The sequence below is a fragment of the Salminus brasiliensis genome, chromosome 7, assembly GCF_030463535.1.
Source record: "Salminus brasiliensis chromosome 7, fSalBra1.hap2, whole genome shotgun sequence".
NCBI classification, from domain to species: domain Eukaryota; kingdom Metazoa; phylum Chordata; class Actinopteri; order Characiformes; family Bryconidae; genus Salminus; species Salminus brasiliensis.
Window position 1 is genome coordinate 19,281,531 of NC_132884.1, and position 144,179 is coordinate 19,425,709.

Consider the following 144,179-nt stretch of genomic DNA (forward strand, 5'->3'; position numbering starts at 1 on the left):
ATTCAGTTTCTATACATGTATTAACTTTCTTTTATTGCCACACAGGTCCTCATGACTCCCTGACTCCTTCTATCCCTGAAGATGAATTCAGCCAAAAATGGAATCTTCATCTGCATCTCAATCTGGAAGTTTGGCTCACTGGCTAACTATCCATCTGCTTCTTTGTCTGTGTGGCCATCTGCAATTGTGTGATGCTGAAAAACTGTTTGCAACTGTGTTACAGGTAGGTGATCATTCAGTTTCTAAACATGTATTAACTTTCTTTTTTTCCACACAGGTCCTCATGACTCCCTGACTCTGGCCGACTTGCTATCTATCCATCTGCTTCTCTGTCTGTGTGACCATCTGCAACTGTGTGAGGCTGACTATTTGTTTGCAACTGAGTAGCAGGTAGGTGATCATTCAGTTTCTATACATGTATTAACTTTTTTTTGCCACACAGGTCCTCATGACTCCCTGACTCCTATCCCTGAAGATGGATTGGGCTAACCATGGTCTATCAATCTGGAACTTTGGCTGACTGACTTAACTATACATCTACTTCTCTGTCTGTATATGAATAGTCTTACTGACTCTGGCTGTCTGGCTAACTATCCATCTGCTTCTTTGACTGTGTCCATCTGCAACTGTGCGAGGCTGAAAAACTGTTTGCAAATGTGTAACAGGTAGGTGATCATTCAGTTTCTATGCATGTATTAACTTTTTTTTGCCACACAGGTCCTCATGACTCCCTGATTCTGGCTGTCTGGCTATCTATCCATCTGCTTCTCTGTCTGTGTCCATCTGCATCTGTCTGAGGCTGAAAAACTGTTTGCAACTGAGTAGCAGGTAGGTGATCATTCAGTTTCTACGCATATATTAACTTTCTTTTTTGCCACACAGGTTTTCATGACTCCCTGACTCCTATTCCTAAAGATGGATCGGGCTAACCATGGTCTATCCATCTGCATCTCCATCTGGAACTTTGACTGTCTGGCTAACTATCCATCTGCTTCTTTTTCTGTGTGACCATCTGCAACTGTGTGAGGCTGACAATTCATATGCAATTGTGTAACAGGTAGGTCATCAGTCAGTTTCTATACATGTTTCAATTTTATTTTTTGCCACACAGGTTTTCATGACTCCCTGATTCCTATTCCTGAAGATTAATCCAGCCAAAAATGGTATCTTCATCTGCATCTCCATCTGGAAGTTTGGCTCACTGGCTAACTGTCCATCTGCTTTTTTGTCTGTGTGTCCATCTGCAACTGTGTGATTTTTGACTATTCATATGCAGCTGTGTAGCAGGTAGGTGATCATTCAGTTTCTATACATGTTTTAACTTTCTTTTATTGCCACACAGGTCCTCATGACTCCCTGACTCCTTTTTTCCCTGAAGATGAATTCAGCCAAACATGGTATCTTCATCTGCATCTCCATCTGGAAGTTTGGCTCACTGGCTAACTATCCATCTGCTTCTTTGTCTGTGTGTCCATCTTCAACTGTGTGAGGCTGAAAAACTGTTTGCAACTGTGTAACAGGTAGGTGATCATTCAGTTTCTATACATGTATTAACTTTCTTTTTTGCCACACAGGTCCTCATGACATCCTGACTCTGGCTAACTATCCATCTGCTTCTATCCATCTGCATCTGCAAAACTGTTTGCAAATGTCTAACAGGTAGGTGGTCATTCAGTTTCTATACATGTATTAATTTTCTTTTATTGCCACACAGGTCCTCATGACTCCCTGATTCTGGCTGTCTGGCTATCTATCCATATGCTTCTCTGTTTGTGTCCTTCTCTTTCTGTGTGATTTTTGTCTATTGATATGCAGCTGTGTAACCGGTAGGTGATCATTCAGTTTCTATGCATGTATTAACTTTCTTTTTTGTCACACAGGTCCTCATGACTCCCTGACTCCTTCTATCCCTGAAGATGAATCCATCCAAAAAGAGTATCGTCATCTGCATCTCAATCTGGAACTTTGGCTGACTGGCTAACTATACATCTACTTCTCTTTCTGTGTCCATCTGCAACTGTGTGATTTTTGACTGTTCATATGCAACTGTGTAACAAGTAGGTGATCTTTCAGTTTCTATACATGTATTAACTTTCTTTTTTGCACACAGGTTTTCATGACTCCCTGACTCCTATTCCTAAAGATGGATCGGGCTAACCATGGTCTTTCCATCTGCATCTCCATCTGGAACTTTGGCTGTCTAACTAACTATCCTTCTGCTTCTTTTTCTGTGTGACCATCTGCAACTGTGTGAGGCTGACAATTCATATGCAACTGTGTAACAGGTAGGTGATCGGTCAGTTTCTATACATGTATTAACTTTCTTTTATTGCCACACAGGTCCTCATGACCCCCTGACTCCTTCTATCCCTGAAGATGAAACCAGTCAAAAATGGTATCTTCATCTGCATCTCCATCTGGAAGTTTGGCTCACTGGCTAACTATCCATCTGCTTCTTTGTCTGTGTGTCCATCTGCAACTGTGTGAGGCTGAAAAACTGTTTGCAACTGTGTTACAGGTAGGTGATCATTCAGTTTCTATACATGTATCAACTTTCTTTTTTGCCACACAGGTTTTCATGACTCCCTGACTCCTATTCCTGAAGATTAATCCAGCCAAAAATGGTATCTTCATCTGCATCTCCATCTGGAAGTTTGGCTCACTGGCTAACTGTCCATCTGCTTTTTTGTCTGTGTGTCCATCTGCAACTGTGTGATTTTTTGACTATTCATATGCAGCTGTGTAGCAGGTAGGTGATCATTCAGTTTCTACACATATATTAACTTTCTTTTTTGCCACACAGGTTTTCATGACTCCCTGACTCCTATTCCTGAAGATTAATCCAGCCAAAAATGGTATCTTCATCTGCATCTCCATCTGGAAGTTTGGCTCACTGGCTAACTTTCCATCTGCTTTTTTGTCTGTGTGTCCATCTGCAACTGTGTGATTTTTGACTATTCATATGCAGCTGTGTAACAGGTAGGTTGTCATTCAGTTTCTATGCATGTATTAACTTTTTTTTGCCACACAGGTCCTCATGACTCCCTGATTCTGGCTGTCTGGCTATCTATCCATCTTCTTCTCTGTCTGTGTCATCTGTATCTGTGTGAGGCTGGCTATTTGTTTGCAACTGAGTAACAGGTAGGTGATCATTCAGTTTCTATACATGTATTAACTTTCTTTTATTTGCCACACAGGTCCTCATGACTCCCTGATTCTGGCTGTCTGGCTAACTATCAATCTGTTTCTTTGTCTGTGTGACCATCTGCAACTGTGTGAGGCTGACAATTCATATGCAACTGTGTAACAGGTAGGTGATCATTCAGTTTCTATACATGTATTAACTTTCTTTTTTTTGCCACACAGGTCCTCATGACTCCCTGACTCCTTCTATCCCTGAAGATGAATCCAGCCAAAAATGGTATCTTCATCTGCATCTCCATCTGGAAGGTTGGCTCACTGGCTAATTATCCATCTGCTTTTTTTCTCTGTGTGTCCATCTGCAACTGTGTGATTTTTGTCTATTCATATGCAACTGTGTAGCAGGTAGGTGATCATTCAGTTTCTACACATATATTAACTTTATTTTTTGCCACACAGGTTTTCATGACTCCCTGACTCCTATTCCTAAAGATGGATCGGGCTAACCATGGTCTTTCCATCTGCATCTCCATCTGGAACTTTGGCTGTCTGGCAAACTATCCATCTGCTTCTTTGTCTGTGTGTCTATATGCAACTTTGTAACAGGTAGGTGATCTTTCAGTTTCTATACATGTATTAACTTTCTTTTTTGCCACAAAAGTCCTCATGACTCCCTGACTCTGGCCGACTGGCTAAGTATTCTGGCTAACTATCCATCTGCTTCTTTGACTGTGTGTCCATCTGCAACTGTGTGAGGCTGAAAAACTGTTTGCAACTGTGTAACAGGTAGGTGATCATTCAGTTTCTATACATGTGTCAACTTTCTTTTTTGCCACTCAGGTTTTCATGACTCCCTGACTACTATTCCTGAAGATGGATCCAGCCAATAAGAGTCTTCATCTGCATCTCCATCTGGAACTTTGGTTGACTGGCTAACTATCCATCTACTTCTCTGTCTGTGTGACCATCTGCAACTGTGTGATTTTTGACTGTTCATATGCAACGGTGTAACAGGTAGGTGATCATTCAGTTTCTAAACATGTATTAACTTTCTTTTTAACAGTTTTTTTAGGTTCCCTTGAACCCTTTCCTCCCGAAGGTGTAACTGACTAACCATTGTCTATCCCTCTGCATCTTCATCTAGAACTCTCGCTGGCTGGATTTCTTTGCATCTGTAATGTGTAAGGCTAACTTTCCTATGCTACTGTGTAACAGATAGGTGATCATTCTGTTTCTATGACACCCTCTCTTCCTGAAGGTTGATCCGGCCAACAAGGTTCAACTGGCAGTGTTCTCATTGTTGGAAATTTTCTTCTAAAACAGTAATTAATATCGGTCACAAAGGGTAACTCCAAGGTGCCGATGTCCTGGAGGACCACTACTGCACGCTTCCAGACACCATATGAAAGAAGACCATTGCCAGGATCGTTGTCTCTAGTCCCATGCTTACCTACTGACGAGGGAGCATGCCGTTCAGCTGACTCTTCACGCTCCACTGCTGGCTGCAGGTTTGACGTCTGGCAAAGATCATCAGTGAAGTCATTAGTGATAGCCACTTTAGTTCACCATGTCTAATGAATCCATAGCCCTGAATAAATCCACTCCCACTTGTTTGAACTATTACAGTTTCCTTCGCAGGTCTGGTTGTGGCAGCGGCATAGACACAATTTATGGTAAGCTAATTCTTTTGATCTATTTATTTTATCTATTATCATTTCTGTCCATCCTTCTATATCTTTGTCCATCTGCAACTTTCTGTGTGTCAGTCTGTCCAACTTTTAATCAGAGGTAGCTCTCTTTACAAATAAGACACAGAATCTCCCTATCAACTAACCCTAAAGATGACGGATGATCTAGCCTCTACAGCTGTTTGTGTTAATGAATGGTGCACCAGCTCCAAAGCATACCTGCTTCAGATACTGAAAAGGACTTGTTTAGCACAGTTTTTAAAACTGGTTTTGCCTAGTCTCTTTCTGTCAATCCTTCTTCAACTCTGTGTCTGGCTGTCTTTCTGACAATGCGTCTGCAACTATATTTGGCTGTGTTGATGTCCAACACTCTTTGGCTGTTTATAAATCTGCAATTTGTTCTGTTTAAACTCTGATGGCTGGTTTTTTATGAATGTGAAACTGACGATCTGTCTGCAACTCTGGCTGGCTGTATCCATCTGCAACGGTGTCTGACGATCCATGCATGTGCAGTTCAGTGCAGTGTTAGTGGTCTAACCATGTGCAATGGCTGGCTGACTGTGTGACTGTTTGGCAGTGTGTATGTCGATATGCAACTCTGGCTGTCTGTCCATCTACAACACTGGCTGTTTTTAAATCTGCGAATCGTTCTGTTTAGACTCTGGCTTCAACTCTGACTGACTGTCTGACCATCTGCAACTAGTTGACTGGGTGGCTGTCTATTTTAAACTGTGTCTGTCTGCAGCTGTATGTGGCGCTGTCTGCATGTCCATGTGCAACTTTGTGGCTGGCTGGCTTTCTTTCCATGTGTAATTCTGTGGCTGCACTGGCTGTCCGTGTGACTCTGGCTGGCTCACTGGCTTCTTACCACTGCAACTGTGTGTCTGCATATCCATATGCGTGTGCATTTCAGTGGCTAACTTTCTTTCAATGTGCAACTCTGGCTAGCTGTCTTCCATGTGCAGTTCTGGCTGTCTGGCTGGCTATTTATCCGACTATGCATCTGCAACTATGTTTGGCTGTGTGTTTGTTCCTCTGCAACTTTGTGCACCTTTCTCTGGCTGCCTGTTCATCTGCAATTCATTCTGTTTATGCTTGCTGCAGCTCTGACTGGCTGTCAGTCCATATGCAACGCTGTCTATGTGAAACTGTCTAATTCTGCACTTGTCTGTCTATAAATCTGTTGCTCTGTATTTATTCTTCAGTCTGCAGCAGAACAATCTTTAACTGGTTATGTTTTTCCTGTCTACAAGACTGTAGCTTGCTGTCTGTCCAAAGTGAAAATGGAACATAAAAGAGCCAAGTCGCACATTCTTCACATGATAAGGCCTCACTACCATGATTTCAGCGTAATTTGCACCAACTGACCCCATATTTCTTTCTACACAGTCCTTCCAAGCCAGGCCCTCATCCTTTGCTTAGCCTGGAGTGAACCAAGTGCACACTATAGGGGTGGTCATAACATCCTAAAATGACAATACGACATTATTTACATGTCTTGTTTGGCCATGCTGATGTATACTGGTGAGTTAAACTAGATGTAATTAATTGACCTATCCTAATGTTATTGATGTGTTTTTTCCCCTTTATAGGTTAACTGTGGATCCTGCCGGCTCCTAGAAGACCCACTCACCAGCGCCCTCATTCCCTTAGTTCCCTGTGTTCTGCTGGCTGCCATGATGGATGTCTTTCTGACTATGCGTCTGCATCTCTGGCTGTGTGCTGCTCTGGCTGTTCTGCTGTCTGTCAATCTATACCTTTCTGGCTATGAATCTGCAATTCATTCTGTTTAGACTTACTCTGGTTGCAATGCTGTCTGACTGTCTGTCCATCTGCAACTCATTCTAGTTTACCCGTCCACAAGTCTGTAGCTCTGGCTGTGATGTGGTAGTGTGGCTTCAGGCAGATGCGAAGGACGCTTCACCACAAGGACACAGACGAATACTTCCAAGTAAGTTCTAGTGATATTGAACTTATGCAACAAGTCAATGGAAAATGTATATACAAAGCTGTCCATCTGCTGCTGTGTCACTGACACACAATTACAGTATTTTTAATGCCGTAAAGTATTTTTTAAATTAAAAGTATATTTAAAGGATATATATTACATTTATAAGGATTTATAACCTCAGGATTAAATTAATGGAATGCTGCTCTGGTAGGAAGTTTATGCAAATTATTAAATAAGCTCAGGGTCATTAAATAAGTTCAGAATGCAGCGGCTTGACTGCTCACTAGAGTTAAAAATTGTGACCACATCTGTCTTATTCTCTCATCCCTGCACTGGATTCCAGTTAAATTCCACGTTGATCATAAAAAAACTCCTTCTGACTTGAGTCTCTCGATTGTTTGTCCCCACAGCATCTTGGAGAACTTCTTAAACCCTACAACCGGTAACAAACATTTCTTTTGCAGGATTCTGGACTACTATCAGCTTCCCACTTCAGAAGAAGCAACTCTGGGGGAAGAGCTTTCTCTTCTTAAGCCTCCAACTCTGGAATAAACGTCCTGTTTTTGTTCTGGACACACTTTTAGTATTGTAATCATGCTGTTCTATTCTGTTTTCATACGAACACTGTTCTGTACTGCTCTGATTACAGGTTCTTATTGTCTTTCTAGTCTACGTTTACAGGTCGTACACCAGTCTACTCATACTCCTAAATCCCTTTCTTATTTTTCTTCTTTCTCCTCGTGCTGAGCTGCTCGCTGCTGACCCTCTGGGTCAGCCTTGTCCCACTGTAAATCCCCTTATTTTGAGGAGGATGGGTTACCTTTTTGAGTCTTGGCCTTTCAGGGGTTTTCTTTAACTTGTGTACATATGAGATTTAACACTTATTATTATTATTATTATTATTTTTTTTATTTTTTTTTTTTTGTAGTACCACAAATGTCTAAAACCCTGCTCTTATGTTGTCATTGTGTACAATTGTGTAGAATTCAGTCTACTGTAGAATAAGTCTATAACATAAAAAAAGCATGGAGAAGGGGTGTGCAGACTTTTCAGCTTGACTGTATGTAACTCAGACTGTATGTACTTGATCAATAATCAGTGTATTCTGTACAGTTCTCTTACTTTAAATGACCTGAGTGACATTTTCATTGTTAGGATTTTAAGGTGCATGTGATCAGATGATATGACCATCTGAAGAGTCAATAGCAACGGCTGGCAAACAGTCATCCTGACTCCATCCTACGTTGACAACACAGCCTTAGGTGTGAGCCTAGCGCCACCTTCGCTGCCTGCGATGACTCTGAGGCGCCACACTTTTAAACTTTTAGCCCTGAAGGACAAAGACTGTGACAGGAGAATTCCTGACTTGGCACGAAGGACATTTTTATTGTATCCAATCCTTTGAGTGTGTAATCAGGACTTTCCTTGTTAACCAAGGCCTTGTTTTATCTAAGATGTGTTTTAAATTGGCTTGAAACCTTTGCTGTTTTTTTTGTTTGTTTTTTTTTGTTTGTTTTTTTCTTCAAGCTTGCCATGAGCTGACGCCCACTCTACCTATTGGATCTCCTAACCCCTTGTTTTCCCCCTCCTTTCTGTTTTCTCTCTCTCTCGCTCTCTACCATGTATTGAGATTGAGATTCCAGCTGTTTCATCCTTGGACCACCAGACCTGGCTCTCTACTACCCTACTGCCCACTGTCCTGATCTGGAGCCTCGTGTTGATTCATCCTCACCTGCCTGGAGTTTAACATTTCACTCACGTTTTCATATTTTATGGCTTGATGGCGCATTTCCATATTCTCTTAATTCAGTATTGATTTATTGTTTTTATTCCTGGGTTTTATTCTAGGTATTTATTCCCAGATCTCTGTAAAGCTGCCTTGTGACTACACTCGTTGTGAAAAGTGTTTTATAAATAAACTTGAATAAATTTTTAAGGCTTTTTTCCTTTTATCAATTTATTTTTTTGCCAATGTTTCAATATCACTCCCTTTACCTATTATTCATTACTTGTTGACACTTTGAACATATAGCTGAGTGATGATGCCAACTGCTTGTACTTTTGTGCTTTAGAGAAACTAGGGCTGTCAGAGCTTGTACATCATATATACTCTTCTATATTCTGAAAGCAGTGTGTGCAGTCTTTAATCCCTTATTTTCCACTTATTAATAATAATACATTAAACATTTGCTGTTACTTTACTGTAAATCATTCTTTGTGTTATTATAGTAGTCTAGTGGTTATAGAGTTAGTCTCTATGCCAGACTATGTAGAAGAAAATAAAACCTGAACTGTTCACTAATGCTGATTAGAGGTTTCTAATTGAATACTCACAACAGGAAGATTTTATTCAGGCTAAAGGCCAGTATATTAATTATGAATTACTTCAGTTGACTAATATATATAAATTCAGTATGGGAGTAAAAGGAGAACATGCATTTACCTACACTGCTATGGTAAATGTATCTTTACTCCTTATTTTGTGTTTGTTATATCCTCTCTCTAATCTCATCCCGAACTGAATTTAGAGCATCTATTAACTGATGATTTTGGAAAACATCTAAAGTAAGCTTTAAAATACTTGGAAATCGACTCCAAGGTTGAAGGTGGGATAAGAAGAACCAGATCTCAAAACAAAAAATATGTGAAAAACTGCATATAGTTCAGTTCATGGCAGTCTGTAAACAGAAGAATTGATAAATCTGTGGAATCCTCACAAGTGTATGTTTAAATGCACTGGAACTAAAGAAACTAACTCTCTAGCTGGTCTCTGTGGCCTAGACCTTGCAAAGGCTCGTGGGAGGGTGCAGGGAGATTGCCTCTCCAAGGCCAAGTGAGGTGAGGGTTCCGGAGATCAGGAGGTAGGAACTAATAAACTGCATTTTACAACTGCTGTTATATTTAATATATGCCGGAGTTGATCATTTAGACACAGCAGTCTATTAGACGTCTAAATTTAACAGCCCATAATGTTGTGTATTAATGATCTTCAAATGCTGTGATGGAGTTCATAGTTTCTAAAATCTAGATTTTAAAATGAAATTCAGGAAGAGATATATATATATATTTTTTTTTCCATTTATCATATTTCAGACTAAATTCTATATCTTTGTCTTTTTCCACATGTTCTCCACATCTGTCTTTTTCTTGTGTTTTCCTTCATGTTAATGAAGTTTTCAAATGTTTAGGAAGTGTGTTTTAACTCCTTATCCTTTGATCTGGATCTGGATTCTCGTTGGGAAATGAGGACTGTTTACACTCATTATGGAACTTGTAAAGGTGAAGGTCACTTTAGGTCAGTCTGAAACCACGTTAAGGTCATTTTTCCAGGCCTCCTCATACTGTGGTTATTAGCACAACAAAACGGAGACAGTTCAGGGTAAAGAGACACAAGTAGACAATTCAGTCCAGTTTCACAGAGATTACACTGATTTAGGATGAAAAGCGACACAGCAGCGCCACCTACAGGTCAGATATCATATCTGCAGCAGCAGCTCCAGTCATAGACTGAGAAGAAGAAGCCAACGATCATTTCCTCACTTATTAACGAGGCTAATTCTCATCACATTAAATATGTAAATATTACCATTGTTATTATTGTTCATAAATAATGACAACCACAACAATAATTTCTTTTATGTATTACAGATATGATGTTTTTATGATACAGTTGTTTTCAATAATAATAATAATAAATAATTTATTAGTTACTGTCATACCTGGTCAGACGTTGCAGTGAACACAAGGAAACACTCGCAGGGATGGACGATGAAAGACTTTAATGTAACCTGGGCAAAAGTAAACAGACACAACAAAGCAAAGCACTACCGGGGGAACAGCAATCTAATGGACAGAACCAGAAACAAAATCAAAACCTGACAACTCAAACTGGGCACAGTAACACAGCTGGGACTGGGAGGAAGCTGAGCAGTATTCAGGAAAACAAAAAACACCTCAAACAAAAGCAGAACACTAGACGGAGCTTGGGCCAGGAGAAAGAACACAGACGAGGTTTTGAAAAACAATGAACAGAAACCTGGAAGCAGCAAAAACCAACAAACCAAAACAATGAAGGAAAAACTACAAAGCAAAACTTCAGATTAACAATGAACAAAAAACTATGAAGCAAAACTTCAGATTAACAATATTAACAATTATTGAAGCATCTGAAATCAACACTGGAAGCACATGAATAAACATGAGCTGTTTATTAGCTGTTAGTGAACAATAATGAGCCGGTGCAGTACTGTGTAAGTCAGAGATCACCTTTTACTGATTTACTTTCCAGTCAATACGACCATTAAGATATTTCCTTTTGTCGGTAACGGCTTCTTGACCGCTCATCAAGTCAAGTTTGATTATATATTAAAAAAAATTCAAAAGCAACTTCGACAGAAATCCGTGTCTGAGCCTCTTTTGAGAAAGCTGAGGGCAACAGTGGCAGGAAAAACTCAAGAGGAAGAAACCTTGAGAGGAACCAAGACTCAAAGAGGATTCAGAAATACCTAAACCTAATGCAGAGGAACAAGAGAATCTAACAAGGGATCTGCGTCATTTGAAACTTCTGGTGCAGCTAAAAGAAACTGAAATGCAAAAGCTGATAAGTAGAACAGTGCAGCACAGAGCCAGTGGAGATGCCACCCCTATAGAGAAATCCTTCATATCTGCCCATAACTCACAGTGGTGCAAAGACTTCAAGGTTTCTAGACAAATTGGTGAACCAGGGCAGAAAGATAGACTGACGTTCTCCAGTCTAGCACGCCAAATTGAGAGTGACCTGGCTAGGGGTTATTCTGAGCCAGAAATACAGTGTGTGCAGAATTATTAGGCAAGTTGTATTTGAGAGGATTCTTTTTATTATTAAACAACAACTATGTTCTCAATCAACCCAAAAGACTCATAAATATCAAAGCTTAAGTTGGAGTGTTTTTTTTTTTTTTTTTTTTAGACTTAGATCTTAGGAGGATATCTGTTTGTGCAGGTAATTATTACTGTGCAGAATTATTAGGCAACTTAATAAAAAATATATATACCCATCTCACTTGTTTATTTTCACCAGGTAAACCAATATAACAAAATTTAGAAATAAACATTTCTGACATTCAAAAACAAAACCAAAAATAAATCAGTGACCAATATAGCCACCTTTCTTTACGATGACACTCAAAAGCCTTCCATCCATAGATTCTGTCAGTTGCTTGATCTGTTTACGATCAACATTGCGTGCAGCAGACACCACAGCCTCCCAGACACTGTTCAGAGAGGTGTACTGTTTTCCCTCCCTGTAGAGCTCACATTTTATGAGGGACCACAGGTTCTCTATGGGGTTCAGATCAGGTGAACAAGGGGGCCATGTCATCATTTTTTCTTCTTTTAGTCCCTTACTGGCCAGCCATGCTGTGGAGTATTTGGATGCATGTGATGGAGCGTTGTCCTGCATGAAAATCAGGTTTTTCTTGAACAATACAGACTTGTTTCTGTACCACTGCTTGAGGAAGGTGTCTTCCAGAAACTGGCAGTAGGTCTGGGAGTTGAGCTTCACTCCATCCTCAACCCGAAAAGGTCCCACAAGTTCATCTTTGATGATACCAGCCCATACCAGTACCCCACCTCCACCTTGCTGGCGTCTGAGTCGGAGTGGAGCTCTCTGCCCTTTACTGATCCAGCCTCGGGCCCATCCATCTGGCCCATCAAGAGTCACTCGCATTTCATCAGTCCATAAAACCTTAGAAAAATCAGTCTTAAGATATCTTCTTGGCCCAGTCTTGACGTTTTATCTTATGTTTCTTGTTCAAAGGTGGTCGTTTTTCAGCCTTCCTTACCTTGGCCATGTCCCTGAGTATCGCACACCTTGTGCTTTTTGATACTCCAGTAACGTTGCAGCTCTGAAATAAGGCAAAACTGGTGGCAAATGGCATCTTGGCAGCTTCACGCTTGATTTTCCTCAATTCATGGGCAATTATTTTGTGCCTTTTTTTTTTCCAACACGTTTCTTGCGACCCCGTTGGCTATTTGCCATGAAACGCTTGATTGTTCGGTGATCACGCTCTAAAAGTTTGGCAATTTCAAGACTGCTGCATCCCTCTGCAAGACATCTCACAATTTTTTACTTTTCAGAGTCCGTCAAATCTCTCTTCTGACCCATTTTGCCAAAGAAAAGGAAGTTACTTCTCATTACAGAGATGCACATCACCTGATTTACTTGATTGGTAGTTGGCTTTCAAGCCTATAGAGCTTGGAGTAGGACAACATGTATAAAAAGGATGATGTGATCAAAATACTCATTTGCCTAATAATCCTGCACACAGTGTAGTAGTTTGTCTGCAGAGCGGTGTGGCATACAGACAGACATACCAGAAACAGTTCTGGAACTACAGCCAAGATTTCTGTTTGGTTTTTAACAGTGTTCTTATGTACGTATTAGTGTTGATCATAGAATAAAACATGTAACCTGGCAAAGAATATATATTTAAAATAGTATAGAATCATTTATTGTATTGTAGATTGTTTAACTGGCTGCTGCTGCTGTTGTTTTTCAGGCCTGTTGGCTGGTGCGTAAAATGCATGCGGTAGGGTAATGAGAGTTGGGTGGGATGGTGGTGTTGTATCAGTAACATGCAAAAAAAAAATCCTGAATCAATCTCTTGCTCATCGTCCACTTGCTGAGTCTGTGCCACTGATTGTGGTCGACTTTGTCCTCCATTAGTGGATCATGGCTGTATACTATAACTGGATAATGCTGCCACATTGTAAGTTTAGTAGTAGTTAGTGAACATGGATGCATGAGCAGTTTACAGTTTTATGCCCCCCACCCCCCTCTAAAAGATTAAAACATAAAAATGAACAGAACAGATGTAATTTTGACTTTAATTTTGTTTTACACCACAGGAAGTCAGCAATGATTTCAATTGACCTTTTATTAGAGACAACAAAAACGGTGTCTTTCCAGATTTTGTTTATTTTAAGGGGGGCACAGGCTTTAGATTGAAAAAAAAACTTTACAGGTTTTAGCAGCAAGATTCAGATTATTGATCATAAACTTTTCTTTTTCTTAAAGTGTTACAATATCTTTGACTTAAGATAAAGATAAGATAAGATAATCCTTTCTTAGTCCCACAGTGGGGAAATTTTCAGTGTCACAGCAGAAAGGGATAGCAAGACACTCAGTTACAAATAAAAATGTGGATAAATAATTGACACTATATACACACAATATAAATAAGAAGTAAAAAAAGCAATAACTATTATTTACAGATTATTGCAAATGACTCTTAATTGCACATGTGGGAGGGGGGTATTGCACACAGTATTTTTACATTAAGGGATCTCTATTCCCTGAACATGTGTGTGTAGTTAAGTGTGTGTAAATGTGGTCCGCTGGGAGCAGTGCTGGTTGTGGAGTCTGACGGTAGCAGGAAGAAAGGACCTGCGATACCGCTCCTTCACACACTTGGGGTGAAGCAGCCTGTCACTAAAGGAGCTGCCCAGTGCTGCCAGAGTCTCATGCATGGGGTGGGAGCTGTTCTTCAGCATGGATGCCAGCTTGGCTGTCATCCTCCTGTCTCCCACCACGTGCACTGGGTCTAAGAAGCACCCTAGGACAGAGCCGGCCCTCTTTATGAGGTTATTCAGTCTCATCTTATCTGCCGCCGAGATGCTACTGCCCCAGCAGACCACTCCATAAAAGATGGCAGATGCCACCACTGTGTCGAAGAAAGTCCTCAGGAGTGCTCCCTGAACTCCAAAGGACCTCAGTCTCCTCAGTAGGTAGAGTCTGCTCTGGCCTTTCTTGAAGAGTACAGCAGTGTTGACTGACCAGTCCAGTTTGTTGTTCAGATGAACACCCAGGTATTTATAAGAGTCCACTCTCTCGATGTTCATACCCTGGATGTTCACTGATGGAGGGGGGTGTCTGCTCCTGCGGAAATCCACCACCAGTTCTTTGGTCTTTCCTGCGTTTATCTGAAGGTGTTTCTGCAGACACCAGTCCACAAAGTCCTGACTGAATGAGTTCTCTGTACTCACTGTCCTCCCCATTGGTTATGAGGCCGACAATCGCTGAGTCATCGGAGAACTTCTGGAGGTGACAGGTCGGTGAGCTGGGTGAAGATGAACGGTGCCAAGACCGTTCCTTGAGGGGCTCCTGTGCTGCTGACCACCATATCAGAGACACAGTCCCGTGCCCTCACATACTGTGGTCGGTTGGTGAGGTAGTCCAGTATCCAGTTCGACAGGTGATTGTCCACTCCACAATGTCCCAGCTTGTCCTTTAGGAGCCCTGGCTGTATGGTGTTAAAAGCACTGGAGAAATCAAAGAAGGTGATCCTCACAGTGCTGCCGGGCTTCTCCAGGTGAGAAAGAAGGGTTTAAGTTTTGATGCTGGAGGTGGCAGTGATTTAGACCCGATAACGGCAAACGCTTTCACTCGGATTACATTTAAACAGCTTTTTATGTCTCTTGTTTTTTAGGCCCAGACCTGTTGAGGAGGAGCCAGCCAGAGCTCTGCAGAATTGTTTAGCAATCTCTTCAGTGCATCTAAACCATGGACTGATGGCCAGAAGTAATCAATCCTCTGGATTCAATCCACTAAAATGATTGAAAGAAAATGACATGAGCATCTGTACCCCATTAGTCTAAGCTCCCCAAATGTTATTTCGCTATACAAGCAACAAACTGTGCTAAGCAAGGGACTGTTCTTAACGGCAGGTCAAAGAACAGCCCAACCCTATCTCCAGAAAATGCAAATGTCAGTGACAGTTATGAGTGCAAAAACAAATGTATTGGACATGTTTGGCAGTTTATTATTCAATTGTTAATTTGTCAAACCTCTTAACTGTTCAAAGAATTTGGGGGAAATACTGAGATTGTTAAGTCTGAACACACAACCAACACATCATTCAGTTAAAGTCTATCTCAGAGTCTAATCAAGCTGTTTGGATCCTAATGCTTTTGGTGACTATATATGCTAGTAGTCCTCTACAACCTCCCTCTACAAGGTTTTATGGCTATCAAGAGCTTGAATGGCACCTGTCTGATTGATAGAAAGAGTGCTCATGGCACAAAGGGTAGAAGCCAAAAGGATTAGTGTCTTTTTGCAGGTGAGAAAACCCTGATGTTGTTGCCGCCTTCTCGTTGTGTTATTTGACAGCTTTTACCCAAATGAAGTTGAAGTTAAAACAAGATTGAACATTTTAAAGGAAAATGTGTATTTAGATATGTAATGAAGATATGAATTCATTTATTATTTGACTGTGGAATGAAACAGTTATTAGTCATACACTATGAATGTAAATGATGTGTAACTTAATAAAAAAGAGCATCATTTCTACATGTAAACTGAGTTTATCCTGTTCTGCTGGAAGAATGTGCAGGGAGCGTGGGATGGGGGAAGTGGTAGGAAATTAAATAAGCTATTCTGGCCCACCACTGGAACTGGTAATAGGAGGCTGGCACTTACGTACTTCTGGCTCAATTCGGATTATACCAGCTTCGACCAGGACTACGCGCTCCGACCATCCCATCAAAGACCATGCAGATTCTACATAACCATAAGGGCCAACAGATTTACAACAAGAGCTCGTCTTCCCCAAAACCTGCACCTTAACTCAAACAAATGACTCAAAATGTACTCAAACCCTCTGAACGTCAAAGAGTTGCATAAAATAAAATGGTCTTGATTCAGATATATACTTTGAATAACGCTCACTAATTTTTATAAGCTTAATTTCATCTTCTAGAACTTACTTTATAAGTGCAATTTTATGTTTCTACTTAATTAAAATATGTAAAAAGTTTATGTAGCTCATAAGCACCTTGAACGTTCTACAAAAGAAACTGTTAGAAAAACTACTTCATCTCCCATGTGAGTGTCTCTATACAATGTGATTTCCCCCCTTGTTGTTTTATAATATTTTCTATAATGACCTTACATCAAAATAAATCAGCCACACATAAAATACACATAAAACAACACTGCAAGTTCACTCTTTTCACACCACACTTGATTGGAGCCAATATGCTAACACAACAGCGTCTCCTTTTGAATTTAGATTTACTTGACAGCTTGGTGTTGGAAGTAACTGCTCACTCCAGGACAAGCCCAGATAGATGTGTTGTCAGTGCAGCAAGTATTTTCTCACAGGCGCTACTTGCATGAATCCACCAGCCAAGACGAGAACTACAATCATACGACACACCAGTAGTTCATTCCTTTAACAGAAACATCTCAGTGCAGAGAAAGCCGCGCAGACAAGACAACACACAAATTGTGTGCTATGGCATTCTGCTCTATGCCTTTAACAAACCACCAAGCTGTGCAATGAAAATGCCCTGACTTTTTTAATACTTTTTTTTTAACACGATTTTGCAGCAAAGGCTCTAAAACCTTTATATATCCATATGTCTTGACATAATCTGCTTTGCACAGTGAAGATAAATAAAAAGATGAGAAAAGGAATTACGAACGGATGTTAAATTGCTGGGATTTTAATATACTACACAGACTTGGTGTTTTTTCTGGATGTGTCTAAATGATTACCTAGGTCAAATGTCATCTACATAGAAATCCAGCAATACTAGCAGCTCATCTCCCAACACAACACTGTTGCTCTTGAAACACAACTCATCACATGACTTGTATATTATACAAAATGACTTGTATATTATAATGATCTGACTGTTGTTCTACCGCGGACAGAAGGTGATTATTGCCTAAAGGTACCTGTAAAACATTCAACAGTGGAAATAAACTGCAGTTGTGGTTCGACAATTTAGAATTGTTCTTTGTAGTACGATTGAGGCTTAAATGATGCTGAAAGCATGCTCTAATTTATACTGCTTCAGCTTGCTTAGACGTTACAATGGCAGTTTTACCACTGGTACATTCATTTGACACACAATGGAAATTCAGATGAAGCATTTAAGCATTTATTCTTATTATCAAATAAAATCAAACACATTTAAATAGATAAAATGAGCACAATTTTATAATGCAATTTTTTAATAAAGAGCCGCGTAATTGGGGTTTACATTTGATGACATCATCGTATATAAACGAGAGGTGAAAGGAGGGGCGCTGCACTTGAATACTGCAATTGTGACGTCTGCAGCTCAGCAGAATGATGGAACTGGAGGAGTTCGGAGCGGAGCTCACAATACTTGCACACCAGCTCAAAGAGGCAGGTGTTTGGGGTGCGGATCTCACAGCAGGTGGAGCAGAAGGTGAGCTTCCTGAAGGGGGAGCTGGAGCATCTTCTGAGGCTGAAAGACTTGGCGGAAGCTCGCTGTGCGGCCCTTCAGAAGCGTGTATGGAAGGTCTCAGCAGCCCTGGTGGTGACTGAGAGGGACCTGGAACTCTACAGGGTCCCAACACAGCCGGACGTGGAAATTGAGACCATCGCTCTCAAGGTGAAGAATGCCCTGGAGCGGCTGGGAGAAGAAGGGCTGGAGTTTGGAGATTAAAGCAAGAACATTCGTGGGATCAGGCGATTCCTCAGATAGAAGCAGATTAGAAGAGGGTCTTCAACGTCCTACCAGAGCCGGGGGAGGGCATCGGTTAAACAGACTGAGGAGTGGAGAGCAGCGAGGAAAGAAAAACATAAAATAGAAAAGAAAAAATATGAACATGAAGTTTATGATCTTTGTAGAAATGACATTTACATGCATGAATCAAACTGCATTTATAACTAATCTGATCAATAAAATAAGTAAAAAGTAGCTCTATGAAGCCTATTTGTTAAATACAAGTAGTTGATTAAATCAACACACTTACCAATGACGTAGGACATGTCCCAGAATCCTTAAAAACAGCACAACAACAATCCATCACAAGAGTTTCAGCCTATGGAGAAAATAGCATTTATATACATTTGGTTTTGAACATATCTTTTTATCTTGATGTTTTAACTTGGCATGTGGAATGTCATTTATTACTCTTACAATATGTTAAAAACAAAAAGCATTACAAATGACAATTTTACATTAAAATTCATTTACATTTGAATCAGGTCAACATGGTTATCAGAACTGCATATGCTAGCTATATGAACTCTATATGCTGTATGAAGAAACTGTTCTCTTCTAAAACATTTAGTTTCTGATTACAATGATGAACTGTGACCTTCTGCTGCTAAACGTGGAAATATGATGTTTTGGGAATATTCAGCTTACTTTAGCAAGAGTGTTTGTGCAGTGCATTTAATAAAACACTCCTGTGCCTCTCAAATCAGGACTAAATCTAGACTCAAAGGTGCTTTTGACTGACACAGTACCATTACCACAAACTGATGCTGTGTGGCCAAAGGTTTGTGGACGCCTGGTGCAATTTTGTTAGTTCAATTTGCATTCATTTGAGCAGATCAGACAGTTAGACAGCGCTAGCTAGCGATCTTTTAGCTATGCTTAGTGCTCCAATAAACTTACCAGAAATATCAAGCATGTACGTGGATTCATAAAGACAAACAAAATAAACTATCCTACAGTGTAACTGTGCAATAACAAAGTCTTCTCATATACGCTAACACTACCTCCCAGAAGCAAGATGTGTGTGTAAAATGTCTGCAAGCTGTGCTTGCACATGCGCAGTTATGTCTTAACCACCAAAAAAAATATCTAATTCAGATGAAGCAATTTTTATTTGTTAATTTTATTTATTTGTTTTTTATTTATTTGTTTTTTGTTAATTTTATTTGTTTGCTTTTGTGTTCATTTTATTATTTTTTTGTTTATTGTATTTATTTGTATTTATAAGCATTACTGCATTTACCCATTGCTGCACATTTCTACAGTAAGAAATGTCTGAAACTCATACCATGAATACATCAGGTACTGTTCAAGAATTTATGGGTGTGAATTCATAACAGTTTGACTTTTCAAAATCTTGTCTACCCAATACTAAATTGACACTTTACAAAAGTTTGCTATCCCATTACTCCACATTCCTACAGTAAGAAATGTCTGAAACTCCTACCATGAATACATCAGACACTGATGATTTTGTGGAGTGATATGATCATTTGGTTTAGTTTATTGAATTGTAAATTTATCCATCTTTATCATTTAGCTATGAAATGATATTAGCACAAGAAAGTCTTATTATGAGTAGGTAGGAAAGTGATGTTAAAATACAGTGGATTTAACTGAAAGAAGATTATTTTATGTTTAATATCAGAGATGATATGAATTTCCACCGTTTCAGACTGACCTTCATATATACATATATTCTCATCACTAGAGTGACACTGACTGACTGACATGGTGGTGGTTTGTTAGAGTTTGTTGTGCTGATTTGATTGGATCAGAAACAGCAGAGTGGACACAGTGTTTAAAACTGCTGTGTCTGATCCACTTGTACCACCAGCACCACACACACACACACACACACACACACACACACTCTACCACCATGTCTGAGTCACTGCAGCGGCCAGTTGGTGTATCTATTCCTTCATGTCGACTCCCCAGCTTTGACCAACAGAAGCCTATTCTGGCCGGCATCACAGTGGAGGTTATGAGGGGACCTCGGGCCATAGTTTCAGCGTCTTACTGGTTTTCTTTCCTTTTCTCCTTTTGTTTGTTTGTTTTCACACAATGTTGATAAATACGGACTGTTGTGTGGAGAAGCCTGGAGACGTATTCCAGTAGCACTGTTCTAAATGTTCCACAAAAGCAGAGCCAGAAATACTTACTTGTTTTGATTTCCTAACATAACACACTCTAACACATTTTAGGAATGGCCAAAATGACAAAATACGCTTTGGGGCCCCTCTGTATGAGTGGTACAAGAATACTTACTCTAAAGGGTTCCCTAATTCCCACAATGCAGTCCCAGGCACTGGAAGGTCAAGGCTGCAGAGGGCTTTGGTCACCATGGCATAAAGATCTGCATTCCCAATAGCCCATGCAGATACACCAGTGCAACGTCGTACATCTTCCTCAGCTGAACAGATAAAAGACAAGGTTATACTACCATAGTACAGATCCTTACACACAGCTACAGGGCTAGCTAGAAGGGTTCTGAGAAAGGAAAGGAAACCACACTTTATCAACACAGCAGTACAGTGGAATTTCACCTTGCCACCAATCCGTGGCAGTGAGCATACACTCACAAGTGAACAGGGCAGCAACTAGGGATGTTCCGATAAGATCCATTGACTCAGGATCAGGAACTGATCCAGGCATTTTTATTAGATCAAGTATCAGCTTCCAATCAAGTTCCAATCCTATCCATCTCTCTGTGAGCAAAACAAAACAGAGCTTTATTTTACATTATAAGTGCAGAGACGTTTCCACTTAGCAGCCAAAACAAACCTTAAAGTTGGCTTCTAATTCTAACTCTCCACTCCACCATGCAGATTTAAAACGATCATCCATTTATTGAAGATAAAGAATTATTCACCAGTTACTATTTGAGGAGCCGAGGAGGATTAGTAAGGACTTCACCAACCAGTGGCGGTTCTAGGGGGGTGCCGAGAGGGGCCCAGTGCCCCTCCTATAACACATTTGGACCCCCCTACGGCCCCCCTAAATTAGGCGTGTCTCTCCTCAACTCTGTGAACACACGGCGACAAAGATAAGCAAGGTAAGTAAAATGTAAAAGAAAACTGTTGAAAAATGTGGAAACTGTTAATGTAATATATACTGCTTTAGGTGTGTGTGTGCTCACTGCCCCTAGTGTGTGTGTGTTCACGACCACAGATGGGTCAAATGCGGAGGATACATTTATCTGTACATTTTTTAATTAGGATAAAGAGCTCATTCACATAAACATTACAATGTGCAATATCTCCCATTCTCATGTGCAATCGAGGGTCAATGTGTGTCAATTGTTTTGACTGTTATTATTTATATTGTATATATAATCTTAAGTGTGTGTCTTGCTATCCCTATCTTTTTGCTGCTGTGACACTGTGAATTTCCCCACTGTGGGACTAATAAAGGATGATCTTATCCTGTCTTACAATGTTTTTCAGAATGTGTTGCATATCAAGTCATTTATATACGAAGCGATGTGTTTGAGGTTCAGCCAAACTGATACTTTATTAATCCCGAAGAAAATGAAGGCAAAGCTAACGCAGCAATCCCCTCGTAGTGGTGGCTCGACACTGTTGTATTTATTTTCAAAAAGAGGAAAAATGATCAGTCACAAGTTATCTCACCTGTCTCTTCACACCTCCACCACATACAAACACATGCTGCACCCTGCACTTTGTGGATGGGCCCTTTTCACATTTCTGGGTTCTCACTTCTGTCAGTGTCTATCAGCAAATACCTGCTAACAGACATTAACAGAAGTGAGTGAGCAGTTAAAATAACTGCTACACCAGTTAAGATCAAAAAAGAAGCTCATAAAGCCAACTCAAGCATCATAATAAGAGTAAAAAATATATATTTATTATCACATCAATTACATCTTTACCATCTGATACAGTGTCTTAGGCTCCTAAGTGTTAGCGAAAGCTCTATAGCAGGGGTGTCAAACTCATTTTCACAGAGGGCCACATCACCATAATGGTTGCCCTCAAAGGGCCAGATGTAACTGTAAGACAGTATAAATGTAACTAAATGCAACCAAATGTAATGTAGAATAAATATTAGTACTCCTTAATGTTAAATAACTCTGAATTTATTACTTATTCAACTTATAAATATTTGAATAGATGAAAAATATGTTTGCTTGTTACTCTGTTAACATAACATAAATCCTGTTAATTTGTCAGGTTAAGAAACTCGTATTACTCCATCAATCAACGATCAAACTATCCAAGTGAATAAAGAAAAATATTATCAAACACAAGTTATGACATTAACTAACTCAAAACTTTGTCACAATTGAAAGGGGCAGAATAACAATACAACCAACAACTATGAGCTGCTAAGAACATGTGTAACAGATGTGGCATTTTACAAAACACAAATGGCTGCACACACCCTTGCAGAGGTCATACATACACTTAATGACAGACACAAATGAGGCTGAGATGCTCTGACAAACAGGAAAGTGGGCAAGATTGTCCTGCTTCACCTGGCACATCCATAGATCAAGTTTACGCTGGAAAGCGGTGATCATGTCGGACATCTGCGTGATGACTTGTTTGCGTCCCTGAAGCTTCTGATTCAGTTGGGCAAGATGTTCGGTAATGTCGCACAACACCACAAAGTCACACAGGCAGTTTGGAACTGACAGATCGGACATGGGTTTTCCTTTACCCTGCATGAAAAGAGCAATGCCTTCCCTAAGCTCAAAAAATCATTTGTGGACTTTGCCCCTACTCAGCCACCGCACCTCCGTATGGTACGGCACGTCTCCGTGCTCCGAGCCCATCTCCTGCAAGAACAGCTGGACTGACGGTGATTCAGGCCACGCGCCCGAATGAAGTTCACTGTGTTCATGACGGTGGTTACTATATCATCCATCCCCAGCACCTTCCCACACAAAGCCTCTTGATGGATAATGCAATGATAAGTTATAAGGTGCGCGTGACAGTTACTCTTCTGCATTTTCTCTTTCATTAGTCCAACCAAGCCCAATTTTCCTCCACACACTGCAGGTGCGCCGTCTGTGGTTAATCCAACCAAATTTTCCCAGGGCAATGCATTTTTATTTAAGGACTTCTGCACCGCATCGAAAATGTCCCATCCCGTTGTGGTCCCATGCATGGCAGCTATATCCAACAGCTCCTCAGTGACAGAGAGGTCCGACTTCACGCCTCTAATGAAAATGGATAGCTGCGCTGTATCCGTGCTATCTGTGCTTTCATCAAGCGCTAATGAAAAGGTTTGGTAGTTGCGCCTCTCTGCGGCCAGCTGTGTTGCCAGGTTTCCTGCGAGTTCCTTAATTCGCTCCGCGATGGTGTTTCTTGATAAACTGACATTTTTAAATGTCTGTATCTGGTCGGGACACACCTGCTCACAGACCTTCAGCATACACTGCTTCAAAAATGCACCCTCTGAAAAAGACTTAGACGCGCGAGCGATTTCTTCAGCTACAATAAAGCTAGCTTTCACTGCTGCGTCGTTTTGGGCCGTAGCTCTTGTGAACATATTCTGCTGCGATCGCAATTTGCCTTTTAATTCTTGTACAATTTGTTGCTTTTTTGAAGGCTAACTTTGGCATACTTAGCTCCGTGTTTGGGATCAAAGTGCCGACGTAAATTGTACTCCTTGACAACTGCCACCGTCTCATAACACAAAAGACATACCGTTTTTTCTCCTTGAAGCACAAACATGTATTCGCTTCCCATCCCTCTTGAAACGGTCTTCCATCGGCATCAGTTTTTCTTTTCCTGGACATTTTGGGATCATATTTGTAGCTAATTGTAGCTGTAATTCCACTTGTTGAAAAAAGCATAATCTGCATGCATTGTGGGGACATGTAGTTTAAGGTCAATGCACGCTTTAGAATTAGTCTAAAAGCATGCATTGACAATAAACTCCATTTCCCACAATTCATGCCAATTATGTAAGTATACAACTTTCCTGATACTAGGTTTACACAGTCTGATGGGAAAGGCCTAGGCTGACCAACCAGTTTCTGTAAGCAGAGGGTCCTCCATCAGTCCACTCCCAGTCATCATGCAGCAGGCCGATCCAGAAGGAAGTGCAGCTGTTCATCCCTTTATCTTCACTGCTTCATTCTGGTCCTGATCTCTGATGCTCACCAGATCAGTGTAGTTCCTTCTGCAGTAATTTTGAGCTTCATACCAGGTCAGAGACTGAGTGATTAGATGACAGCTGAAGGAGAGGTCAGTCCCATCTGTGAAGGTGCAAGAGTGGACACATCAAACCATATCAACCACCTGGGATACCATAACAACCACCTGGGAGACCATAGCAACCACCTGGGAGACCATAGCAACCACCTGGGAGACCATAGCAACTACATGGGATACCAGAGAGACTACCTCGCAACACCATAGCAACCAGCTTGCAACCACTTAGCAAAACCACAACAACCACCTGGGATATGATAACAACCACTTAGCAACACCATGGCATCCACCACATACCATATCGACCATACAGCAATGTCATAGCAACCACCTGGAAAACCACAGCAACAACCTTACATCTGTGCAACCATATAGAACTGTCATAGCAACCACTTTGATACCACTGCAATTTAGGTGGCATATTTAGGTGGGTCAGGTATTGCTACTTTAAGTCCAGTTCAGTTCCAATTCTTTGTTTTTTCAGACTGAAGTGTGGCACAGTTCTACCGTGGAACATCTACACCTACAGGATCTGCACTTTTAGTGTTTTGACCATTTTGGAGGACACTGCTATTCCTCCAGTGAAGGTGAGAGAAGATATGGCTAATGCTAAAGCATGCATTAGAGAATCCTGACATCCCAGCACTATTTTAAAAAGTTGAATCAGATTCAGCCAATACTCAATATTAAAGGTACCTGGACTGGATCAGAGATCTAAAAAAAAAATCTGGATTTGTCTATCTTACTCACAGTTCAGGTTTTCAGTAAATAAAAAAAATTAAAAAAACAAATTAAGCTTCAGGGGGAAACAGATTGTAAATAAATGCAGCAGAAGCTGAGAGGAGTAAACAGTTCAGAGTTCATACAGTTTAAACCTCTATAGTTAAGTCAGTTTTTACCTTGTTTATAACACATGAAATTCCTTTTCTCTGTGCACTGAAGACTTTCCCAAAACCCATCAGCCTTCATAGCAGCACAGCACGGCTCTGACCCACAGTCTCCTGTCAGAGCACTGAATGTAGCTTCATCACCACTAGACCATTTAGTACTGGACTGATTCCGGTACAGACCAGTCCAGGCAGAACCGATACCAGTCAGATTAATCAGTGCAGTGATGTCTTCCACATCGTACACAGTGACCAGGTCAGTGTAGTTGCCTCTGCAAGCTGCTCGAGCTTCAGTCTGAGTCATGTTTGTCTCAATGAGATGGAAAGTTCTGAGACGACTTTGTTCTGCAGGAGAAAAGACTGGAGAAATGTTCTCTAGTTAATGGAGCAGAACGGAAATGACAGGTGTAGGTGTGACGTGTGTAAATGTGAGAGTGTTTAATAAGAAGTTACTTGACTATGTGATCTAGCGTTCAGTTTGAAATAACATATTAACTTGATGTTGTTCTTTAATATTCAGTAATAACTTCTACAATATTGACCAGTCCTGTTACCTTTCTTACTGTAGTCCAGAGCGCTCCCCCCTCTCATACAGTCAGCACGGACATTTACAGACACTGATAGAGACAGAAAAGACAGTGAGTTTTACAGTGAGATCAGAGACACTGAATTAGGTAAGGTGTGTTATATTGATGGTACTGGACACTGCTGAGAGATGTAGAGTGTGTGTGTGAAGGCAGGACTTACTGTTGTAGCACAGAGCAGCAGAAACAGCATTACTGCATGGCACTGTTTCCTATTTCCCATTTCTCAGCTGCATACAGTTTAGTAATGGTGATGATCAAGGTTGAAAACCCCCCCAGTTTCTGTAAGCAGAGGGTCCTACATCAGTCCACTCCCAGTCATCACGCAGCAGGCCGATCCAGAAATAACTGCTGCTGGTCATTCCTTTAATCTTCACTTCTTCATTCTGGTCCTGATCTCTGATGCCTGACTAGATCAGTGTAGTTCCTCCTGCAGTAAGTCTGAGCTTCAAAAACATTTTGCCAGTACCGCTGTGGCGTGTCAGTGTCAGTGTCAGTGTCCGCTGTGAAGGTCCACGGTCTACACTTTTTGTGCGTTTTAAAAGTTTTTTGCACTTTTTCAACTTTTGTCAGATTTGGTTGGATTTTCATTTTTTGGGTCTTTTTTTTCACGTCAGGTCCACGGTCTACACATTTTGTGCATTTTAAAAGTTTTTTCAAATTTTCATGCAAGTGATGCATTTTGATGCATCTGGGGCATATTTTATGCTTTTTGAGTGTTTTCACCCTTTTTTGTACGTTTTTAACATTTTTTGCACTTCTGCAACTTTTGTCAGATTTGAGTGGATTTTCATTTTTTGGGTAAATTTTTTCACATCAGGTCCGCGGTCTACACTTTTTGTGCGTTTTAAACGTTTTTTCAAATTTTCATGCAAGTGATGCATTTTGATGCATCTGGGGCATATTTTAAGTTTTTTGAGCGTTTTCACCCTTTTTTGTGCGTTTTTTGCACTTTTTCAACTTTTGTCGGATTTGGGTGGATTTTTATTTTTCGTGTATTTTTTTCACAGCCGTTTTCATGCATGTTCGGTTTCACACCCGTTTTCAGGCACCGTTTTCTTTTCTTTTTTTGCCCGCGTTTTAGGGCATTTCCGTTTTACCACCCATTTTGGGGGAATGTTTTTTGCTCCCGTTTTCAGGCATTTTCTTCTTCTACCTGTTAAATCAGTCCATTCCCGAGTTTTATCTGCTATTCAAATCTAGTCCACTTCTGCATGCATGACAGCTCAGCACTGCTAAATCTTTTAACTCCAGCTACTTGCTCAAATGGAGAGGTTGAGAAGTGGGAAACTTCTGATGGTCAAAGTTTACATGTAGACGACTTTAATTGACATAAACTGTGACACTGTATTAGGGCACAGTAGTGGTCCATTGGGGTATCTTTTGAGTTTGTATATGGTTAATCAGAATGGACTTTTGTAGTAGATTTGTTAAGCATAGCTCACTTGTGGTTGTTTGTGTTCTAATAGACATTTTGGTGTGGTTGGTTTGGTGATTGTGAATTGTTTTTGGATAATCGCCGTCATGATGTTACCTAAGCAGGGATAATACCTCCGGACTGGATTTGGAATTAGGCGGTATTATATTTTGGGGGTTAGTTTGAGACTTCTGTAGGTCTGCTGGTGGAGATGAAAGTGGGGTGCTTACACTTTTGCTGAGCATCTCTTGAAGATAACCTAGGAGTTCTTTAGAGGAAAACTCCCAGCACTGTTTCAGCTGAAGCGGTGACAAATGTTCACCATCACAGGATGGATGGCATCAACCTCATCATACACTGTAAGACAAAAGCAGAAGATACACAAAAGCTTCATTATGATGTTGCAATAAATTGTAGAGATGAAGGCAGTAGTGAAGAGTAAAAAACCTAGAACAGTCATAAATATATTTTAATAGACTATAAAAGACACAATTATTCATATGAAGTTGGTTCATCACATCACATTTCATGGCTATACTGTTTTACCTCCCATTACTTTATTCCACTTACCCCTGAGAATCTTCCAAGAGTCTTCAAAGGTCTTCTTCATGTGGTCCTTCACAATCAACAAATCAGGTTGTGTCTCCCTGTACTTTTAATGAGATACCTCAATGTGGGCCACAGGCGTAGCATCTTCTCCAACAACGCATGATTCCTTCATCAAAGATACCATAAGTTATCAGTCCCAACCATAAAAAGAGAATTACTCAAATATCTCAACCAATATTACACCAACTACTCTTCTGTGATCAACCATAATAAAATCATTCTTAAACAAACTTACATAACCGCTCTCCTCAACATCCCTCAGGAAAGAGCTCTTCAACATTAAAGCTTTGCAACTTGGACATGCTCTGCATTGGTGGGATACCTGCACACCAAGAGCAACAAAATGAACCAAATGTGTCCAGTAATTCTGTTCATCTAACAAAATCAGATGTATCCTATGTAAACATTTAGCCACTCCTGGGGGGCATTTCACAAAGCAGGATTTCTCAGATTAGCAAGATAACTTAAGCCCAAAGTCAAGCTTATCCAGTAGACAAAGAGCTGAGGCACATTTTTATTAGAAAATCCTCCTCTATGAGCTTCAGCTCCCTGACTGAGAAATCCTGCTTTATTTTTTTTAGTAAGTAAAAATAACTAAATACCCCCACAGAGAAAATTCTGTATGATTTCATGCAAATGACTTTCTATTTACTGTTGATTTCTTTCTTTAGTTATTTGTGTTTCCATTAATAAAAATGCTGATCTTTCACTGAACACATGGTAGTTAGCTAGCTAGTCCTCAAGCTCAGCTGCTCTCACAGAGATGAAGAGCCCTCACCTGCATTAGCAGCTCAGCACCATTTCTCCAATGAAACAACTGTTTCAACATCATACAGAAAAATGCTGGAAATAACTAAATGTCTTTGTACAGATCGAAGAATCCTGAAACACTAAAGCTTACCTCTATCCTCTATTCACAAAAAAAGTTCAATATCACAGGGTTTTGTTCCTTTGCACCAGTTTTAAAGCAGTTTATTCTGAACTAAATGTTTTTAATTTCATTTATTTACTATCTTCTTACTGCTGAACAGAAACAGACTCATCAGAAGAGTTAGTGCTAGTGAAGGAGACTAAATCTACATTTTGAGACTCGTATAAAACTCTGATGGAAGGGCGAGGATTTGTTGTCTAAAAGCTCTCTGACCTGAATAAACTGTGAGAGAAGGAAAGCTGGAGTTCAGTGAAAGCTAACAGCTAATTAGCCGAGCTACCCAACTATCTAGCTAGATCTGCCAACGTCCTTCTTAATTAACTAACAATCTACAACAACAATAAACTAATGGGAGCTTTATCTTATTATTTAATATTTTAATATCATGGAAGTGATTATTGTAGCCTACATACATTGAAGTGCTGGGATTCAGACTAGTTTCCTCCACCGGTGATAAAGCCTCACTCTCCTCTCTCTGATAGCGGACCTTCTCCCTCCAGTCTGATTGAGCTGAACTTCATCAGCGTGTCCTAAAAATGTAGTCATCCGCCGCCTGGTCTAGTTCCTTTCGGTCACTTGTTCTTCTGCAGATCTCAGTGTTTCACTTAGAGTTCTCTATATTATTAATTAGATTAGATTATTTATTTGTGGAATAACTGTAAGATGGTGTATTTTTACCAGAAAGGATCAATATATTACTCATTTGTTGTCTCCTAAAAAAGCGCTCCTCCTGTGGCGCATTAATACAGTGACACACAGTCGGACTGTTAGACACAGCCATACCTCACAGTGTGAAGTTCATCTGACTCCAAATGTCCACTTCATTAAACTCATTTAGAGACCTGAGTTTAAGGGCTGACGACTTCTAAACTCTAGTAGAAATCACAAACCTCCATTTGATCAGTTAAAGGTCATTAAGTATTACATTTTCTGCACTAACTGATAAAATGATCAGGATGTGTCTCCAGATTTTAAAGAAACACACAGGTTTCAGCTCCAGCATTTCTTGACCGCAGTGCTTCTACCTGTATGGTGGTCTTTGAGGGGTCAGGTACGGAGCGGATCTCTGGTTGTGCTGTAGCTTCCTATCCCGCCCATTGCCCCACTCCCCCACCCCCCAGTCCTACTGCCACACCCCGGGTTGCCAGATATGGAAAAACAACAGCAAGGAAACACAGCGTGCTACAGCCATGGAGGCGAGGAAGCGACCTGGACCTGGATCATTAGATGTTACACAACCTAAAAAGCCTCGGCATTCGTCTAAAAAGCTCCATGACCAGAGACGGAGTAAAAGCAGAGGAAATACTGGCGATGCGTTTGATAGATGGAGACAGCTTAGAGCCCAGAAGGACTTCAAAACGGACGAACTGGCTGATTTCCTCCTGAACAGGTGAGCACTGAGCTTCAGCTAAGTTTAGCTAACCTCATCTAGATCATTTCTTACAGCCACTAGTAGAGATGGGCTTTTTCAGTCCTTTAAACATTGGAGTGCTTCATTTCTACCCAGTGGTCCGAGTGCAGCTGGGTTATGAAGGCAGCGCGTGTTTGAGAGAGCTAGGTAGCTAAAGTGCTCCAGACTAGAGCTGCCCAGCTACTGTCCTATAGAGGCTTACTGCGCATGCGTCAATATTAATCAATATCAGATTATCCTGCCTGTAGTTTTACTGCTGGAAGCGCTTTCTGATGAGTTACTGTAGTTACTACCATTTTTCATTTTTTGCCATTTTTTTATTTTGAGTTTATGAATGTAATTATATGTTGAACAACCTCTGGCGTCCAAATCGAGTAATGCTACTCCTGCCCATTCCTCGCTACAAACGCTAGCTGTTCATCCGTCGTATCTAATAGAGTCCATAAAGCCCTTTTTAGTAGAGATCACTCAGGTTTGATATTTTGGTGAAATGATCTTCACTTTTCTGTGTAAATAAGTTGATTATGGGATTTTCTTTCTAGCTTTGAATGTCCAAGCACCTCTACCCCTAGTAAGAGGCAGCAGAGGAAGCATCATTTGACTGCCCCTGTCCAGTATTGGGTGTCCATCAAGTGGAGCACTTTCAGACCGGTCAGTATTCAGGATCTGAACTAATATGATTTCAGACCACATTGTGAATTATAGATCCTAATATCAATACAGAAGTACAGTATTATTGGTGGCCTACATTTTCACAAACAGAACAATTTTATCTCTATAGAGAAGATCTACCACTTATAGAAGAAGGGATTGAAGCTCTGGAGAGCACCATGGATGTCTCTGAAGCTTTGGAGAAGAGATAACTATAGTTTATTACTAAACATGACACAGAGAAAATAGTAGCTGCAGTCCACACCTATGCTGACAGTGTGTAATTCTTCATCATATTGTCTTCAGAATAGGAGAGTCCAAGACAACGAAAACCTGAACATGAATGAACATGAGATCAGTGACTTCAGGAAGTTGTGATTATTGTTTGAGTAGTAATGTAGAAGTAAATGTACTTGTAGTAGGATTCCTAGTATTTACTCATCTCACATTTCACAGTTTTGATTGGGGAACAGATGATCAGGAAGAAAAGGAAAAGGTGATGACAGCCCAGATGAGGAATATGCTCCTCGTCTTTGTAAACAGTTTGTTATAATTTGATTCTTACAGCTGCTGCTTCATGACTGGCAGGGGAAGACCCAGACTAAGGTCGCTTCACCCTGATGACCCCAGAAGGTTTGGCCTACTCCTACCTGTCCCGGCACCAACCATAGAGGAACTCAAGCAAACCCAGGCTTGACCGTATGCTCCACAGCTATAAACTATCCTTTCTTTTCTACATCACACTGTGCTGAAAAACTAGCCCACAAAACAAAACTACATTTTTTGTGTAATAACTTCAGTTCTTCTCCACAGTGCAGCGTTCCAGACAGACTAATGAGCAGCAGTTCCCACTGGAGGAAGAGCTGCACATCTCTCAAGTCCCTTTAAAGTCCATTTGATATATTTTTCTGTACTATATTTATTCATATCTGTTGCTATACTTTGTTTTGCATTATTTTATAATAAGGTCGTTGCACTGATTGGAGCTTGTATACTGATCTCAGCATTTCTGGTTTTATTAATGATATACTATGAAATGTTCACTTATCAATACTGTAAATCATGTTGATCATAACCATTTTAAACAATCTGATTACCATTCTGTTACTTACTTACCCTTATAAACCCTTATTACTCTGTAAACAGGAAATGCATACAACTGTTTAATAAAATGGTTCATTTTCATCTGGTCTTTTTCATCAACTCATAAGTCATACTTTGTTGTTACAGCAGCTTTGTTCATTAATAATTTGACTTTATTTGAACAACAAACAACAATGTTATAAACATAAATCAGGGTAAAGACGATGTGAAATAAACTAATGTGTAACAGTAACTACATGAAATGGAGGGAGCTGGTGATCAATGCAGCTGAAGAGCTGGAAGCCCTGATGATGTTCCTGTGTCCAGAAGGTTTGTGTGGTGAAGCTCCAGTGAGGGTCCTTCATAACTGAGGTCTACAGCAGCTACTACTCGGAGAAAAGTGTGTATATGATCTGATAAACTGAGCAGTATGTTGTCAGGATGTGTAAATGAGTAATTCCAGCTCCAGAGTGGATTTTAGGAGCAGTGTTTTTTTGTGTTCAGGAGAACGAGCTTGGCTCTGGATAAAGCCGGCAGCGCTGCATCTAGCTCGCTAACAGCTGACAGAGTTGTATAAAATCCTCATGAGCTGGTTTATAATGAACAGACAATAAAAACAGATCAAGCGAGTATATTTACTGATCATCTTACAGAATATGACTCGTCGTCGCTTGTCATTGTAAAAGTTATTGAACTCGTCTCGCGCTCGTTCCTGCAGGTTCAGTGTCCTCAACCTGGCAACCCGCTCGAGCTGCGGGTCTGGGGTTGAGGGGGCGGGGCAGACCCCTCTCTCCAGTGTTTGGAGATTGGACTGCGGTAGACATTTTAAACGATTGCTGTCATTTAGTCCTTATTGTTCCTTTTAATGTTTTATTGGAGGTAATTTCACGTCGTCTCCAGTTAAAAACCCTCGAATATGGAGGTTTGTCAAGGACTTTTATCTCTTTTGTCGGTTTGGAAACAACACCTGATGTTCAAATAAAAACTGTGTTAATGTTTTGTTTTCTCTGAAAATGAAAGTCAACCAAATTCACTCATTTTATACATTTAGATTTTATTTAAGTACATATTTCAGTTTATATTCAGCTCGTTGCGCTCGGGTCTGACGCGCCTTGACACGTGATCGCGTTTCAGTGACGTAACGAAGCTTCGGTTCGGATCACGTGATCTCCGGTATTTTGAGCGAGACTCTGAATCGCTGTTCGAGACGTGAGTCGACTCAGAGCGTCGAGCGACCGACTCTCCTTTATAGTCTTTACTCTCAGCTCTGTCTTATTGATCTTAGGGAGCACAGAGCTCGAGGATTACAGCAGCTGGCTGTGTTACTGTACAGTCCTCTGTCTCACTGACCGTCGTCTGTGTTTCTGTCTGTTTACTGTGGAGGAACATGGAGACCGCGGAGGAACGAGCTCGTCCAGCTGGACCGGCAGTCGAGTCCCACCGAGGAAGACGAGGCCAGAGGCAGCCCGCGACGTCTCCAACGCGGCGGTCTCAGTTCCAGCGCTACCGGAGCGGAAGACACCGAGGTTCGTCACCTCCACTCCCGCACCGGAGAGGGTCTGGGGGCGTCGGCGTGGTCGGAAAAGTCGACGGCTCCTCCACCACCACAGCTCTTCACCTTCACCTTCACCTGCTCCGGTACCGAGTACAGCTCCTCGGGGCGGCTCCTCTCGGCGGCAGCGTGGCGGCTTCGGCTCCGTTTGGAAAAAGACAGACTGCTGGATCATCGTCTTCGGCCCCCTGCTCACCTACCGACGAGTAAGAGAGCGTTTACCGGCTCTTCGTGCTCCACTGCTGGCTGTCGGACAGGAGATCTTTGGGGAGCGGCAGGTCCTCTTCCGCAGAGAGGTTCACCCGAGCGGCCTGGGGTCCGTCGTTTTCTCCGGGAACATCGAGAAGCTGCTACGCCAGGACTGACTGGCCCTTCCCAGTCCCACCAGTCAGGTTAGCTTTAAGAGGATTTCCTCGATTTTATAAGCATTAATTCTGTGATTTCTCTGCTTGTATTAAACAGTAATATATCAGAGTCACTCATAGTGTTTCAGACTAACCTGCAGTATGGAGACTGTGTCTGTGTCCCGCATGATTTATAATCGTAACATCAGAAAATCCTCTTTATCAACTTTATTAGAATTGATCCAGATTCATTCAGCTTTCCGAGTTCAAGCAGCTCCTGTATTGAATTTGGGCTGTTAAATATAGGATCTCTAGCCCCTAAAGAAGTCACGGTCAGTGAAGTTCTGACTGATCAGCTCCTTAGTTCACGATGTCTCTGTGAAACTTGATCAACACCTAGTGAATACAGAGCTCTGAATCAAGGGTCTAGGAGGGATTTTCACATTGGTGGGGGGCATAGAATCGCTCCCTCTGGAAGTTCAGGCTTTTAGTGTTCATGATGGTCTTCTGACCTCAATGTCATGTTATATAGAGCCTTTATGTACAGATACTGTAGCAACACACTCGTAAAGGAGCCAGTCTGTTCCTGAGACAATAAATACACACCTGTGATCATGATAACCAACAGCATCACAGCTAGCTTACTGTACTTCATGAAGGAACATCTAACCCTGTGTTCAGGGGGTTTGTTGTAGACCCGATGGTCATCTAGGTTCTGTGTAAAGCCATTTTCATCTGGATAATCAGGCAACATGTTGTTCCAGGTCCTTCCAGACTGTTTGAGAGCATACAGTGACTTATTCAGTTTACAGAAAACCTTTTCACCTGTATTTGATTTTCCTTCAAATCCCTCTGGTTGCTCCATATACATCTCACAATTAATGAAAGCATTCAAGTAGGCTGTTGTGTCGTCCATCTGGTGGAGCTGAAGGTCATACTGTGCTGTTCATCTGCATCAACCCAGAACTGTGATTTTGTTGAACTCCTCTTTGAAGCTCTGTGGTTCATTACAGGCCCTGTATCAGTAGTCAGTATTGGTCAGTGTCTGGTCACTAATATCTGACCCAGGACCTCAGTATTTAGCTGACTTTCCTGTCTCTCTTTGGATGATGTGTGCTATGTCTGTCTGCTTCTGTTTAAAAGCCATCTTGAACATCAGTTTGAGACTCTTGAACCTCTTTTTGGAGTCTGATCAACACGGTTAGCTGTTAGCATGGGGGTGCACGCCTCTCTTCATGGACGTCATCTGCTATTGACTGGTCAGTCTGGGTTTGGTGTTCTGTAACACACACTGTAAGAAATTTCACCAGTCTGTGTTTATGGACTTTCTCTGTGTCTGGACAGTAGACTAGGTATGATGGACTGTTCTTGTCGTTCCCTACAAAGATTCCCTTTAACACTTTGAGTCTAGGTTAGGCTTTCTCTCTGTCAGCATGTCGTATGGAGGTGGTTTCAAACAGCTATTTAAGCTCCTGTTGTGAAGAGTTCTGTAGGTAAATTGCTGTGTGAAATGGTTAGTGTGTAACCCATCGGTTGATTCGTGTTTCACTTGCTCTCTCACTGTACATGGCGTTCCACAGCACAACACTTACCCGTTTACATCCCAAACACAAAGCTCTTAACTTTCTCCAGCTTGAGCTTAGTTGCAGGTATTGTCATAACATCTGCAACCATATCTGCTGTGGGTCAGTGTTCAGTTATTTTACACTCATGGAGTGCTGATCGAATGAAGTGGTGTCTAATGTGGGCGTGTTCTGTCTTTAACATACAGGGTTCATGGAAAGAGCGATTGCGTTGTCTTCAGGTATTTTCACAGGTGCATAATGGTGATCACTGTTCATGGCATTTAGTAGCTGTGTGAGGTACAAGCTTTCCTGAATGATTGCAGTCAGTGCCATATATTCTCCTTTACATGTAGACCGAGCAGGAGAAACAGAACTGTCTTTAGTTAGACCTAAACCGGAGTCTGTTGTGCTTCATCTGTCTTCTGTGTTTGATGCTGAATCTGCGTCACTGTTTTCCTCAAGTTTCAGTTTCTCTCCACTCTTCTGGTAACACAGTCCATGATCAGTTGAAGCCTTTAAGTACCTCATTACATGCTTGACTGCAGTCCAGTGTTGTACTTGTCTGAGCCAAAGGAACTGTGACAATTTACTGACTGTCCAACTTGGATCAGGTTTTGTTCACGTTGTAACGGTTACGGCTTTGTAAGTAGTCTTGAAATCAAAAAGAAAGGAGTGCAGAGAGAACCATCCACTAAGTGTTATTTTGTTTACTGCACCACAAACCCACTGAAAACACAACAAAACATACAAACGTCCACCAGTTCTTTTAACGGTTCTTTCATACTTTGTCTATTGGAAAAACAGGACTTGGATCAGGAACTCTCGCCGAGATGTTTATACTTCACATAAGTCAGTCTACCTGCTGCTTTGTGAGATCTTGTAGGATCAACAGAATCACGACTTGTTGCACTGTGACTTTTGTTCACATGGGGTTGACCTTGGCAGACATACCAAATTGTTCTAGTACTTTTGATGTGAACTTCTTTTGACTTCTCTTTACTGCTTCTTGACTTTGATCAAAATCAGGACCTAGAAAATAATTCTTTCATAGAAAATTTTTCATCTTGAATGTTGTTGTTTTTCACCTCCATGAGCAAGTCATTGTCACTGGCAGCAATGATGAGATCATCAACCCAGATTATCAGTATTATCCTACAGACAACCTTTTCACATGTATTTGATTTTCCTTTAAATCTGTGTGGTTGCTCCATATACATCTCTCAATCAGTCGGTGCATGCAAATAGGCTGTTGTAACGTCCATCTGGTGGAGCTCAAGGTTAATATCTGACACACAGTCAGCTAAATACTGAGGTGCTTTCCTGTCTCTCTTTGGATGGTGTGTGCTATGTCTGTCTCCTGTTTAAAAGCCATCTTGAACATCAGAAGAGGATCAAGAGTCTCAAACTGAAGTCTGATCAACGCGGTTAGCTGTTAGCATGGGGGTACACGCCTCTCTCCATGTTGACTAGGCAATCTGGGTTTGGTGTTGTGTAACACTCTCTGTATGAAATTTCACCAGTCTGTGTTTATGGATTTTGTTCTTTGGATTATGGATTTTGAGTTGCTTCTATCTGTCATGTTTTGTAACCATTGTATGCTGATACACATACTTACATCTTTAGAAAGTTAGGCTTTCAGAGTACAAGCAGCTCCCGCATTGAATTTGGGCTGTTAAATATATATGATCTCTAGACCCTAAAGAAGTCACTGTCAAGAGAGCATACAATGACCTATTCAGTTTACAGAAACCCTTTTCAACTGATTTTCCTTTAAATCCTTCTAGTTGCTCCATATACATCTCACAATTAATTAAAACATTCAAGTAGGCTGTTGTAGCGTCCATCTGGTGGAGCTGAAGGTCATACAGTGCTGTCATCTGCATCAACCCAAAACTGTGATTTTGTTGAACTCCTTGCCTCTTTGAAGCTCTGTGGTACATTACAGACCCTCTAACAGAAGTCAATATCGGTAATTATCCTGATCTTTAATATCTGACATAGTCAGCTAAATACTGAGGTGATATATGTTATAATGTTAGCAGTGTTATGAATTGCTATATATTTGTTACTAAAATTAGAAACAATTGTGCAGGACCTTGGCTCAGCATTCGCCTTACAATGACAAAGTATTAATAGGAGACAGTCACACATGCCAGATTTTGTTATTTTCTAAAGATACTATTAGACTATTCTAATACATCTTCTTATGAGATGACGAGTAACAGAATAATCAGTCATTATGATGATTAGTTGTGTGATTTATATTTGTATTATATATTTAGCAGTGTTTGCTCAGGACTTGTATTCTGAAATGTGAAGTCTGTGAGACCAAAGGGAAGTGAAAGTTATTTAATTAATTAACCAATACTCAACCCTAATATCAGATGGATGCATCCCTAGTCTCATTGGGTCTGTTGTCAGGTTCTTTGGGTCTCATTGGGCCGGTTGTGGTTGTGGCATAAAAAAACCCTACAGCTTAGGCCTACTTAAAGCCACAGCTGACACCCATATGACTCTAGTGTTAAGACAATGGCATGTTTATTTATGATAATTCCTACTCCATTCACTTTGTGGCATTATATTGGAAGTAGGCCAAGTTACAAGCCATAAGGAGGGAACCATGCAGTAGCAAATAGGTTTAGTTGTGGCTCACTTTAGACCTCACTGTAATGAAGACTGAATGAAGGAACTATAGGTTCTAATACTCATTGTAAGTTTGCCATCATTTAGTTCTTTATATATTCAGTCAAGCTTTGTGTATGTTTTTTATTCATGAGGTTTTGTGCTGTTGTGCTTTTGCAGGAAGCTTCTCTTTTTCTTGTTCTTTGTTTATTTCTCTATTTGCACTCCTTACAGCTAACTTGAGCTTCATATGGACATTGTCTTCTGTGTGTAAAATGTATCCCAAAGGTATCACTCCTGAATTGATTCTCAGCAACCCAATTCAAGGACTTGGTTCAGCCTTTCCTTTCACAAGGAAACGCCCAGGATTATAAACTCTTCAAAAAGAAGGATGTCCGATGTACAAACAGCTTTGTGAGAGCTTTCCAACTCCCTATATTTTGGATTGTTTCTATGGACTCCATGTATATACCATTAATAAGAGGGTGAGTGCAGACAACAATCTTCCCCCCTTCAAGCACTAGTGAGCAGTCCACAGTCCAATTTTTGTGTTTTCATCGTTCTAATACAGGTTATTCTTTTCTTTTCCGTCTGCATCTCCATCTGGAACTTTGGCTGACTGGCTAACTATACATCTACTTCTCTGTCTGTATATGAATAGTCTTACTGACTCTGGCTGACTGGCTAACTATCCATCTACTTCTCTGCAACTGTGTGGTTTTTGACTATTCATATGCAGCTGTGTAACAGGTAGGTGATCATTCAGTTTCTATACATGTATTAACTTTCTTTTTTTGCCACACAGGTCCTCATGACTCCCTGACTCCTTCTATCCTCTGAAGATGAATTCAGCCAGAAAGAGTATCTTCATCTGCATCTCCATCTGGAACTTTGGCTGACTGACTAATTATACATCTACTTCTCTGTCTGTATATGAATAGTCTTAGTGACTCTGGCTGTCTGGCTAACTATCCATCTGCTTCTTTGACTGTGTCCATCTGCAACTGTGCGAGGCTGACAATTCATATGCAACTGTGTAACAGGTAGGTGATCATTCAGTTTCTATACATGTATTAACTTTCTTTTATTGCCACACAGGTCCTCATGACTGCCTGTCTCCTGTCGGCTCTTTTTCTCTATAAATTCCCCCAATCAGCTAATAAGCATTTAGAAAATGGTGCATAAAAGAATCCAGCTCCGTAGTCAATAGAAAGGCAGAGTGCAACCTTTATTTCTGCATAAAGTGTACAAAAATAAGGTGAAGACTAAGGCATTACAAATAATGCATTAGTCTGAGACAGCCAGCACTCTCCCAAGGCAGTCTAAAAAGTATGGTTCTGCCTGGGCCTTATATACTGTCCTTATCTTGCTGTGGTCCCTCCTACGCATATTTCTTTTATCATGATATTTTTCGGTTGTACCGGCTTATGTCAAGATCTAGAGCCCCTTGCTCGTTAACTAAGGAACTTACCCGCTGCACTCGCTTATGTTCTTGCAAGGACGCACTTCTTTCCTTATGTTCTTGCAAGGACATACTTCTTTTTCAAGAAAAGGTTTTTTTTCCAATCATTGGGTTTTTTCCAATCAGATTACCTCTGATTCACCCCAACCAAGCCCCGCCTCATTTGGCAAGGGCTTCTATACCAGTTTGGTCCAGTTTGGGTGTGAAGCAATCTGGCTGTATCATGCTAAGGACATTGTGGCACAATACATACGTAGAATATACAGATAACATATTTTTAAATGTACATAACCATCATTTCCCCCCTTTCGTAACTTTATGTTATGAACAATGTATCAGGGTACTAATATCAGTACATGTGAACACAGTAAGATATATGCTTATATGCGTACAATGTTGTGGAAAACACATCAGGTGGATATATAATGATTTAAACAAAAAAAAAACAAACTAAAACATTAAAAAGCAAAACTAACATTTAACACTTAACATTCAACAAAAACACAATGAATAACCATCATTTCCCCCCCTAGGAACTATCAGACTAAGGACAACAACAAACAATGAGGTGGGGGAATTAGGACTTATGAAGGGAAGACAGTGGAACATAGGCGGAGTGATCAGGTGTCTGAAAATCAGGTGGTTGAAAATCATCCGCAAAGAGATCGTCAGAGGATGATATGGTCTGGAGTATAGGTCTGGAATGCGGTATTGAAAAATAATAATTGGGGCTGGGATGCAGATTGTAAAGGCCTGCATACATTTCTTTGGACACAGATTTGTCTGCTGCCCTGACTACAAGGCCTCGAATGCAGGGGATGACACAACAGCCGCACAAAGCCAACAATGAGATGCCCACAATCAGACTTGACAGAATGGCAATGGCAAAGGCCTTCCATCTGCCAAACATAGATTCTAGCCAGCCAGTTAAACTGGAGTCGACGCCAGAATTCTCAGCTAGTTCGTTGCGGAGACTCTTCAGATATGATAGGGCTCTGGTGATGCTTCCATCACTGGCAGTATGATTTGGAATGATTGTACAACACAAGTCTCCAAACATAGCACATACTCCACCCCTTCAGCTAACAACATGTCAAGAGCAACACGATTTTGCCATGACATTAAGGAGGAAGCATGGAGTTGTTCAGCAATGGCAGACAGGGCATCATGGGTGTAGTTGACAAAGCGCTGTTGGTTATAATAGATAAAATTTATCCAATCAACATTCTTGTTGAGAGTAAGATAAGATAAGATAAGATAAGATAATCCTTTATTAGTCCCGCAGTGGGGAAATTTACAGTGTAGCAGCAGAAAGGGATAGCAGGACACTCAGTTACAAAAAATTTGGATAAATAATTTACACTATATACACAATATATATACACAATATAAATAAGAATTAAAAAAAAAAAAAAAAAAAAAAAAAAAAGCAATAAACAATAAACAATATTATTTACAGTAAAAGACTCTTAATTGCACATGGGGATGGGATATTAATCCACCATAAGATGGATTCAAAGCCTGCAGCTATTGGATTTCTTGCCTTAAACTCATCAGGGACCCCCCCTTGGGACACCAATTGCCTCAATATAAACTTTGTCATCAAAGCTGTATAGAGGGGTATCACGTCGGACTCTATGTTTAATGGGAGTGGATGCTGGGCTTAAAATGCCTTTGTCCAGTTCCTCTTGTGAAACTGGAACATGATGCTGGAAAGGGGTTGAGGATTCACAGGCCGCAGATGATCCTGGAGGGGACTGGTAAAATGATGAGGACGGATCAGAATACGGGTGATAGTTCAGATCCAACAAGGATTCGTTCTGCTGAACAGAGTCTTGAATGTTTGGCACTCATTGGGCGGGTGTTGCGATATTGAACCAGTCCACACTCCGGCATCCACGCACACGAAGTCCAGGTGTAAAGGACAGCTCCACTACTTTTGGTGACAGTGCAATTCAACCAGATAGATTTACCTGGAAGCCTGGTATGGATCTCAAACCCTTCTTTAGTAGGCTGATCACCCAGGATTAGCCTTATTCTCTTCAGCTGGCGGGAAGCAGTACTGGGTTTGGCGAAGGTTCTGATATAGCTAGGGAAGTCGTGTGATGCTGGGCCAAAGCTATGAGGTTGTGGCCACTGGACCGGCAAACCCCCCGCCAGAGGCCTTCCCGGGGTGGATAAGGGAGAGACCGCTGCACAATCCACTCCCTCAAATACGTTAAAATCACACTTGAACTCCAGGGTCGCTTAGGTTGTGGAGGGGGTATTCAACCGCCTCCTTGTTATACTGGTTATAGAGGGTATGTCCAGCTTATTGTTCTTAGGTGTGGTTCACTTCCTGCCTTGACAGCTGTACCTTAAATACAAGAAAACAAACACTTTGCAGACGTAAATGAAAAGAAAATATGGTGATTCAACTGGTGAAAATAGGGCTACACCTCAGTGTACTGCACGACAATGCACTGACCAGGATACGTTAATCCAGTAGGAACAATACAACTAAGCAGTATGAGAATAGTGACAATTATACCGAGAATTTGAGGCAGCATTGTTTGCCAATGCTGCGATTTCATCCAGGCCCACCAAGAGCTATCCTGTGGATCAATACTGGCTAGGTATTGATCTTGACGCTTAGTCAACATATTCAGTATACTTGTGAGGGTGTCTCCGATCTCTACACATGCTAATGCTACTTAGCGGTGCTACTTGAGATTTTAGGCCTATATTATGACAAGCTATACAAGGTTGGTTAGTAAATGATTTAGCAGAAAATAGAAGGTACTGATATAATATTGTATTTTCCTCCATGTAAGATAACCTTGGTGTCATTGGTCACAACTTCAGTTCTGTTTAACCAGATTTCTTGCCCAGGGAACCAGTCGGGTTCCTGGTTTGACTTGTTGTGGTCATCGTGGAATGGTGTGATTGTTATCTCAGCAAAATCTCCCGCTAGGAAGTACAGCAAGACAATCCATATAGACATGTTTGTTCTGTTTTCTACTCAATTCTCAACCCTCCTAATCTCAAAGTTTTTGGATGCTACCCAATTTCTTCACCTGGAAAGCGACGAGGGCCCCTACTTATGGCCCGACCCCGCTTTAATCAGGACTGATAAGAGGGGGACTTCTTAGAGAATTGTGAGTAGATATAAGTGCACAATTACTTAACTGCTGTCTGAGTCTTCAGATTGTGACTGCTGTCTGGTCATGCTTCTAGTGACCGGTCTGGACACACCACTTGGTCCGGCTTTCTCACTTCCGTCAGTTGGTGAGGGTGCCTTCGTAGGGGTGTCGCCTGGCTGTGCTTCAACTTGTGGTGAGGCAGGCTCAGCTGGCTGGTCCAATTTGGTCAATTCGGGTGCAGAAAGTATAATGTGATACCCAGTTCGTCTGGCATTAGTTAAAACAAATGAATTGGACGTTAACAACGAATGCAATGCATGGTTGGTATACAAATCAACCTTGTGCCCCTGGGTGATAGAAGTAGCTTTTTCATAGGCAAAGGCTGCTGCAGCCAAGCCTTGGTAACAAGGGGGCATATCCTGTTCAATTTTGTCAAGCTGGGAACTAAAGTATGCAACCAGCTGGTACCCCCCCATCAGATGCCTGCGTCAATACGGCATTTGCATACCCACTTTTGGTTGCTACAAACTGTTGAAATGGTTTAGAATAATCTGGGTTTGCTAGTGCTGGAGCAGTACATAAGTCCATTTTTATGGCCTCAAAGGCCTGCAATGCCTCTTCATCCCATTCTAACTGCCCTTTCAAATTTTGCTGACCTGCTGCTCGAATTAGCCTCCTAAGAGATGTTTTTAGTGCAAAGTCACAAATCTATTGACTACTGTATCCTGCCATACCTAAAAAGGTTAGCATTTCAGAGACTGTAGTGGGTCTAGGTGCATTTTTCACTGCTGTGATTGAGTGGATATTGTTGTTGATACGGTAGACGAGCATTTGTTTTGACTTGAATTTCGACTTCACCTCCTGATGTCACTAGGCCTATGTCAGTATCATGTGTTGTCCACAATTTCTCTGGCACTTTAGCTAAAATGTCTTTCTGCTCTTGAGTGAGTGTGTATTGGCCAACTATGAGTGTTCTGTTAACAAGGACCTTTTCTGCAACTGTTCTATCAACTGATTTTACAGCTATCCTATAATAGGAACCATCGGCTGACCTATGTATGAACCTATTGTCAGTCTTCACCCAGTTGATTTCTCTGCATGCCTTCGTCATGCATGTTGGGTAATTGGTCAATCAGGCCTTTAAGATCTAGGAAGGACCATGGGACATAGGTTTGTTCAGGTCCCTTGTAAAGAATGGGATACAGGGAAGCTTTTTCTTTCTTGCCCGTTTTGTCCTTGATACGTCTTGATCGTCTTGGTACATAAGGGTAATCTATTAGTTTTTTCACTTCTTCATCTTCTGATGAGCTTTCAGCAGTGTCACTCTGTTGTTCTTCTTGGTAATTCATCTCTTGTTTTTCTCTTCTCATGTCTCGGGGTAGTGAGCTGGTTTTATGTGGTCTCTGGATCTGGTCTCTTTGTTTATTCAGGATCTTCAGTTCCGTTTCTGTCCGTTTTGCCAGTTCTTCTGTCTCCCTCATCAAAGTGTTGAAATGTGTTTGTTCATCCTCACGTCTGTGTCTTGCATGCTGCTCTGACTCAATCATCAGTTCACCATGCACTCGTCGAGGGATCATGATGTCAGTGTTTTCTTGCGTTGATTTGGTCATCCAGCCACTTGCTGTGCCTTCTTGTTCATGAGGTGTGCTCTGCATTGAAGGCTTTTGATGCGAACCGCCATTGATATACAGCCATTTGTAATCAGGTGCATTCAGAGTTATTGCTTGGGTGTCATTCTTTAGTGAGTCATCTCTTTTGCACAGGCTGTGTAGTGTCAGCTTGGGTGGACTCGGAGAAACTGCCGTAGATCTCTCAGCCCCCCTCTCGGGCTGCCTCACCTCTTCTCTGGATGGACATGGGGTTGGAGTCCTATAGTGACCCTCAGAGGCTGCAGGTGTGCTTGTGGAGTCTGGTTAATCTTTGACTTTGAACTTGACCATACCTTGCATATCCATCTCCATGTCAGCCTCGGTCCACGTTGTCACTTGCAGTGGGCACTGGGTTGCAGTTGATTCTTTGTCCTTGGAGCCTGGAACATATGGAGGTGGTCGTTCACTCTTGAGTTTGGGGTATAGTCGGGGTCGTTCTGATTGGTCCCCATGTTGCTTGTACAGCTTCTCTTTTTCTTTCAGAAGTGTGGCTTGCTCCATGAAGGCTTTGAGAATGGTCATACATCTTTGCTGCTTGATGTTTTTTCTTGGACATCACCACCTTTTTCCCTTCTAGGTCTGTAACAGTTTGACACAGGTCTTCATCAAAGGTTCCTCTCTTGGGCCACTGATGTGTGAGGTTCTTGGTCAGTTTGTTCCACTTCCGCATAGTCCTCTTTAATGCCACTAAGTCTATGGGTGATGGTTCCCTTTTTTCTTTCTTTGAAGCTTGTGATCCCATCATGTGTGTTACTTAAGTGATAGTGTCTGTGTAATCTAAAAATAATTTGGGTGCTATTAAAGGGTTGCTAACAGACTGTGTAAGTGTGTGTGTTTTAGGTGGGTGCGAGTTAACCTGTGGGTGGGTGTGAGGTGAGTCAGTCCAATGGTCACCGCCTCTGGGTGGAGTTTTCTTTCTCTCGTCCCCTCCTTGGTTTCAGCCAGGAAAGGGTTTGCTATCTGCCCTCTCTCTGTCCCCTGTGGATCACTGGAGACAAAGACCTAATAAAACATTAGATTTAGCATGTTTCTTTTTTTTTTTTTTCATCTATTTTATTAAAATATAGGCTAGCTTTGGTTAATTCTACTGTTTCAATCCTTATCTGTTCTTTTATCATACCAGTGGAGTGCGTGAATAACTAGAAAAACGTTTGAGTAGTTGTCAGACCTTCACACTTCATATATTTTATTGGTCTCTTGCGCTTGGTTAAATGACTAAGACATATGTCCCTTTATTGACTTTTCTTTCTGCTATTCTGGGGTCCAGAGAGGCTGCCCCTAACTTCCAACTAACTTCAGCATGGATCTTATGTACTGTTTCAGCAGTGCGCTTCAGCGCTTCTGTGTGAAACTTCATCCCAATTGGATTGAAGCCATCTGCCAAAATCATTGTCGCAGAGCCACACTCCCACAAAACAGTGCATGTACTAATGGACAGGTAGACTTGTAGCTCCCTACACTGTCTATCCTGAATGTCTGCTGCCACAGATAATGGTTCAAATGATCCCCATGGCAGGTTCTCAAACCCCAATGTGACTCCTGTTGCACTAGAACTAGTCAAGAGTAGATTTAAGACAGGAGTCAATAGTCTTGAGGTCCAAAAACACCTAATTCTCTCAGTTAATCTGAGGTGTGGAAAGACCTCTTCAGCAAGGTCCAGGTTATACCAATCAGTTAACAACCACAATTTATGATTGACAAGCTGCGTTGATTGCCAACGCTCAATGCCTTGCACATTCTTGTATGTTCTCTCTAACCAGAAATGAGTTCAGATCCCCTGCGTTTCAGCTAAAAGCAACTCACTGTCCATGATGTTGCTCTGCTCTACAGGACAAATACAATTTTACACACACCACCTTGTGTGTTCTAACACAATATAACCGTTAATATTCCTTCGTAGAGCCTTTATTCAAGCAGACACATACAATAATACCCTTACAGTACACATGCGTTATCATCTACAGTTACCTCTGTAACCGTTATAGGTCATGGCCACATGTAGCTCCTACAGTTATATCTTTTAGTACTTCTGTATATAACAGCCAATACTCTTTAACCCAACCTGGTGCTTACTAACCATCAACACAATTTACTATACATCCATCAACATGCCTTCTAAGGCTTTTTAAGTATCAATTGATATAGGATACACATTACTGGGCTTGTGGGCCTGCAAGACCAGCTCTGGTTCCGTATATCTCTAATTATCTATATCCAATAAACTTCAAGTTATGCTTTGTCACTTTATTCCCTCTCCTGATACATGTTAGGATCTTAACAACAACACGGACAAAGGTCCTTAAAGGTATTATATCAATAGAGACCACAGTATAAGAGATAATAATACTATTGCCTGTGCCTCCCATTATCTTTTAAACTTCATTAAACATTTTAAACAAGAAAATTCAAGAATAGCAAGCACTTAGCAAAAGAAAACACAATTAAAACATGTCCTAAACAATATTTAGGACAGACAAAAACTTGTAACATATACTTTGGTACCAATATTACTTGTGCACTTTTTCCTTTTTCTTCTCTAGGCCTTTTTCTTTAATGGCTTTATCTAAGGGTTATTCCCTTAACCCTTTTTTTCTCTCTGCCGGCTTTTCTCTATGCCATTTTATCATCACTTTTTTATTTGGTTTTCTGAATATTACTCCTTTTTCTGTGGTTTTCTAGAAGTTATTTACTTTTTATTTGGTTTTCTGAAGAGTTTTACTCCTTTTTTTGAGGTTTTCTAGAAGTTATTTACTTTTTATTTGGTTTTCTAATAACAGTTATCAGCATTTCTCATTGACTCGGAGCCAGATATACTGAAAGCTGAACACCACTGAGGCCTGTGGACAGCCAGGCCCTATCCCCCCTTAAGCAGATTTTTGAATACAAAGATCGGCTTACCTTAAAGATGAAATGGGCGCGCTAAAGGACCGGAGGAGAGGAACAGGCCGGGCACAGGTGCGGTGTCGGTCAAACAGGACGCAAGGCGCGTAGAGCGAAGCCAACCAACGGGCCACCAAAATGTCGGCTCTTTTTCTCTATAAATTCCCCCAATCAGCTAATAAGCATTTAGAAAATGGTGCATAAAAGAATCCAGCTCCGTAGTCAATAGAAAGGCAGAGTGCAACCTTTATTTCTGCATAAAGTGTACAAAAATAAGGTGAAGACTAAGGCATTACAAATAATGCATTAGTCTGAGACAGCCAGCACTCTCCCAAGGCAGTCTAAAAAGTATGGTTCTGCCTGGGCCTTATATACTGTCCTTATCTTGCTGTGGTCCCTCCTACGCATATTTCTTTTATCATGATATTTTTCGGTTGTACCGGCTTATGTCAAGATCTAGAGCCCCTTGCTCGTTAACTAAGGAACTTACCCGCTGCACTCGCTTATGTTCTTGCAAGGACACACTTCTTTGCTTATGTTCTTGCAAGGACATACTTCTTTTTCAAGAAAACGCTGACTCTTGGCAGGCTGTTTGTGCTGACTCTTGCAGTACTGCAGAATTTTGGTTTTTTTCCAATCATTGGATTTTTTCCAATCAAATTACCTCTGATTCACCCCAACCAAGCCCCACCTCATTTGGCAAGGGCTTCTATACCAGTTTGGTCCAGTTTGGGTGTGAAGCAATCTGGCTGTATCATGCTAAGGACATTGTGGCACAATACATACGTAGAATATACAGATAACATATTTTTAAATGTACATAACCATCACTCCTATCCCTGAAGATGGATTGGGCTAACCATGGTCTATCCATCTGGAACTTTGGCTGTCTGGCTAACTATCCATCTGCTTCTTTGTCTGTGTGGCCATCTGCAACTGTGTGAGGCTGACAATTCATATGCAACTGTGTAACAGGTAGGTGATCATTCAGTTTCTATACATGTATTAACTTTCTTTTATTGCCACACAGGTCCTCCTGACTCCCTGACTCCTTCTATCCCTGAAGATGAATTCAGCCAAAAATGGAATCTTGATCTGCATCTCCATCTGGAAGTTTGGCTCACTGGCTAACTATCCATCTGCTTCTTTGTCTGTGTGTCCATCTGCAACTGTGTGAGGCTGAATAACTGTTTGCAACTGTGTTACAGGTAGGTGATCATTCAGTTTCTATACATGTATTAACTTTCTTTTTTGCCACACAGGTCCTCATGACTCCCTGACTCCTATCCCTGAAGATGGATCGGGCTAACCATGGTCTATCCATCTGGAACTTTGGCTGTCTGGCTAACTATCCATCTGCTTCTTTGACTGTGACCATCTGAAACTGTGTGAGGCTGACAATTCATATGCAACTGTGTAACAGGTAGGTGATCATTCAGTTTCTATACATGTATTAACTTTCTTTTATTGCCACACAGGTCCTCATGACTCCCTGACTCTGGCCGACTGGCTATCTATCCATCTGCTTCTCTGTCTGTGTCCATCTGTATCTGTGTGAGGCTGACTATTTGTTTGCAACTGAGTAGCAGGTAGGTGATCATTCAGTTTCTATGCATGTATTACCTTTTTTGCCACACAGGTCCTCATGACTCCCTGACTCCTATCCCTGAAGATGGATCGGGCTAACCATGGTCTATCCATCGTGAAGTTTGGCTGTCTGGCTAACTATCCATCTGCTTCTTTGACTGTGTGTCCATCTGCAACTGTGCGAGGCTGAAAAACTGTTTGCAACTGTGTTACAGGTAGGTGATCATTCAGTTTCTAAACATGTATTAACTTTCTTTTTTGCCACACAGGTCCTCATTACTCCCTGTCTCTGGCTGTCTGGCTAACTATCCACCTGCTTCTCTGTGTTTCTGCATCTGTTTGAGGCTGCCAATTTGTTTGCAACTGTGTAACAGGTAGGTGATCATTCAGTTTCTATACATGTATTAACTTTCTTTTATTGCCACACAGGTCCTCATGACTCCCTGACTCCTATTCCTGAAGATGGATTGGGCTAACCATGGTCTATCCATCTGGAACTTTAGCTGTCTGGCTAACTATCCATCTGCTTCTTTGACTGTGTGTCCATCTGCAACTGTGCGAGGCTGAAAAACTGTTTGCAACTGTGTAACAGGTAGGTGATCATTCAGTTTCTATACATGTATTAACTTTCTTTTTTGCCACACAGGTCCTCATGACATCCTGACTCTGGCCGACTGGCTATCTATGCATCTGCTTCTATCCATCTGCATCTGCAAAACTGTTTGCAACTGTGTAACAGGTAGGTGATCATTTATACATTTTTCTATACATGTATTAATTTTCTTTTATTGCCACACAGGTCCTCATGACTTCCTGATTCTGGCTGTCTGGCTATCTATCCATCTGCTTCTCTGTTTGTGTCCTTCTCTTTCTGTGTGATTTTTGTCTATTCATATGCAGCTGTGTAACCGGTAGGTGATCATTCAGTTTCTAAACATGTATTAACTTTCTTTTTTGCCACACAGGACCTCATGACTCCCTGACTCTGGCCGACTGGCTAAGTGTATGGCTAACTATCCATCTGCTTCTTTCACTGTGTATCCATCTGCAACTGTGCGAGGCTAAAAAAAAACTATTTGCAAATGTGTAACAGGTAGGTGGTCATTCAGTTTCTATGCATGTATTAACTTTTTTTTTTGCCACACAGGTCCTCATGACTCCCTGACTCCTATCCCTGAAGATGGATCGGGCTAACCATGGTCTATCCATCTGGAACTTTGGCTGTCTTGCTAACTATCCATCTGCTTCTTTGTCTGTGTGACCATCTGCAACTGTGTGAGGCTGACAATTCATATGCAACTGTGTAACAGGTAGGTGATCATTCAGTTTCTATACATGTATTAACTTTCTTTTATTGCCACACAGGTCCTCATGACTCCCTGACTCCTTCTATCCCTGAAGATGAATTGAGCCAAAAATGGAATCTTCATCTGCATCTCCATCTGGAAGTTTGGCTCACTGGCTAACTATCCATCTGCTTCTTTGTCTGTGTGGCCATCTGCAACTGTGTGAGGCTGAAAAACTGTTTGCCATTGTGTTACAGGTAGGTGATCATTCAGTTTCTAAACATGTATTAACTTTCTTTTTTGCCACACAGGTCCTCATGACTCCCTGACTCTGGCCAACTGGCTTAGTGTCTGGCTAACTATCCATCTGCTTCTTTGACTGTGTGTCCATCTGCAACTGTGCGAGGCTGAAAAATTGTTTGCAAATGTGTAACAGGTACGTGGTCATTCAGTTTCTATGCATGTATTACCTTTTTTTGCTACACAGGTCCTCATGACTCCCTGACTCCTATCCCTGAAGATGGATCGGGCTAACCATGGTCTATCCATCTGGAACTTTGGCTGTCTGGCTAACTATCCATCTGCTTCTTTGTCTGTGTGACCATCTGCAACTGTGTGAGGCTGACAATTCATATGCAACTGTGTAACAGGTAGGTGATCATTCAGTTTCTCTGCATGTATTACCTTTTTTTGCCACACAGGTCCTCATGACTCCCTGATTCTGTCTGTCTGGCTATCTATCCATCTGCTTCTCTGTCTGTGTCCATTTGTATCTGTGTGAGGCTGACTATTTGTTTGCAACTGAGTAGCAGGTTGGTGATCATTCAGTTTCTAAACATGTATTAACTTTCTTTTTTGCCACACAGGTCCTCATGACTCCCTGACTCTGGCCGACTGGCTATCTATCCATCTGCTTCTCTGTCTGTGTCCATCTGTATCTGTGTGAGGCTGACTATTTGTTTGCAACTGAGTAGCAGGTAGGTGATCATTCAGTTTCTATGCATGTATTACCTTTTTTTGCCACACAGGTCCTCATGACTCCCTGACTCCTATCCCTGAAGATGGATCGGGCTAACCATGGTCTATCCATCTGGAACTTTGGCTGTCTGACTAACTATCCATCTGCTTCTTTGTCTGTGTGACCATCTGCAACTGTGTGAGGCTGACAATTCATATGCAAATGTGTAACAGGTAGGTGATCATTCAGTTTCTATGCATGTATTACCTTTTTTTGCCACACAGGTCCTCATGACTCCCTGATTCTGGCTGTCTGGCTATCTATCCGTCTGCTTCTCTGTCTGTGTCCATCTGCATCTGTCTGAGGCTGAAAAACTGTTTGCAACTGAGTAGCAGGTAGGTGATCATTCAGTTTCTACACATATATTTACTTCCTTTTTTGCCACACAGGTTTTCATGACTCCCTGACTCCTATTCCTGAAGATGGATCGGGCTAACCATGGTCTATCCATCTGCATCTCCATCTGGAACTTTGGCTGTCTGGCAAACTATCCATCTGCTTCTTTGTTTGTGTGACCATCTGCAACTGTGTGAGGCTGACAATTCATATGCAACTGTGTAACAGGTAGGTGATCATTCAGTTTATAAACATGTATTAACTTTCTTTTTTGCCACACAGGTCCTCATTACTCCCTTTCTCTGGCTGTCTGGCTAACTATCCACCTGCTTCTCTGTGTTTCTGCATCTGTTTGAGGCTGCCAATTTGTTTGCAACTGTGTAACAGGTAGGTGATCATTCAGTTTCTATACATGTATTAACTTTCTTTTATTGCCACACAGGTCCTCATGACTCCCTGACTCCTATCCCTGAAGATGGATTGGGCTAACCATGGTCTATCCATCTGGAACTTTGGCTGTCTGGCTAACTATCCATCTGCTTCTTTGTCTGTGTGTCCATCTGCAACTGTGCGAGGCTGAAAAACTGTTTGCAACTGTGTTACAGGTAGGTGATCATTCAGTTTCTACACATATATTAACTTTGTTTTTTGCCACACAGGTCCTCATGACATCCTGACTCCTATTCCTGAAGATAGATTGGGCTAACCATGGTCTATCCATCTGGAACTTTGGCTGTCTGGCTAACTATCCATCTGCTTCTTTGTCTGTGTGTCCATCTGCAACTGTGCGAGGCTGAAAAACTGTTTGCAACTGTGTAACAGGTAGGTGATCATTCAGTTTCTATACATGTATTAACTTTCTTTTTTGCCACACAGGTCCTCATGACATCCTGACTCTGGCCGACTGGCTATCTATCCATCTGCTTCTATCCATCTGCATCTGCAAAACTGTTTGCAACTGTGTAACAGGTAGGTGATCATTTAGTTTCTATACATGTATTAACTTTCTTTTTTGCCACACAGGTCCTCATGACTCCCTGACTCTGGCCGACTGGCTAAGTGTATGGCTAACTATCCATCTGCTTCTTTGACTGTGTGTCCATCTGCAACTGTGCGAGGCTGAAAAACTGTTTGCAAATGTGTAACAGGTAGGTGGTCATTCAGTTTCTATGCATGTATTAACTTTTTTTTTGCCACACAGGTCCTCATGTCTCCCTGATTCTGGCTCACTGGCTAACTATCCATCTGCTTCTTTGTCTGTGTGGCCATCTGCAATTGTGTGAGGCTGAGAAACTGTTTGCAACTGTGTTACAGGTAGGTGATCATTCAGTTTCTAAACATGTATTAACTTTCTTTTTTGCCACACCGGTCCTCATTACTCCCTGACTCTGGCTGTCTGGCTAACTATCCACCTGCTTCTCTGTCTTTCTGCATCTGTTTGAGGCTGCCAATTTGTTTGCAACTGTGTAGCAGGTAGGTGATCATTCAGTTTCTATACATGTATTAACTTTCTTTTATTGCCACACAGGTCCTCATGACTCCCTGACTCCTTCTTTCCCTGAAGATTAATTCAGCCAAACATGGTATCTTCATCTGCATCTCCATCTGGAACTTTGGCTGTCTGGCTAACTATCCATCTGCTTCTTTGTCTGTGTGTCCATCTGCGACTGTGTGAGGCTGAAAAACTGTTTGCAACTGTGTTACAGGTAGGTGATCATTCAGTTTCTAAACATGTATTAACTTTCTTTTTTTCCACACAGGTCCTCATTACTCCCTGACTTTGGCCGACTTGCTATCTATCCATCTGCTTCTCTGTCTGTGTGACCATCTGCAACTGTGTGAGGCTGACTATTTGTTTGCAACTGAGTAGCAGGTAGGTGATCATTCAGTTTCTATACATGTATTAACTTTCTTTTTTTTGCCACACAGGTCCTCATGACTCCCTGACTCCTATCCCTGAAGATGGATCAGGCTAACCATGGTCTATCCATCTGCTTCTTTGTCTGTGTGACCATCTGCAACTGTGTGAGGCTGACAATTCATATGCAACTGTGTAACAGGTAGGTGATCATTCAGTTTCTATGCATGTATTACCTTTTTTTGCCACACAGGTCCTCATGACTCCCTGATTCTGGCTGTCTGGCTAGCTATCCATCTGCTTCTCTGTCTGTGTCCATCTGCATCTGTGTGAGGCTGAAAAACTGTTTGCAACTGTGTTACAGGTAGGTGATCATTCAGTTTCTAAACATGTATTAACTTTCTTTTTTGCCACACAGGTCCTCATTATTCCCTGACTCTGGCTGTCTGGCTAACTATCCACCTGCTTCTCTGTGTCTTTCTGCATCTGTTTGAGGCTGCCAATTTGTTTGCAACTGAGTAGCAGGTAGGTGATCGTTCAGTTTCTATGCATGTATTACCTTTTTTTGCCACACAGGTCCTCATGACTCCCTGACTCCTATCCCTGAAGATGGATCGGGCTAACCATGGTCTATCCATCTGGAACTTTGGCTGTCTCACTAACTATCCATCTGCTTCTTTGTCTGTGTGACCATCTGCAACTGTGTGAGGCTGACAATTCATATGCAAATGTGTAACAGGTAGGTGATCATTCAGTTTCTATGCATGTATTACCTTTTTTTGCCACACAGGTCCTCATGACTCCCTGATTCTGGCTGTCTGGCTATCTATCCGTCTGCTTCTCTGTCTGTGTCCATCTGCATCTGTCTGAGGCTGAAAAACTGTTTGCAACTGAGTAGCAGGTAGGTGATCATTCAGTTTCTACACATATATTAACTTTCTTTTTTGCCACACAGGTTTTCATGACTCCCTGACTCCTTCTTTCCCTGAAGATGAATTCAGCTAAACATGGTATCTTCATCTGCATCTCCATCTGGAAGTTTGGCTCACTGGCTAACTATCCATCTGCTTCTTTGTCTGTGTGGCCATCTGCAACTGTGTGAGGCTGAATAAGTGTTTGCAATTGTGTTACAGGTAGGTGATCATTCAGTTTCTAAACATGTATTAACTTTCTTTTTTGCCACACAGGTCCTCATGACTCCCTGATTCTGGCTGTCTGGCTATCTATCCTTCTGCCTCTCTGTCTGTGTCCATCTGTATCTGTGTGAGGCTGACTATTTGTTTGCAACTGAGTAGCAGGTAGGTGATCATTCAGTTTCTAAACATGTATTAACTTTCTTTTTTTGCCACAGAGGTCCTCATGACTCCCTGACTCTGGCCGACTGGCTTAGTGTCTGGCTAACTATCCATCTGCTTCTTTGACTGTGTGTCCATCTGCAACTGTGCGAGGCTGAAAAACTGTTTGCAAATGTGTAACAGGTACGTGGTCATTCAGTTTCTATGCATGTATTACCTTTTTTTGCCACACAGGTCCTCATGACTCCCTGACTCCTATCCCTGAAGATGGATCGGGCTAACCATGGTCTATCCATCTGGAACTTTGGCTGTCTGGCTAACTATCCATCTGCTTCTTTGTCTGTGTGACCATCTGCAACTGTGTGAGGCTGACAATTCATATGCAACTGTGTAACAGGTAGGTGATCATTCAGTTTCTCTGCATGTATTACCTTTTTTTGCCACACAGGTCCTCATGACTCCCTGATTCTGGCTGTCTGGCTATCTATCCATCTGCTTCTCTGTCTGTGTCCATTTGTATCTGTGTGAGGCTGACTATTTGTTTGCAACTGAGTAGCAGGTAGGTGATCATTCAGTTTCTATACACGTATTAACTTTCTTTTTTTGCCACACAGGTCCTCATGACTCCCTGACTCCTATCCCTGAAGATGGATCGGTCTAACCATGGTCTATCCATCTGGATCTTTGGCTGTCTGGCAAACTATCCATCTGCTTCTTTGTCTGTGTGACCATCTGCAACTGTGTGAGGCTGACAATTCATATGCAACTGTGTTACAGGTAGGTGATCATTCAGTTTCTAAACATGTATTAACTTTCTTTTTTGCCACACAGGTACTCATTACTCCCTGTCTCTGGCTGTCTGGCTAACTATCCACCTGCTTCTCTGTGTTTCTGCATCTGTTTGAGGCTGCCAATTTGTTTGCAACTGTGTAACAGGTAGGTGATCATTCAGTTTCTATACATGTATTAACTTTCTTTTATTGCCACACAGGTCCTCATGACTCCCTGACTCCTATCCCTGAAGATGGATTGGGCTAACCATGGTCTATCCATCTGGAACTTTGGCTGTCTGGCTAACTATCCATCTGCTTCTTTGTCTGTGTGTCCATCTGCAACTGTGTGAGGCTGAAACACTGTTTGCAACTGTGTTACAGGTAGGTGATCATTCAGTTTCTACACATATATTAACTTTCTTTTTTGCCACACAGGTCCTCATGACATCCTGACTCCTATTCCTGAAGATAGATCGGGCTAACCATGGTCTAACCATCTGCATCTCCATCTGGAACTTTGGCTGTCTGGCTAACTATCCATCTGCTTCTTTGTCTGTGTGTCCATCTGCAACTGTGCGAGGCTGAAAAACTGTTTGCAACTGTGTAACAGGTAGGTGATCATTTAGTTTCTATACATGTATTAACTTTCTTTTTTGCCACACAGGTCCTCATGACTCCCTGACTCTGGCCGACTGGCTAAGTGTCTGGCTAACTATCCATCTGCTTCTTTGACTGTGTGTCCATCTGCAACTGTGCGAGGCTGAAAAACTGTTTGCAAATGTGTAGCAGGTTGGTGATCATTCAGTTTCTATGCATGTATTAACTTTTTTTTTTACCACACAGGTCCTCATGACTCCCTGATTCTGGCTGTCTGGCTATCTATCCATCTGCTTCTCTGTCTGTGTCCATTTGTATCTGTGTGAGGCTGACTATTTGTTTGCAACTGAGTAGCAGGTAGGTGATCAGTCAGTTTCTATACATGTATTAACTTTCTTTTATTGCCACACAGGTTTTCATGACTCCCTGACTCCTATTCCTGAATATTAATCCAGCCAAAAATGGTATCTTCATCTGCATCTCCATCTGAAAGTTTGGCTCACTGGCTGACTGTCCATCTGCTTCTTTGTCTGTGTGTCCATCTGCAATTGTGTGAGGCTGAAAAACTGTTTGCAACTGTGTTACAGGTAGGTGATCATTCAGTTTCTAAACATGTATTAACTTTCTTTTTTGCCACACAGGTCCTCATGACTCCCTGATTCTGGCTGTCTGGCTATCTATCCGTCTGCTTCTCTGTCTGTGTCCATCGGCATCTGTCTGAGGCTGAAAAACTGTTTGCAACTGAGTAGCAGGTAGGTGATCATTCAGTTTCTACACATATATTAACTTTCTTTTTTGCCACACAGGTCCTCATGACTCCCTGACTCCTATCCCTGAAGATGGATCGGGCTAACCATGGTCTTTCCATCTGGAACTTTGGCTGTCTGGCTAACTATCCATCTGCTTCTTTGTCTGTGTGACCATCTGCAACTGTGTGAGGCTGACAATTCATATGCAACTGTGTAACAGGTAGGTGATCATTCAGTTTCTATACATGTATTAACTTTCTTTTATTGCCACACAGGTCGTCATGACTCCCTGACTCCTTCTATCCCTGAAGATGAATTCAGCCAAAAATGGAATCTTCATCTGCATCTCCATCTGGAAGTTTGGCTCACTGGCTAACTATCCATCTGCTTCTTTGTCTGTGTGGCCATCTGCAACTGTGTGAGGCTGAAAAAGTGTTTGCAATTGTGTTACAGGTAGGTGATCATTCAGTTTCTAAACATGTATTAACTTTCTTTTTTGCCACACAGGTCCTCATGACTCCCTGATTCTGGCTGTCTGGCTATCTATCCGTCTGCTTCTCTGTCTGTGTCCATCGGCATCTGTCTGAGGCTGAAAAACTTTTTGCAACTGAGTAGCAGGTAGGTGATCATTCAGTTTCTACACATATATTAACTTTCTTTTTTGCCACACAGGTTTTCATGACTCCCTGACTCCTATTCCTGAAGATGGATCGGGCTAACCATGGTCTATCCATCTGCATCTCCATCTGGAACTTTGGCTGTCTGGCAAACTATCCATCTGCTTCTTTGTCTGTGTGACCATCTGCAACTGTGTGAGGCTGACTATTCATATGCAACTGTGTAACAGGTAGGTGATCATTCAGTTTCTAAACATGTATTAACTTTCTTTTTTGCCACACAGGTCCTCATTACTCCCTGACTCTGGCTGTCTGGCTAACTATCCACCTGCTTCTCTGTGTCTTTCTGCATCTGTTTGAGGCTGCCAATTTGTTTGCAACTGTGTAGCAGGTAGGTGATCATTCAGTTTCTATACATGTATTTACTTTCTTTTATTGCCACACAGGTTTTCATGACTCCCTGACTCCTTCTTTCCCTGAAGATTAATTCAGCCAAACATGGTATCTTCATCTGCATCTCCATCTGGAACTTTGGCTGTCTGGCTAACTATCCATCTGCTTCTTTGTCTGTGTGTCCATCTGCGACTGTGTGAGGCTGAAAAACTATTTGCAACTGTGTTACAGGTAGGTGATCATTCAGTTTCTAAACATGTATTAACTTTCTTTTTTTCCACACAGGTCCTCATGACTCCCTGACTCTGGCCGACTTGCTATCTATCCATCTGCTTCTCTGTCTGTGTGACCATCTGCAACTGTGTGAGGCTGACAATTCATATGCAACTGTGTAACAGGTAGGTGATCATTCAGTTTCTCTGCATGTATTACCTTTTTTTGCCACACAGGTCCTCATGACTCCCTGATTCTGGCTGTCTGGCTATCTATCCATCTGCTTCTCTGTCTGTGTCCATTTGTATCTGTTTGAGGCTGCCAATTTGTTTGCAACTGTGTAACAGGTAGGTGATCATTTAGTTTCTATACATGTATTAACTTTCTTTTTTTGCCACACAGGTCCTCATGACTCCCTGACTCTGGCCGACTGGCTAAGTGTATGGCTAACTATCCATCTGCTTCTTTGACTGTGTGTCCATCTGCAACTGTGCGAGGCTGAAAAACTGTTTGCAACTGTGTTACAGGTAGGTGGTCATTCAGTTTCTATGCATGTATTAACTTTTTTTTTGCCACACAGGTCCTCATGACTCCCTGATTCTGGCTGTCTGGCTATCTATCCATCTGCTTCTCTGTCTGTGTCCATTTGTATCTGTGTGAGGCTGACTATTTGTTTGCAACTGAGTAGCAGGTAGGTGATCATTTATTTTCTAAACATGTATTAACTTTCTTTTTTGCCACACAGGTCCTCATTACTCCCTGACTCTGGCTATCTGGCTAACTATCCACCTGCTTCTCTGTGTCTTTCTGCATCTGTTTGAGGCTGCCAATTTGTTTGCAACTGTGTAGCAGGTAGGTGATCATTCAGTTTCTATACATGTATTAACTTTCTTTTTTGCCACACAGGTCCTCATGACATCCTGACTCTGGCTGTCTGGCTATCTATCCATCTGCTTCTCTGTCTGTGTCCATCTGCATCTGGGTGAGGCTGAAAAACTGTTTGCAACTGTGTTACAGGTAGGTGATCATTCAGTTTCTATACATGTATTAACTTTCTTTTTTGCCACACAGGTCCTCATGACTCCCTGACTCTGGCCGACTGGCTATCTATCCATCTGCTTCTCTGTCTGTGTCCATCTGTATCTGTGTGAGGCTGACTATTTGTTTGCAACTGAGTAGCAGGTAGGTGATCATTCAGTTTCTATGCATGTATTACCTTTTTTTGCCACACAGGTCCTCATGACTCCCTGATTCTGGCTGTCTGGCTATCTATCCATCTGCTTCTCTGTCTGTGTCCATCTGCATCTGGGTGAGGCTGAAAAACTGTTTGCAACTGTGTTACAGGTAGGTGATCATTCAGTTTCTATACATGTATTAACTTTCTTTTTTGCCACAGGTTTTCATGACTTTCTGACTCCGATTCCTGAAGATGGATCAGGCTAACCATGGTCTATCCATCTGGAACTTTGGCTGTCTGGCTAACTATCCATCTGCTTCTTTGTCTGTGTGACCATCTGCAACTGTGTGAGGCTGACAATTCATATGCAACTGTGTAACAGGTAGGTGATCATTCAGTTTCTAAACATGTATTAACTTTCTTTTTTGCCACACAGGTCCTCATGACTCCCTGATTCTGGCTGTCTGGCTAACTATCCACCTGCTTCTCTGTGTTTCTGCATCTGTTTGAGGCTGCCAATTTGTTTGCAACTGTGTAACAGGTAGGTTATCATTCAGTTTCTATACATGTATTAACTTTCTTTTTTTGCCACACAGGTCCTCATGACTCCCTGACTCCTATTCCTGAAGATAGATCGGGCTAACCATGGTCTATCCATCCGTATCTCCATCTGGAACTTTGGCTGTCTGGCTAACTATCCATCTGCTTCTTTGTCTGTGTGTCCATCTGCAATTGTGCGAGGCTGAAAAACTGTTTGCAAATGTGTAACAGGTAGGTGATCATTCAGTTTCTATACATGTATTAACTTTCTTTTTTGCCACACAGGTCCTCATGACATCCTGACTCTGGCCGACTGGCTATCTATCCATCTGCTTCTATCCATCTGCATCTGCAAAACTGTTTGCAACTGTGTAACAGGTAGGTGATCATTTATACATTTTTCTATACATGTATTAATTTTCTTTTATTGCCACACAGGTCCTCATGACTTCCTGACTCTGGCCGACTGGCTATCTATCCATCTGCTTCTCTGTCTGTGTCCATCTGTATCTGTGTGAGGCTGACTATTTGTTTGCAACTGAGTAGCAGGTAGGTGATCATTCAGTTTCTATGCATGTATTAACTTTTTTTGCCACACAGGTCCTCATGACTCCCTGACTCCTATCCCTGAAGATGGATCGGGCTAACCATGGTCTATCCATCTGGAACTTTTGCTGTCTGGCTAACTATCCATCTGCTTCTTTGTCTGTGTGACCATCTGCAACTGTGTGAGGCTGACTATTTGTTTGCAACTGTGTAATAGGTAGGTGATCATTCAGTTTCTATACATGTATTAACTTTCTTTTATTGCCACACAGGTCCTCATGACTCCCTGACTCCTATCCCTGAAGATGGATCGGGCTAACCATGGTCTATCCATCTGCATCTCCATCTGGAACTTTGGCTGTCTGGCAAACTATCCATCTGCTTCTTTGTCTGTGTGACCATCTGCAACTGTGTGAGGCTGACTATTTGTTTGCAACTGTGTAATAGGTAGGTGATCATTCAGTTTCTATACATGTATTAACTTTCTTTTATTGCCACACAGGTCCTCATGACTCCCTGACTCCTATCCCTTAAGATGGATCGGGCTAACCATGGTCTATCCATCTGCATCTCCATCTGGAACTTTGGCTGTCTGGCAAACTATCCATCTGCTTCTTTGTCTGTGTGACCATCTGCAACTGTGTGAGGCTGACTATTTGTTTGCAACTGTGTAACAGGTAGGTGATCATTCAGTTTCTAAACATGTATTAACTTTCTTTTTTGCCACACAGGTCCTCATGACTCCCTGACTCTGGCCGACTGGCTAAGTGTATGGCTAACTATCCATCTGCTTCTTTGACTGTGTGTCCATCTGCAACTGTGCGAGGCTGAAAAACTGTTTGCAACTGTGTAACAGGTAGGTGATCATTCAGTTTCTATGCATATATTAACTTTTTTTTTTTGCCACACAGGTCCTCATGACTCCCTGATTCTGGCTGTCTGGCTATCTATCCATCTGCTTCTCTATCTGTGTCCATTTGTATCTGTGTGAGGCTGACTATTTCTTTGCAACTGAGTAGCAGGTAGGTGATCATTCAGTTTCTATACATGTATTAACTTTCTTTTTTTGCCACACAGGTCCTCATGACTCCCTGACTCCTTCTATCCCTGAAGATGAATTCAGCCAAAAATGGAATCTTCATCTGCATCTCAATCTGGAAGTTTGGCTCACTGGCTAACTATCCATCTGCTTCTTTGTCTGTGTGGCCATCTGCAATTGTGTGAGGCTGAAAAACTGTTTGCAACTGTATTACAGGTAGGTGATCATTCAGTTTCTAAACATGTATTAACTTTCTTTTTTTCCACACAGGTCCTCATGACTCCCTGACTCTGGCCGACTTGCTATCTATCCATCTGCTTCTCTGTCTGTGTGACCATCTGCAACTGTGTGAGGCTGACTATTTGTTTGCAACTGAGTAGCAGGTAGGTGATCATTCAGTTTCTATACATGTATTAACTTTCTTTTTTTTGCCACACAGGTCCTCATGACTCCCTGACTTCTATCCCTGAAGATGGATCAGGCTAACCATGGTCTATCCATCTGGAACTTTGGCTGTCTGGCTAACTATCCATCTGCTTCTTTGTCTGTGTGACCATCTGCAACTGTGTGAGGCTGACAATTCATATGCAACTGTGTAACAGGTAGGTGATCATTCAGTTTCTATGCATGTATTACCTTTTTTTGCCACACAGGTCCTCATTACTCCCTGACTCTGGCTGTCTGGCTAACTATCCACCTGCTTCTCTGTGTCTTTCTGCATCTGTTTGAGGCTGCCAATTTGTTTGCAACTGTGTAACAGGTAGGTGATCATTCAGTTTCTATACATGTATTAACTTTCTTTTATTGCCACACAGGTCCTTATGACTCCCTGACTCCTATCCCTGAAGATGGATTGGGCTAACCATGGTCTATCCATCTGGAACTTTGGCTGTCTGGCTAACTATCCATCTGCTTCTCTGTCTGTGTCCATCTGTATCTGTGTGAGGCTGACTATTTGTTTGCAACTGTGTAACAAGTAGGTGATCATTCAGTTTCTATACATGTATTAACTTTCTTTTTTGCCACACAGGTTTTCATGACTCCCTGACTCCTATTCCTGAAGATGCATCGGACTAACCATGGTCTATCCATCTGCATCTCCATTTGGAACTTTGGCTGTCTGACTAACTATCCATCTGCTTCTTTGTCTGTGTGAGCATCTGCAACTGTGTGAGGCTGACAATTCATATGCAACTGTGTAACCGGTAGGTGATCATTTAGTTTCTATACATGTATTCATTTTCTTTTATTGCCACACAGGCCTCATGACACCCTGACTCTGGCTAAGTGTCTGGCTAACTATCCATCTGCTTCTTTGTCTGTGTGGCCATCTGCGACTGTGTGAGGCTGAAAAACTGTTTGCAACTGTGTAACAGGTAGGTGATCATTCAGTTTCTATACATGTATTAACTTTCTTTTATTGCCACACAGGTCCTCATGACTCCCTGACTCCTATCCCTGAAGATGGATTGGGCTAACCATGGTCTATCAATCTGGAACTTTGGCTGACTGACTTAACTATACATCTATTTCTCTGTCTGTATATGAATAGTCTTACTGACTTTGGCTGTCTGGCTAACTATCCATCTGCTTCTTTGACTGTGTCCATCTGCAACTGTGCGAGGCTGAAAAACTGTTTGCAAATGTGTAACAGGTAGGTGATCATTCAGTTTCTATGCATGTATTAACTTTTTTTTGCCACACAGGTCCTCATGACTCCCTGATTCTGGCTGTCTGGCTATCTATCCATCTGCTTCTCTGTCTGTGTCCATCTGCATCTGTCTGAGGCTGAAAAACTGTTTGCAAATGTGTAACAGGTAGGTGATCATTCAGTTTCTACGCATATATTAACTTTCTTTTTTGCCACACAGGTTTTCTCCCTGACTCCCTGACTCCTATTCCTAAAGATGGATCGGGCTAACCATGGTCTATCCATCTGCATCTCCATCTGGAACTTTGACTGTCTGGCTAACTATCCATCTGCTTCTTTTTCTGTGTGACCATCTGCAACTGTGTGAGGCTGACAATTCATATGCAATTGTGTAACAGGTAGGTCATCAGTCAGTTTCTATACATGTTTTAATTTTATTTTTTGCCACACAGGTTTTCATGACTCCCTGATTCCTATTCCTGAAGATTAATCCAGCCAAAAATGGTATCTTCATCTGCATCTCCATCTGGAAGTTTGGCTCACTGGCTAACTGTCCATCTGCTTTTTTGTCTGTGTGTCCATCTGCAACTGTGTGATTTTTGAGTATTCATATGCAGCTGTGTAGCAGGTAGGTGATCATTTAGTTTCTAAACATGTATTAACTTTCTTTTTTGCCATACAGGTCCTCATGACATCCTGACTCTGGCTAACTATCCATCTGCTTCTATCCATCTGCATCTGCAAAACTGTTTGCAAATGCCTAACAGGTAGGTGGTCATTCAGTTTCTATACATGTATTAATTTTCTTTTATTGCCACACAGGTCCTCATGACTCCCTGATTCTGGCTGTCTGGCTATCTATCCATATGCTTCTCTGTTTGTGTCCTTCTCTTTCTGTATGATTTTTGTCTATTGATATGCAGCTGTGTAACCGGTAGGTGATCATTCAGTTTCTATGCATGTATTAACTTTCTTTTTTGTCACACAGGTCCTCGTGACTCCCTGACTCCTTCTATCCCTGAAGATGAATCCAGCCAAAAATGGTATCTTCATCTGCATCTCCATCTGGAAGGTTGGCTCACTGGCTAATTATCCATCTGCTTTTTTTCTCTGTGTGTCCATCTGCAACTGTGTGATTTTTGTCTATTCATATGCAACTGTGTAGCAGGTAGGTGATCATTCAGTTTCTACACATATATTAACTTTCTTTTTTGCCACACAGGTTTTCATGACTTTCTGACTCCGATTCCTGAAGATGGATCAGGCTAACCATGGTCTATCCATCTGGAACTTTGGCTGTCTGGCTAACTATCCATCTGCTTCTTTGTCTGTGTGTCCATCTGCAACTGTGCGAGGCTGAAAAACTGTTTGCAACTTTGTAACAGGTAGGTGATCATTTAGTTTCTGTACATGTATTAACTTTCTTTTTTGCCACCCAGGTCCTCATGACACCCTGACTCTGGCTCACTGGCTAACTATCCATCTGCTTTTTTTGTCTGTGTGTCCATATGCAACTGTGTGATTTTTGACTATTCATATGCAGCTGTGTAACCGGTAGGTGATCATTGAGTTTCTATGCATGTATTAACTTTTTTTGCCACACAGGTCCACATGACTCCCTGATTCTGGCTGTCTGGCTATCTTTCCATCTGCTTCTCTGTTTGTGTCCTTCTCTTTCTGTGTGATTTTTGTCTATTCCTATGCAGCTGTGTTACCGGTGGGTGATCATTGAGTTTCTAGGCATGTATTAACTTTCTTTTTTGTCACACAGGTCCTTATGACTCCCTGACTCCTATCCCTGAAGATGGATCGGGCTAACCATGGTCTATCCATCTGCATCTCCATCAGGAACTTTGGCTTACTGGCTAACTATACATTTACTTCTCTGTCTGTGTCCATTTGCATCTGTGTGAGGCTGAAAAACTGTTTGCAACTGTGTAACAGGTAGGTGATCATTCAGTTTCTATACATGTATTAACTTTCTTTTATTGCCACACAGGTCCTCATGACTCCCTGACTCCAATCCCTGAAGATGGATTGGGCTAACCATGGTCTATCAATCTGGAACTTTGGCTGACTGACTTAGCTATACATCTACTTCTCTGTCAGTATATGAATAGTCTTACTGACTCTGGCTGTCTGGCTAACTATCCATCTGCTTTTGTCTGTGTGTCCATCTGCAACTGTGTGAGGCTGAAAAACTGTTTGCAACTGTGCTACAGGTAGGTGATCATTCAGTTTCTACACATATATTAACTTTCTTTTTTGCCACACAGGTCCTCAAGGCTCCCTGACTCCTTCTATCCCTGAAGATGAATCCAGCCAAAAAGAGTATCTTCATCTGCATCTCCATCTGGAACTTTGGCTGACTGGCTAACTATACATCTACTTCTCTTTCTGTGTGTCTATATGCAACTGTGTAACAGGTAGGTGATCTTTCAGTTTCTATACATGTATTAACTTTCTTTTTTGCCACAAAGGTCCTCATGACTCCCTGACTCTGGCCGACTGGCTAAGTATTCTGGCTAACTATCCATCTGCTTCTTTGACTGTGTGTCCATCTGCAACTGTGTGATTTTTGACTGTTCATATGCAACGGTGTAACAGGTAGGTGATCATTCAGTTTCTAAACATGTGTCAACAGTTTCTATACATGTGTCAACTTTTCTTTTTTGCCACTCAGGTTTTCATGACTCCCTGACTACTATTCCTGAAGATGGATCCAGCCAAAAAGAGTCTTCATCTGCATCTCCATCTGGAACTTTGGTTGACTGGCTAACTATCCATCTACTTCTCTGTCTGTGTGACCATCTGCAACTGTGTGATTTTTGACTGTTCATATGCAACGGTGTAACAGGTAGGTGATCATTCAGTTTCTAAACATGTATTAACTTTCTTTTTAACAGTTTTTTTAGGTTCCCTTGAACCCTTTCCTCCCGAAAGTGTAACTGACTAACCATTGTCTATCCCTCTGCATCTTCATCTAGAACTCTCGCTGGCTGGATTTCTTTGCATCTGTAATGTGTAAGGCTAACTTTCCTATGCTACTGTGTAACAGATAGGTGATCATTCTGTTTCTATGACACCCTCTCTTCCTGAAGGTTGATCCGGCCAACAAGGTTCAACTGGCAGTGTTCTCATTGTTGGAAATTTTCTTCTAAAACAGTAATTAATATCGGTCACAAAGGGTAACTCCAAGGTGCCGATGTCCTGGAGGACCACTGCTGCACGCTTCCAGACACCATATGGAAGAAGACCATTGCCAGGATCGTTGTTTCTAGTCCCATGCTTACCTACTGACGAGGGAGCATGCCGTTCAGCTGACTCTTCACGCTCCACTGCTGGCTGCAGGTTTGACGTCTGGCAAAGATCATCAGTGAAGTCATTAGTGATAGCCACTTTAGTTCACCATGTCTAATGAATCCATAGCCCTGAATAAATCCACTCCCACTTGTTTGAACTATTACAGTTTCCTTCGCAGGTCTGGTTGTGGCAGCGGCATAGACACAATTTATGGTAAGCTAATTCTTTTGATCTATTTATTTTATCTATTATCATTTCTGTCCATCCTTCTATATCTTTGTCCATCTGCAACTTTCTGTGTGTCAGTCTGTCCAACTTTTAATCAGAGGTAGCTCTCTTTACAAATAAGACACAGAATCTCCCTATCAACTAACCCTAAAGAATGACGGATGATCTAGCCTCCACAGCTGTTTGTGTTAATGAATGGTGCACCAGCTCCAAAGCATACCTGCTTCAGATACTGAAAAGGACTTGTTTAGCACAGTTTTTAAAACTGGTTTTGCCTAGTCTCTTTCTGTCAATCCTTCTTCAACTCTGTGTCTGGCTGTCTTTCTGACAATGCGTCTGCAACTATATTTGGCTGTGTTGATGTCCAACACTCTTTGGCTGTTTATAAATCTGCAATTTGTTCTGTTTAAACTCTGATGGCTGGTTGTTTATGAATGTGAAACTGACGATCTGTCTGCAACTCTGGCTGGCTGTATCCATCTGCAACGGTGTCTGACGATCCATGCATGTGCAGTTCAGTGCAGTGTTAGTGGTCTAACCATGTGCAATGGCTGGCTGACTGTGTGACTGTTTGGCAGTGTGTATGTCGATATGCAACTCTGGCTGTCTGTCCATCTACAACACTGGCTGTTTGTAAATCTGCGAATCGTTCTGTTTAGACTCTGGCTTCAACTCTGACTGACTGTCTGACCATCTGCAACTAGTTGACTGGGTGGCTGTCTATTTTAAACTGTGTCTGTCTGCAGCTGTATGTGGCGCTGTCTGCATGTCCATGTGCAACTTTGTGGCTGGCTGGCTTTCTTTCCATGTGTAATTCTGTGGCTGCACTGGCTGTCCGTGTGACTCTGGCTGGCTCACTGGCTTCTTACCACTGCAACTGTGTGTCTGCATATCCATATGCGTGTGCATTTCAGTGGCTAACTTTCTTTCAATGTGCAACTCTGGCTAGCTGTCTTCCATGTGCAGTTCTGGCTGGCTGGCTGGCTATTTATCCGACTATGCATCTGCAACTATGTTTGGCTGTGTTTGTTTTTTTTGTTTGTTTTTTTCTTCAAGCTTGCCGTGAGCTGACGCCCACTCTACCTATTGGATCTCCTAACCCCTTGTTTTCCCCCTCCTTTCTGTTTTCTCTCTCTCTCGCTCTCTACCATGTATTGAGATTGAGATTCCAGCTGTTTCATCCTTGGACCACCAGACCTGGCTCTCTACTACCCTACTGCCCACTGTCCTGATCTGGAGCCTCGTGTTGATTCATCCTCACCTGCCTGGAGTTTAACATTTCACTCACGTTTTCATCTTTTATGGCTTGATGGCGCATTTCCATATTCTCTTAATTCAGTATTGATTTATTGTTTTTATTCCTGGGTTTTATTCTAGGTATTTATTCCCAGATCTCTGTAAAGCTGCCTTGTGACTACACTCGTTGTGAAAAGTGTTTTATAAATAAACTTGAATTCATTTTTAAGGCTTTTTTCCTTTTATCAATTTATTTTTTTGCCAATGTTTCAATATCACTCCCTTTACCTATTATTCATTACTTGTTGACACTTTGAACATATAGCTGAGTGATGATGCCAACTGCTTGTACTTTTGTGCTTTAGAGAAACTAGGGCTGTCAGAGCTTGTACATCATATATACTCTTCTATATTCTGAAAGCAGTGTGTGCAGTCTTTAATCCCTTATTTTCCACTTATTAATAATAATACATTAAACATTTGCTGTTACTTTACTGTAAATCATTCTTTGTTATTATAGTAGTCTAGTGGTTATAGAGTTAGTCTCTTGTATGCCAGACTATGTAGAAGAAAATGAAACCTGAACTGTTCACTAATGCTGATTAGAGGTTTCTAATTGAATACTCACAACAGGAAGATTTTATTCAGGCTAAAGGCCAGTATATTAATTATGAATTACTTCAGTTGACTAATATATATATAAATTCAGTATGGGAGTAAAAGGAGAACATGCATTTACCTACACTGCTATGGTAAATTTATCTTTACTCCTTATTTTGTGTTTGTTATATCCTCTCTCTAATCTCATCCCAAACTGAATTTAGAGCATCTATTAACTGATGATTTTGGAAAACATCTAAAGTAAGCTTTAAAATACTTGGAAATCGACTCCAAGGTTGAAGGTGGGATGAGAAGAACCAGATCTCAAAACAAAAAATATGTGAAAAACTGCATATAGTTCAGTTCATGGCAGTCTGTAAACAGAAGAATTGATAAATCTGTGGAATCCTCACAAGTGTATGTTTAAATGCACTGGAACTAAAGAAACTAACACTCTAGCTGGTCTCTGTGGCCTAGACCTTGCAAAGGCTCGTGGGAGGGTGCAGGGAGATTGCCTCTCCAAGGCCAAGTGAGGTGAGGGTTCCGGAGATCAGGAGATAGGAACTAATAAACTGCATTTTACAACTGCTGTTATATTTAATATATGCCGGAGTTGATCATTTAGACACAGCAGTCTATTAGACGTCTAAATTTAACAGCCCATAATGTTGCGTATTAATGATCTTCAAATGCTGTGATGGAGTTCATAGTTTCTAAAATCTAGATTTTAAAATGAAATTCAGGAAGAGATATATATATATATTTTTTTTTTTTTCATTTATCATATTTCAGACTAAATTCTATATCTTTGTCTTTTTCCACATGTTCTCCACATCTGTCTTTTTCTTGTGTTTTCCTTCATGTTAATGAAGTTTTCAAATGTTTAGGAAGTGTGTTTTAACTCCTTATCCTTTGATCTGGATCTGGATTCTCGTTGGGAAATGAGGACTGTTTACACTCATTATGGAACTTGTAAAGGTGAAGGTCACTTTAGGTCAGTCTGAAACCACGTTAAGGTCATTTTTCCAGGCCTCCTCATACTGTGGTTATTAGCACAACAAAACGGAGACAGTTCAGGGTAAAGAGACACAAGTAGACAATTCAGTCCAGTTTCACAGAGATTACACTGATTTAGGATGAAAAGCGACACAGCAGCGCCACCTACAGGTCAGATATCATATCTGCAGCAGCAGCTCCAGTCATAGACTGAGAAGAAGAAGCCAACGATCATTTCCTCACTTTTTAACGAGGCTAATTCTCATCACATTAAATATGTAAATATTACCATTGTTATTATTGTTCATAAATAATGACAACCACAACAATAATTTATTTTATGTATTACAGATGTGATGTTTTTATGATACAGTTGTTTTCAATAATAATAATAATAATAATAAATAATTTATTAGTTACTGTCATACCTGGTCAGACGTTGCAGTGAACACAAGGAAACACTCGCAGGGATGGACGATGAAAGACTTTAATGTAACCTGGGCAAAAGTAAACAGACACAACAAAGCAAAGCACTACCGGGGGAACAGCAATCTAATGGACAGAACCAGAAACAAAATCAAAACCTGACAACTCAAACTGGGCACAGTAACACAGCTGGGACTGGGAGGAAGCTGAGCAGTATTCAGGAAAACAAAAAACACCTCAAACAAAAAGCAGAACACTAGACGGAGCTTGGGCCAGGAGAAAGAACACAGACAAGGTTTTGAAAAACAATGAACAGAAACCTGGAAGCAGCAAAAACCAACAAACCAAAACAATGAAGGAAAAACTATGAAGCAAAACTTCAGATTAACAATATTAACAATTATTGAAGCATCTGAAATCAACACTGGAAGCACATGAATAAACATGAGCTGTTTATTAGCTGTTAGTGAACAGTAATGAGCCGGTGCAGTACTGTGTAAGTCAGAGATCACCTTTTACTGATTTCCTTTTGTCAGTAACGGCTTCTTGACCGCTCATCAAGTCAAGTTTGATTATATATTAAAAAAAATTCAAAAGCAACTTCGACAGAAATCCGTGTCTGAGCCTCTTTTGAGAAAGCTGAGGGCAACAGTGGCAAGAAAAACTCAAGAGGAAGAAACCTTGAGAGGAACCAAGACTCAAAGAGGATTCAGAAATACCTAAACCTAATGCAGAGGAACAAGAGAATCTAACAAGGGATCTGCGTCATTTGAAACTTCTGGTGCAGCTAAAAGAAACTGAAATGCAAAAGCTGATAAGTAGAACAGTGCAGCACAGAGCCAGTGGAGATGCCACCCCTATAGAGAAATCCTTCATATCTGCCCATAACTCACAGTGGTGCAAAGACTTCAAGGTTTCTAGACAAATTGGTGAACCAGGGCAGAAAGATAGACTGACGTTCTCCAGTCTAGCACGCCAAATTGAGAGTGACCTGGCTAGGGGTTATTCTGAGCCAGAAATACAGTGTGTGCAGAATTATTAGGCAAGTTGTATTTGAGAGGATTCTTTTTATTATTAAACAACAACTATGTTCTCAATCAACCCAAAAGACTCATAAATATCAAGCTTAATATTTTTGGAAGTTGGAGTGTTTTTTTTTTTTTTTTTAGATCTTAGGAGGATATCTGTTTGTGCAGGTAACTATTACTGTGCAGAATTATTAGGCAACTTAATAAAAAAAATAAATACCCATCTCACTTGTTTATTTTCACCAGGTAAACCAATATAACAAAATTTAGAAATAAACATTTCTGACATTCAAAAACAAAACCAAAAATAAATCAGTGACCAATATAGCCACCTTTCCTTACGATGACACTCAAAAGCCTTCCATCCATAGATTCTGTCAGTTGCTTGATCTGTTTACGATCAACATTGCGTGCAGCAGACACAACAGCCTCCCAGACACTGTTCAGAGAGGTGTACTGTTTTCCCTCCCTGTAGAGCTCACATTTTATGAGGGACCACAGGTTCTCTATGGGGTTCAGATCAGGTGAACAAGGGGGCCATGTCATCATTTTTTCTTCTTTTAGACCCTTACTGGCCAGCCATGCTGTGGAGTATTTGGATGCATGTGATGGAGCGTTGTCCTGCATGAAAATCAGGTTTTTCTTGAACAATACAGACTTGTTTCTGTACCACTGCTTGAAGAAGGTGTTTTCCAGAAACTGGCAGTAGGTCTGGGAGTTGAGCTTCACTCCATCCTCAACCCGAAAAGGTCCCACAAGTTCATCTTTGATGATACCAGCCCATACCAGTACCCCACCTCCACCTTGCTGGCGTCTGAGTCGGAGTGGAGCTCTCTGCCCTTTACTGATCCAGCCTCGGGCCCATCCATCTGGCCCATCAAGAGTCACTCGCATTTCATCAGTCCATAAAACCTTAGAAAAATCAGTCTTAAGATATTTCTTGGCCCAGTCTTGACGTTTTATCTTATGTTTCTTGTTCAAAGGTGGTCGTTTTTCAGCTTTCCTTACCTTGGCCATGTCCCTGAGTATCGCACACCTTGCGCTTTTTGATACTCCAGTAACGTTGCAGCTCTGAAATAAGGCAAAACTGGTGGCAAATGGCATCTTGGCAGCTTCACGCTTGATTTTCCTCAATTCATGGGCAATTATTTTGTGCCTTTTTTTTTCCAACACGTTTCTTGCGACCCCATTGGCTATTTGCCATGAAACGCTTGATTGTTCGGTGATCACGCTCTAAAAGTTTGGCAATTTCAAGACTGCTGCATCCCTCTGCAAGACATCTCACAATTTTTGACTTTTCAGAGTCCGTCAAATCTCTCTTCTGACCCATTTTGCCAAAGGAAAGGAAGTTACTTCTCATTACAGAGATGCACATCACCTGATTTACTTGATTGGTAGTTGGCTTTCAAGCCTATAGAGCTTGGAGTAGGACAACATGTATAAAAAGGATGATGTGATCAAAATACTCATTTGCCTAATAATCCTGCACACAGTGTAGTAGTTTGTCTGCAGAGCGGTGTGGCATACAGACAGACATACCAGAAACAGTTCTGGAACTACAGCCAAGATTTCTGTTTGGTTTTTAACAGTGTTCTTATGTACGTATTAGTGTTGATCATAGAATAAAACATGTAACCTGGCAAAGAATATATATTTAAAATAGTATAGAATCATTTATTGTATTGCAGATTGTTTAACTGGCTGCTGCTGCTGTTGTTTTTCAGGCCTGTCGTCTGGTGCGTAAAATGCATGCGGTAGGGTAATGAGAGTTGGGTGGGATGGTGGTGTTGTATCAGTAACATGCAAAAAAAAAATCCTGAATCAATCTCTTGCTCATCGTCCACTTGCTGAGTCTGTGCCACTGATTGTGGTCGACTTTGTCCTCCATTAGTGGATCATGGCTGTATACTATAACTGGATAATGCTGCCACATTGTAAGTTTAGTAGTAGTTAGTGAACATGGATGCATGAGCAGTTTACAGTTTTATGCCCCCCACCCCCCTCTAAAAGATTAAAACATAAAAATGAACAGAACAGATGTAATTTTGACTTTAATTTTGTTTTACACCACAGGAAGTCAGCAATGATTTCAATTGACCTTTTATTAGAGACAACAAAAACGGTGTCTTTCCAGATTTTGTTTATTTTAAGGGGGGCACAGGCTTTAGATTGAAAAAAAAACTTTACAGGTTTTAGCAGCAAGATTCAGATTATTGATCATAAACTTTTCTTTTTCTTAAAGTGTTACAATATCTTTGACTTAAGATAAAGATAAGATAAGATAATCCTTTCTTAGTCCCACAGTGGGGAAATTTTCAGTGTCACAGCAGAAAGGGATAGCAAGACACTCAGTTACAAAAAAAAAATGTGGATAAATAATTGACACTATATACACACAATATAAATAAGAAGTAAAAAAAGCAATAACTATTATTTACAGATTATTGCAAATGACTCTTAATTGCACATGTGGGAGGGGGGTATTGCATAGTATTTTTACATTAAGGGATTTCTATTCCCTGAACATGTGTGTGTAGTTAAGTGTGTGTGTATGTGGTCCGCTGGGAGCAGTGCTGGTTGTGGAGTCTGACGGTAGCAGGAAGGAGGGACCTGCGATACCGCTCCTTCACACACTTGGGGTGAAGCAGCCTGTCACTAAAGGAGCTGCCCAGTGCTGCCAGAGTCTCATTCATGGGGTGGGAGCTGTTCTTCAGCATGGATGCCAGCTTGGCTGTCATCCTCCTGTCTCCCACCACCTGCACTGGGTCTAAGAAGCACCCCAGGACAGAGCCGGCCCTCTTTATGAGGTTATTCAGTCTCTTCTTATCTGCCGTCGAGATGCTACTGCCCCAGCAGACCACTCCATAAAAGATGGCAGATGCCACCACTGTGTCGAAGAAAGTCCTCAGGAGTGCTCCCTGAACTCCAAAGGACCTCAGTCTCCTCAGTAGGTAGAGTCTGCTCTGGCCTTTCTTGAAGAGTACAGCAGTGTTGACTGACCAGTCCAGTTTGTTGTTCAGATGAACACCCAGGTATTTATAAGAGTCCACTCTCTCGATGTTCATACCCTGGATGTTCACTGATGGAGGGGGGTGTCTGCTCCTGCGGAAATCCACCACCAGTTCTTTGGTCTTTCCTGCGTTTATCTGAAGGTGTTTCTGCAGACACCAGTCCACAAAGTCCTGACTGAATGAGTTCTCTGTACTCACTGTCCTCCTCATTGGTTATGAGGCAGACAATCGCTGAGTCATCGGAGAACTTCTGGAGGTGACAGGTCGGTGAGCTGGGTGAAGATGAACGGTGCCATGACCGTTCCTTGAGGGGCTCCTGTGCTGCTGACCACCATATCAGAGACACAGTCCCGTGCCCTCACATACTGTGGTCGGTTGGTGAGGTAGTCCAGTATCCAGTTCGACAGGTGATTGTCCACTCCACAATGTCCCAGCTTGTCCTTTAGGAGCCCTGGCTGTATGGTGTTAAAAGCACTGGAGAAATCAAAGAAGGTGATCCTCACAGTGCTGCCGGGCTTCTCCAGGTGAGAAAGAAGGTTTTAAGTTTTGATGCTGGAGGTGGCAGTGATTTAGACCCGATAACGGCAAACGCTTTCACTCGGATTACATTTAAACAGCTTTTTGTGTCTCTTGTTTTTTAGGCCCAGACCTGTTGAGGAGGAGCCAGCCAGAGCTCTGCAGAATTGTTTAGCAATCTCTTCAGTGCATCTAAACCATGGACTGATGGCCAGAAGTAATCAATCCTCTGGATTCAAATCCACTAAAATGATTGAATGAAAATGACATGAGCATCTGTACCCCATTAGTCTAAGCTCCCCAAATGTTATTTCGCTATACAAGCAACAAACTGTGCTAAGCAAGGGACTGTTCTTAACGGCAGGTCAAAGAACAGCCCAACCCTATCTCCAGAAAATGCAAATGTCAGTGACAGTTATGAGTGCAAAAACAAATGTATTGGACATGTTTGGCAGTTTATTATTCAATTGTTAATTTGTCAAACCTCTTAACTGTTCAAAGAATTTGGGGGAAATACTGAGTGTTAAGTCTGAACACACAACCAACACATCATTCAGTTAAAGTCTATCTCAGAGTCTAATCAAACTGTTTGAATCCTAATGCTTTTGGTGACTATATATGCTAGTAGTCCTCTACAACCTCCCTCTACAAGGTTTTATGGCTATCAAGAGCTTGAATGGCACCTGTTTGATTGATAGAAAGAGTGCTCATGGCACAAAGGGTAGAAGCCAAAAGGATTAGTGGCTTTTTGCAGGTGAGAAAACCCTGATGTTGTTGCCGCCTTCTCGTTGTGTTATTTGACAGCTTTTACCCAAATGAAGTTGAAGTTAAAACAAGATTGAACATTTTAAAGGAAAATGTGTATTTAGATATGTAATGAAGATATGAATTCATTTATTATTTGACTGTGGAATGAAACAGTTATTAGTCATACACTATGAATGTAAATGATGTGTAACTTAATAAAAAAGAGCATCATTTCTACATGTAAACTGAGTTTATCCTGTTCTGCTGGAAGAATGTGCAGGGAGCGTGGGATGGGGGAAGTGGTAGGAAATTAAATAAGCTATTCTGGCCCACCACTGGAACTGGTAATAGGAGGCTGGCACTTACGTACTTCTGGCTCAATTCGGATTATACCAGCTTCGACCAGGACTACGCGCTCCGACCATCCCATCAAAGACCATGCAGATTCTACATAACCATAAGGGCCAACAGATTTACAACAAGAGCTCGTCTTCCCCAAAACCTGCACCTTAACTCAAACAAATGACTCAAAATGTACTCAAACCCTCTGAACATCAAAGAGTTGCATAAAATAAAATGGTCTTGATTCAGATATATACTTTGAATAACGCTCACTAATTTTTATAAGCTTAATTTCATCTTCTAGAACTTACTTTATAAGTGCAATTTTATGTTTCTACTTAATTAAAATATGTAAAAAGTTTATGTAGCTCATAAGCACCTTGAACGTTCTACAAAAGAAACTGTTAGAAAAACTACTTTATCTCCCATGTGAGTGTCTCTATACAATGTGATTTCCCCCCTTGTTGTTTTATAATATTTTCTATAATGACCTTACATCAAAATAAATCAGCCACACATAAAATACACATAAAACAACACTGCAAGTTCACTCTTTTCACACCACACTTGATTGGAGCCAATATGCTAACACAACAGCGTCTCCTTTTGAATTTAGATTTACTTGACAGCTTGGTGTTGGAAGTAACTGCTCACTCCAGGACAAGCCCAGATAGATGTGTTGTCAGTGCAGCAAGTATTTTCTCACAGGCGCTACTTGCATGAATCCACCAGCCAAGACGAGAACTACAATCATACGACACACCAGTAGTTCCTTTAACAGAAACATCTCAGTGCAGAGAAAGCCGCGCAGACAAGACAACACACAAATTGTGTGCTATGGCATTCTGCATTATGCCCTGACTTTTTTAATACTTTTTTTTTAACACGATTTTGCAGCAAAGGCTCTAAAACCTTTATATATCCATATGTCTTGACATAATCTGCTTTGCACAGTGAAGATAAATAAAAAGATGAGAAAAGGAATTACGAACGGATGTTAAATTGCTGGGATTTTAATATACTACACAGACTTTCTGGATGCGTCTAAATGATTACCTAGGTCAAATGTCATCTACATAGAAATCCAGCAATACTAGCAGCTCATCTCCCAACACAACACTGTTGCTCTTGAAACACAACTCATCACATGACTTGTATATTATACAAAATGACTTGTATATTATAATGATCTGACTGTTGTTCTACCGCGGACAGAAGGTGATTGTCTAAGGTTTTATCAAGAATGTGATTATTGCCTAAAGGTACCTGTAAAACATTCAACAGTGGAAATAAACTGCAGTTGTGGTTCGACAATTTAGAATTGTTCTTTGTAGTACGATTGAGGCTTAAATGATGCTGAAAGCATGCTCTAATTTATACTGCTTCAGCTTGCTTAGACGTTACAATGGCAGTTTTACCACTGGTACATTCATTTGACACACAATGGAAATTCAGATGAAGCATTTAAGCATTTCTTGTTATTATCAAATAAAATCAAACACATTTAAATAGATAAAACGAGCACAATTTTATAATGCAATTTTTTAATAAAGAGCCGCGTGTTTGGGGTTTACATTTGATGACATCATCGTATATAAACGAGAGGTGAAAAGGAGGGGCGCTGCGCTTGAATACTGCAATTGTGACGTCTGCAGCTCAGCGGAATGATGGAACTGGAGGAGTTCGGAGCGGAGCTCACAATACTTGCACACCAGCTCAAAGAGGCAGGTGTTTGGGGTGCGGATCTCACAGCAGGTGGAGCAGAAGGTGAGCTTCCTATAGGGGGAGCTGGAGCATCTTCTGAGGCTGAAAGACTTGGCGGAAGCTCGCTGTGCGGCCCTTCAGAAGCGTGTATGGAAGGTCTCAGCAGCCCTGGTGGTGACTGAGAGGGACCTGGAACTCTACAGGGTCCCAACACAGCCGGACGTGGAAATTGAGACCATCGCTCTCAAGGTGAAGAATGCCCTGGAGCGGCTGGGAGAAGAAGGGCTGGCTGATGGAGACCCAGAGAATGACGTGAACTTCTGTAAGGACGATGCCCCCATAGAGGAGCTTAAGTGAACTTAGGCCACCTGGATTTCGTGGAGACCCAGGCAGAACGTCCAGAAACCGCCACCCCTGTGAAATGGTGGAATAAACCAAAAAACCTGTTTTGCAGAGTTCAGGAAGGAAGGCTTTGCCATTGTTCCAATCAAAATAAGAGAAAGAGAGAATCGCCAGATTGAAAAGGAAATTAGGGAGAAGTTGGAAGTGAAAGAGAGATGGAAGAGGGCTCAGGAGGAAAAAGAAGAGTACATTAAATGGGTTCAGGCGAGATACGCCGAAAAGAAGCGGAGGGCCGTGGAAAGGCTGGCAGAAATGGAGGAGGCGCAGGGATGCTGCGCGTGGTTCTACCATTTGAGGGCCAGGATAGTTCGGCGTGCCCAAAGGAAAGAAGCCAGCAAGGAGCAGAAGGCTGAGGAGATGGCGCAGCAGAAAGAGCGTGAAAGAGCAGAAAAGCTGGAGGACAAAAAGAGGGACTGCGAACTGATCCAGAAAGTGTGGAGATTAAAGCAAGAACATTCGTGGGATCAGGCGATTCCTCAGATAGAAGCAGATTAGAAGAGGGTCTTCAACGTCCTACCAGAGCCGGGGGAGGGCATCGGTTAAACAGGCAGTGAAGTGGAGAGCAGCGAGGAAAGAAAAACATAAAATAGAAAAGAAAAAATATGAACATGAAGTTTATGATCTTTGTAGAAATGACATTTACATGCATGAATCAAACTGCATTTATAACTAATCTGATCAATAAAATAAGTAAAAAGTAGCTCTATGAAGCCTATTTGTTAAATACAAGTAGTTGATTAAATCAACACACTTACCAATGACTTAGGACACGTCCCAGAATCCTTAAAAACAGCACAACAACAATCCATCACAAGAGTTTCAGCCTATGGAGAAAATAGCATTTATATACATTTGGTTTTGAACATATCTTTTTATCTTGATGTTTTAACTTGGCATGTGGAATGTCATTTATTACTCTTACAATATGTTAAAAACAAAAAACATTACAAATGACAATTTTACATTAAAATTCATTTACATTTGAATCAGGTCAACATGGTTATCAGAACTGCATATGCTAGCTATATGAACTCTATATGCTGTATGAAGAAACTGTTCTCTTCTAAAACATTTAGTTTCTGATTACAATGATGAACTGTGACCTTCTGCTGCTAAACGTGGAAATATGATGTTTTGGGAATATTCAGCTTACTTTAGCAAGAGTGTTTGTGCAGTGCATTTAATAAAACACTCCTGTGCCTCTCAAATCAGGACTAAATCTAGACTCAAAGGTGCTTGTGACTGACACAGTACCACAAACTGATGCTGTGTGGCCAAAGGTTTGTGGACGCCTGGTGCAATTATGTTAGTTCAATTTGCATTCATTTGAGCAGATCAGGCAGTTAGACAGCGCTAGCTAGCGACCTTTTAGCTATGCTTAGTGCTCCCATAAACTTACCAGAAATATTAAGCATATACGTGGATTCATAAAGACAAACAAAATAAACTATCCTACAGTGTAACTGTGCAATAACAAAGTCTTCTCATATACGCTAACTCTACCTCCTAGAAGCAAGATGTGTGTGTAAAATGTCTGCAGTCTGCCCGGCAAAAGCTGTGCTTGCACATGCGCAGTTATGTCTTAACCACCAAAAAAATCTAATTCAGATGAAGCAAAGTTTATTCGTTCATTTTATTTATTTGTTTTTTTTATTTATTTGTTTTTTGTTAATTTTATTTATTTGTTTTTGTGTTAATTTTATTTATTTTTTTGTTAATTGTATTTATTTGTATTTTTAAGCATTACTGCATTTACCCATTACTCCACATTCCTACAGTAAGAAATGTCTGAAACGCCTACCATGAATACATCAGACACTGATGATTTTGTGGAGTGATTTGATCATTGGTTTAGTTTATTGAATTGTAAATTTATCCATCTTTATCATTTAGCTATGAAATGATATGAGCACAAGAAAGTCTTATTATGAGTAGGTAGGAAAGTGATGTTAAAATACAGTGGATTTAACTGAAAGAAGATTAATTCATGTTTAATAACAGAGACGATCTGAATTTCCACCGTTTCAGACTGACCTTCATATATACATAAATTTCATCACTAGAGTGACACTGACTGACTGACATGGTGGTGGTTTGTTAGAGTTTGTTGTGCTGATTTGATTGGATCAGAAACAGCAGAGTGGACACAGTGTTTAAAACTGCTGTCTGATCCACTTGTACCACCAGCACCACACACACACACACTCTACCACCATGTCTGCGTCACTGCAGCGGCCAGTTGGTGTATCTATTCCTTCATGTCGACTCCCCAGCTTTGACCAACAGAAGCCTATTCTGGCCGGCATCACAGTGGAGGTTATGAGGGGACCTCGGGCCATAGTTTCAGCGTCTTACTGGTTTTCTTTCCTTTTCTCCTTTTGTTTGTTTGTTTTCACACAATGTTGATAAATACGGACTGTTGTGTGGAGAAGCCTGGAGATGTATTCCAGTAGCACTGTTCTAAATGTTCCACAAAAGCAGAGCCAGAAATACTTACTTGTTTTGATTTCCTAACATAACACAATCTAACACATTTTAGGAATGGCCGAAATGACAAAATACACTTTGGGCCCCCCTGTATGAGTGGTACAAGAATACTTACTCTAAAGGGTTCCCTAATTCCCACAATGCAGTCCCAGGCACTGGAAGGTAAAGGCTGCAGAGGGCTTTGGTCACCATGGCATAAAGATCTGCATTCCCAATAGCCTTCAGCATGCAGATACACCAGTGCAATGTCGTACATCTTCCTCAGCTGAACAGATAAAAGACAAGGTTATACTACCATAGTACAGATCCTTACACACAGCTACAGGGCTAGCTAGAAGGGTTCTGAGAAAGGAAAGAAAACCACACTTTATCACCACAGCAGTACAGTGGAATTTCACCTTGCCACCAATCCGTGGCAGTGAGCATACACTCACAAGTGAACAGGGCAGCAACTAGGGATGTCCCGATAAGATCCATTGACTCAGGATCAGGAACTGATCCAGGCATTTTTATTAGATCAAGTATCAGCTTCCAATCAAGTTCCAATCCTATCCATCTCTCTGTGAGCAAAACAAAACAGAGCTTTATTTTACATTATAAGTGCAGAGACGTTTCCACTTAGCAGCCAAAACAAACCTTAAAGTTGGCTTCTAATTCTAACTCTCCACTCCACCATGCAGATTTAAAACGATCATCCATTTATTGAAGATAAAGAATTATTCACCAGTTACTATTTGAGGAGCCGAGGAGTATTATTAAGGACTTCACCAACCAGTGGCGGTTCTAGGGGGGTGCCGAGAGGGGCCCAGTGCCCCTCCTATAACACATTTGGACCCCCCTACGGCCCCCCTAAATTAGGCGTGTCTCTCCTCAACTCTGTGAACACACGGCGACAAAGATAAGCAAGGTAAGTAAAATGTAAAAGAAAACTGTTGAAAAATGTGGAAACTGTTAATGTAATATATACTGCTTTAGGTGTGTGTGTGCTCACTGCCCCTAGTGTGTGTGTGTTCACGACCACAGATGGGTCAAATGCGGAGGATACATTTATCTGTACATTTTTTAATTAGGATAAAGAGCTCATTCACATAAACATTACAATGTGCAATATCTCCCATTCTCATGTGCAATCGAGGGTCAATGTGTGTCAATTGTTTTGACTGTTATTATTTATATTGTATATATAATCTTAAGTGTGTGTCTTGCTATCCCTATCTTTTTGCTGCTGTGACACTGTGAATTTCCCCACTGTGGGACTAATAAAGGATGATCTTATCCTGTCTTACAACGTTTTTCAGAATGTGTTGCATATCAAGTCATTTATATATACGAAGCGATGTGTTTGAGGTTCAGCCAAACTGATACTTTATTAATCCCTGTCATGCTGGCTAGGCGAGACAAGGGAACACTCGCAGGGACAGAGCAATGCGGAGAAACCGTCTTTAATGGACGAACCAAACAGAACAAACACAAACAAAACGAGGCAGCAAAGTACAGGGTCCAATAAACAGAAACGGAAAACAAACAGGTGAAAACCGAAAGGGGATAAACCAGGAAAAAAACCACCTGAGGCTGGAAAGCCGTCCGGGAGCAAAGCGAGAGGGGACAAATAACAAACCGCGCTAGTCAGGCGCTGACGAACTTACTCGACTCAGGTGCTAGGGAACCGGACGCCAAATCCCCTTGGCGACCAACCGGTGTACCAGACAGCGAACTCCTGTACGAGAAACCGCTCCGATCGAGCATATACTATTTGAACTTGTAGAACTTCCTAGAAGTCTCCAGACCATGAAGCCAACCTTACAGCTTGGCATCGCAAGAGTAATTCTCGGCCCCGATGCCTCAGCGTTTGCTCCCTTTGTACTCCAGCACTCAGGTGAAACAAATCATAACTAAACAGAAAATATGGCGCCTTACTGCGACCGCTGTCAACATAAAAGTCCTTAGTGATTAAACCAACGGGAGGAACATAAAGTACGTGAACATAGAAATTAACCTAACATTGACTGAACAGTTCCCAGGAGCCTGTGGACCGCGGCCCGAAGCCGCCCCTGGGGGGGGGCGCGGCGCCGCAGGGCTGACAGTACCCCCACCCGAGGCGGCCGGTCGGGTCCCCCGACGGGGACTCCCCGGTCGCCGGCCAGATGCCTGAGAGCCCAGAACGTCCGGGAGCGGACCCACTCGGTCCGACGAGACGGACCGTGACCTCTGCCGACTGGAGAGCCCTCCACGGGCGGGGGCCCGCGGCTTCTTGGGGCGACCGCGAGGCCTGGGAGCCGGCTTGTCCGGATAGCGTTCATGAAACTCCTGGACCAATGCCGGGTCCAGGACGTTACTAGCCGGTTCCCAGGAGCGTTCCTCCGGACCATACCCTTCCCAGTCCAGCAGATACTGCAGCCGGCCCCCGCGCCGTCGGGAGTCCAGTACACGCCGGACCGTGTAAGCGGGCGTCCCTTCCACCTCTACAGGCCCCGGCGGCGTGTCCGCCGGGGTGGCCTCGTCCAGGGGCCCTGACACCACAGGCTTGAGCTGCGAAACATGAAACACAGGATGCATTCGTGAGTGTGGGGGTAAACGAACCTTAACCGAAACCTCATTGACGTGTTTGACAACCTCGAATGGACCCATGTACTTAGCTGCCAGTTTCTGAGACGGAAGACCAGTCCAAAAGTTCCGAGTGGAGACCCATACGCGATCTCCCGGCGCGTATGACGGGGTCTCCCCACGCTTCCTATCCGCCTGTGTCTTGTAGCGCCGCAGGAAGGTCTGGATGTGCTGATGGGTCTTGGTCCAGACGTCTTCGCTGCGGCGCATCCATGCATCAACTGCTGGTACCGGGGTCTCCGCAGCAGTCCAAGGGGCCAACGGGGGTTGGTAGCCTAACACGCACTGATAGGGGGTGAGGCCAGTGGTCGTGCACTTCAGCGAGTTCTGGGCCATCTCGGCCCAAACCAGATACCGCGACCAGTCGCTGGGGTAGTCGTGACAGTAGATTCGCAGAAACTTCCCCAGCTCCTGGTTAGTGCGCTCGCACTGGCCATTGGTCTGAGGGTGGTATCCTGAGGACAGACTTACACTCACCCCCAGGTGCTTTTTTAAAAGTCTGTATCTGGTCGGGACTCACCTGCTCACAGACCTTCAGCATACACTGCTTCAAAAATGCACCCTCTGAAAAAGACTTAGACGCGCGAGCGATTTCTTCAGCTACAATAAAGCTAGCTTTCACTGCTGCGTCGTTTTGGGCCATAGCTCTTGTGAACATATTCTGCTGCGATCGCAATTTGCCTTTTAATTCTTGTACAATTTGTTGCTTTTTTGAAGGCTAACTTTGGCATACTTAGCTCCGTGTTTGGGATCAAAGTGCTGACGTAAATTGTACTCCTTGACAACTGCCACCGTCTCATAACACAAAAGACATACCGTTTTTTCTCCTTGAAGCACAAACATGTATTCGCCTTCCCATCCCTCTTGAAACGGTCTTCCATCGGCATCAATTTTTCTTTTCCTGGACATTTTGGGATCATATTTGTAGCTTATTGTAGCTGTAATTCCACTTGTTGAAAAAAGCATAATCTGCATGCATTGTGGGGACATGTAGTTTAAGGTCAATGCACGCTTTAGAATGAGTCTAAAAGCATGCATTGACAATAAACTCCATTTCCCACAATTCATGCCAATTATGTTACCCGTGAAGCGACAGCATTAAGCAGATCTTTTAAGATCTTGCGGGCCACAACAAATGACACGGCGGGCCACATTTGGCCCGCTGGCCTTGAGTTTGACACGTGATCTAAGGGGAAACATTAATTATCAAAAGCTAAACTAAACAGATAAGTTTTCAGACTAGAGTTAAAGATTGAGACTGTGTCTGAGTCCCAAACATTATCTGGAAGGTTATTCCAGAGTTGGGGGGCTTTATAAGAAAAGGCTCTTCCCCTGCTGAGGTTTTCTGAATTTTGGGAACGAGTAAGCGAGTCCAGCATCCTGACATCTAAGTAATCTTGATGGTTCGTAATATGTAGTATGGTCCCGTAGGTACTCAGGAGCGAGGCCATGTAGGGATTTATATGTTAACAGAAGAATTTTGTATTCAATGCGGAATTTAACTGGGAGCTAATGAAGTGCTGATAGAACTGGACTGATATAGTGAAATGTTCTAGTTTTAGTAAGAACCCTGGCTGCAGCATTTTGAACCAGCTGAAATTTATTGACGTTCCTGCTGGAACAACCTGACAGTAGTGCATTACAGTAATCTAGCCTTGAGGTAATAAAAGCGTGTGCTAGCTTTTCTGTTAAGTCAGTTTTTACCTTGTTTATAACACATGAAATTCCTTTTCTCTGTGCACTGAAGACTTTCCCAAAAAACATCAGCCTTCATAGCAGCACAGCACGGCTCTGCCCCACAGTCTCCTGTCAGAGCACTGAATGTAGCTTCATCACCACTAGACCATTTAGTACTGGACTGATTCCGGTACAGACCAGTCCAGGCAGAACCGATACCAGTCAGATTAATCAGTGCAGTGATGTCTTCCACATCGTACACAGTGACCAGGTCAGTGTAGTTGGCTCTGCAAGCTGCTCGAGCTTCAGTCTGAGTCATGTTTGTCTCAATGAGATGAAAAGTTCTGAGACGACTTTGTTCTGCAGGAGAAAAGACTGGAGAAATGTTCTCTAGTTAATGGAGCAGAACGGAAATGACAGGTGTAGGTGTGATGTGTGTAAATGTGAGAGTGTTTAATAAGAAGTTACTTGACCATGTGATCTAGCGTTCAGTTTGAAATAACATATTTACATTTACATTTACATTTACATTTATGGCATTTAGCAGACGCTCTTATCCAGAGCGACTTACAAAGTGCTTTGCTATTTACCCAAGAAAACCTCAGCTAGTTAGAATAGACTAATACACAAGATACCTCCAAGCTTAGACATTACTAAACACAATACAATAAGGCAACCATAGAACTATTCGTCCAAGTACTCTCTGAAGAGGTGGGTCTTCAGTCTGCGTTTGAAGACAGCGAGCGACTCGGCCGTTCGGACATCCAGGGGCAGCTCGTTCCACCACTTTGGTGCCAGGACAGAAAAAAGCCTGGACGCTTGTCTTCCGCGGATTTTGAGGGATGGTGGGTCGAGCCGAGCCGTACTTGAAGCTCGAAGGGCTCTTGGTGCGGATCGGCTTTTGACCATTGCCATCAGATACGGAGGGGCTGGTCCGTTCTTGGCTTTGTAGGCCAGCGTCAGGGTTTTAAATCTGATGCGGGCAGCTACAGGAAGCCAGTGGAGAGAACGCAGCAGTGGAGTGACATGGCTGAATTTAGGGACATTGAAGACGACCCGTGCCGCTGCATTCTGGATGAGTTGCAGGGGCCTGATGGTGCGCAGAGGGAGACCAGCCAGAAGAGAGTTGCAGTAGTCAAGTCTGGAAGTGACGAGAGACTGAACAAGCACCTGGGTGGCCTCTCTAGAGAGGAAGGGTCGAATTCTCCGGATGTTGTACAGAAGAAATCTGCAGGACCGAGTTACGTTTGCAACATGACTTGAGAACGATAACTGATCATCCATCACTACACCAAGGCTTCGGGCTTCAGTAGAGGGAGTGACCAGTGAGTTCTTGAAGGTGATGGCAAGATCGTTTCTTGGTCCAGCAGTTCCCGGGATGTACAGCAACTCCGTCTTGCCTTATTGTATTGTGTTTAGTAATGTCTAAGCTTGGAGGTATCTTGTGTATTAGTCTATTCTAACTAGCTGAGGTTTTCTTGGGTAAATAGCAAAGCACTTTGTAAGTCGCTCTGGATAAGAGCGTCTGCTAAATGCCATAAATGTAAATGTAAATGTAAATGTAAATATGTTATTTCAAACTGCAAACTAACTTGATGTTGTTCTTTAATATTCAGTAATAACTTCTACAATATTGACCAGTCCTGTTACCTTTCTTACTGTAGTCCAGAGCGCTCCCCCCTCTAATACAGTCAGCACGGACATTTACAGACACTGATAGAGACAGAAAAGACAGTGAGTTTTACAGTGAGATCAGAGACACTGAATTATGGAAGGTGTGTTATATTGATGGTACTGGACACTGCTGAGAGATGTAGAGTGTGTGTGAAGGCAGGACTTACTGTTGTAGCACAGAGCAGCAGAAACAGCATTACTGCATGGCACTGTTTCCTATTTCCCATTTCTCAGCTGTGTACAGTTTAGTAATGGTGATGATCAAGGTTGAAACCCCCCCAGTTTCTGTAAGCAGAGAATCCTACATCAGTCCACTCCCAGTCATCACGCAGCAGACCGATCCAGAAAGAAGTGCTGCTGGTCATCCCTTTAATCTTCACTTCTTCATTCTGGTCCTGATCTCTGATGCCTGACCAGATCAGTGTAGTTCCTCCTGCAGTAAGTCTGAGCTTCAAAAACATTTTGCCAGTACCGCTGTGGAGTTCAGTGTCCGCTGTGGAAGTCATTTCATTTTTTGAGTCCTTTTTTTCACGTCAGTTTTTTTGCACTTTTTCAACTATTGTCAGATTTGAGTGGATTTTCATTTTTTGGGTCTTTTTTTTTTTCACGTCAGGTCCGCGGTCTACACTTTTTGTGCGTTTTTAAAGTTTTTCAAATTTTCATGCAAGTGATGCATTTTGATGCATCTGGGGCATATTTTATGCTTTTTGAGCGTTTTCACCCTTTTTTGTGCGTTTTTAGAGTTTTTTGAACTTTTTCATCTTTTGTCAGATTTGAGCGGATTTTCATTTTTTGGGTCTTTGTTTCACGTCAGGTCCGCGGTCTACACTTCTTATGCGTTTTAAAAGTTTTTTCACATTTTCATGCAAGTGATGCATTTTGATGCATCTGGGGCATATTTTATGCTTTTTGAGCGTTTTCTCCCTTTTTTGTGCGTTTTTAACATTTTTTGCACTTCTGCAACTTTTCTCAGATTTGAGTGGATTTTCATTTTTTGGGTCTTTTTTTTCACGTCAGGTCCTCGGTCTACACTTTTTGTGCCTTTTAAAAGTTTTTTCAAATTTTCATGCAAGTGATGCATTTTTGATTTGAGTGGATTTGAGTGGATTTTCATTTTTTGGGTCTTTTTTTTTACGTCAGGTCCGCGGTCTACACTTTTTGTGCCTTTTAAAAGTTTTTTCACATTTTCATGCAAGTGATGCATTTTGATGCATCTGGGGCATATTTTATGCTTTTTGAGCGTTTTCACCCTTTTTTGTGCGTTTTAAAAGTCTTTTCAAATTTTCATGCAAGAGAAAATCTTTTGTTTCATGTCAGGTCCACGGTCTACACTTCTTGTGCGTTTTAAAAGTTTTTTCAAATTTTCATGCAAGTGATGCATTTTGATGCATCTGGGGCATATTTTATGCTTTTTGAGCGTTTTCACCCTTTTTTGTGCGTTTTTAGAGTTTTTAGCACTTTTTCAACTTTTGTCAGATTTGAGTGGATTTTCATTTTTTGGGTCTTTTTTTTCACGTCAGGTCCACGGTCTACACTTTTTGTGCGTTTTAAAAGTTTTTTCAAATTTTCATGCAAGAGAAAATCTTTTGTTTCACGTCAGGTTCGCGGTCTACACTTCTTGTTCGTTTTAAAAGTTTTTTCACATTTTCATGCAAGTGATGCATTTTGATGCATCTGGGGCATATTTTATGCTTTTTGAGCGTTTTCACTCTTTTTTGTAAATTTTTTGAGTTTTTAGCACTTTTTCAACTTTTGTCGGATTTGGGTGGATTTTCATCTTTCGCGTATTTTTTTCACAGCCGTTTTCGTGGATGTTCGGTTTCACACCCGTTTTCAGGCACCGTTTTCTTTTCTTTGTTTGCCCGCGTTTTAGGGCATTTCCGTTTTACCACCTATTTTGGGGGAATTTTTTTTTTGCTCCCGTTTTCAGGCATTTTCTTCTTCTACCTGTTAAATCAGTCCATTCCCGAGTTTTATCTGCTATTCAAATCTAGTCCACTTCTGCATGCATGACAGCTCAGCACTGCTAAATCTTTTAACTCCAGCTACTTGCTCAAATGGAGAGGTTGAGAAGTGGAAAACTTCTGATGGTCAAAGTTTACATGTAGACGACTTTAATTGACATAAACTGTGACACTGTATTAGGGCACAGTAGTGGTCCATTGGGGTATCTTTTGAGTTTGTATATGGTTAATCAGAATGGACTTTTGTAGTAGATTTGTTAAGCATAGCTCACTTGTGGTTGTTTGTGTTCTAATAGACATTTTGGTGTGGTTGGTTTGGTTTGGTGATTGTGAATTGTTTTTGGATAATCGCCGTCATGATGTTACCTAAGCAGGGATATCTTCTCCGGACTGGATTTGGAATTAGGCGGTATTATATTTTGGGGGTTAGTTTGAGACTTCTGTAGGTCTGCTGGTGGAGATGAAAGTGGGGTGCTTACACTTTTGCTGAGCATCTCTTGAAGATAACCTAGGAGTTCTTTAGAGGAAAACTCCCAGCACTGTTTCAGCTGAAGCGGTGACAAATGTTCACCATCATAGGATGGATGGCATCAACCTCATCATACACTGTAAGACAAAAGCAGAAGATACACAAAAGCTTCATTATGATGTTGCAATAAAGTGTAGAGATGAAGGCAGTAGTGAAGAGTAAAAAACCTAGAACAGTCATAAATATATTTTAATAGACTATAAAAGACACAATTATTCATATGAAGTTGGTTCATCACATCACATTTCATGGCTATACTGTTTTACCTCCCATTACTTTATTCCACTTACCCCTGAGAATCTTCCAAGAGTCTTCAAAGGTCTTCTTCATGTGGTCCTTCACAATCAACAAATCAGGTTGTGTCTCCCTGTACTTTTAATGAGATACCTCAATGTGGGCCACAGGCGTAGCATCCTCTCCAACAACGCATGATTCCTTCATCAAAGATACCATAAGTTATCAGTCCCAACCATAAAAAGAGAATTACTCAAATATCTCAACCAATATTACACCAACTACTCTTCTGTGATCAACCATAATAAAATCATTCTTAAACAAACTTACATAACCGCTCTCCTCAACATCCCTCAGGAAAGAGCTCTTCAACATTAAAGCTTTGCAACTTGGACATGCTCTGCATTGGTGGGATACCTGCACACCAAGAGCAACAAAATGAACCAAATGTGTCCAGTAATTCTGTTCATCTAACAAAATCAGATGTATCCTATGTAAACATTTAGCCACTCCTGGGGGGCATTTCACAAAGCAGGATTTCTCAGATTAGCAAGATAACTTAAGCCCAAAGTCAAGCTTATCCAGTAGACAAAGAGCTGAGGCACATTTTTTATTAGAAAATCCTCCTCTATGAGCTTCAGCTCCCTGACTGAGAAATCCTGCTTTATTTTTTTTAGTAAGTAAAAATAACTAAATACCCCCACAGAGAAAATTCTGTATGATTTCATGCAAATGACTTTCTATTTACTGTTGATTTCTTTCTTTAGTTATTTGTGTTTCCATTAATAAAAATGCTGATCTTTCACTGAACACATGGTAGTTAGCTAGCTAGTCCTCAAGCTCAGCTGCTCTCACAGAGATGAAGAGCCCTCACCTGCATTAGCAGCTCAGCACCATTTCTCCAATGAAACAACTGTTTCAACATCATACAGAAAAATGCTGGAAATAACTAAATGTCTTTGTACAGATCGAAGAATCCTGAAACACTAAAGCTTACCTCTATCCTCTATTCACAAAAAAAGTTCAATATCACAGGGTTTTGTTCCTTTGCACCAGTTTTAAAGCAGTTTATTCTGAACTAAATGTTTTTAATTTCATTTATTTACTATCTTCTTACTGCTGAACAGAAACAGACTCATCAGAAGAGTTAGTGCTGGTGAAGGAGACTAAATCTACATTTTGAGACTCGTATAAAACTCTGATGGAAGGGCGAGGATTTGTTGTCTAAAAGCTCTCTGACCTGAATAAACTGTGAGAGAAGGAAAGCTGGAGTTCAGTGAAAGCTAACAGCTAATTAGCCGAGCTACCCAACTATCTAGCTAGATCTGCCAACGTCCTTCTTAATTAACTAACAATCTACAACAACAATAAACTAATGGGAGCTTTATCTTATTATTTAATATTTTAATATCATGGAAGTGGTTATTGTAGCCTACATACATTGAAGTGCTGGGATTCAGACTAGTTTCCTCCACCGGTGATAAAGCCTCACTCTCCTCTCTCTGATAGCGGACCTTCTCCCTCCAGCCTGATTGAGCTGAACTTCATCAGCGTGTCCTCAAAATGTAGTCATCCGCCGCCTGGTCTAGTTCCTTTTGGTCACTTGTTCTTCTGCAGATCTCAGTGTTTCACTTAGAGTTCTCTATATTATTAATTAGTATTATTTGTGGAATATCTGTAAGATGGTGTATTTTTACCAGAAAGGATCAATATATTACTCATTTGTTGTCTCCTAAAAAAGCGCTCCTCCTGTGGCGCATTAATACAGTGACACACAGTCGGACTGTTAGACACAGCCATACCTCACAGTGTGAAGTTCATCTGACTCCAAATGTCCACTTCATTAAACTCATTTAGAGACCTGAGTTTAAGGGCTGACGACTTCTAAACTCTAGTAGAAATCACAAACCTCCATTTGATCAGTTAAAGGTCATTAAGTATTACATTTTCTGCACTAACTGATAAAATGATCAGGATGTGTCTCCAGATATTAAAGAAACACACAGGTTTCAGCTCCAGCATTTCTTGACCGCAGTGCTTCTACCTGTATGGTGGTCTTTGAGGGGTCAGGTACGGAGCGGATCTCTGGTTGTGCTGTAGCTTCCTATCCCGCCCATTGCCCCACTCCCCCACCCCCCAGTCCTACTGACACACCCCGGGTTGCCAGATATGGAAAAACAACAGCAAGGAAACACAGCGTGCTGCAGCCATGGAGGCGAGGAAGCGACCTGGACCTGGATCATTAGATGTTACACAACCTAAAAAGCCTCGGCATTCGTCTAAAAAGCTCCATGACCAGAGACGGAGTAAAAGCAGAGGAAATACTGGCGATGCGTTTGATAGATGGAGACAGCTTAGAGCCCAGAAGGACTTCAAAACGGACGAACTGGCTGATTTCCTCCTGAACAGGTGAGCACTGAGCTTCAGCTAAGTTTAGCTAACCTCATCTAGATCATTTATTACAGCCACTAGTAGAGATGGGCTTTTTCAGTGCTTTAAACATTGGAGTGCTTCATTTCTACCCAGTGGTCCGAGTGCAGCTGGGTTATGAAGGCAGCGCGTGTTTGAGAGAGCTAGGTAGCTAAAGTGCTCCAGACTAGAGCTGCCCAGCTACCGTCCTATAGAGGCTTACTGCGCATGCGTCAATATTAATCAATATCAGATTATCCTGCCTGTAGTTTTACTGCTGGAAGCGCTTTCTGATGAGTTACTGTAGTTACTACCATTTTTCATTTTTTGCCATTTTTTTATTTTGAGTTTATGAATGTAATTATATGTTGAACAACCTCTGGCGTCCAAATCGAGTAATGCTACTCCTGCCCATTCCTCGCTACAAACGCTAGCTGTTCATCCGTCGTATCTAATAGAGTCCATAAAGCCCTTTTTAGTAGAGATCACTCAGGTTTGATATTTTGGTGAAATGATCTTCACTTTTCTGTGTAAATAAGTTGATTATGGGATTTTCTTTCTAGCTTTGAATGTCCAAGCACCTCCACCCCTAGTAAGAGGCAGCAGAGGAAGCATCATTTGACTGCCCCTGTCCAGTATTGGGTGTCCATCAAGTGGAGCACTTTCAGACCGGTCAGTATTCAGGATCTGAACTAATATGATTTCAGACCACATTGTGAATTATAGATCCTAATATCAATACAGAAGTACAGTATTATTGGTGGCCTACATTTTCACAAACAGAACAATTTTATCTCTATAGAGAAGATCTACCACTTATAGAAGAAGGGATTGAAGCTCTGGAGAGCACCATGGATGTCTCTGAAGCTTTGGAGAAGAGGTAACTATAGTTTATTACTGAACATGACACAGAGAAAATAGTAGCTGCAGTCCACACCTATGCTGACAGTGTGTAATTCTTTATCATATTGTCTTCAGAATAGGAGAGTCCAAGACAACAAAAACCTGAACATGAATGAACATGAGATCAGTGACTTCAGGAAGTTGTGATTATTGTTTGAGTAGTAATGTAGAAGTAAATGTACTTGTAGTAGGATTCCTAGTATTTACTCATCTCACATTTCACAGTTTTGATTGGGGAACAGATGATCAGGAAGAAAAGGAAAAGGTGATGACAGCCCAGATGAGGAATATGCTCCTCGTCTTTGTAAACAGTTTGTTATAATTTGATTCTTACAGCTGCTGCTTCATGACTGGCAGGGGAAGACCCAGACTAAGGTCGCTTCACCCTGATGACCCCAGAAGGTTTGGCCTGCTTCTACCTGTCCCGGCACCAACCATAGAGGAACTCAGGCAAACCCAGGCCTGACCGTATGCTCCACAGCTATAAACTATCCTTTCTTTTCTACATCACACTGTGCTGAAAAACTACATTTTTTGTGTAATAACTTCAGTTCTTCTCCACAGTGCAGCGTTCCAGACAGACTAATGAGCAGCAGTTCCCACTGGAGGAAGAGCTGCACATCTCTCAAGTCCCTTTAAAGTCCATTTGATATATTTTTCTGTACTATATTTATTCATATCTGTTGCTATACTTTGTTTTGCATTATTTTATAATAAGGTCGTTGCACTGATTGGAGCTTGTATACTGATCTCAGCATTTCTGGTTTTATTAATGATATACTATGAAATGTTCACTTATCAATACTGTAAATCATGTTGATCATAACTATTTTAAACAATCTGATTACCATTCTGTTACTTACTTACCCTTATAAACCCTTATTACTCTGTAAACAGGAAATGCATACAACTGTTTAATAAAATGGTTCATTTTCATCTGGTCTTTTTCATCAACTCATAAGTCATACTTTGTTGTTACAGCAGCATTGTTCATTAATAATTTGACTTTATTTGAACAACAAACAACAACGTTATAAACATAAATCAGGGTAAAGATAATAATAAATAAACTAATGTGTAACAGTAACTACATGAAATGGAGGGAGCTGGTGATCAATGAAAGCTGAAGAGCTGGAAGCCCTGATGATGTTCCTGCGTCCAGAAGGTTTGTGTGGTGAAGCTCCAGTGAGGGTCCTTCATAACTGAGGTCTACAGCAGCTACTACTCGGAGAAAAGTGTGTATATGATCTGTTAAACTGAGCAGTATGTTGTCAGGATGTGTAAATGAGTAATTCCAGCTCCAGAGTGGATTTTAGGAGCAGTGTTTGTTTGTGTTCAGGAGAACGAGCTTGGCTCTGGATAAAGCCGGCAGCGCTGCATCTAGCTCGCTAACAGCTGACAGAGTTCTATAAAATCCTCATGAGCTGGTTTATAATGAACAGACAATAAAAACAGATCAAGCGAGTATATTTACTGATCATCTTACAGAATATGACTCGTCGTCGCTTGTCATTGTAAAAGTTATTGAACTCGTCTCGCGCTCGTTCCTGCAGGTTCAGTGTCCTCAACCTGGCAACCCGCTCGAGCTGCGGGTCTGGGGTTGAGGGGGCGGGGCAGACCCCTCTCTCCAGTGTTTGGAGATTGGACTGCGGTAGACATTTTAAACGATTGCTGTCATTTAGTCCTTATTCTTCCTTTTAATGTTTTATTGGAGGTAATTTCACGTCGTCTCCAGTTAAAAACCCTCGAATATGGAGGTTTGTCAAGGACTTTTATCTCCTTTATCGGTTTGGAAACAACACCTGATGTTCAAATAAAAACTGTGTTAATGTTTTGTTTTCTCTGAAAATGAAAGTCAACCAAATTCACTCATTTTATACATTTATATTTTATTTAAGTACATATTTCAGTTTATATTCAGCTCATTGCGCTCGGGTCTGACGCGGCTTGACACGTGATCGCGTTTCAGTGACGTCACGAAGCTTCGGTTCGGATCACGTGATCTCCGGTATTTTGAGCGAGACTCTGAACCGCTGTTCGAGACGTGAGTCGACTCAGAGCGTCGAGCGACCGACTCTCCTTTATAGTCTTTACTCTCAGCTCTGTCTTATTGATCTTAGGGAGCACAGAGCTCGAGGATTACAGCAGCTGGCTGTGTTACTGTACAGTCCTCTGTCTCACTGACCGTCGTCTGTGTTTCTGTCTGTTTACCGTGGAGGAACATGGAGACCGCGGAGGAACGAGCTCGTCCAGCTGGACCGGCAGTCCGAGTCCCACCGAGGAAGACGAGGCCAGAGGCAGCCCGCGACGTCTCCAACGCGGCGGTCTCAGTTCCAGCGCTACCGGAGCGGAAGACACCGAGGTTCGTCACCTCCACTCCCGCACCGGAGAGGGTCTGGAGGCGTCGGCGTGGTCGGAAAAGTCGACGGCTCCTCCACCACCACAGCTCTTCGACTTCACCTGCTCCGGTACCGAGTACAGCTCCTCATGGCGGCTCCTCTCGGCGGCAGCGTGGCGGCTCCTCTCGGCGGCAGCGTGGCGGCTCCTCTCGGCGGCAGCGTGGCGGCTTCGGCTCCGTTTGGAAAAAGACAGACGCCTGGATCATCGTCTTCGGCCCCCTGCTCACCTACCGACGAGTAAGAGAGCGTTTACCGGCTCTTCGTGCTCCACTGCTGGCTGTCGGACAGGAGATCTTTGGGGAGCGGCAGGTCCTCTTCCGCAGAGAGGTTCACCCGAGCGGCCTGGGGTCCGTCGTTTTCTCCGGGAACATCGAGAAGCTGCTACGCCAGGACTGACTGGCCCTTCCCAGTCCCACCAGTCAGGTTAGCTTTAAGAGGATTTCCTCGATTTTCTAAGCATTAATTCTGTGATTTCTCTGCTTGTATTAAACAGTAATATATCAGAGTCACTCATAGTGTTTCAGACTAACCTGCAGTATGGAGACTGTGTCTGTGTCCCGCATGATTTATAATCGTAACATCAGAAAATCCTCTTTATCAACTTTATTAGAATTGATCCAGATTCATTCAGCTTTCCGAGTTCAAGCAGCTCCTGTATTGAATTTGGGCTGTTAAATATAGGATCTCTAGCCCCTAAAGAAGTCACGGTCAGTGAAGTTCTGACTGATCAGCTCCTTAGTTCACGATGTCTCTGTGAAACTTGATCAACACCTAGTGAATACAGAGCTCTGAATCAAGGGTCTAGGAGGGATTTTCACATTGGTGGGGGGCATAGAATCGCTCCCTCTGGAAGTTCAGGCTTTTAGTGTTCATGATGGTCTTCTGACCTCAATGTCATGTTATATAGAGCCTTTATGTACAGATACTGTAGAAACACACTCGTAAAGGAGCCAGTCTGTTCCTGAGACAATAAATACACACCTGTGATCATGATAACCAACAGCATCACAGCTAGCTTACTGTACTTCATGAAGGAACATCTAACCCTGTGTTCAGGGGGTTTGTTGTAGACCCGATGGTCATCTAGGTTCTGTGTAAAGCCATTTTCATCTGGATAATCAGGCAACATGTTGTTCCAGGTCCTTCCAGACTGTTTGAGAGCATACAGTGACTTATTCAGTTTACAGAAAACCTTTTCACCTGTATTTGATTTCCCTTCAAATCCCTCTGGTTGCTCCATATACATCTCACAATTAATGAAGGCATTCAAGTAGGCTGTTGTAGCGTCCATCTGGTGGAGCTGAAGGTCATACTGTGCTGTTCATCTGCATCAACCCAGAACTGTGATTTTGTTGAACTCCTCTTTGAAGCTCTGTGGTTCATTACAGGCCCTGTAACAGTAGTCAGTTTTGGTCAGTGTCTGGTCACTAATATCTGACCCAGGACCTCAGTATTTAGCTGACTTTCCTGTCTCTCTTTGGATGGTGTGTGCTATGTCTGTCTGCTTCTGTTTAAAAGCCATCTTGAACATCAGTTTGAGACTCTTGAACCTCTTTTTGGAGTCTGATCAACACGGTTAGCTGTTAGCATGGGGGTACGCGCCTCTCTTCATGGACGTCATCTGCTATTGACTGGTCAGTCTGGGTTTGGTGTTCTGTAACACACACTGTAAGAAATTTCACCAGTCTGTGTTTATGGACTTTCTCTGTGTCTGAATAGTAGACTAGGTATGATGGACTGTTCTTGTCGTACCCTACAAAGATTCCCTTTAACACTTTGAGTCTAGGTTAGGCTTTCTCTCTGTCAGCATGTCGTATGGAGGTGGTTTCAAACAGCTATTTAAGCTCCTGTTGTGAAGAGTTCTGTAGGTAAATTGCTGTGTGAAATGGTTAGTGTGTAACCCATCGGTTGATTCGTGTCTCACTTGCTCTCTCACTGTACATGGCGTTCCACAGCACAACACTTACCCGTTTACATCCCAAACACAAAGCTCTTAACTTTCTCCAGCTTGAGCTTAGTTGCAGGTATTGTCATAACATCTGCAACCATATCTGCTGTGGGTCAGTGTTCAGTTATTTTACACTCATGGAGCGCTGATCGAATGAAGTGGTGTCTAATGTGGGCGTGTTCTGTCTTTAACATACAGGGTTCATGGAAAGAGCGATTGCGTTGTCTTCAGGTATTTTCACAGGTGCATAATGGTGATCACTGTTCATGGCATTTAGTAGCTGTGTGAGGTACAAGCTTTCCTGAATGATTGCAGTCAGTGCCATATATTCTCCTTTACATGTAGACCGAGCAGGAGAAACAGGACCGTCTTTAGTTAGACCTAAACCGGAGTCTGTTGTGCTTCATCTGTCTTCTGTGTTTGATGCTGAATCTGCGTCACTGTTTTCCTCAAGTTTCACTTTCTCTCCACTCTTCTGGTAACACAGTCCATGATCAGTTGAAGCCTTTAAGTACCTCATTACATGCTTGACTGCAGTCCAGTGTTGTACTTGTCTGAGCCAAAGGAACTGTGACAATTTACTGACTGTCCAACTTGGATCAGGTTTTGTTCACGTTGTAACGGTTACGGCTTTGTAAGTAGTCTTGAAATCAAAAAGAAAGGAGTGCAGAGAGAACCATCCACTAAGTGTTATTTTGTTTACTGCACCACAAACCCACTGAAAACACAGCAAAACATACAAACGTCCACCAGTTCTTTTAACGGTTCTTTCATACTTTGTCTATTGGAAAAACAGGACTTGGATCAGGAACTCTCGCCGAGATGTTTATACTTCACATAAGTCAGTCTACCTGCTGCTTTGTGAGATCTTGTAGGATCAACAGAATCACTACTTGTTGCACTGTGACTTTTGTTCACATGGGGTTGACCTTGGCAGACATACCAAATTGTTCTAGTACTTTTGATGTGAACTTCTTTTGACTTCTCTTTACTGCTTCTTGACTTTGATCAAAATCAGGACCTAGAAAATAATTCTTTCATAGAAAATTTTTCATCTTGAATGTTGTTGTTGTTTTTCACCTCCATGAGCAAGTCATTGTCACTGGCAGCAATGATGAGATCATCAACCCAGATTATCAGTATTATCCTACAGACAACCTTTTCACATGTATTTGATTTTCCTTTAAATCTGTGTGGTTGCTCCATATACATCTCTCAATCAATCTGTGCATGCAAATAGGCTGTTGTAACGTCCACCTGGTGGAGCTCAAGGTTAATATCTGACACACAGTCAGCTAAATACTGAGGTGCTTTCCTGTCTCTCTTTGGATGGTGTGTGCTATGTCTGTCTCCTGTTTAAAAGCCATCTTGAACATCAGAAGAGGATCAAGAGTCTCAAACTGACGTCTGATCAACGCGGTTAGCTGTTAGCATGGGGGTACATGCCTCTCTCCATGTTGACTAGGCAATCTGGGTTTGGTGTTGTGTAACACTCTCTGTATGAAATTTCACCAGTCTGTGTTTATGGATTTTGTTCTTTGGATTATGGATTTTGAGTTGCTTCTATCTGTCATGTTTTGTAACCATTGTATGCTGATACACATACTTACATCTTTAAAAAGTTAGGCTTTCAGAGTACAAGCAGCTCCCGCATTGAATTTGGGCTGTTAAATATATATGATCTCTAGACCCTAAAGAAGTCACTGTCAAGAGAGCATACAATGACCTATTCAGTTTACAGAAGCCCATTTCAACTGATTTTCCTTTAAATCCTTCTAGTTGCTCCATATACATCTCACAATTAATTAAAACATTCAAGTAGGCTGTTGTAACGTCCATCTGGTGGAGCTGAAGGTCATACAGTGCTGTCATCTGCATCAACCCAAAACTGTGATTTTGTTGAACTCCTTGCCTCTTTGAAGCTCTGTGGTACATTACAGACCCTCTAACAGAAGTCAATATCGGTAATTATCCTGATCTTTAATATCTGACATAGTCAGCTAAATACTGAGGTGATATATGTTATAATGTTAGCAGTGTTATGAATTGCTATTTATTTGTTACTAAAATTAGAAACAATTGTGCAGGACCTTGGCTCAGCATTCGCCTTACAATGACAAAGAATTAATAGGAGACAGTCACACATGCCAGATTTTGTTATTTTCTAAAGATACTATTAGACTATTCTAATACATCATCTTATGAGATGACGAGTAACAGAATAATCAGTCATTTTGATGATTAGTTGTGTGATTTATATTTATATTATATATTTAGCAGTGTTTGCTCAGGACTTGTATTCTGAAATGTGAAGTCTGTGAGACCAAAGGGAAGTGAAAGTTATTTAATTAATTAACCAATACTCAACCCTAATATCAGATGGATGCATCCCTAGTCTCATTGGGTCTGTTGTCAGGTTCTTTGGGTCTCATTGGGCCGGTTGTGGTTGTGGCATAAAAAAATCCTACAGCTTAGGCCTACTTGAAGCCATAGCTGACACCCATATGACTCTAGTGTTGAGACAATGGCATGTTTATTTATGGTAATTCCTACGCCATCCACTTTGTGGCATTATATTGGAAGTAGGCCAAGTTACAAGCCATAAGGAGGGAACCATGCAGTAGCAAATAGGTTTAGTTGTGGCTCACTTTAGACCTCACTGTAATGAAGACTGAATGAAGGAACTATAGGTTCTAATACTCATTGTAAGTTTGCCATCATTTAGTTCTTTATATATTCAGTGAAGCTTTGTGTATGTTTTTTATTCATGAGGTTTTGTGCTGTTGTGCTTTTGCAGGAAGCTTCTCTTTTTCTTGTTCTTTGTTTATTTCTCTATTTGCACTCCTTACAGCTAACTTGAGCTTCATATGGACATTGTCTTCTGTGTGTAAAATGTATCCCAAAGGTATCACTCCTGAATTGATTCTCAGCAACCCAATTCAAGGACTTGGTTCAGCCTTTCCTTTCACAAGGAAACGCCCAGGATTATAAACTCTTCAAAAAGGAGGATGTCCGATGTACAAACAGCTTTGTGAGAGCTTTCCAACTCCCTATATTTTGGATTGTTTCTATGGACTCCATGTATATACCATTAATAAGAGGGTGAGTGCAGACAACAATTTTCCCTCCTTCAAGCACTAGTGAGCAGTCCACAGTCCAATTTTTGTGTTTTCATCGTTCTAATACAGGTTATTCTTTTCTTTTCCGTCTGCATCTCCATCTGGAACTTTGGCTGACTGGCTAACTATACATCTACTTCTCTGTCTGTATATGAATAGTCTTACTGACTCTGGCTGACTGGCTAACTATCCATCTACTTCTCTGCAACTGTGTGGTTTTTGACTATTCATATGCAGCTGTGTAACAGGTAGGTGATCATTCAGTTTCTATACATGTATTAACTTTCTTTTTTTGCCACACAGGTCCTCATGACTCCCTGACTCCTTCTATCCTCTGAAGATGAATTCAGCCAGAAAGAGTATCTTCATCTGCATCTCCATCTGGAACTTTGGCTGACTGACTAATTATACATCTACTTCTCTGTCTGTATATGAATAGTCTTAGTGACTTTGGCTGTCTGGCTAACTATCCATCTGCTTCTTTGACTGTGTCCATCTGCAACTGTGCGAGGCTGACAATTCATTTGCAACTGTGTTACAGGTAGGTGATCATTCAGTTTCTATACATGTATCAACTTTATTTTTTGCCACACAGGTTTTCATGACTCCCTGACTCCTATTTCTAAAGATTAATCCAGCCAAAAATGGTATCTTCATCTGCATCTCCATCTGGAAGTTTGGCTCACTGGCTAACTGTCCATCTGCTTTTTTGTCTGTGTGTCCATCTGCAACTGTGTGATTTTTGACTATTCATATGCAGCTGTGTAGCAGGTAGGTGATCATTCAGTTTCTATACATGTATCAACTTTATTTTTTGCCACAAAGGTCCTCATGACTCCCTGACTCAGGCCGACTGGCTAACAATCCATCTGCTTCTCTGTCGGTGTGTCCATCTGCATCTGTGTGAGGCTGAAAAACTGTTTGCAATTGTGTAACAGGTAGGTGATCATTCAGTTTCTACCTATATATTAATTTTCTTTTTGCCACACAGGTCCTCATGACTCCCTGACTCCTATCCCTGAAGATGGATCGGGCTAACCATGGTCTATCCATCTGGAACTTTGGCTGTCTGGCTAACTATCCATCTGCTTCTTTGACTGTGTGTCCATCTGCAACTGTGTGAGGCTGAAAAACTGTTTGCAACTGAGTATCAGGTAGGTGATCATTCAGTCAAGCTTTGTGTATGTTTTTTATTCATGAGGTTTTGTGCTGTTGTGCTTTTGCAGGAAGCTTCTCTTTTTCTTGTTCTTGGTTTATTTCTCTATTTGCACTCCTGACAGCTAACTTCAGCTTCATATGGACATTGTCTTCTGTGTGTAACTGACTGGCTAACTATCCATCTGCTTCTCTGTCGGTGTGTCCATCTGCATCTGTGTGAGGCTGAAAAACTGTTTGCAAATGTGTAACAGGTAGGTGATCATTCAGTTTCTATACATGTATTAACTTTCTTTTATGCCACACAGGTCCTCATTACTCCCTGACTCTGGCTGTCTGGCTAATTATCCACCTGCTTCTCTGTGTGTCCATCTGCATCTGTGTGTTCAGCCAAAAATGGAATCTTCATCTGCATCTCCATCTGGAAGTTTGGCTGTCTGGCTAACTATCCATCTGCTTCTTTGTCTGTGTGACCATCTGCAACTGTGTGAGGTTGAAAAACTGTTTGCAACTGTGTAGCAGGTAGGTGATCATTCAGTTTCTATACATGTATTAACTTTCTTTTATTGCCACACAGGTCCTCATGACTCCCTGACTCCTTCTATCCCTGAAGATGAATTCAGCCAAAAATGGAATCTTCATCTGCATCTCCATCTGGAAGTTTGGCTCACTGGCTAACTATCCATCTGCTTCTTTGTCTGTGTGTCCATCTGCAACTGTGCGAGGCTGAAAAACTGTTTGCAAATGTGTAACAGGTAGGTGGTCATTCAGTTTCTATGCATGTATTAACTTTTTTTTTGCCACACAGGTCCTCATGACTCCCTGATTCTGGCTGTCTGGCTATCTATCCATCTGCTTCTCTGTCTGTGTCCATTTGTATCTGTGTGAGGCTGACTATTTGTTTGCAACTGAGTAGCAGGTTGGTGATCATTCAGTTCCTATACATGTATTAACTTTCTTTTTTTGCCACACAGGTCCTCATGACTCCCTGACTCCTATCCCTGAAGATGGATCGGGCTAACCATGGTCTATCCATCTGGAACTTTGGCTGTCTGGCTAACTATCCATCTGCTTCTTTGTCTGTGTGGCCATCTGCAACTGTGTGAGGCTGAAAAAGTGTTTGCAACTGAGTAGCAGGTTGGTGATCATTCAGTTTCTATACATGTATTAACTTTCTTTTTTTGCCACACAGGTCCTCATGACTCCCTGACTCCTATCCCTGAAGATGGATCGGGCTAACCATGGTCTATCCATCTGGAACTTTGGCTGTCTGGCTAACTATCCATCTGCTTCTTTGTCTGTGTGACCATCTGCAACTGTGTGAGGCTGACAATTCATATGCAACTGTGTAACAGGTAGGTGATCATTCAGTTTCTCTGCATGTATTACCTTTTTTTGCCACTCAGGTCCTCATGACTCCCTGATTCTGGCTGTCTGGCTATCTATCCATCTGCTTCTCTGTCTGTGTCCATTTGTATCTGTGTGAGGCTGACTATTTGTTTGCAACTGAGTAGCAGGTTGGTGATCATTCAGTTTCTATACATGTATTAACTTTCTTTTTTTGCCACACAGGTCCTCATGACTCCCTGACTCCTATCCCTGAAGATGGATCGGGCTAACCATGGTCTATCCATCTGGAACTTTGGCTGTCTGGCTAACTATCCATCTGCTTCTTTGAGTGTGACCATCTGCATCTGTGTGAGGCTGAAAAACTGTTTGCAACTGTGTTACAGGTAGGTGATCATTCAGTTTCTATACATGTATTAACTTTCTTTTATTGCCACACAGGTCCTCATGACTCCCTGACTCTGGCCGACTGGCTTAGTGTCTGGCTAACTATCCATCTGCTTCTTTGACTGTGTGTCCATCTGCAACTGTGCGAGGCTGAAAAACTGTTTGCAACTGTGTTACAGGTAGGTGATCATTCAGTTTCTATACATGTATTAACTTTCTTTTTTTACCATACAGTTCCTCATTACTCCCTGACTCTGGCCGACTGGCTAACTGACTGGCTAACTATCCATCTGCTTCTCTGTCGGTTTGTCCATCTGCATCTGTGTGAGTCTGAAAAACTGTTTGCAATTGTGTAACAGGTAGGTGATCATTTAGTTTCTATACATGTATTAACTTTCTTTTTTTGCCACACAGGTCCTCATGACTCCCTGACTCCTATCCCTGAAGATGGATCGGGCTAGCCATGGTCTATCCATCTGGAACTTTGGCTGTCTGGCTAACTATCCATCTGCTTCTTTGACTGTGACCATCTGCAACTGTGTGAGGCTGACAATTCATATGCAACTGTGTAACAGGTAGGTGATCATTCAGTTTCTCTACATGTATTAACTTTCTTTTATTGCCACACAGGTCCTCATGACTCCCTGATTCTGGCTGTCTGGCTATCTATCCATCTGCTTCTCTGTCTGTGTCCATTTGTATCTGTGTGAGGCTGACTATTTGTTTGCAACTGAGTAGCAGGTTGGTGATCATTCAGTTTCTACGCATATATTAACTTTCTTTTTTGCCACACAGGTTTTCATGACTCCCTGACTCCTATTCCTAAAGATGGATCGGGCTAACCATGGTCTATCCATCTGCATCTCCATCTGGAACTTTGGCTGTCTGGCTAACTATCCATCTGCTTATTTGTCTGTGTGTCCATCTGCAACTGTGTGAGGCTGACCATTTGTTTGCAACTCTGTAACAAGTAGGTGATCATTTAGTTTCTATACGTGTATTAACTTTCTTTTTTTGCCACACAGGTCCTCATGACTCCCTGACTCCTATCCCTGAAGATAGATCGGGCTAACCATGGTCTATCCATCTGCATCTCCATCTGGAACTTTGGCTGTCTGGCTAACTATCCATCTGCTTCTTTGTATGTGTGTCCATCTGCAACTGTGCGAGGCTGAAAAACTGTTTGCAACTGTGTTACAGGTAGGTGATCATTCAGTTTCAATACATGTATTAACTTTCTTTTTTGCCACACAGGTCCTCATGACATCCTGACTCTGGCCGACTGGCTATCTATCCATCAGCTTCTATCCATCTGCATCTGCAAAACTGTTTGCAACTGTGTTACAGGTAGGTGATCATTCAGTTTCTATACATGTATTAACTTTCTTTTATTGCCACACAGGTCCTCATGACTTCCTGATTCTGGCTGTCTGGCTATCTATCCATCTGCTTCTCTGTTTGTGTCCTTCTCTTTCTGTGTGATTTTTGTCTATTCATATGCAGCTGTGTAACCGGTAGGTGATCATTCAGTTTCTATACATGTATTAACTTTCTTTTTTGCCACACAGGTCCTCATTACTCCCTGTCTCTGGCTGTCTGGCTAACTATCCACCTGCTTCTCTGTGTTTCTGCATCTGTTTGAGGCTGCCAATTTGTTTGCAACTGTGTAACAGGTAGGTGATCATTCAGTTTCTATACATGTATTAACTTTCTTTTATTGCCACACAGGTCCTCATGACTCCCTGACTCCTATTCCTGAAGATGGATTGGGCTAACCATGGTCTATCCATCTGGAACTTTAGCTGTCTGGCTAACTATCCATCTGCTTCTTTGACTGTGTGTCCATCTGCAACTGTGTGAGGCTGAAAAAGTGTTTGCAAATGTGTAACAGGTAGGTGATCATTCAGTTTCTATGCATGTATCAACTTTATTTTTTGCCACAAAGGTCCTCATGACTCCCTGACTCAGGCCGACTGGCTAACAATCCATCTTCTTCTTTGTCTGTGTTTCCATCTGCAACTGTGTGAGGCTGAAAAACTGTTTGCAACTGTGTAGCAGGTAGGTGATCATTCAGTTTCTATACACGTATTAACTTTCTTTTTTGCCACACAGGTCCTCATGACTCCCTGATTCTGGCTGTCTGGCTATCTATCCATCTGCTTCTCTGTTTGTGTCCTTCTCTTTCTGTGTGATTTTTGTCTATTCATATGCAGCTGTGTAACCGGTAGGTGATCATTCAGTTTCTAAACATGTATTAACTTTCTTTTTGCCACACAGGTCCTCATGACTCCCTGACTCTGGCTGTCTGGCTATCTATCCATCTGCCTCTCTGTCTGTGTCCATCTGTATCTGTGTGAGGCTGACTATTTGTTTGCAACTGAGTAGCAGGTAGCTGATCATTCAGTTTCTAAACATGTATTAACTTTCTTTTTTGCCACACAGGTCCTCATGACTCCCTGACTCTGGCCGACTGGCTTAGTGTCTGGCTAACTATCCATCTGCTTCTTTGACTGTGTGACCATCTGCAACTGTGTGAGGCTGACAATTCATATGCAACTGTGTAACAGGTAGGTGATCAGTCAGTTTCTATACATGTATTAACTTTCTTTTATTGCCACACAGGTTTTCATGACTCCCTGACTCCTATTCCTGAATATTAATCCAGCCAAAAATGGTATCTTCATCTGCATCTCCATCTGGAAGTTTGGCTCACTGGCTGACTGTCCATCTGCTTCTTTGTCTGTGTTGCCATCTGCAATTGTGTGTGGCTGAAAAACTGTTTGCAACTGTGTTACAGGTAGGTGATCATTCAGTTTCTAAACATGTATTAACTTTCTTTTTTGCCACACAGGTCCTCATTACTCCCTTACTCTGGCTGTCTGGCTAACTATCCACCTGCTTCTCTGTGTCTTTCTGCATCTGTTTGAGGCTGCCAATTTGTTTGCAACTGTGTAGCAGGTAGGTGATCATTCAGTTTCTATACATGTATTAACTTTCTTTTATTGCCACACAGGTCCTCATGACTACCTGACTCTGGCCGACTGGCTAACTGACTGGCTAACTATCCATCTGCTTCTCTGTCGGTGTGTCCATCTGCATCTGTGTGAGGCTGACCATTTGTTTGGAACTGTGTAACAGGTAGGTGATCATTCAGTTTCTATACATGTATTAACTTTCTTTTATTACCACACAGGTCCTCATGACTCCCTGACTCCTATCCCTGAAGATGGATTGGGCTAACCATGGTCTATCCATCTGCATCTCCATCTGGAACTTTGGCTGTCTGGCTAACTTTCCGTCTGCTTCTTTATCTGTGTGTCCATTTGCAACTGTATGAGGCTGAAAAACAGTTTGCAACTGTGTAACAGGTAGGTGATCATTTAGTTTCTAAACATGTATTAACTTTCTTTTTTTACCACACAGGTCCTCATTACTCCCTGACTCTGGCTGTCTGGCTAATTATCCACCTGCTTCTCTGTGTGTCCATCTACATCTGTGTGTTCAGCCAAAAATGGAATCTTCATCTGCATCTCCATCTGGAACTTTGGCTGTCTGGCTAACTATCCATCTGCTTCTTTGTCTGTGTGACCATCTGCAACTGTGTGAGGCTGACAATTCATATGCAACTGTGTAACAGGTAGGTGATCATTCAGTTTCTATACATGTATTAACTTTCTTTTATTGCCACACAGGTTTTCATGACTCCCTGACTCCTATTCCTGAATATTAATCCAGCCAAAAATGGTATCTTCATCTGCATCTCCATCTGGAAGTTTGGCTCACTGGCTAACTATCCACCTGCTTCTCTGTGTCTTTCTGCATCTGTTTGAGGCTGCCAATTTGTTTGCAACTGTGTAACAGGTAGGTGATCATTCAGTTTCTAAACATGTATTAACTTTCTTTTTTGCCACACATGTCCTCATGACTCCCTGACTCTGGCCGACTGGCTTAGTGTCTGGCTAACTATCCATCTGCTTCTTTGACTGTGTGTCCATCTGCAACTGTGCGAGGCTGAAAAACTGTTTGCAAATGTGTAACAGGTACGTGGTCATTCAGTTTCTATGCATGTATTACCTTTTTTTGCCACACAGGTCCTCATAACTCCCTGACTCCTATCCCTGAAGATGGATCGGGCTAACCATGGTCTATCCATCTGGAACTTTGGCTGTCTGGCTAACTATCCATCTGCTTCTTTGTCTGTGTGACCATCTGCAACTGTGTGAGGCTGACAATTCATATGCAACTGTGTAACAGGTAGGTGATCATTCAGTTTCTCTGAATGTATTACCTTTTTTTGCCACACAGGTCCTCATGACTCCCTGATTCTGGCTGTCTGGCTATCTAACTATCTGCTTCTCTGTCTGTGTCCATTTGTATCTGTGTGAGGCTGACTATTTGTTTGCAACTGAGTAGCAGGTAGGTGATCATTCAGTTTCTAAACATGTATTAACTTTCTTTTTTGCCACACAGGTCCTCATTACTCCCTGTCTCTGGCTGTCTGGCTAACTATCCACCTGCTTCTCTGTGTTTCTGCATCTGTTTGAGGCTGCCAATTTGTTTGCAACTGTGTAACAGGTAGGTGATCATTCAGTTTCTATACATGTATTAACTTTCTTTTATTGCCACACAGGTCCTCATGACTCCCTGACTCCTATTCCTGAAGATGGATTGGGCTAACCATGGTCTATCCATCTGGAACTTTAGCTGTCTGGCTAACTATCCATCTGCTTCTTTGACTGTGTGTCCATCTGCAACTGTGCGAGGCTGAAAAACTGTTTGCAAATGTGTAACAGGTAGGTGATCATTCAGTTTCTATGCACGTATTAACTTTTTTTTGCCACACAGGTCCTCATGACTCCCTGATTCTGGCTGTCTGGCTATCTATCCATCTGCTTCTCTGTCTGTGTCCATCTGCATCTGTCTGAGGCTGAAAAACTGTTTGCAACTGAGTAGCAGGTAGGTGATCATTCAGTTTCTACACATATATTAACTTTCTTTTTTGCCACACAGGTTTTCATGACTCCCTGACTCCTTCTATCCCTGAAGATGAATTCAGCCAAAAATGGAATCTTCATCTGCATCTCCATCTGGAAGTTTGGCTCACTGGCTAACTATCCACCTGCTTCTTTGTCTGTGTGTCCATTTGCAATTGTGTGAGGCTGAAAAACTGTTTGCAACTGTGTTACAGATAGGTGATCATTCAGTCTCTAAACATGTATTAACTTTCTTTTTTGCCACACAGGTCCTCATGACTCCCTGACTCTGGCCGACTGGCTATCTATCCATCTGCTTCTCTGTCTGTGTCCATCTGTATCTGTGTGAGGCTGACTATTTGTTTGCAACTGAGTAGCAGGTAGGTGATCATTCAGTTTCTATACATGTATTAATTTTCTTTTTTGCCACACAGGTTTTCATTACTCCCTGACTCCTTCTATCCCTGAAGATGAATTCAGCCAAAAATGGAATCTTCATCTGCATCTCCATCTGGAAGTTTGGCTCACTGGCTAACTATCCATCTGCATCTGAAAAACTGTTTGCAACTGTGTAACAGGTAGGTGATCATTTAGTTTCTATACATGTATTAACTTTCTTTTTTGCCACACAGGTCCTCATGACTCCCTGACTCTGGCCGACTGGCTAAGTGTATGGCTAACTATCCATCTGCTTCTTTGACTGTGTGTCCATCTGCTACTGTGCGAGGCTGAAAAACTGTTTGCAAATGTGTAACAGGTAGGTGGTCATTCAGTTTCTATGCATGTATTAACTTTTTTTTTGCCACACAGGTCCTCATGACTCCCTGATTCTGGCTGTCTGGCTATCTATCCATCTGCTTCTCTGTCTGTGTCCATTTGTATCTGTGTGAGGCTGACTATTTGTTTGCAACTGAGTAGCAGGTAGGTGATCATTCAGTTTCTATACATGTATTAACTTTCTTTTATTGCCACACAGGTCCTCATGACTCCCTGACTCCTTCTATCCCTGAAGATGAATTCAGCCAAAAATGGAATCTTCATCTGCATCTCCATCTGGAAGTTTGGCTCACTGGCTAACTATCCATCTGCTTCTTTGTCTGTGTGGCCATCTGCAATTGTGTGAGGCTGAAAAACTGTTTGCAACTCTGTAACAAGTAGGTGATCATTTAGTTTCTATACATGTATTAACTTTCTTTTTTTGCCACACAGGTCCTCATGACTCCCTGACTCCTATCCCTGAAGATAGATCGGGCTAACCATGGTCTATCCATCTGTATCTCCATCTGGAACTTTGGCTGTCTGGCTAACTATCCATCTGCTTCTTTGTATGTGTGTCCATCTGCAACTGTGCGAGGCTGAAAAACTGTTTGCAACTGTGTTACAGGTAGGTGATCATTCAGTTTCTATACATGTATTAACTTTCTTTTTTGCCACACAGGTCCTCATGACATCCTGACTCTGGCCGACTGGCTATCTATCCATCTGCTTCTATCCATCTGCATCTTCAAAACTGTTTGCAACTGTGTTACAGGTAGGTGATCATTCAGTTTCTAAACATGTATTAACTTTCTTTTTTGCCACACAGGTCCTCATGACTCCCTGACTCCTTCTTTCCCTGAAGATTAATTCAGCCAAACATGGTATCTTCATCTGCATCTCCATCTGGAACTTTGGCTGTCTGGCTAACTATCCATCTGCTTCTCTGTCTGTGTGTCCATCTGCAACTGTGCGAGGCTGAAAAACTGTTTGCAACTGTGTAACAGGTAGGTGATCATTTAGTTTCTATACATGTATTAACTTTCTTTTTTGCCACCCAGGTCCTCATGACACCCTGACTCTGGCTCACTGGCTAACTATCCATCTGCTTTTTTTGTCTGTGTGTCCATCTGCAACTGTGTGATTTTTGACTATTCATATGCAGCTGTGTAACCGGTAGGGGATCATTGAGTTTCTATGCATGTATTAACTTTTTTTGCCACACAGGTCCTCATGACTCCCTGATTCTGGCTGTCTAGCTATCTATCCATCTGCTTCTCTGTTTGTGTCCTTCTCTTTCTGTGTGATTTTTGTCTATTCCTATGCAGCTGTGTTACCGGTAGGTGATCATTGAGTTTCTAGGCATGTATTAACTTTCTTTTTTGTCACACAGGTCCTCATGACTCCCTGACTCCTATCCCTGAAGATGGATCGGGCTAACCATGGTCTATCCATCTGCATCTCCATCAGGAACTTTGGCTTACTGGCTAACTATACATTTACTTCTCTGTCTGTGTCCATCTGCATCTGTGTGAGGCTGAAAAACTGTTTGCAACTGTGCTACAGGTAGGTGATCATTCAGTTTCTACACATATATTAACTTTCTTTTTTGCCACACAGGTCCTCAAGGCTCCCTGACTCCTATCCCTGAAGATGAATCCAGCCAAAAAGAGTATCTTCATCTGCATCTCCATCTGGAACTTTGGCTGACTGGCTAACTATACATCTACTTCTCTTTCTGTGTGTCTATATGCAACTGTGTAACAGGTAGGTGATCATTCAGTTTCTATACATGTATTAACTTTCTTTTTTTTGCCACACAGGTCCTCATGACTCCCTGACTCCTATCCCTGAAGATAGATCGGGCTAACCATGGTCTATCCATCTGCATCTCCCTCTGGAACTTTGGCTGTCTGGCTAACTATCCATCTGCTTCTTTGTGTGTCCATCTGCAACTGTGCGAGGCTGACCATATGTTTGCAACTCTGTAACAAATAGGTGATCATTTAGTTTCTATACATGTATTAACTTTCTTTTTTTTGCCACACAGGTCCTCATGACTCCCTGACTCCTATCCCTGAAGATAGATCGGGCTAACCATGGTCTATCCATCTGCATCTCCATCTGGAACTTTGGCTGTCTGGCTAACTATCCACCTGCTTCTCTGTGTCTTTCTGCATCTGTTTGAGGCTGCCAATTTGTTTGCAACTGTGTAACAGGTAGGTGATCATTCAGTTTCTATACATGTATTAACTTTCTTTTTTGCCACACAGGTTTTCATGACTCCCTGACTCCTATTCCTGAAGATTAACCCAGCCAAAAATGGTATCTTCATCTGCATCTCCATCTGGAAGTTTGGCTCACTGGCTAACTGTCCATCTGCTTCTTTGTCTGTGTGTCCATCTGCAACTGTGTGAGGCTGAAAAACTGTTTGCAACTGTGTTACAGGTAGGTGATAATTCAGTTTCTAAACATGTATTAACTTTCTTTTTTGCCACACAGGTCCTCATTACTCCCTGACTCTGGCTGTCTGGCTAACTATCCACCTGCTTCTCTGTGTCTTTCTGCATCTGTTTGAGGCTGCCAATTTGTTTGCAACTGTGTAACAGGTAGGTGATCATTCAGTTTCTATACATGTATTAACTTTCTTTTATTGCCACACAGGTCCTCATGACTCCCTGACTCCTATCCCTGAAGATGGATTGGGCTAACCATGGTCTATCCATCTGGAACTTTGGCTGTCTAGCTAACTATCCATCTGCTTCTTTGTCTGTGTGTCCATCTGCAACTGTGTGAGGCTGAACAACTGTTTGCAACTGAGTAACAGGTAGGTGATCATTCAGTTTCTAAACATGTATTAACTTTCTTTTTTGCCACACAGGTCCTCATGACTCCCTGACTCTGGCCGACTGGCTAAGTGTCTGGCTAACTATCCATCTGCTTCTTTGACTGTGTGTCCATCTGCAACTGTGCGAGGCTGAAAAACTGTTTGCAAATGTGTAACGGGTACGTGGTCATTTAGTTTCTATACATATATAAAATTTCTTTTATTGCCACACAGGTCCTCATGACACCCTGACTCTGGCTGTCTGGCTAACTATCCATCTGCTCCTTTGTCTGTGTGTCCATCTGCAACTGTGTGAGGCTGACTATTTGTTTGCAACTGAGTAGCAGGTAGGTGATCATTCAGTTTCTATACATGTATTAACTTTCTTTTTTTTGCCACACAGGTCCTCATGACTCCCTGACTCCTATCCCTGAAGATGGATCGGGCTAACCATGGTCTATCCATCTGGAACTTTGGCTGACTGACTTAACTATACATCTACTTCTCTCTCTGTATATGAATAGTCTTACTGACTCTGGCTGTCTGGCTAACTATCCATCTGCTTCTTTGACTGTGTCCATCTGCAACTGTGCGAGGCTGAAAAACTGTTTGCAAATGTGTAACAGGTAGGTGATCATTCAGTTTCTATGCATGTATTAACTTTTTTTTGCCACACAGGTCCTCATGACTCCCTGATTCTGGCTGTCTGGCTATCTATCCATCTGCTTCTCTGTCTGTGTCCATCTGCATCTGTCTGAGGCTGAAAAACTGTTTGCAACTGAGTAGCAGGTAGGTGATCATTCAGTTTCTACGCATATATTAACTTTCTTTTTTGCCACACAGGTTTTCATGACTCCCTGACTCCTATTCCTAAAGATGGATCGGGCTAACCATGGTCTATCCATCTGCATCTCCATCTGGAACTTTGGCTGTCTGGCTAAGTATCCATCTGCTGCTTTTTCTGTGTGACCATCTGCAACTGTGTGAGGCTGACAATTCATATGCAACTGTTTAACAGGTAGGTCATCAGTCAGTTTCTATACATGTATCAATTTTATTTTTTGCCACACAGGTTTTCATGACTCCCTGATTCCTATTCTTGAAGATTAATCCAGCCAAAAATGGTATCTTCATCTGCATCTCCATCTGGAAGTTTGGCTCACTGGCTAACTGTCCATCTGCTTTTTTGTCTGTGTGTCCATCTGCAACTGTGTGATTTTTGACTATTCATATGCAGCTGTGTAGCAGGTAGGTGATCATTCAGTTCCTATACATGTATCAACTTTATTTTATTGCCACACAGGTCCTCATGACTCCCTGACTCCTTTTTTCCCTGAAGATGAATTAAGCCAATCATGGTATCTTCATCTGCATCTCCATCTGGATGTTTTGCTCACTGGCTAACTGTCCATCTGCTTCTTTGTCTGTGTGTCCATCTTCAACTGTGTGAGGCTGAAAAACTGTTTGCAACTGTTTAACAGGTAGGTGATCATTTAGTTTCTAAACATGTATTAACTTTCTTTTTTGCCACACAGGTCCTCATGACATCCTGACTCTGGCTAACTTTCCATCTGCTTCTATCCATCTGCATCTGCAAAACTGTTTGCAAATGTGTAACAGGTAGGTGGTCATTCAGTTTCTATACATGTATTAATTTTCTTTTATTGCCACACAGGTCCTCATGACTCCCTGATTCTGGCTGTCTGGCTATCTATCCATCTGCTTCTCTGTTTGTGTCCTTCTCTTTCTATGTGATTTTTGTCTATTCATATGCAGCTGTGTAACCGGTAGGTGATCATTCAGTTTCTATACATGTATTAACTTTCTTTTTTGCCACACAGGTCCTCAAGGCTCCCTGACTCCTTCTATCCCTGAAGATGAATCCATCCAAAAAGAGTATCTTCATCTGCATCTCAATCTGGAACTTTGGCTGACTGGCTAACTATACATCTACTTCTCTTTCTGTGTCCATCTGCAACTGTGTGATTTTTGACTGTTCATATGCAACTGTGTAACAGGTAGGTGATCTTTCAGTTTCTATACATGTATTAACTTTCTTTTTTGCCACACAGGTTTTCATGACTCCCTGACTCCTATTCCTAAAGATGGATCGGGCTAACCATGGTCTTCCCATCTGCATCTCCATCTGGAACTTTGGCTGTCTAACTAACTATCCTTCTGCTTCTTTTTCTGTGTGACCATCTGCAACTGTGTGAGGCTGACAATTCATATGCAACTGTGTAACAGGTAGGTGATCATTCAGTTTCTATACATGTATTAACTTTCTTTTATTGCCACACAGGTCCTCATGACCCCCTGACTCCTTCTATCCCTGAAGATGAAACCAGTCAAAAATGGTATCTTCATCTGCATCTCCATCTGGAAGTTTGGCTCACTGGCTAACTATCCATCTGCTTCTTTGTCTGTGTGTCCATCTGCAACTGTGTGAGGCTGAAAAACTGTTTGCAACTGTGTTACAGGTAGGTGATCATTCAGTTTCTATACATGTATCAACTTTATTTTTTGCCACACAGGTTTTCATGACTCCCTGACTCCTATTCCTGAAGATTAATCCAGCCAATAATGGTATCTTCATCTGGATCTCCATCTGGAAGTTTGGCTCACTGGCTAACTGTCCATCTGCTTTTTTGTCTGTGTGTCCATCTGTATCTGTGTGAGGCTGGCTATTTGTTTGCAACTGAGTAACAGGTAGGTGATCATTCAGTTTCTATACATGTATTAACTTTCTTTTTTGTCACACAGGTCCTCATGACTCCCTGACTCCTATCCCTGAAGATGGATCGGGCTAACCATGGTCTATCCATCTGCATCTCCATCAGGAACTTTGGCTTACTGGCTAACTATACATTTACTTCTCTGTCTGTGTCCATCTGCATCTGTGTGAGGCTGAAAAAATGTTTGCAACTGTGCTACAGGTAGGTGATCATTCAGTTTCTACACATATATTAACTTTCTTTTTTGCCACACAGGTCCTCATGACTCCCTGACTCTGGCCGACTGGCTAACTGACTGGCTAACTATCCATCTGCTTTTGTCTGTGTGTCCATCTGCAACTGTGTGAGGCTGAAAAAATGTTTGTAACTGTGCTACAGGTAGGTGATCATTCAGTTTCTACACATATATTAACTTTCTTTTTTGCCACACAGGTCCTCAAGGCTCCCTGACTCCTATCCCTGAAGATGAATCCAGCCAAAAAGAGTATCTTCATCTGCATCTCCATCTGGAACTTTGGCTGACTGGCTAACTATACATCTACTTCTCTTTCTGTGTGTCTATATGCAACTGTTCTACAGGTAGGTGATCTTTCAGTTTCTATACATGTATTAACTTTCTTTTTTGCCACAAAGGTCCTCATGACTCCCTGACTCTGGCCGACTGGCTAAGTATTCTGGCTAACTATCCATCTGCTTCTTTGACTGTGTGTCCATCTGCAACTGTGTGAGGCTGAAAAACTGTTTGCAACTGTGTAACAGGTAGGTGATCATTCAGTTTCTATACATGTGTCAACTTTCTTTTTTGCCACTCAGGTTTTCATGACTCCCTGACTACTATTCCTGAAGATGGATCCAGCCAAAAAGAGTCTTCATCTGCATCTCCATCTGGAACTTTGGTTGACTGGCTAACTATCCATCTACTTCTCTGTCTGTGTGACCATCTGCAACTGTGTGATTTTTGACTGTTCATATGCAACGGTGTAACAGGTAGGTGATCATTCAGTTTCTAAACATGTATTAACTTTCTTTTTAACAGTTTTTTTAGGTTCCCTTGAACCCTTTCCTCTCGAAAGTGTAACTGACTAACCATTGTCTATCCGTCTGCATCTTCATCTAGAACTCTCGCTGGCTGGATTTCTTTGCATCTGTAATGTGTAAGGCTAACTTTCCTATGCTACTGTGTAACAGATAGGTGATCATTCTGTTTCTATGACACCCTCTCTTCCTGAAGGTTGATCCGGCCAACAAGGTTCAACTGGCAGTGTTCTCATTGTTGGAAATTTTCTTCTAAAACAGTAATTAATATCGGTCACAAAGGGTAACTCCAAGGTGCCGATGTCCTGGAGGACCACTACTGCACGCTTCCAGACACCATATGGAAGAAGACCATTGCCAGGATCGTTGTCTCTAGTCCCATGCTTACCTACTGACGAGGGAGCATGCCGTTCAGCTGACTCTTCACGCTCCACTGGTCTGGTTGTGGCAGCGGCATAGACACAATTTATGGTAAGCTAATTCTTTTGATCTATTTATTTGATCTATTATCATTTCTGTCCATCCTTCTATATCTTTGTCCATCTGCAACTTTCTGTGTGTCAGTCTGTCCAACTTTTAATCAGAGGTAGCTCTCTTTACAAATAAGACACAGAATCTCCCTATCAACTAACCCTAAAGATGACGGATGATCTAGCCTCCACAGCTGTTTGTGTTAATGAATGGTGCACCAGCTCCAAAGCATACCTGCTTCAGATACTGAAAAGGACTTGTTTAGCACAGTTTTTAAAACTGGTTTTGCCTAGTCTCTTTCTGTCAATCCTTCTTCAACTCTGTGTCTGGCTGTCTTTCTGACAATGCGTCTGCAACTATATTTGGCTGTGTTGATGTCCAACACTCTTTGGCGGTTTATAAATCTGCAATTTGTTCTGTTTAAACTCTGATGGCTGGTTGTTTATGAATGTGAAACTGACGATCTGTCTGCAACTCTGGCTGGCTGTATCCATCTGCAACGGTGTCTGACGATCCATGCATGTGCAGTTCAGTGCAGTGTTAGTGGTCTAACCATGTGCAATGGCTGGCTGACTGTGTGACTGTTTGGCAGTGTGTATGTCGATATGCAACTCTGGCTGTCTGTCCATCTACAACACTGGCTGTTTGTAAATCTGCGAATCGTTCTGTTTAGACTCTGGCTTCAACTCTGACTGACTGTCTGACCATCTGCAACTAGTTGACTGGGTGGCTGTCTATTTTAAACTGTGTCTGTCTGCAGCTGTATGTGGCGCTGTCTGCATGTCCATGTGCAACTTTGTGGCTGGCTGGCTTTCTTTCCATGTGTAATTCTGTGGCTGCACTGGCTGTCCGTGTGACTCTGGCTGGCTCACTGGCTTCTTACCGTTCTGCATCACTGTCTCTCTCCATCTAAAACTCTGCAATTTGTTCTGCTAAGGCTCTGGCACCAACTCTGGCTTCCTATCCATGTGCAACGCTGTCTATCCATGTGAAACTGTCTGACTATCCATCTGCAACTTTGACTGGTTGTATTCATCTGCAATAGTGTCTGACAATCTGGCTGCAACTGTGTGTCTGCATATCCATATGCGTGTGCATTTCAGTGGCTAACTTTCTTTCAATGTGCAACTCTGGCTAGCTGTCTTCCATGTGCAGTTCTGGCTGGCTGGCTGGCTATTTATCCGACTATGCATCTGCAACTATGTTTGGCTGTGTGTTTGTTCCTCTGCAACTTTGTGCACCTTTCTCTGGCTGCCTGTTCATCTGCAATTCATTCTGTTTATGCTTGCTGCAGCTCTGACTGGCTGTCAGTCCATATGCAACGCTGTCTATGTGAAACTGTCTAATTCTGCACTTGTCTGTCTATAAATCTGTTGCTCTGTATTTATTCTTCAGTCTGCAGCAGAACAATCTTTAACTGGTTATGTTTTTCCTGTCTACAAGACTGTAGCTTGCTGTCTGTCCAAAGTGAAAATGGAACATAAAAGAGCCAAGTCGCACATTCTTTACATGATAAGGCCTCACTACCATGATTTCAGCGTAATTTGCACCAACTGACCCCATATTTCTTTCTACACAGTCCTTCCAAGCCAGGCCCTCATCCTTTGCTTAGCCTGGAGTGAACCAAGTGCACACTATAGGGGTGGTCATAACATCCTAAAATGACAATACGACATTATTTACATGTCTTGTTTGGCCATGCTGATGTATACTGGTGAGTTAAACTAGATGTAATTAATTGACCTATCCTAATGTTATTGATGTGTTTTTTCCCCTTTATAGGTTAACTGTGGATCCTGCCAGCTCCTAGAAGACCCACTCACTAGCGCCCTCATTCCCTTAGTTCCCTGTGTTCTGCTGGCTGCCATGATGGATGTCTTTCTGACTATGCGTCTGCATCTCTGGCTGTGTGCTGCTCTGGCTGTTCTGCTGTCTGTCAATCTATACCTTTCTGGCTATGAATCTGCAATTCATTCTGTTTAGACTTACTCTGGTTGCAATGCTGTCTGACTGTCTGTCCATCTGCAACTCATTCTAGTTTACCCGTCCACAAGTCTGTAGCTCTGGCTGTGATGTGGTAGTGTGGCTTCAAGCAGATGCGAAGGACGCTTCACCACAAGGACACAGACGAATACTTCCAAGTAAGTTCTAGTGATATTGAATTTATGCAACAAGTCAATGGAAAATGTATATACAAAGCTGTCCATCTGCTGCTGTGTCACTGACACACAATTACAGTATTTTTAATGCCATAAAGTATTTTTTAAATTAAAAGTATATTTAAAGGATATATATTACATTTATAAGGATTTATAACCTCAGGATTAAATTAATGGAATGCTGCTCTGGTAGGAAGTTTATGCAAATTATTAAATAAGCTCAGGGTCATTAAATAAGTTCAGAATGCAGCGGCTTGACTGCTCACTAGAGTTAAAAATTGTGACCACATCTGTCTTATTTTCTCATCCCTGCACTGGATTCCAGTTAAATTCCATGTTGATCATAAAAAAACTCCTTCTGACTTGAGTCTCTCGATTGTTTGTCCCCACAGCATCTTGGAGAACTTCTTAAACCCTACAACCGGTAACAAACATTTCTTTTGCAGGATTCTGGACTACTATCAGCTTCCCACTTCAGAAGAAGCAACTCTGGGGGAAGAGCTTTCTCTTCTTAAGCCTCCAACTCTGGAATAAACGTTCTGTTTTTGTTCTGGACACACTTTTAGTATTCTAATCATGCTGTTCTAGTCTGTTTTCATACGAACACTGTTCTGTACTGCTCTGATTACAGGTTCTTATTGTCTTTCTAGTCTACGTTTACAGGTCGTACACCAGTCTACTCATACTCCTAAATCCCTTTCTTATTTTTCTTCTTTCTCCTCGTGCTGAGCTGCTCGCTGCTGACCCTCTGGGTCAGCCTTGTCCCACTGTAAATCCCCTTATTTTAAGGAGGATGGGTTACCTTTTTGAGTCTTGGCCTTTCAGGGGTTTTCTTTAACTTGTGTACATATGAGATTTAACACTTATTATTATTATTATTATTATTATTATTATATTTTTTTTATTTTTTTTGTAGTACCACAAATGTCTAAAACCCTGCTCTTATGTTGTCATTGTGTACAATTGTGTAGAATTCAGTCTACTGTAGAATAAGTCTATAACATAAAAAAAGCATGGAGAAGGGGTGTGCAGACTTTTCAGCTTGACTGTATGTAACTCAGACTGTATGTACTTGATCAATAATCAGTGTATTCTGTACAGTTCTCTTACTTCAAATGACCTGAGTGACATTTTCATTGTTAGGATTTTAAGGTGCATGTGATCAGATGATATGACCATCTGAAGAGTCAATAGCAACGGCTGGCAAACAGTCATCCTGACTCCATCCTACGTTGACAACACAGCCTTAGGTGTGAGCCTAGCGCCACCTTCGCTGCCTGCGATGACTCTGAGGCGCCACACTTTTAAACTTTTAGCCCTGAAGGACAAAGACTGTGACAGGAGAATTCCTGACTTGGCACGAAGGACATTTTTATTGTATCCAATCCTTTGAGTATGTGTAATCAGGACTTTCCTTGTTAACCAAGGCCTTGTTTTATCTAAGATGTGTTTTAAATTGGCTTGAAACCTTTGCTGTTTTTTTTGTTTGTTTTTTTTGTTTGTTTTTTTTGTTTGTTTTTTTTGTTTGTTTTTGTCTTCAAGCTTGCCGTGAGCTGACGCCCACTCTACCTATTGGATCTCCTAACCCCTTGTTTTCCCCCTCCTTTCTGTTTTCTCTCTCTCTCTCGCTCTCTACCATGTATTGAGATTGAGATTCCAGCTGTTTCATCCTTGGACCACCAGACCTGGCTCTCTACTACCCTACTGCCCACTGTCCTGATCTGGAGCCTCGTGTTGATTCATCCTCACCTGCCTGGAGTTTAACATTTCACTCACGTTTTCATCTTTTATGGCTTGATGGCGCATTTCCATATTCTCTTAATTCAGTATTGATTTATTGTTTTTATTCCTGGGTTTTATTCTAGGTATTTATTCCCAGATCTCTGTAAAGCTGCCTTGTGACTACACTCGTTGTGAAAAGTGTTTTATAAATAAACTTGAATAAATTTTTAAGGCTTTTTTCCTTTTATCAATTTATTTTTTTGCCAATGTTTCAATATCACTCCCTTTACCTATTATTCATTACTTGTTGACACTTTGAACATATAGCTGAGTGATGATGCCAACTGCTTGTACTTTTGTGCTTTAGAGAAACTAGGGCTGTCAGAGCTTGTACATCATATATACTCTTCTATATTCTGAAAGCAGTGTGTGCAGTCTTTAATCCCTTATTTTCCACTTATTAATAATAATACATTAAACATTTGCTGTTACTTTACTGTAAATCATTCTTTGTGTTATTATAGTAGTCTAGTGGTTATAGAGTTAGTCTCTTGTATGCCAGACTATGTAGAAGAAAATGAAACCTGAACTGTTCACTAATGCTGATTAGAGGTTTCTAATTGAATACTCACAACAGGAAGATTTTATTCAGGCTAAAGGCCAGTATATTAATTATGAATTACTTCAGTTGACTAATATATATATATAAATTCAGTATGGGAGTAAAAGGAGAACATGCATTTACCTACACTGCTATGGTAAATTTATCTTTACTCCTTATTTTGTGTTTGTTATATCCTCTCTCTAATCTCATCCCGAACTGAATTTAGAGCATCTATTAACTGATGATTTTGGAAAACATCTAAAGTAAGCTTTAAAATACTTGGAAATCGACTCCAAGGTTGAAGGTGGGATGAGAAGAACCAGATCTCAAAACAAAAAATATGTGAAAAACTGCATATAGTTCATTTCATGGCAGTCTGTAAACAGAAGAATTGATAAATCTGTGGAATCCTCACAAGTGTATGTTTAAATGCACTGGAACTAAAGAAACTAACACTCTAGCTGGTCTCTGTGGCCTAGACCTTGCAAAGGCTCGTGGGAGGGTGCAGGGAGATTGCCTCTCCAAGGCCAAGTGAGGTGAGGGTTCCGGAGATCAGGAGATAGGAACTAATAAACTGCATTTTACAACTGCTGTTATATTTAATATATGCCGGAGTTGATCATTTAGACACAGCAGTCTATTAGACGTCTAAATTTAACAGCCCATAATGTTGCGTATTAATGATCTTCAAATGCTGTGATGGAGTTCATAGTTTCTAAAATCTAGATTTTAAAATGAAATTCAGGAAGAGATATATATATATATATATATTTTTTTTTTTTTCATTTATCATATTTCAGACTAAATTCTATATCTTTGTCTTTTTCCACATGTTCTCCACATCTGTCTTTTTCTTGTGTTTTCCTTCATGGTAATGAAGTTTTAAAATGTTTAGGAAGTGTGTTTTAACTCCTTATCCTTTGATCTGGATCTGGATTCTCGTTGGGAAATGAGGACTGTTTACACTCATTATGGAACTTGTAAAGGTGAAGGTCACTTTAGGTCAGTCTGAAACCACGTTAAGGTCATTTTTCCAGGCCTCCTCATACTGTGGTTATTAGCACAACAAAACGGAGACAGTTCAGGGTAAAGAGACACAAGTAGACAATTCAGTCCAGTTTCACAGAGATTACACTGATTTAGGATGAAAAGCGACACAGCAGCGCCACCTACAGGTCAGATATCATATCTGCAGCAGCAGCTCCAGTCATAGACTGAGAAGAAGAAGCCAACGATCATTTCCTCACTTATTAACAAGGCTAATTCTCATCACATTAAATATGTAAATATTACCATTGTTATTATTGTTCATAAATAATGACAACCACAACAATAAATTCTTTTATGTATTACAGATATGATGTTTTTATGATACAGTTGTTTTCAATAATAATAATAATAAATAATTTATTAGTTACTGTCATACCTGGTCAGACGTTGCAGTGAACACAAGGAAACACTCGCAGGGATGGACGATGAAAGACTTTAATGTAACCTGGGCAAAAGTAAACAGACACAACAAAGCAAAGCACCACCGGGGGAACAGCAATCTAATGGACAGAACCAGAAACAAAATCAAAACCTGACAACTCAAACTGGGCACAGTAACACAGCTGGGACTGGGAGGAAGCTGAGCAGTATTCAGGAAAACAAAAAACACCTCAAACAAAAGCAGAACACTAGACGGAGCTTGGGCCAGGAGAAAGAACACAGACGAGGTTTTGAAAAACAGTGAACAGAAACCTGGAAGCAGCAAAAACCAACAAACCAAAACAATGAAGGAAAAACTACGAAGCAAAACTTCAGATTAACAATGAACAAAAAACTATGAAGCAAAACTTCAGATTAACAATATTAACAATTATTGAAGCATCTGAAATCAACACTGGAAGCACATGAATAAACATGAGCTGTTTATTAGCTGTTAGTGAACAGTAATGAGCCGGTGCAGTACTGTGTAAGTCAGAGATCACCTTTTACTGATTTACTTTCCAGTCAATACGACCATTAAGATATTTCCTTTTGTCGGTAACGGCTTCTTGACCGCTCATCAAGTCAAGTTTGATTATATATTAAAAAAAATTCAAAAGCAACTTCGACAGAAATCCGTGTCTGAGCCTCTTTTGAGAAAGCTGAGGGTAACAGTGGCAGGAAAAACTCAAGAGGAAGAAACCTTGAGAGGAACCAAGACTCAAAGAGGATTCAGAAATACCTAAACCTAATGCAGAGGAACAAGAGAATCTAACAAGGGACCTGCGTCATTTGAAACTTCTGGTGCAGCTAAAAGAAACTGAAATGCAAAAGCTGATAAGTAGAACAGTGCAGCACAGAGCCAGTGGAGATGCCACCCCTATAGAGAAATCCTTCATATCTGCCCATAACTCACAGTGGTGCAAAGACTTCAAGGTTTCTAGACAAATTGGTGAACCAGGGCAGAAAGATAGACTGACGTTCTCCAGTCTAGCACACCAAATTGAGAGTGACCTGGCTAGGGGTTATTCTGAGCCAGAAATACAGTGTGTGCAGAATTATTAGGCAAGTTGTATTTGAGAGGATTCTTTTTATTATTAAACAACAACTATGTTCTCAATCAACCCAAAAGACTCATAAATATCAAAGCTTAAGTTGGAGTGTTTTTTTTTTTTTTTTTTTTTTAGACTTAGATCTTAGGAGGATATCTGTTTGTGCAGGTAATTATTACTGTGCAGAATTATTAGGCAACTTAATAAAAAATATATATACCCATCTCACTTGTTTATTTTCACCAGGTAAACCAATATAACAAAATTTAGAAATAAACATTTCTGACATTCAAAAACAAAACCAAAAATAAATCAGTGACCAATATAGCCACCTTTCTTTACGATGACACTCAAAAGCCTTCCATCCATAGATTCTGTCAGTTGCTTGATCTGTTTACGATCAACATTGCGTGCAGCAGACACCACAGCCTCCCAGACACTGTTCAGAGAGGTGTACTGTTTTCCCTCCCTGTAGAGCTCACATTTTATGAGGGACCACAGGTTCTCTATGGGGTTCAGATCAGGTGAACAAGGGGGCCATGTCATCATTTTTTCTTCTTTTAGTCCCTTACTGGCCAGCCATGCTGTGGAGTATTTGGATGCATGTGATGGAGCGTTGTCCTGCATGAAAATCAGGTTTTTCTTGAACAATACAGACTTGTTTCTGTACCACTGCTTGAGGAAGGTGTCTTCCAGAAACTGGCAGTAGGTCTGGGAGTTGAGCTTCACTCCATCCTCAACCCGAAAAGGTCCCACAAGTTCATCTTTGATGATACCAGCCCATACCAGTACCCCACCTCCACCTTGCTGGCGTCTGAGTCGGAGTGGAGCTCTCTGCCCTTTACTGATCCAGCCTCGGGCCCATCCATCTGGCCCATCAAGAGTCACTCGCATTTCATCAGTCCATAAAACCTTAGAAAAATCAGTCTTAAGATATTTCTTGGCCCAGTCTTGACGTTTTATCTTATGTTTCTTGTTCAAAGGTGGTCGTTTTTCAGCCTTCCTTACCTTGGCCATGTCCCTGAGTATCGCACACCTTGTGCTTTTTGATACTCCAGTAACGTTGCAGCTCTGAAATAAGGCAAAACTGGTGGCAAATGGCATCTTGGCAGCTTCACGCTTGATTTTCCTCAATTCATGGGCAATTATTTTGTGCCTTTTTTTTTTCCAACACGTTTCTTGCGACCCCGTTGGCTATTTGCCATGAAACGCTTGATTGTTCGGTGATCACGCTCTAAAAGTTTGGCAATTTCAAGACTGCTGCATCCCTCTGCAAGACATCTCACAATTTTTTACTTTTCAGAGTCCGTCAAATCTCTCTTCTGACCCATTTTGCCAAAGGAAAGGAAGTTACTTCTCATTACAGAGATGCACATCACCTGATTTACTTGATTGGTAGTTGGCTTTCAAGCCTATAGAGCTTGGAGTAGGACAACATGTATAAAAAGGATGATGTGATCAAAATACTCATTTGCCTAATAATCCTGCACACAGTGTAGTAGTTTGTCTGCAGAGCGGTGTGGCATACAGACAGACATACCAGAAACAGTTCTGGAACTACAGCCAAGATTTCTGTTTGGTTTTTAACAGTGTTCTTATGTACGTATTAGTGTTGATCATAGAATAAAACATGTAACCTGGCAAAGAATATATATTTAAAATAGTATAGAATCATTTATTGTATTGCAGATTGTTTAACTGGCTGCTGCTGCTGTTGTTTTTCAGGCCTGTCGGCTGGTGCGTAAAATGCATGCAGTAGGGTAATGAGAGTTGGGTGGGATGGTGGTGTTGTATCAGTAACATGCAAAAAAAAAAAAATCCTGAATCAATCTCTTGCTCATCGTCCACTTGCTGAGTGTGTGCCACTGATTGTGGTCGTCTTTGTCCTCCATTAGTGGATCATGGCTGTATACTATAACTGGATAATGCTGCCACATTGTAAGTTTAGTAGTAGTTAGTGAACATGGATGCATGAGCAGTTTACAGTTTTATGCCCCCCACCCCCCTCTAAAAGATTAAAACATAAAAATGAACAGAACAGATGTAATTTTGACTTTAATTTTGTTTTACACCACAGGAAGTCAGCAATGATTTCAATTGACCTTTTATTAGAGACAACAAAAACGGTGTCTTTCCAGATTTTGTTTATTTTAAGGGGGGCACAGGCTTTAGATTGAAAAAAAACTTTACAGGTTTTAGCAGCAAGATTCAGATTATTGATCATAAACTTTTCTTTTTCTTAAAGTGTTACAATATCTTTGACTTAAGATAAAGATAAGATAAGATAATCCTTTCTTAGTCCCACAGTGGGGAAATTTTCAGTGTCACAGCAGAAAGGGATAGCAAGACACTCAGTTACAAAAAAAAAATGTGGATAAATAATTGACACTATATACACACAATATAAATAAGAAGTAAAAAAAGCAATAACTATTATTTACAGATTATTGCAAATGACTCTTAATTGCACATGTGGGAGGGGGGGTATTGCACATAGTATTTTTACATTAAGGGATCTCTATTCCCTGAACATGTGTGTGTAGTTAAGTGTGTGTGTATGTGGTCCGCTGGGAGCAGTGCTGGTTGTGGAGTCTGACGGTAGCAGGAAGGAGGGACCTGCGATACCGCTCCTTCACACACTTGGGGTGAAGCAGCCTGTCACTAAAGGAGCTGCCCAGTGCTGCCAGAGTCTCATGCATGGGGTGGGAGCTGTTCTTCAGCATGGATGCCAGCTTGGCTGTCATCCTCCTGTCTCCCACCACCTGCACTGGGTCTAAGAAGCACCCCAGGACAGAGCCGGCCCTCTTTATGAGTTTGTCCAGTCTCTTCTTATCTGCCGTCGAGATGCTACTGCCCCAGCAGACCACTCCATAAAAGATGGCAGATGCCACCACTGTGTCGAAGAAAGTCCTCAGGAGTGCTCCCTGAACTCCAAAGGACCTCAGTCTCCTCAGTAGGTAGAGTCTGCTCTGGCCTTTCTTGAAGAGTACAGCAGTGTTGACTGACCAGTCCAGTTTGTTGTTCAGATGAACACCCAGGCATTTATAAGAGTCCACTCTCTCGATGTTCATACCCTGGATGTTTACTGATGGAGGGGGGTGTCTGCTCCTGCGGAAATCCACCACCAGTTCTTTGGTCTTTCCTGCGTTTATCTGAAGGTGTTTCTGCAGACACCAGTCCACAAAGTCCTGAATGAGTTCTCTGTACTCACTGTCCTCCTCATTGGTTATGAGGCCGACGATCGCTGAGTCATCAGAGAAGAATCAGAATCAGAATCAGAAGAATGTATAAAAAGAACGTCTGGAGGTGACAGGTCGGTGAGCTGGGTGAAGATGAACGGTGCCAAGACCGTTCCTTGAGGGGCTCCTGTGCTGCTGACCACCATATCAGAGACACAGTCCCGTGCCCTCACATACTGTGGTCGGTTGGTGAGGTAGTCCAGTATCCAGTTCGACAATGTCCCAGCTTGTCCTTTAGGAGCCCTGGCTGTATGGTGTTAAAAGCACTGGAGAAATCAAAGAAGGTGATCCTCACAGTGCTGCCGGGCTTCTCCAGGTGAGAAAGAAGGGTTTAAGTTTTGATGCTGGAGGTGGCAGTGATTTAGACCCGATAACGGCAAATGCTTTCACTCGGATTACATTTAAACAGCTTTTTGTGTCTCTTGTTTTTTAGGCCCAGACCTGTTGAGGAGGAGCCAGCCAGAGCTCTGCAGAATTGTTTAGCAATCTCTTCAGTGCATCTAAACCATGGACTGATGGCCAGAAGTAATCAATCCTCTGGATTCAAATCCACTAAAATGATTGAATGAAAATGACATGAGCATCTGTACCCCCTTAGTCTAAGCTCCCCAAATGTTATTTCGCTATACAAGCAACAAACTGTGCTAAGCAAGGGACTGTTCTTAACGGCAGGTCAAAGAACAGCCCAACCCTATCTCCGGAAAATGCAAATGTCAGTGACAGTTATGAGTGCAAAAACAAATGTGTTGGACATGTTTGGCAGTTTATTATTCAATTGTTAATTTGTCAAACCTCTTAACTGTTTGAAGAATGTGGGGAAATACTGAGTGTTAAGTCTGAACACACAACCAACACATCATTCAGTTAAAGTCTATCTCAGAGTCTAATCAAGCTGTTTGGATCCTAATGCTTTTGGTGACTATATATGCTAGTAGTCCTCTACAACCTCCCTCTACAAGGTTTTATGGCTATCAAGAGCTTGAATGGCACCTGTTTGATTGATAGAAAGAGTGCTCATGGCACAAAGGGTAGAAGCCAAAAGGATTAGTGTCTTTTTGCAGGTGAGAAAACCCTGATGTTGTTGCCGCCTTCTCGTTGTGTTATTTGACAGCTTTTACCCAAATGAAGTTGAAGTTAAAACAAGATTGAACATTTTAAAGGAAAATGTGTATTTAGATATGTAATGAAGATATGAATTCATTTATTATTTGACTGTGGAATGAAACAGTTATTAGTCATACACTATGAATGTAAATGATGTGTAACTTAATAAAAAAGAGCATCATTTCTACATGTAAACTGAGTTTATCCTGTTCTGCTGGAAGAATGTGCAGGGAGCGTGGGATGGGGGAAGTGGTAGGAAATTAAATAAGCTATTCTGGCCCACCACTGGAACTGGTAATAGGAGGCTGGCACTTACGTACTTCTGGCTCAATTCGAATTATACCAGCTTCGACCAGGACTACGCGCTCCGACCATCCCATCAAAGACCATGCAGATTCTACATAACCATAAGGGCCAACAGATTTACAACAAGAGCTCGTCTTCCCCAAAACCTGCACCTTAACTCAAACAAATGACTCAAAATGTACTCAAACCCTCTGAACGTCAAAGAGTTGCATAAAATAAAATGGTCTTGATTCAGATATATACTTTGAATAACGCTCACTAATTTTTATAAGCTTAATTTCATCTTCTAGAACTTACTTTATAAGTGCAATTTTATGTTTCTACTTAATTAAAATATGTAAAAAGTTTATGTAGCTCATAAGCACCTTGAACGTTCTACAAAAGAAACTGTTAGAAAAACTACTTTATCTCCCATGTGAGTGTCTCTATACAATGTGATTTCCCCCCTTGTTGTTTTATAATATTTTCTATAATGACCTTACATCAAAATAAATCAGCCACACATAAAATACACATAAAACAACACTGCAAGTTCACTCTTTTCACACCACACTTGATTGGAGCCAATATGCTAACACAACAGCGTCTCCTTTTGAATTTAGATTTACTTGACAGCTTGGTGTTGGAAGTAACTGCTCACTCCAGGACAAGCCCAGATAGATGTGTTGTCAGTGCAGCAAGTATTTTCTCACAGGCGCTACTTGCATGAATCCACCAGCCAAGACGAGAACTACAATCATACGACACACCAGTAGTTCATTCCTTTAACAGAAACATCTCAGTGCAGAGAAAGCCGCGCAGACAAAACAACACACAAATTGTGTGCTATGGCATTCTGCTCTATGCCTTTAACAAACCACCAAGCTGTGCAATGAAAATGCCCTGACTTTTTTAATACTTTTTTTTTAACACGATTTTGCAGCAAAGGCTCTAAAACCTTTATATATCCATATGTCTTGACATAATCTGCTTTGCACAGTGAAGATAAATAAAAAGATGAGAAAAGGAATTACGAACGGATGTTAAATTGCTGGGATTTTAATATACTACACAGACTTGGTGTTTTTTCTGGATGTGTCTAAATGATTACCTAGGTCAATGTCATCTACACAGAAATCCAGCAATACTAGCAGCTCATCTCCCAACACAACACTGTTGCTCTTGAAACACAACTCATCACATGACTTGTATATTATACAAAATGACTTGTATATTATAATGATCTGACTGTTGTTCTACCGCGGACAGAAGGTGATTGTCTAAGGTTTTATCAAGAATGTGATTATTGCCTAAAGGTACCTGTAAAACATTCAACAGTGGAAATAAACTGCAGTTGTGGTTCGACAATTTAGAATTGTTCTTTGTAGTACGATTGAGGCTTAAATGATGCTGAAAGCATGCTCTAATTTATACTGCTTCAGCTTGCTTAGACGTTACGATGGCAGTTTTACCACTGGTACATTCATTTGACACACAATGGAAATTCAGATGAAGCATTTAAGCATTTCTTGTTATTATCAAATAAAATCAAACACATTTAAATAGATAAAACGAGCACAATTTTATAATGTAATTTTTTAATAAAGAGCCGCGTGTTTACATTTGATGACATCATCGTATATAAACGAGAGGTGAAAGGAGGGGCGCTGCGCTTGAATACTGCAATTGTGACGTCTGCAGCTCAGCAGAATGATGGAACTGGAGGAGTTCGGAGCGGAGCTCACAATACTTGCACACCAGCTCAAAGAGGCATGTGTTTGGGGTGCGGATCTCACAGCAGGTGGAGCAGAAGGTGAGCTTCCTATAGGGGGAGCTGGAGCATCTTCTGAGGCTGAAAGACTTGGCGGAAGCTCGCTGTGCGGCCCTTCAGAAGCGTGTATGGAAGGTCTCAGCAGCCCTGGTGGTGACTGAGAGGGACCTGGAACTCTACAGGGTCCCAACACAGCCGGACGTGGAAATTGAGACCATCGCTCTCAAGGTGAAGAATGCCCTGGAGCGGCTGGGAGAAGAAGGTCTGGCTGATGGAGACCCAGAGAATGACGTGAACTTCTGTAAGGACGATGCCCCCATAGAGGAGCTTAAGTGAACTTAGGCCACCTGGATTTCGTGGAGACCCAGGCAGAACGTCCAGAAACCGCCACCCCTGTGAAATGGTGGAATAAACCAAAAAACCTGTTTTGCAGAGTTCAGGAAGGAAGGCTTTGCCATTGTTCCAATCAAAATAAGAGAAAGAGAGAATCGCCAGATTGAAAAGGAAATTAGGGAGAAGTTGGAAGTGAAAGAGAGATGGAAGAGGGCTCAGGAGGAAAGAGAAGAGTACATTAAATGGGTTCAGGCGAGATACGCCGAAAAGAAGCGGAGGGCCGCGGAAAGGCTGGCAGAAATGGAGGAGGCGCAGGGATGCTGCGCGTGGTTCTACCATTTAAGGGCCAGGATAGTTCGGCGTGCCCAAAGGAAAGAAGCCAGCAAGGAGCAGAAGGCTGAGGAGACGCCGCAGCGAAAAGAGCGTGAAAGAGCAAAAAAGCTAGAGGAGAAAAAGAGGGACTGCGAACTGATCCAGAAAGTGTGGAGATTAAAGCAAGAACATTCGTGGGATCAGGCGATTCCTCAGATAGAAGCAGATTAGAAGAGGGTCTTCAACGTCCTACCAGAGCCGGGGGAGGGCATCGGTTAAACAGGCAGTGAAGTGGAGAGCAGCGAGGAAAGAAAAACATAAAATAGAAAAGAAAAAATATGAACATGAAGTTTATGATCTTTGTAGAAATGACATTTACATGCATGAATCAAACTGCATTTATAAGTAATCTGATCAATAAAATAAATAAAAAGTAGCTCTATGAAGCCTATTTGTTAAATACAAGTAGTTGATTAAATCAACACACTTACCAATGACTTAGGACACGTCCCAGAATCCTTAAAAACAGCACAACAACAATCCATCACAAGAGTTTCAGCCTATGGAGAAAATAGCATTTATATACATTTGGTTTTGAACATATCTTTTTATCTTGATGTTTTAACTTGGCATGTGGAATGTCATTTATTACTCTTACAATATGTTAAAAACAAAAAGCATTACAAATGACAATTTTACATTAAAATTCATTCACATTTGAATCACGTCAACATGGTTATCAGAACTGCATATGCTAGCTATATGAACTCTATATGCTGTATGAAGAAACTGTTCTCATCTAAAACATTTAGTTTCTGATTACAATGATGAACTGTGACCTTCTGCTGCTAAACGTGGAAATATGATGTTTTGGGAATATTCAGCTTACTTTAGCAAGAGTGTTTGTGCAGTGCATTTAATAAAACACTCCTGTGCCTCTCAAATCAGGACTAAATCTAGACTCAAAGGTGCTTGTGACTGACACAGTACCACAAACTGATGCTGTGTGGCCAAAGGTTTGTGGACGCCTGGTGCAATTTTGTTAGTTCAATTTGCATACATTTGAGCAGATCAGGCAGTTAGACAGCGCTAGCTAGCGACCTTTTAGCTATGCTTAGTGCTTCCATAAACTTACCAGAAATATCAAGCATATACATGGATTCATAAAGACAAACAAAATAAACTATCCTACAGTGTAACTGTGCAATAACAAAGTCTTCTCATATACGCTAACACTACCTCCCAGAAGCAAGATGTGTGTGTAAAATGTCTGCAGTCTGCCCGGCAAAAGCTGTGCTTGCACATGCGCAGTTATGTCTTAACCACCAAAAAAATCTAATTCAGATGAAGCAAAGTTTATTCGTTCATTTTATTTATTTGTTTTTTTTATTTATTTGTTTTTTGTTAATTTTATTCATTTGTTTTTGTGTTCATTTTATTTATTTTTTTGTTAATTGTATTTATTTGTATTTTTAAGCATTACTGCATTTACCCATTACTGCACATTTCTACAGTAAGAAATGTCTGAAACTCATACCATGAATACATCAGGTACTGTTCAAGAATTTATGGGTGTGAATTCATAACAGTTTGACTTTTCAAAATCTTGTCTACCCAATACTAAAAAAAAAAAAAGTTTGCTATCCCATTACTCCACATTCCTACAGTAAGAAATGTCTGAAACTCCTACCATGAATACATCAGACACTGATGATTTTGTGGAGTGATTTGATCATTTGGTTTAGTTTATTGAATTGTAAATTTATCCATCTTTATCATTTAGCTATGAAATGATATGAGCACAAGAAAGTCTTATTATGAGTAGGTAGGAAAGTGATGTTAAAATACAGTGGATTTAACTGAAAGAAGATTAATTCATGTTTAATAACAGAGACGATCTGAATTTCCACCGTTTCAGACTGACCTTCATATATACATACATTTCATCACTAGAGTGACACTGACTGACTGACATGGTGGTGGTTTGTTAGAGTTTGTTGTGCTGACTTGATTGGATCAGAAACAGCAGAGTGGACACAGTGTTTAAAAACTGCTGTGTCTGATCCACTTGTACCACCAGCACCACACACACACACACTCTACCACCATGTCTGCGTCACTGCAGCTGCCAGTTGGTGTATCTATTCCTTGATGTCGACTCCCCAGCTTTGACCAACAGAAGCCTATTCTGGCCGGCATCACAGTGGAGGTTATGAGGGGACCTCTGGCCATAGTTTCAGCGTCTTACTGGTTTTCTTTCCTTTTCTCCTTTTGTTTGTTTGTTTTCACACAATGTTGATAAATACGGACTGTTGTGTGGAGAAACCTGGAGATGTATTCCAGTAGCACTGTTCTAAATGTTCCACAAAAGCAGAGCCAGAAATACTTACTTGTTTTGATTTCCTAACATAACACACTCTAACACATTTTAGGAATGGCCAAAATGACAAAATACACTTTGGGCCCCCCCTGTATGAGTGGTACAAGAATACTTACTCTAAAGGGTTCCCTAATTCCCACAATGCAGTCCCAGGCACTGGAAGGTAAAGGCTGCAGAGGGCTTTGGTCACCATGGCATAAAGATCTGCATTCCCAATAGCCTTCAGCATGCAGATACACCAGTGCAATGTCGTACATCTTCCTCAGCTGAACAGATAAAAGACAAGGTTATACTACCATAGTACAGATCCTTACACACAGCTACAGGGCTAGCTAGAAGGGTTCTGAGAAAGGAAAGGAAACCACACTTTATCACCACAGCAGTACAGTGGAATTTCACCTTGCCACCAATCCGTGGCAGTGAGCATACACTTACAAGTGAACAGGGCAGCAACTAGGGATGTCCCAAAAAGGTCCATTGACTCAGGATCAGGAACTGATCCAGGCATTTTTATTAGATCAAGTATCAGCTTTTTAAGTTCCAATCCTATCCATCTCTCTGTGAGCAACACAAAACAGAGCTTTATTTTACATTATAAGTGCAGAGACGTTTCCACTTAGCAGCCAAAACAAACCTTAAAGTTGGCTTCTAATTCTAACTCTCCACTCCACCATGCAGATTTAAAACGATCATCCATTTATTGAAGATAAAGAATTATTCACCAGTTACTATTTGAGGAGCCGAGGAGGATTATTAAGGACTTCACCAACCAGTGGCGGTTCTTGGGGGGTGCCGAGAGGGGCCCAGTGCCCCTCCCATAACACATTTGGACCCCCCTACGGCCCCCCTAAATTAGGCGTGTCTCTCCTCAACTCTGTGAACACACGGCGACAAAGATAAGCAAGGTAAGTAAAATGTAAAAGAAAACTGTTGAAAAATGTGGAAACTGTTAATGTAATATATACTGCTTTAGGTGTGTGTGTGCTCACTGCCCCTAGTGTGTGTGTGTTCACGACCACAGATGGGTCAAATGCGGAGGATACATTTATCTGTACATTTTTTAATTAGGATAAAGAGCTCATTCACATAAACATTACAATGCGCAATATCTCCCATTCTCATGTGCAATCGAGGGTCAATGTGTGTCAATTGTTTTGACTGTTATTATTTATATTGTATATATAATCTTAAGTGTGTGTCTTGCTATCCTTATCTTGTTGCTGCTGTGACACTGTGAATTTCCCCACTGTGGGACTAATAAAGGATGATCTTATCCTGTCTTACAACGTTTTTCAGAATGTGTTGCATATCAAGTCATTTATATACGAAGCGATGTGTTTGAGGTTCAGCCAAACTGATACTTTATTAATCCCGAAGAAAATGAAGGCAAAGCTAACGCAGCAATCCCCTCGTAGTGGTGGCTCGACACTGTTTTTGCTCTGTATTTATTTTCAAAAAGAGGAAAAATTATATTTCACACTTCTTCCAAAAAAAAGAAAGACATGTGCAGAAGGTCAGATAGAGCCAGATGAACATGATAAGACTGAATATAAAAACTGAGTCTAAAGCACCATACGCTAGAAAGTAATCGACCACTCTAACATAACCACTGGCCCTAGACTGCCCCCCCCCTTAAAATGGTCTAGAACTGCCACTGCCACCCACGCAAGCCACTGCCCAGTGGCATGAAGTACAGAAGCATGAAGACCAGAACCAGCCGAGACAGCTTCTATCCCCGAGCAATTCGGCTCCTGAACAGACAGCAGCGCAGTGTACCAGTCACAAGTTCACAAGTTATCTCACCTGTCTCATCACACCTCCACCACATACAAACACATGCTGCACCCTGCACTTTGTGGATGGGCCCTTTTCACATTTCTGGGTTCTCACTTCTGTCAGTGTCTATCAGCAAATACCTGCTATCAGACATTAACAGAAGTGAGTGAGCAGTTAAAATAACTGCTACACCAGTTAAGATCAAAAAAGAAGCTCGTAAAGCCAACTCAAGCATCATAATAAGAGTAAAAAATAGATATTTCTTATCACATCAATTATATCTTTACCATCTGATACAGTGTCTTAGGCTCCTAAGTGTTAGCGAAAGCTTTATAGCAGAGGTGTCAAACTCATTTTCACAGAGGGCCACATCACCATAATGGTTGCCCTCAAAGGGCCAGATGTAACTGTAAGACAGTATAAATGTAACTAAATGCAACCAAATGTAATGTAGAATAAATATTAGTACTCCTTAATGTTAAATAACTCTGAATTTATTACTTATTCAACTTATAAATATTTGAATAGATGAAAAATATGTTTGCTTGTTACTCTGTTAACATAACATAAACCCTGTTAATTTGTCAGGTTAAGAAACTCGTATTACTCCATCAATCAACGATCAAACTATCCAAGTGAATAAAGAAAAATATCATCAAACACAAGTTATGACATTAACTAACTCAAAACTTTGTCACAATTGAAAGGGGCAGAATAACAATACAACCAACAACTGTGAGCTGCTAAGAACATGTGTAACAGATGTGGCATTTTACAAAACACAAATGGCTGCACACACCCTTGCAGAGGTCATACATACACTTAATGACAGATGGTTTGATTACAGTAAACATTTGTCTGCAAAAACACATAAACCTGCGTAAACACTAGATACACTGCTACACATATAAAGTAGTATATGTACTAAACAGGGTTGTCTCAGTTCACTATATTGGTCAAGTTTTTAGGTGGAGTTGATTAGGAGATGCTGCCTGTCCTTGAACACACCAAGTGGACCTCCTCTCCACCATCCTCATCCATTGATCATGTTCTGAAAATAATAAACACAAAACTGTGATCTGTGCTTGTTTTTGTTGAGATTCATCATTGAAAACATCTGTTCGTACAGATAGATGCTCCCAAACATGGACAAAACACAGGCAGCATGAAGTTGAAGCTGTGGCATCAAATCAGGGGGAAGCAGACAGTAAAAGTCCTGGATTGCAGCATCCTGGAACTTTGCTCTTAGGCAACGATCACTTTGAAGCTCGATTAGCTCCATGTGAAGGTGCTGGGATTGGCAAAGATGGCAAAGCCTGACTGCTGGGCTCTAAAGTCACAGAAGCGCCGATCAAACTCATTCGTTAACCGGTTCAGTTTGGTAGCCAACTGAGCACATGAAAAACTGCCGGGAAATGAGGCTGAGATGCTCTGACAAACAGGAAAGTGGGCAAGATTGTCCTGCTTCACCTGGCACATCCATAGATCAAGTTTACGCTGGAAAGTGGTGATCATGTCGGACATCTGCGTGATGACTTGTTTGCGTCCCTGAAGCTTCTGATTCAGTTGGGCAAGATGTTCGGTAATGTCGCCCAACACCGCAAAGTCACACAGCCAGTTTGGAACTTACAGTTCGGACATGGGTTTTCCTTTACCCTGCATGAAAAGAGCAATGCCTTCCTAAGCTCAAAAAATCATTTGTGGACTTTGCCCCTACTCAGCCACCGCACCTCCGTATGGTACGGCACGTCTCCGTGCTCCGAGCCCATCTCCTGCAAGAACAGCTGGACTGACGGTGATTCAGGCCACGCCCGAATGAAGTTCACTGTGTTCATGACAGTGGTTACTATATCATCCATCCCCAGCACCTTCCCACACAAAGCCTCTTGACGGATAATGCAATGATAAGTTATAAGGTGCGCGTGACAGTTACTCTTCTGCATTTTCTCTTTCATTAGTCCAACCAAGCCCAATTTTCCTCCACACATTGCAGGTGCGCCGTCTGTGGTTAATCCAACCAAATTTTCCCAGGGCAATGCATTTTTATTTAAGGACTTCTCCACCGCATCGAAAATGTCCCATCCCGTTGTGGTCCCATGCATGGCAGCTATATCCAACAGCTCCTCAGTGACAGAGAGGTCCGACTTCACGCCTCTAATGAAAATGGATAACTGCGCTGTATCCGTGCTATCTGTGCTTTCATCAAGCGCTAATGAAAAGGTTTGGTAGTTGCGCCTCTCTGCGGCCAGCTGTGTTGCCAGGTTTCCTGCGAGTTCCTTAATTCGCTCCGCGATGGTGTTTCTTGATAAACTGACATTTTTAAATGTCTGTATCTGGTCGGGACACACCTGCTCACAGACCTTCAGCATACACTGCTTCAAAAATGCACCCTCTGAAAAAGACTTCAGCTACAATAAAGCTAGCTTTCACTGCTGCGTCGTTTTGGGCCGTAGCTCTTGTGAACATATTCTGCTGCGATCGCAATTTGCCTTTTAATTCTTGTACAATTTGTTGCTTTTTTGAAGGCTAACTTTGGCATACTTAGCTCCGTGTTTGGGATCAAAGTGCCGACGTAAATTGTACTCCTTGACAACTGCCACCGTCTCATAACACAAAAGACATACCGTTTTTTCTCCTTGAAGCACAAACATGTATTCGCCTTCCCATCCCTCTTGAAACGGTCTTCCATCTGCATCAATTTTTCTTTTCCTGGACATTTTGGGATCATATTTGTAGCTTATTGTAGCTGTAATTCCACTTGTTGAAAAAAGCATAATCTGCATGCATTGTGGGGACATGTAGTTTAAGGTCAATGCACGCTTTAGAATTAGTCTAAAAGCATGCATTGACAATAAACTCCATTTCCCACAATTCATGCCAATTATGTTACCTGTGAAGCGACAGCATTAAGCAGATCTTTTAAGATCTTGCGGGCCACAACAAATGACACGGTGGGCCACGAGTTTGACACGTGATCTAAGGGGAAACATTAATTACCAAAAGCTAAACTAAACAGATGAGTTTTCAGACTAGAGTTAAAGATTGAGACTGTGTCTGAGTCCCAAACATTATCTGGAAGGTTATTCCAGAGTTGGGGGGCTTTATAAGAAAAGGCTCTTCCCCTGCTGAGCTTTTCTGAATTTTGGGAACGAGTAAGCGAGTCCAGCATCCTGACATCTAAGTAATCTTGATGGTTCGTAATATGTAGTAAGGTCCGTAGGTACTCAGGAGCGAGGTCATGTAGGGATTTATATGTTAACAGAAGAATTTTGTATTCAATGTGGAATTTAACTGGGAGCTAATGAAGTGCTGATAGAACTGGACTGATATAGTGAAATGTTCTAGTTTTAGTAAGGACCCTGGCTGCAGCATTGAACCAGCTGAAATTATTGACGTTCCTGCTGGAACAACCTGACAGTAGTGCATTACAGTAATCTAGCCTTGAGGTAATAAAAGCGTGTGCTAGCTTTTCTGTTAAGTCAGTTTTTACCTTGTTTATAACACATGAAATTCCTTTTCTCTGTGCACTGAAGACTTTCCCAAAAACCATCAGCCTTCATAGCAGCACAGCACAGCTCTGACCCACAGTCTCCTGTCAGAGCACTGAATGTAGCTTCATCACCACTAGACCATTTAGTACTGGACTGATTCCGGTACAGACCAGTCCAGGCAGAACCGATACCAGTCAGATTAATCAGTGCAGTGATGTCTTCCACATCGTACACAGTGACCAGGTCAGTGTAGTTGGCTCTGCAAGCTGCTCAAGCTTCAGTCTGAGTCATGTTTGTCTCAATGAGATGGAAAGTTCTGAGACGACTTTGTTCTGCAGGAGAAAAGACTGGAGAAATGTTCTCTAGTTAATGGAGCAGAACGGAAATGACAGGTGTAGGTGTGATGTGTGTAAATGTGAGAGTGTTTAATAAGAAGTTACTTGACCATGTGATCTAGCGTTCAGTTTGAAATAACATATTAACTTGATGTTGTTCTTTAATATTCAGTAATAACTTCTACAATATTGACCAGTCCTGTTACCTTTCTTACTGTAGTCCAGAGCGCTCCCCCCTCTAATACAGTCAGCACTGACATTTACAGACACTGATAGAGACAGAAAAGACAGTGAGTTTTACAGTGAGATCAGAGACACTGAATTATGGAAGGTGTGTTATATTGATGGTACTGGACACTGCTGAGAGATGTAGAGTGTGTGTGAAGGCAGGACTTACTGTTGTAGCACAGAGCAGCAGAAACAGCATTACTGCATGGCACTGTTTCCTATTTCCCATTTCTCAGCTGCGTACAGTTTAGTAATGGTGATGATTAAGGTTGAAACCCCCCCCAGTTTCTGTAAGCAGAGGGTCCTACATCAGTCCACTCCCAGTCATCACGCAGCAGACCGATCCAGAAAGAAGTGCTGCTGGTCATCCCTTTAATCTTCACTTCTTCATTCTGGGCCTGATCTCTGATGCCTGACCAGATCAGTGTAGTTCCTCCTACAGTAAGTCTGAGCTTCCAAAACATTTTGCCAGTACCGCTGTGGCGTGTCAGTGTCCGCTGTGGAGGTATTTTCATTTTTTGAGTCCTTTTTTTCACGTCAGTTTTTTTGCACTTTTTCAACTTTTGTCAGATTTGAGCGGATTTTCATTTTTTGGGTCTTTTTTTCACGTCAGGTCCACGGTCTACACTTTTTGTGCGTTTTAAAAGTTTTTTCAAATTTTCATGGTTGTGATGCATTTTGATGCATCTGGGGCATATTTTATGCTTTTTGAACGTTTTCACCCTTTTTTGTGCGTTTTTAGAGTTTTTTGCAGTTTTTCATCTTTTGTCAGATTTGAGTGGATTTTCATTTTTTGGGTCTTTTTTTTTACATCAGGTCCACGGTCTACACTTTTTGTGCGTTTTAAAAGTTTTTTCAAATTTTCATGCAAGTGATGCATTTTGATGCATCTGGGGCATATTTTATGCTTTTTGAGCGTTTTCACCCTTTTTTGTGCGTTTTTAACATTTTTTGCACTTTAGCAACTTTTATCAGATTTGGGAGGATTTTCATTTTTTGGGTCTTTTTTTTCACGTCAGGTCCACGGTCTACGCTTTTTGTGCATTTTAAAAGTTTTTTAAAATTTTCATGCAAGTGATGCATTTTGATGCATCTGGGGCATATTTTATGCTTTTTGAGCGTTTTCACCCTTTTTTGTGCGTTTTTAGAGTTTTTTGCACTTTTTCATCTTTTGTCAGATTTGAGTGGATTTTCATTTCTTGGGTCTTTTTTTTTCAGGTCAGGTCAGCGGTCTACACTTCTTGTGCGTTTTAAAAGTTTTTTCAAATTTTCATGCAAGTGATGCATTTTGATGCATCTGGGGCATATTTTATGCTTTTTGAGCGTTTTCACCATTTTTGTGCGTTTTTTGAGTTTTTTGCACTTTTTAACTTTTGTCAGATTTGGGTGGATTTTCATTTGTTGGGTCTTTTTTTTCACGTCAGGTCAGCGGTCTACACTTCTTGTGCGTTTTAAAAGTTTTTTCAAATTTTCATGCAAGAGAAAATCTTTTATTTCACGTCAGGTCCGCGGTCTACACTTTTTGTGCCTTTTAAAAGTTTTTTCAAATTTTCATGCAAGTGACGCATTTTGATGCATCATGGGCATATTTTATGCTTTTTGAGCATTTTCACCCTTTTTTGGGCGTTTTTAGAGTTTTTAGCACTTTTTGAACTTTTGTCAGATTTGAGTGGATTTTCATTTTTTGGGTCTTTTTTTTCACGTCAGGTCCACGGTCTACACTTTTTGTGCCTTTTAAAAGTTTTTTCAAATATTCATGCAAGTGATGCATTTTGATGCATCTGGGGCATATTTTATGCTTTTTGAACTTTTTTACCCTTTTTTGTGCGTTTTTTGAGTTTTTTGCACATTTTCAACTTTTGTCAGATTTGAGTGGATTTTCATTTTTTGGGTCTTTTTTTTTACGTCAGGTCCACGGTCTACACTTTTTGTGCGTTTTAAAAGTTTTTTCAAATTTTCATGCAAGTGATGCATTTTGATGCATCTGGGGCATATTTTATGCTTTTTGAGCGTTTTCACCCTTTTTTGTGCGTTTTTAGAGTTTTTAGAACTTTTTCAACTTTTGTCAGATTTGAGTGGATTTTCATTTGTTGGGTCTTTTTTTTCACGTCAGGTCAGCGGTCTACACTTTTTGTGCGTTTTAAAAGTTTTTTCAAATTTTCATGCAAGAGAAAATCTTTTATTTCACGTCAGGTCCGCGGTCTACACTTTTTGTGCCTTTTAAAAGTTTTTTCAAATATTCATGCAAGTGATGCATTTTGATGCATCTGGGGCTTATTTTATACTTTTTGAACTTTTTTACCCTTTTTTGTGCGTTTTTAGAGTTTTTTGCAGTTTTTCATCTTTTGTCATATTTGGGAGGATTTTCATTTTTTGGGTCTTTTTTTTTACGTCAGGTCCACGGTCTACACTTTTTGTGCGTTTTAAAAGTTTTTTCAAATTTTCATGCAAGTGATGCATTTTGATGCATCTGGGGCATATTTTATGCTTTTTGAGCGTTTTCACCCTTTTTTGTGCGTTTTTAGAGTTTTTAGCACTTTTTCAACTTTTATCAGATTTGGGAGGATTTTCATTTTTTGGGTCTTTTTTTTCACGTCAGGTCCGCGGTCTACACTTTTTGTGCATTTTAAAAGTTTTTTCAAATTTTCATGCAAGTGATGCATTTTGATGCATCTGGGGCATATTTTATGCTTTTTGAGCGTTTTCACCCTTTTTTGTGCGTTTTTAGAGTTTTTTGCACTTTTTCATCTTTTGTCAGATTTGAGTGGATTTTCATTTTTTGGGTCTTTTTTTTTACGTCAGGTCCACAGTCTACAGTTTTTGTGCATTTTAAAAGTTTTTTCAAATTTTCATGCAAGTGATGCATTTTGATGCATCTGGGGCATATTTTATGCTTTTTGAGCGTTTTCACCCTTTTTTGTGCGTTTTTAGAGTTTTTTGCACTTTTTCATCTTTTGTCAGATTTGAGTGGATTTTCATTTTTTGGGTCTTTTTTTTTACGTCAGGTCCGCGGTCTACACTTTTTGTGCGTTTTTAAAGTTTTTTCAAATTTTCATGCAAGTGATGCATTTTGATGCATCTGGGGCATATTTTATGCTTTTTGAGCGTTTTCACCCTTTTTTGTGCGTTTTTAACATTTTTTGCACTTCTGCAACTTTTGTCAGATTTGAGTGGATTTTCATTTTTTGGGTCTTTTTTTTCACGTCAGGTCCGCGGTCTACACTTTTTGTGCATTTTAAAAGTTTTTTCAAATTTTCATACTAGTGATGCATTTTGATGCATCTGGGCATATTTTATGCTTTTTGAGCGTTTTCACCCTTTTTTGTGCGTTTTTAGAACTTTTTCAACTTTTGTCAGATTTGAGTGGATTTTCATTTTTTGGGTCTTTTTTTCACGTCAGGTCCACGGTCTACACTTTTTGTGCGTTTTAAAAGTTTTTTCAAATTTTCATGCAAGTGATGCATTTTGATGCATCTGGGGCATATTTTAAGCTTTTTGAGCGTTTTCACCCTTTTTTGTGCGTTTTTAGAGTTTTTAAAACTTTTTCAACTTTTGTCAGATTTGAGTGGATTTTCATTTTTTGGGTCTTTTTTTTCACGTCAGGTCCGCAGTCTATACTCTTTGTGCCTTTTAAAAGTTTTTTCAAATTTTCATGCAAGTGATGCATTTTGATGCATCTGGGGCATATTTTATGCTTTTTGAGCGTTTTCACCCTTTTTTGTGCGTTTTTAGAACTTTTTCAACTTTTGTCAGATTTGAGTGGATTTTCATTTTTTGGGTCTTTTTTTTACGTCAGGTCCACGGTCTACACTTTTTGTGCATTTTAAAAGTTTTTTCAAATTTTCATGCAAGTGATGCATTTTGATGCATCTGGGGCATATTTTATGCTTTTTGAGCGTTTTCACCCTTTTTTGTGCGTTTTTAGAACTTTTTCAACTTTTGTCAGGTTTGAGTGGATTTTCATTTTTTGGGTCTTTTTTTTACGTCAGGTCAGCGGTCTACACTTCTTGTGCGTTTTAAAAGTTTTTTCAAATTTTCATGCAAGAGAAAATCTTTTATTTCACGTCAGGTCCGCGGTCTACACTTTTTGTGCCTTTTAAAAGTTTTTTCAAATTTTCATGCAAGTGACGCATTTTGATGCATCATGGGCATATTTTATGCTTTTTGAGCATTTTCACCCTTTTTTGGGCGTTTTTAGAGTTTTTAGCACTTTTTGAACTTTTGTCAGATTTGAGTGGATTTTCATTTTTTGGGTCTTTTTTTTCACGTCAGGTCCACGGTCTACACTTTTTGTGCCTTTTAAAAGTTTTTTCAAATATTCATGCAAGTGATGCATTTTGATGCATCTGGGGCATATTTTATGCTTTTTGAACTTTTTTACCCTTTTTTGTGCGTTTTTTGAGTTTTTTGCACATTTTCAACTTTTGTCAGATTTGAGTGGATTTTCATTTTTTGGGTCTTTTTTTTTACGTCAGGTCCACGGTCTACACTTTTTGTGCGTTTTAAAAGTTTTTTCAAATTTTCATGCAAGTGATGCATTTTGATGCATCTGGGGCATATTTTATGCTTTTTGAACGTTTTCACCCTTTTTTGTGCGTTTTTAGAGTTTTTAGAACTTTTTCAACTTTTGTCAGATTTGAGTGGATTTTCATTTGTTGGGTCTTTTTTTTCACGTCAGGTCAGCGGTCTACACTTTTTGTGCGTTTTAAAAGTTTTTTCAAATTTTCATGCAAGAGAAAATCTTTTATTTCATGTCAGGTCCGCGGTCTACACTTTTTGTGCCTTTTAAAAGTTTTTTCAAATATTCATGCAAGTGATGCATTTTGATGCATCTGGGGCATATTTTATACTTTTTGAACTTTTTTACCCTTTTTTGTGCGTTTTTAGAGTTTTTTGCAGTTTTTCATCTTTTGTCATATTTGGGAGGATTTTCATTTTTTGGGTCTTTTTTTTTACGTCAGGTCCACGGTCTACACTTTTTGTGCGTTTTAAAAGTTTTTTCAAATTTTCATGCAAGTGATGCATTTTGATGCATCTGGGGCATATTTTATGCTTTTTGAGCATTTTCACCCTTTTTTGTGCGTTTTTAGAGTTTTTAGCACTTTTTCAACTTTTATCAGATTTGGGAGGATTTTCATTTTTTGGGTCTTTTTTTTCACGTCAGGTCCACAGTCTACAGTTTTTGTGCATTTTAAAAGTTTTTTCAAATTTTCATGCAAGTGATGCATTTTGATGCATCTGGGGCATATTTTATGCTTTTTGAGCGTTTTCACCCTTTTTTGTGCGTTTTTAGAGTTTTTTGCACTTTTTCATCTTTTGTCAGATTTGAGTGGATTTTCATTTTTTGGGTCTTTTTTTTTACGTCAGGTCCGCGGTCTACACTTTTTGTGCGTTTTTAAAGTTTTTTCAAATTTTCATGCAAGTGATGCATTTTGATGCATCTGGGGCATATTTTATGCTTTTTGAGCGTTTTCACCCTTTTTTGTGCGTTTTTAACATTTTTTGCACTTCTGCAACTTTTGTCAGATTTGAGTGGATTTTCATTTTTTGGGTCTTTTTTTTCACGTCAGGTCCACAGTCTACAGTTTTTGTGCATTTTAAAAGTTTTTTCAAATTTTCATGCAAGTGATGCATTTTGATGCATCTGGGCATATTTTATGCTTTTTGAGCGTTTTCACCCTTTTTTGTGCGTTTTTAGAACTTTTTCAACTTTTGTCAGATTTGAGTGGATTTTCATTTTTTGGGTCTTTTTTTCACGTCAGGTCCACGGTCTACACTTTTTGTGCGTTTTAAAAGTTTTTTCAAATTTTCATGCAAGTGATGCATTTTGATGCATCTGGGGCATATTTTAAGCTTTTTGAGCGTTTTCACCCTTTTTTGTGCGTTTTTAGAGTTTTTAAAACTTTTTCAACTTTTGTCAGATTTGAGTGGATTTTCATTTTTTGGGTCTTTTTTTTCACGTCAGGTCCGCAGTCTATACTCTTTGTGCCTTTTAAAAGTTTTTTCAAATTTTCATGCAAGTGATGCATTTTGATGCATCTGGGGCATATTTTATGCTTTTTGAGCGTTTTCACCCTTTTTTGTGCGTTTTTAGAACTTTTTCAACTTTTGTCAGATTTGAGTGGATTTTCATTTTTTGGGTCTTTTTTTTACGTCAGGTCCACGGTCTACACTTTTTGTGCATTTTAAAAGTTTTTTCAAATTTTCATGCAAGTGATGCATTTTGATGCATCTGGGGCATATTTTATGCTTTTTGAGCGTTTTCACCCTTTTTTGTGCGTTTTTAGAACTTTTTCAACTTTTGTCAGGTTTGAGTGGATTTTCATTTTTTGGGTCTTTTTTTTACGTCAGGTCCACGGTCTACACTTTTTGTGCCTTTTAAAAGTTTTTTCAAATTTTCATGCAAGTGATGAATTTTGATGCATGTGGAGCATATTTTTTGCTTTTTGAGCGTTTTAACCCTTTTTTGTGCGTTTTTTGAGTTTTTAGCAGTTTTTCCATTTTTGTCAGATTTAAGTGGATTTTAATTTTTTGGGTCTTTTTTTTCACGTCAGGTCCGCAGTCTAAACTTTTTGCGCGTTTTAAAAGTTTTTCAAATTGTCATGCAAGTGATGCATTTTGATGCATCTGGGGCATATTTTATGCTTTTTGAGCGTTTTCACCCTTTTTTGTGCGTTTTTAACGTTTTTTGCACTTTTCAAGTTTTGTCAGATTTGGGTGGATTTTAATTTTTTGGGTCTTTTTTTTCACGTCAGGTCCGCGGTCAACACTAGAGAGAGATATAGGAGGCACTTTTCATCAAACTAGTTTTGAC

The 144,179-nt window shown here is 41.2% G+C and overlaps 2 pseudogenes; both read right to left on the bottom strand.

The window, feature by feature from the left end:
* Nucleotides 1–18,308: 18,308 nt before the first annotated feature.
* LOC140559655 (general transcription factor II-I repeat domain-containing protein 2-like) lies at nucleotides 18,309–83,471 on the bottom strand (annotated as a pseudogene).
* Nucleotides 83,472–134,344: 50,873 nt separating this feature from the next.
* Nucleotides 134,345–136,028, bottom strand: LOC140559658 (general transcription factor II-I repeat domain-containing protein 2-like; annotated as a pseudogene).
* Nucleotides 136,029–144,179: the final 8,151 nt, after the last annotated feature.